Genomic DNA, 112,914 nt, shown 5'->3' with positions numbered 1-112,914 from the left:
TGCTGTGACCTGGAGCAAGTGACTTCACCTCCCTGGGACTCACGTTTCTTAAGACGAAGAACAAAAATAACCTCATAGTGATGTGATAAAAGGTGAGCACAAAGTATGTGCCCCCGAATCGTACTGTAATTTGTTACATAAAGTACTTACCACGGGCCCGACACAGAGTAATCCTCCAGCGGGGAGGACGCTGGTTTCCGGCCAGACGCCCACAGATCAGACGCCGCTGATGGACGGCTCTCCTCCCCACCCTGCTTCCTGTGCACGGCTCTGGAGGGCAGAGCGGGTAGGTACTCGGCTGGGATGCGCACACATACGCTCCCCCTCCCCCTGCCCTGACCCCTCGGAGGAACCTGCCTCTGCCTCTCTCCAGATACAAACACCGTCCGTCCCCCCACCCCGACCCGGACCCGCGTGGTTCTTCACAACAAGGCTCCGGGGAAGGGAACGGCGTGGGCGGCCCATGAGCGTGGGCTGGTCCCTGCCGGGATCCAGAGGTACATCCTGTTCTGGCGTTGCCATGGCACAGCCGAACATCTGCCACAACAAACGGCTGTGGCCGGCGGCTGGCAGTGGGGCCGGGGCCGGGCAAGGGAGGCTGAGGCTGAGAGCGTGTGAGACCGAGAAGGACTCGAGCTGGACAGCGATCTGGGAAACCTCCCCGGCACCCCCGCCACCTCCCCGCGACACGTGCACGCGCAAGCGCGCACACGCATGCGCACACTGTGTCTAGGCGGCTTCCAGGGACTCGGCCCCGTAGGGAAGAAGAATTCCCGATTCCCGATTTTCTTCCTGGAGATCCTGGGAGAAGATCGCTGGCCAGCGCGAAGCCTTAGCAGGGCTTCCCCTCCTCTCCTCACCCCCCCTCCCCCCCCCCCCGCCCCCCGACTGCCCCAAATTCTCATCCGGTCTAGCTCGCTCACAGCCGGGCTCCCAGATCTGCCCTAGGCCCCATCCCGCTCCTAAAATGGAATTTGCTTTCCTGGTTGTTATTGTTGTTTTTCCTGATTAGAAAGTAAAACACAGTCATTGTATCAAAATCACATGATGTCCACAGCGACAATAGCTGCGCTCCTGGTGCATGAGCCAGCGGCTGAGCCACATACCTCTCATTAAAAATACGCATGCATAAAAGGCCCGTGGTACTTGCTATACATGCATTTGTCAAAAAAAGAAAACCAAAAAAAAAAAAAAAAAAGCCTGTTAAAATCTGATCCCGAACGTCCAGCTGGGAATGCAGGTATTAACACATTTTCTACAGGAAGAAAACAGAAGCTCAGGTAGGTGACCTGCCCGAGGTCACTAGTGAGTGTCTGATCTGGATTTGAATCCAGGTTATACCAACACTAGAGAGCTTTAAGCCCAGAATCTTCCACCACCCCCACCACCCCCGCCCTTTGCTGCTTCTCTTAGTTTCTTGAACACCTCGTCAGGTCCACTCCTTTTTTCAGGCCACACGCCCCCAGTGCTGACCTCATTCCTGCTGGAAGCCCCAGAGGTCCAGCTGAGGTCATGGTTCTGGCCCTAGACTTATGAAGGCCACACCCTGTCTGGGGCCTTTGGGCCCTCCCCTGTTTGCCTGTGTTCCTGCCCTCCAAGAGCTTTAGCACTCTCCCCGGGCCTGCCCAGGGCCCAGACTTCAGCGGTACCACACCTCTTCCCTCTGCCCACTTTCTCCGCCCTGCAGTGGCAGCTAGGTTGAGATCATAACGTTAGTTATAACAGGTGACAAGTCTTGAGCCATACCAGACAAGGTGGCTTTGTCATCACCATTGTTCAGGTGAAGAGACTCAGAAGTTGAATGATTTACCCGAGTAGCCCAGCCAGAAGGGAGACAGACTTCCAGAACCACCTCTTCCAGGAAGCCATCCCTAACAGCAGCCGGCCCTCCACTCCCCACCCCCCACTCCCTACCCCCACCCACATCTGGAAGAGAGAAGTATTTAGTCGGAGTACCCCACTGACCTGTGCAAGACTGTAAGCCCCTTAGGTTGGGTGCTGAGTCAGGTTTATTGTGGCTCACGCTGGGTCTGACATAATAGGCACTCAATAACTATTTGTTCGATGAACGGATAAATAAATAAATGACGAATGATGGGGCTGACCTCTTCCCCTCTGGGGCCATTAGAGGTTTGGGGGAGGCAGGTAGATCTCGTTGAATCTTTCCTCTGCTGCTTCCTGGCCGTGTGACGTTGGCCCAATCACCTAACCTCTCTGAGCCTCCGTTTTCCTCTCTGTAAAATAGGGTTACAGTCTGTGGGGAGGGGTGGAGATGACCTACACTGACTGCACAGGGTAGGTGTTCAGTAAACAACACTGCAGAGAGATAATTCAGGTTCAAAGTCAGGCGGTGAGGGTTCCAAATCTGAGCTCCAATACCGACTGGCCGTGTGGCCTCGGACAGCTCACTTTCCTTCTCAGGCCTCGTTTTCCAGATCTGTCACTTGGGGATAATAACAGCACCAATCAGTTGGTGTGGTTGGGATTAAATGAGCATCCACATAGTAAGTCCCCCATAAACATGGGCTTCCGTGATTTGGGGTGAGTTCTCCCACTTTTTCTACTCTACCCCAGGGCCTTGCTCCATACCAGGCACATGGTGGGCGCTGAGATTGCTGAAGGAACTGAATCTCATTTCTGTGGCTGTTTGGCTGTGGGCCCAGAGAGCCGAAGCAGTTCCCAGAACGCCCTCCCCACCCGGAGCCGGCTCTCGGGTGTTTTTCCACTTCACTTCCCGACTAAATGGGGATGGAGCCAAGGCCCTGTCTCAGCCTTTGTGCTGAGCCCAGTGGAGGTGGGATGGCAGCTCCTCCCGGCTAGCCTCTCCCTGCAGAGGCTGGAAAGGAGGTAGGGAAGGTTGGAGTGGCAGTGGAAGCCCCTCCAGAGTTAGGCCTGCACCCCAAGAGGTCGAAGCTAGTCAAACAGGAGATCAGGGTTCAAGCCGAGCACCACTACTCCTAGCTGTGTACCTGTGGACATGTCACCCCACCTCTCTGAGCCTCACTTCCTGGACATTGGACTGTCAGTAACACTAGTGCCCTCAAAGGATTGTTGAGAAGCAGGTGAAGGGTGAAGCATATAGTAAGTGCTCTATAAATGTACCTGTGGAGCATACAGTAAGTGCTCTATAAAGGCACTCGCAGATGGGGCCACAGTTTTTACAGGATAGCTCCTGTCTCCAAAGACGGGGAAACTGAGGCCCAGAGAGGGCCAGTGACTTGTCCAAGGTCACAGAGCGTGTATCTTGCTGGGTCCAGCTGTAGCCTTAGCCATTCTCCCTGCTCAGCCCCAAAACAATCAGCAGGGCCTGGCTTCTGGGTAGACAAGGCAGGGGTCTCCCTAAGGCTGAGAGAGTGGGTGGGAGGGGTTGGAAGAGAGCAGTAGAAACAGCCCCTTTGCTGAGGTCCTTGTTTTCTCATAGGGAGGTGAAGGGGAAACACGAGGTCAGCAGCCTCTGGGCTTGGGGTGTTATTAGAAGTTCCCAAAGTGCAAGAAGGAAGGGCCCTTGTCACTCATGTCCCCACCCCTGTGGGTCCAGAAGCCTCCCAGCGGTGGCAACAGGGTGTCCGGATGGTTTCTGCAGCCCCAGGAGGCAGGGAGGGGGTCTCTCTAGGCCAGGTTGGGGACTATGGGCAGCGCTGCCTTCTACAGCCCCGCCCACAGGATGCTCCCCTGCCCGCCTGCCCGGTCCCCTCCCAGGGACCCCAGGGACCACTCTCTTCCTCCTTCTACCTGGCCCACGATACACAGTCTGGAGGAGACCCCGCGTGGCCCGGCGCCTCCTGAGTCCTCCGGCCTCCAGTGCAAGCATCCCAGCTGCGGGCCCTGCGTGCCTGTGGGCCTCCGGGTGCACCGTGTCTAGTGGGGTGAGGGGCGTGGCTGAAGGCCAAGGCAAAGAGCAGGTGCACTGAATACAATCAGGTCCCACAGGCAGGGTTTGAGACAGGCTTGGCGGTCTACACCAGATCACCCAGCTCACCTCAGCATCCCTGTGGGCCTGGCTGTGTCTTGTTTATCCCCGCTCGAGAGACAAGGAATTGAAATGGTAGTGATTCAGCCTCTCCTAATCTCACAAAGGCTCCATCCGGGCCAGCAGGACCTGGTCTCGCCTGCAGGCATCCAATTCCTCTCGGCTCTGACTCCAAGGCTCCATTCTTCACACTTCTCCTCCTTTGGGGATTAAAGAAAAAAAAAAAAAAAAGACAAAACAAACAAACGAACAAAAACCAACCATGAAGTGATTTAAAAAAAAAGAAAACAAAACCCCCACCGTTCTCAAGTGCAAGTAATTTAGGCAGAGAAAAGGAGCACGGGGCGCTGGTCACGTTCCTGTGGTCTTTCCAAATTTACAGCCCAAGTATCTTGCCGTCATCCCATTCCCAAATGCGGTACCTTGTGAATCTGCGGTAGTGTGATCCTGACAGCCATTTACTATGCTTTTCTCGTGTGCCGTATACCTTGCTAAGCGTTTAAGCGGGATCTCGTGGGGCACCTGGGTGGCTCAGTCGGTTGAGCGTCTGACTTCAGCTCAGGTCATAATCAAGCGGTCCGTGAGTTCGAGCCCCAAATCGGGCTCTGGGCTGATGGCTCAGAGCCTGGAGCCTGCTTCCCATTCTGTGTCTCCCTCTCTCTCTGCCCCTCCCCCGTTCATGCTCTGTTTCTCTCTGTCTCAAAAATAAATAAACGTTAAAAAATTAAAAAAAATAAATAAATGGGATCTCGTTCGACCTCATGGCAACCATGAGAGGTAGGCCCCACAATGCTCTCCTTTTTGCGGTGAGGAAATGGAGGCACAGAGAGGCAGGGGGACCTGCCCAAGGCCACACAGCATGTCCTCGGCAGAGATGGAAATCAAAAAGGGGTCTGCTCACTGCCAAAGCCTCATCTGCCAAACTGCTTCGATGGCGCTAACATGATAACAGGAAGTCTTGCTCGTTTTCTCCATCTCCTCTGGCTTGACTGAGGCGGAGGAAGGGTTAGCATCCAATTCTCTCACCCCACCAGCGTCTTCTCCCTGAGGGATGTGACTGTCCCAGGCCCTGGGAAAGGACTTGGTTTCAGCTGCAGGGGGCCGCCGCAATCTGGCGACAAGAAAAAACTGTATTTGCATCTTTGAAAAGCTTGAGTCCTGGGAGCCTCAGGGAAAGAGGGACAGATGGGGCCATAGATTTCTTCCAGAAATGGTCTCATTTTCTTTGCAATCCCTGGATGGCTAATGTATTGAGGGTCAAGAAGAATGACTGGTCATTTCTCACTGAGCTGGTGGAGGGCAAGGGGGCAGGGGACAAACGTCTGTTTCTAATTAGCAGGAAATGGTAATATCTCTGTGGCCCTTCCTTATCCTGGCTGCTCCAGAAGATTCTCAGTGTCCCAATCAGTGTAGGTGGATGAAAACCAGTCCCTGACGCCTAGCTGGACCATTTACTACCCAGAATCAAACCCTGTAGGCAGCCGCTAAACCTCCGGTTTGAAACTAGCCTGGTGAAAGCATATCTCAGCCATGCAGGCACTCAGTCACCAAAATGCTCAGTGTCAATTTTCTGGGAGTGTCGTGGAGAGAGCAGCCCAGCAGGAAGGATTTATACGTGAAGAGCCAGCTCCCTTCCCTCGTCGGTTCCACATTTGGGCGCCCTGAGCCACAATCTGCTACCTATCCTACGCAATCCGACGCCCACCCACAGAAATCACCAGGGCTCAGAGTCTGATGATGTCTTAATGATGTCTTCCCAGATCTTTCTCTCGGCACATGCACACAGATCATCGTGATTCCATTGTGTGGCTTCTCAAAAGAAGGACGCATAGGTTGTTTCCAATTTCTTCCCGTTGAACAACGTTGCGGTGAACACCTTTATGCCTAATGCGTTTGTAGCACCTGCCATCCTTCCTTAGACCCGATTCTCAGAAACGGTAGCCTATCTCCAACGGGGGCCCCAGCAATCCACGCTTGCTCATAGTCACGTCTTTAGGAAGCTGATTCCGTATCGAATCAGGGCTGGCCTGCATAGGCATAAATGACAGTGTGTGACTTTCAAAGCTCAGTCATAAACGGCATTGCAGCCTCTGCCGTGGGCTCTTGAATGTCTCAGTCTGGAGAAGCCGGCTGCCATGTCATGAGGACCCTCAAACAGCCAGGGAAGATGCCCACCTGACGAGAAACTGAGGCCTCCCGCCAACGGCCACACCAGCTTGTTAGCCATGTGGGCGAACCAACTTGGAAGCAGGGGTGGGGTCTCAGTGAAGACTTCCACGGACCGCAGTCCCGACTTTCATCTGCCTGCAGCCTTCTAAGGAGCCCTCCCCCCGAGCCACACAGTGAGGCGGCTCCCAAATTGTCAACCCGCAAGAGATGATAAATGATTTTGTTGTGTTGAGCTAATACATTTCGGGTGATTTGTGTTACAGCCGCGGATAATTCATAGACTGGGCTGAAGACCAGACCACTTTCAAGACTCCTCATGGAGTCAGGAGTCATTCTTTCTTTCCTTTTCATTCTGCCAGATTGTCAGCTCTTACACTGACTTGCAACTAACTGGTCTGATGATCTCAAGTGGCTTCCTGATAGGAGTTCCTATCAGTTCTGGGGATGCAGAGCTTTGGAAAGCCCCATATGTGAGCAACAGCCCTCCGCACGCTGTTCCCACATGAAGATTGATTTTTGATTTGTGGCCGTGTGCACTTCAGGGAGAGATGTTCCCGGCTTGTGTCTGTGCCCAGTTAAGGCATCTAATAGCCCAAGCCAGGCAGCAGAGAAAGCCAATCCTGTTATAAGTTAACTGCCCCCTTTCTTTCTCTGGATTCTCAAAAACTTTTTAAGGAGTGTAAGCAAAAACATCTGGCTCACGGAAGACTATGTCATCAGAGGCCATGCAACCAGCATGAGGGTTATGGTGAGGAAGCCAAGCTTCCACTTGCTTGGCTCACGTCCTCCAAAGATCTCCCACTCGCTGCACAGACCCAGGGAAGCTGCATGGGTGCTTGGAGAGACCCTGAGGGTTCCATTCATTTAATCATTAATATGTTCAGTGAATATTTATTTAGCACCCCAGACACTGTTGAGCACATTCTAAGGAGTGGAAATAATGGTCTTTGTGCTTGAGGTCATTCAGAGTGGGTCAGTCAGTTAAGCGTCCGACTCTTGGTTTCGGCTCAGGCCATGATCTCACGGTTTGAGTTTGAGCCCCGCATCGAGCTCTGTGCTAACGGCGTCAAGGCTGCTTGAGATTCTCTCTTCTCTCTCTGCCCCTCCCCCAGTCCCCTGCTTGTGCTCACATTCTCTCAAAATAAATAAATAAACGTAAAAAAAAAAAAAAGTAAAGAAAGAAAAACAAACTATTGCAATGCAGTGTGATCAATGCAAAGGTCTTTACAGGGGTGTGGATTTCTGAGGAACCGGCCTGCGATCCATTTGTGTAATAGAACCTTAAAGAGAACCCTGAAAGAGCAAGTTCTCCTTTGACTTCGGGGCAGGAACTCTGGCTGCAGAGGCGGGACTCTGTGTGATGGGCAGGTGATCCCGGAAGTTCCAGGAGCAGTGGAGCTGTGATTAAGGGTCTGGTCTGTCGGACCAGAGTCCAGACTTCGGCTCCACCGTTGACATAGCCAAGTGAAATTAATCAATGCAGTCCCCTCTTGGAGCCTCAGTGTCCTCATCTGTAAAATACCGTCAATGATGACAGCTGGTCTGCACTGACTGCCAGCGATGTGTCGGACCTTGTTTTAAGTACTTTACCTTCGTTTTAACTCTCTGAGTCTTCACATCAGCCCCGCGAAGTAGGTGCTATTATCATATCCCCATCTTACAGATGGGCAAGGTGTGGCACAGGGAAGTTAGGTCACTCTCTAGTCAGTGGCTGAGACAGATTTTAATTTTTTTTTTTTAATTTTTTTTTTCAACGTTTACTTATTTTTGGGACAGAGAGAGACAGAGCATGAACGAGGGAGGGGCAGAGAGAGAGGGAGACACAGAATCGGAAACAGGCTCCAGGCTCTGAGCCATCAGCCCAGAGCCCGACGCGGGGCTCGAACTCACGGACCGCGAGATCGTGACCTGGCTGAAGTCGGACGCTCAACCGACTGCGCCACCCAGGCGCCCCTTAATTTTTTTTTTTTTAATGTTTATTTATTTGAGAGAGAGAGAGAGAGACAGAGCGCAAGCTGGGGAGGGACAGAGAAAGTGGGAGACACAAAATCCGAAGCCGGCTCCAGGCTCTGAGCTGTCAGCACAGAGCCCAACATGGGGCTGGAACCCACGAACCACAAGATCATGACCTGAGCTGAAGTTGGATGCTTAACAGACTGAGAGCCACCAGGCCCCCTGAGATGGGTTTTAAACCCAGGCAGTCAGGGTCCTTGGCCAGTGCTCTGAACTTTTTCACTCTGCAGCTTTATATCCCCATGACATTGTCTGGGGGAAGATAAAATTAGATGCAGACCCAAGGTCTACAATATATATGTGATGTGCTCGGTAAAGGAGGCTGCTGGTATTTTTTGCTATTTTTTGCAAGTCGGTCTTCTCCAAGGAAGGTGTTTTCTCATTTACGTGTGTTTCAGAAGGGTCATACATACCCCCTTCCCTCGCTGGCTGTCAGATATACAGGGTAGGACACAGGGGAGACTGGTGAACATGTGAGGGCCCCCCAGTGAATGTTGAGTTCTCCAAGAACCTGTATCCTCAAATTGCTTGTGTGGGTCTCCCTGCCGTGCTCCGAGCTGGACATATCTCCACAGAGCTCCTCAGAAGCCAGTTACAGGTCCACCAGGCTAATGAAGCCAATTCCAGGTCTCCCAGCAGGCCACTGAGCAGAGGCAGTGAATACAGCCCTCACCTCGTCAGCCGTCTGATTAATCAGGGGCCCTGCTTTAGGGACTTGGACATGGCAGAAGGGGCCTCACTGCATGGTGTAGGAGAAGGAGAGTGAGCCTTGGCTCCATGGCCTTGAGCAAGCTTCTGTGAGCTTCCATTTCCTTGTCTAGAAAATGGGAGGATAAGGGCTTTGTATCAGTTACCTACTGCTGTGTAACAAACCACTCCAAAGTGTTAGCGGCTTGAAGCAACATGCATTATTTCGCTCGTGACTGGGGGGCTAACTTGGCTGTGGGTTTGCTCTTACAGCTGTGGCCGGATGGAAGGTTGATCATGGCTGGATGGTCTAGGATGTCCTCACTCGTATGTCTGGAGGTTGGTGGCTGCTGGCCGGGGTGACGGGATGTGTCTGGGTCATGCGACTGTCATCATCCAGCAGGCTAACTTCGTCTTCCTGGGCTTTTCACATGGTGGCTGGGATCCAAGTAGAACAAGAGAGGGTAAGCTCCACACACAAACAGTTCACAGGTCTTTGCATGTGTCATGTTTGCTCATGTCCCATTGGCCAAAGCCAGTCCCAAGGTCAAGGCCTGAGTCAGCGTGGAGAGCAACTCCACAGGGCATGGCTAGGGGAAGGAGGAGAGGTTATAATCATTTTTACAATCTCACCTCAGCATCCCTGGCGGGGATATTGGGAAGAACGAATGAGAAATGATACGGTTCTCAGTAGTAATGAACTTAACAGAAATCACTTATTGGCGTCCAGTTAGGGGCTCAAAACAAACTGAGTGAATAATCCTCACTTTCCAGGTGAGGGAACTGTTGTTCGAAGACATGGATAACTTGCCTAGCATCACACAGCTAATTCTTGAAACAGCTGGACTCTGAACCCAGGGCTGTCTGATTCCAAAGCTCACGTTCATAGCCATCCCTCCTGCTGTTTTCCCAGCACACGTATTTCAGTTCGAATATGAATAGGGACTAATAGAAGCCCCTCTCTGGGTTACAAACCGGGTTTCTCCTGCCCTGCCTTGAAGGTCTGGCCTCATCTGAAAGAAGCCAGCCGACTACTGCTTGTTGTCTGTAGTAGTCTGGGACCGGGGTGCAGTTGAGTCTGGCGCAAAGCAGAAACCGGAGAGCATTTGCTGGAATAAAAGATATTGCCACGTCTTCCCATCCTAAGAACTTGTGAATGCACGCAGACCCAGAGACAGAGAGAAAGAGAGAGAGAGCCACTTTGGTCCCCACGTTGCAAACAATACCTTCCTGCCACCAAGTTTTGGTGTACAAAGCATCTGTGTCTTAGAGGGGTGTTCTCCCGTTGGAACTCTCCTCTGGGAAAAGCCATTTTCTCACCTCTCCAGAAAAGGAGGTGGCACTTCCTTGGGGAGAGAACAGATGATCTTATTATACCCAGCTTTTCTGCTGGGAAAGGCAACGGCTGGTGGGGGCTATGGTCAAAACCTGTAAAGGAAAAAGGGAACATATTCCAAACCACCGGAGAGGAGCTCATGTGCCCACCCCCCCACCCCCCCCCGCAAGGGTCCAAGCCTGGTGTGATTTATCCTGGTGTGTTCAGGCATTTCTGACTCTCCAGGAGAGCATCATGTCTCTGAGGTCCCAAGTGTAGCCCCGAAGCTGGAGAGTAGGAACACGTGGGCCCGTTCGACTGGTTTCTTTGCTTTTGCTTATCTCTGAAAGTTTCCGTCATAAACAAACAAGGGTAACTCAGCAATTTGGAAAGACAGGCTGGGGAGGGGAGAATGCAGACTCTGAAGTCAGAGACATGCAAGATGGAGCCATATCATTTCAAGTTGCTTCCCCTCCTGAAGCCTCAGTTTCCTCTTCTGTAAAATGGGCATGGCGATAGGCCCTTTCTCCTAGGATTGCTGTGATGATTGAATGAGATCTTTCCTGTGAAACCCCTGGCCCAGTAAGACTTAGTAAAGCTCCGTATGTCTGAGCCCCGGTTTCTCAGCCTTGCTACCGATGACATCTGAGACCTAATACTTCTTTTGTCGTCGGTGAGATGGAGGCCGCCTTGTACATTGTTCTTAGCAGCATCCCTGGCCTCTACTCCCTAGATGCCGGTTGCACTGTCCTAGTCATGACAGCCAAAAATGTCTCCAGACATTGTCCAATGTCCCCTTGGCGGCAGAGATGGGAAGTATGATTGCCCTCAGTTGAGAAAACATTGGTCTAAGCCTTTATCGTTGTTATTAATTAACAAATTAACAATAATCTCCTTTTCACGTGAGGCTGAGGCATCTGATTTGTGAGGGGAGCAAAAGCCAAGTTAGACTTTGGAAGCGGTTGCTCACACTGCTGTAGATGGTACAGGCAATTGGAAAGCTTATGGTCTCAACGAGCTGTACTTGCCTGGGTGAGCGAGTGTCTTTGTACCGAGGTTCGTATTTGAATTTTGAAAAACCTTCACAGGTGCCTGGGGGTCTTGACAGGACACCTTGAATTTATAGAACTCCTTCACCCTCTTCAAAGAGGGGACATTTCAAAATTTCCAACCGTTGAATGCCCCTTGCAGAAAAGTGAGAAAACACAGAACAGGAAATAGGAAAAGGAAACTCACTCATAACTCGAATCCTGTCACTCAGAGATAATTTGTATTATTGTGCGCGTGTGTGTTTATAGAAATGGGACATAGAATTGGGCAACCAATCTTCTTCCACTAAATTCTTTTCTATTTCCTGCTTAAAAACCTGTGGCTCCCAGTGGACTGAGAAGAGTCAGGCTTCACAAGGGGGAAAGGCTGAAGCCATGGTCCATAGTTTGTGGCAAACCCATCCTTTGCAGGTGTTACTTGGGCACGTGGGGGCTGGAGACCACAGACCTCATGCAGGAGGAGAGCAGAGGTTGGATTCTGGGAAGTCACATTTGCCTCTAGGATGAGGCACAGACACTTTTGGCCGCTGTTCATTCTTTCCAGTGCCTGACCTCAGTCTGTCTTTCTGGCCACATCCCTCACCTACAGTGTTCGCTCCAATTACTACACTGGAATGCGTTTGCCCATCCACTCTTCTTGTTTTCATCAAGGGTTGTTTCCATCCCAAACAGCAACAAATGTCCTTACGCACTGCAACTGACCCTCATTATTGTGGACTCTGTACTTGCAAGTTCAACTACTTGTTACGATTTATTTGCAGCCCCTGCTTTTGTAGTCATTCGGGGGCATGTGCACACAGCAGAGAAAATGTTACTCATCCCAGCTGAGATGGAAGGAGGCAATGCTCTGCCTTATTTTAGCTCTCCTAATGTAAAAAAAAAAAAAAGTGTCCTTTCACCGTATATTTAGCATTTGTGTGCATTTGGGTCATGATTGGCTATTTAAAGTGGCCCCCAACTGTAGTGCTAATGTGTGGTCTGAGATTGGGAAGTGCAAGGAGGCGGCGATGTGCCTTAGGGAGAAAATGCATGCGTTAGATAAGCTTTGTTCAGGCCTGAGTTATAGTGCTATTGGCTGTAAGTTCAATGTTAATGAATCAACTATATAAATATACATTAATGAACAACGTATATATTAAATAAGGTGTCTTATTATCTTTTTAAATTATATATATATATTTGTAATGTTTATTTATTATTTTTGAGACACAGAGAGAGAGAGAGACAGATCGCAAGTGGGGGAGGGGCAGAGAGAGGGAGAAGCAGGCTCCAGGTTCTGAGCTGTCAGCGTAGAGCCCGCCGAGGGGCTCAAACTCACGGACCACGAGATTGTGACCTGAGCTGAAGTCAGACGCTTAACTGACTGAGCCGCGGAATAAGCCCCATTTTGTTATTATTATTTTTTAAAGTCATCTCTATGCCCAGTGTGGAGCTTGAATTTACAACTCTGAGATCAGGAGTCACATGCTCTACCAACTGAGTCAGCCAGGTGTCCCTAAAAAAAGGTGTCTTTAAACAGAAACACACATAAAACAAGGTTATATGGTCACTGGTTGATGAAATTGTTGTGACCGGAAGCCTGTTGGAACCGAACCCTATATTTCCCCTAGGTGCAAGGATTTGGTATTCGATGTTTGTGGTGACTTCATTATAGAATAGAACAACAGTGAAAAATGAGAATTAACTGTATCTTTGCATGTAACCGTGATTATTGCCTCAGGATAAATTTCTGAGAATGGAATTATGAGCTAACATAGAATAGCCCTTCTGAGTTCTTTTGAGGTTGTATCAGTCACCTCCTATTACGTAACAAACCTCAGTTTCCTCTGTAAAATGGAGATTTACAAAAAAACACATTATTTTTCATCAGCTTAGAGTGAAGATTCCTTGAGTTAGAATCTGGCAAATTGGTAACACTGGGCCTGGTGAGCAGTGAGTACCAGTCCTGTTATAATATTTATTTGTAGTAAGCATCTGTGGCAGGTGCTCTTACAAACAGAATCTCAGGTCAGCATCATTTTTCCCCATTGAAGAGATAAAGGACCCGAGACGTCGAGAAGGTGGCATGGTTCACCCAAAATCACAGAACCAGGACCGGTGGCAGGGCCGATCATGACACCAGGGTTTCTACCATCATCAGCTCAGTCCATCACGGCCATCAGGCATGGACTCAGCCCCCAGCATGTGCTGGGCCCTGAGCCAAGTGCGCGACATGCGTTTTCTCGTGTATGTTCCCACGTCGCGAGGTGGTGTCAGAGGAGGCTGAGTAGGGGGTGGAGTAGGGACTTTCATCCCCACTGGGTAGTCATGAAGACTTCGCCCATTGGTGTCAGTGGAGACCACAGGAGAAGTCTGGATTTCCACCCCCACTGAGGAAATGATGTGTTCATCTCTCTCCTCTAGGGTGGCATCAGAGGAAGCATAATAGAGAGTCAGGACTTTACCACTGTCTGATACAGTCCTAAATGTATGTACAGGGAATCTTTAAGACAGTTATATGATAAACAAAGGAGACATAAAGGGAAATGAGTTTGCTAGACTTTACTTGAACTGGTGAAATGACACCAGTAGACTGTGAACATGATATAGGCTTAGCCTATCTATAATGTAATACTTAGAGCCACCACTCAAAAAGCTGTACAAAGAGATACACTCAAAACCACTAGAGATAAATCAAAGTGGAATTCTAAAAAATGTTCAAGGAACCCACGAGAAAGCAGGAAACAGAGAACAAGACAAATGAAAAGTAGAACAAGCATAAATCACAAAACAATACGTCAGATCAAGCTTTAACAAATCAACAATTACTTTAAATGTAAAGGGTCTAAATACACTAATTAAAAGATAGAGATTGGGAGAGTGGATCAAAACTCACTTCAAATATGTCAATATAAACAGGTTGAAAGTACAACGATGGAAAAAAAAGATATATTATGGAAGCATTAATCAAAAGAATTCAAGAGTGGCCATGTTAATATTAGATAAAGTATATTTCAGAGCAAAGAAAACTACCAGGCAGAGAGGAACATTTATAATGATAAAAAGGCAATCCACCAAGAAGACCTAATAATCCTACATGTGTATACAGCAAACATCAGAGCTGCAGAATATATGAAGCAAAAAACAAAACTGAAAGGAGAAATGGACAAATCCATTCTTGTAGTTTAATATTTCAACACTCCTTTTTCAACAACCGAAAGAACAACTTGACAAAAAAATTGGTATTTTTTGGTCAATAGCAAGGACGCTATTAACCAACAGGATCTGATTGACATTTGTAGAACACTCTGTTGAACAACAGCATACACATTCTTTTCAAGTACCCGCTGAACATATACCAACATAGGCTATATCCTGGGCCATTAAAAAGGAACTTCAACAAATTTACAACAATTAAAGAAATCGTACAATGTGTTCTCTGACCAGGAAATCAAATTAGAAAAGAATAGCAGAGACATAACAGGATAATCTCCAAACACTTTGAAACTAAACAACACACTTATAAATAATTCATGAGTCAAAGAGGCAGTCTCCAGGGACATTTAAACATACATTGAACTGAATGAAAACAACAATGCAAATATCAAAATGTGTGTCACACAAGCTAAAGCAGTACTGAGAAAGAAATATATAGTATTATATATTGTATAGGATTAGCTAAAGTCTCACAGCAGTAATCTAAGCTCCCACATCAAGCACCTAGAACAGGAAGTGCAAAATAAATCCAAAGCAAGAAGAAGGAAGGAAATAATAAAGGGCACAAATCAATTAAACTGAAAATAGAAAGACAGTAGCGAAAATCAACGAAACAAAGAGCAGTTCTTTGGAAGAATAGGTAAAAGTGACAAATCTCTAAGAATGATCGAGAAAACAAGACAAAAAGAAGACACAACTAACCAGTATCAGGATGAAACAGGAACTATCGCTACAAACCCTGCGGACATCAAAAGATAAGAACATTCTACAAACAACTCTATACACATACATCTGACCACTTAAAGGAAATGGGCCAATACCTTAAAAAGCACAAACTATCTTAAGTCACTCAATAGGGAACAATTTGAAGAACAATATAACTATTAAGGAAGGTGAATTTGTAATTTAACAGCTCCCCCTCAGAAAAAGTCTCTAGATCCATACGGTTTCACTAGAAAAGCCTAGCAAACATTTAAAGAATTAATAGCAATCTACACAATCTCTTTCAGAAAATAGAAGAGAAGGAAACACATCCCACCTCATTTAATTAAGGCAGTGTTATTCTGATATCAAAATCAGGCAGAGAGTACCAAAAAAAAAAACTATAGACCCATATCCCTCATTAGTTTAGAAACAAACATACTTAAAAATGCATTAGCAAAGAGAATTCAGCAACATATAAAAAGAATTATACACCATGACCGAGTGGAATTTATTCCAGGCTTATAAGGCTGGCTCAATATTCAAAAATCAACCAGTCTAACTTCCTTTATTAATAGGCTAAACCAAAAAAATCCTATGGGCATATCATTTGATGTAGAAAAATATTTGACAATATTCAACAGCTATTCATGATTAAAACTCTTTTAAAAATTAAGAATAAAGGGGAAACTTTCACAACTTGATAAAGAGTATAGCTAACCTCATAGTTAATGATGAAAGACTGAATGCTTCCCCCCTAAAGTCAAGAAAAAGGCATGGATGTTTGCTCTCACTATTTACTCAACATAGTACTGGAGGTTCTAGCCAGTGCAATAAGGCAAGAAAAGGGAACAAAAGGCATACAGATCAGAAAGGAAGAAATAAAACTATCCTTATTTATGCATAACATGATTGTCTACATAGAAAATCCCAAGAAATCTAAAAAATACCTCCTGGAACTAATCAGTGAGTTCAAGAAGTTTGCAAGAGGCATGCCTGGGTGGCTCGATTGAGCATCTGACTCTTGATCTCAGGCCAGGTCATGATCCCAAGGTCGTGGGATTGAAATTTAAAAATACAATGCTATTTACAATTAAAAAAAATTACTTAGGTGTGAATCTCATAAAACATGTATAGGGGGGCGCCTGGGTGGCTCAGTCGGTTAAGCGTCCAACTTCAGCTCAGGTCACAATCTCGCGGTCCGTGAGTTCGAGCCCCGCATCAGGCTCTGGGATGCTGGCTCAGAGCCTGGAGCCTGCTTCCAATTCTGTGTCTCCCTCTCTCTCTGCCCCTTCCCCGTTCATGCTCTGTCTCTCTCTGTCTCAAAAATAAATAAACGTTAAAAAAATAAAAAAAAAAAAACATGTATAGGGCTTATATACTGAAGCAGACAACACAATGAAAGAAATCAAATAAGCAGACATATGATGTTATGGATTAGAAAACAGCACAATAAAGCTACTGTCACTTCTCCCCAAACTGATATACAGGTTTAACACAATTCCTATAAAACCTCAGGAAGACGTTTTTGCAGATACAAACAAGATTATTCTAAAATTTATGTGGAGGGGCGCCTGGGTGGCGCAGTCGGTTAAGCGTCCGAGTTCAGCCAGGTCACGATCTCGCGGTCCGGGAGTTCGAGCCCCGCGTCAGGCCCTGGGCTGATGGCTCAGAGCCTGGAGCCTGTTTCCGAGTCTGTGTCTCCCTCTCTCTCTGCCCCTCCCCCGTTCATGCTCTGTCTCTCTCTGTCCTAAAAATAAATAAACGTTGGAAAAAAAAAAAAAAATAAAAAAATAAAATAAAATTTATGTGGAAAGGCAATGAAGTTAGAATAACTAAAACATTTCTTAAAAAGGGAAAAAAGTGGACAGAAACAGTATACCCAATTTCATGATTTATTATATAACTTCAGTAATCATGACTGTGTGTTAATGGCAGAAGATAGATAAATAGATCAATGCAAGAAATAGAGAACCCATAAATAGACCCACATAAATATGCCCGATGGATATCTGACAAAGGTGCAAAATTAAAAGTCAATGGAGGAAAGATAGCAATTCCAAAAAATGATACTAGAGCAATTGTACAATTGTTGGCAAAAAAAAAAAAAAAAAAAAAAAAAAAAATTAACCTCAGGGCCCTGGGTGGTTCAGTTGGTTAAGCAGGTTAAGCATCAGACTCTTGATTTCAGCTCAGGTCATGATCTTGCAGTCTCGAGATCAAGCCCCACATTGGGCTCTGCACTGACAGTGCAGAGGCTGCTTGGGATTCTTTCTCTCCCTGTCTCTTTGCCCCTCCCCTGTGTGCTCTACCTCTCTCTCTCTCTCTCTCAATAAATAAACATTGACACACACACCCCCAAATTAACCTCAACCTAAGTCTCAAACTTTATACAAAAATTAATTCAACAAAGGGACTCCTGGTTGACTCAGTTGAAAGAGCATGTGATTCTTGATCTTGAGGCTGTGAGTTCCAACCCCACGTTGGGTATAGAGATTACTAAAAAAAAAAAAAAAAAAAAAAAAAAAAAAAAGATAAACTTAAACAATAGTGCAATATGGATCACAGACTTCTTAGATTTAATAACAAAAGCATAATCTAAAAAAGAAAAATTGATGTGCCTGGTGGCTCAGCCGGTTAAGCATCTGACTCTTGATTTCAACTCAGGTCATGATCTCATGGTTGTTAGATCGAGCCCCACCTTGGGCTCCAAGCTAAGCAAGGAGCTTGCTTCAGATTCTCTCTCTCTCCCTCTTCCTCTGCCTCTCCCCTGCTCACATTCTCTCTGTCTCTCTCAAAATAAATAAATATTTAAAAAAAATTTTTTTTTTCAACATTTATTTATTTTTGGGACAGAGAGACAGAGCATGAACGGGGGAGGGGCAGAGAGAGAGGGAGACACAGAATCGGAAACAGGCTCCAGGCTCCGAGCCATCAGCCCAGAGCCCGACGCGGGGCTCGAACTCACGGACCGCGAGATCGTGACCTGGCTGAAGCCGGACGCTTAACCGACTGCGCCACCCAGGCGCCCCAATAAATATTTTTTTAAAAGGAAAACCGACAAATTGAATAAAATTAAAAACATTCTCTTTGTGAGAGACTACATTAAGAGGATGAAAAACCACTACATAACGGGAGATACTTTTGGAAACCACATAGCCGACAGAGGACTAGTACGTAGAATATATAAAGAACTCTCAAACTCAAAAATCAAAATGACGGGGCGCCTGGGAGGCGCAGTCAGTTAAGCGTCCGACTTCAACCAGGTCACGATCTCACGGTCTGTGAGTTCGAGCCCCGCGTCGGGCTCTGGGCTGATGGCTCAGAGCCTGGAGCCTGTTTCCGATTCTGTGTCTCCCTCTCTCTCTCTGCCCCTCGCCCGTTCATGCTCTGTCTCTCTCTGTCCCAAAAATAAATAAACGTTGAAAAAAAAAAATCAAAATGACAAATGGTTCAATAAAAAAAAATGGGCAGAAGACATGAAGAGATGGCAAATAACCATAGGAAAAGATTTCACCATGATTAGCCATCAGAGAAATGCAAATTAAAACCACAATAAGATATCACTATTTACCTATCAGAATGGCTAAAAAATAACAATGACAACACCAAATGCTGGTGAAGATGCAGAGAAACTGGATCACTTATGACTTACTGGTTGATAGGGATGTAAATGGTACAGTTACACCGGTGAATAGTTTGGCAGTTTCTTAAAATACTAAACATACAATTACCATATGACCTAACCATTGTACTATGGGGAAATTATTTGTTAAGAGAAAAATAAAAATGTATGTTCACACATAAATCTGTACGTGAATGTTTATAATGTTTATAGCAGCTTTTAAAATATATATATAATAAACCACTCCAGACTGGAAACAACTCTTCAAGGGCTGAATAGTTAAATTGTAGTACATCCATGCCATGGAATACCATTCAGCAATAATAAAGAACAAACTATTCACACATGCAACAACCTGGGTACATCTCCAGAAATTTAAACTGAGTGAAAAAAAGCCAATCCCATGGGGTGCCTGGGTGGCTCAGTCGACTGAGTGTCCGACTTTGGCTCAGGTCACGATCTCACAGTTCATGAGTTTGAGTCCCACTCATGCTCTCTCTCTAAAAAATAAAAAAGCAAACATTAAAAAAAAAAAGCCAATCCCCAAAAGTTGCATTCTATATCATTTTGTTTGTCATTCTTGAAATGGCAGAATTCGAGAAATTGAGAACAGATGAGTGGTTGCCAGGAGTTAAGGGGGGCTGGGTAGGAGGGAAGTGGGTGTGGCTCTGAACAGGCAACGAGATTTTGTGGTTTTGGAAGTGTTCTGTATCTTGACTGTATCAATGTCAACATCTGGGTTGTTATATTGTACTATCATTTTGCAAAATGTTACCATTGGGGGAACCAAGATAAAGGGTTCATATGATCTCTTTGTATTGTTTCTTACACCTGCATGTGAATCTACAATGATCTCAAAATGAAAAATTTAATTAAAGGGCACCTGGGTGGTTCAGCATCTGATTCTTAGTTTTGGCTCAGGTCATGATCTCACGGTTTCTAGGACAGAGCCCTGCCTTGGGCTGACAGTTCCCAGCCTGCTTGGGATTCTCTCTCTCCCTCTCTCTCTCCCCCTCCCTCACTCACGCTCTTTCTCTCTCAAAATAAATAAATAAACATTTAAAAAATTTTTATTAAAAAAAAAAGGCAATCCTTCTGTGGCTGCTCAATCATTTCCAACTCCTCATTTGCAGAAAGAAGCACTCAGAGCGGTGAGGATCAAGATTTATCAATGTGGTGTGAATTTTAATATTCTCTGAGCTTTGTCCTCTTCTGTCACTCAATTAGGGGTTTTGCCTGCTGAGATTACTCCAGGGGTTTTCAGTCTCATTTATTTAATATTATTATTATTTGTTAATGCTTCCACAGGGCTAATTCACTCAGCTTCCAGGTTGCCCTGGCAACCCAAAACGAATGTCCCCATTGGATACAAAGAGAAACCAGAAAAACCATGTGCTAAGGAGCCTCCAAATGTAGGTTTTAACAATCCTTTCTTCTTCATACATGAGCTGGCCCCTGTGTCATGTAGGATTTGGAATCACTCTTATTTTTCCTGATCATTAAGTTCCCTTTCATCTAGCACGTGTCTCAGGTCACTTTAAAGATCACTGGCGGGGCGCCTGGGTGGCTTGGTCGGTTAAGCGTCCGACTTCGGCTCAGGTCATGATCTCGCGGTCCGTGAGTTCGAGCCCCGCGTCGGGCTCTGTGCAGACAGCTCAGAGCCTGGAGCCTGTTTCAGATTCTGTGTCTCCCTCTCTCTCTGCCCCTCCCCTGTTCATGCTCTGTCTCTCTCTGTCTCAAAAATAAATAAACGTTAAAAAAAATTTTTTTTTTTAAATAAAGATCACTGGCTTTGAGAACTGGAGAAGACTCTAAAATCCAGCATCTTGGGCACCTGGGTGGCTCAGTCGGTTAAGCGACTGACTCTTGATTCCGGCTCAGGTCACGATCTCACAGTTGGTGGGATTGAGGCCGGTGTTGGGCGCAGAGCTTCCTTGAGATTCTCTCTCTGCTTTTCTCTCTCTCTCTCTGCCCCTCCCCCACTCTCAAAGTACATAAATAAGCATTAAAAAATAAAATAAAATCCAGCATCTCACCCGGATCCGGGTCCCTTCATGTAAGGGCCGGCTTGGGCAGAGCCAAGATTTCCTTCAGGGTCACAAAGGGACTGCTATGGTTTCTAGAACAGGGATGGGGCAGTTTTCTCCCAGGAAAGGGTTATGCAATTTTCCTGCTGTTTCTGGGAGTAGGAACTCTCACCTGACCACATTCAGGGCAGGTGCGGGGTGGGGTGGTAAAGTGACCTTGCTTCTGGCCTTGTTTCTTGTGCAAGAATCACCTCTCCCAACCCAGCGATAAAACCAGGAACTGAAACAGTCACCTGGAAGGGGAAGGTCTGGAGATCTTTCTTTCTCATTGTATTCCATGGTTGTTCTATGGTGTTATCATCTGGGGGGAATTGGTGTCGTGGGAGATTTTACTTCTAATTTAATCATTTAAATTAGTGAATCAACAAGTTTTAAACAACTGCTGTATGACAGGCAACTGTACTGGATGCTTTGCCATACCTTAATGCATTGAATCTGAACTCCTGAAATCTTCAAATCCCCTCCCTGAAGTAAGCATTTGGATGCGCCCCACTGAATAAAGAGAGTAAGACTCAGAGAAGGAAAATGACTTGCCCAAGGTCACACAACTGGTGAGTAGAGGAGTTTGAACGTAAGGCCAAGTCTGCCAGGATCTAAAGTCCCTGTTTTCTCTGTTCCTTCATGCAGCCATAGAGGCAGTTGAGTGTAAGGGCTAACTGGCAAAGGGTGCAAATTCTGCCTTTAGGGGGACGTGCGTTCTATCATTAACTCTGCCTGGCTCAAGCTGTGTGATCTGGGGCAATTCATTTAACTTTTTTTAAAGTTTATTAGTTTATTTTGGGGGGGGGGGGCAAGGGAGGGGCAGAGAGAGAGAATTCCAAGCAGGCTCTGCACTGTCAGCACAGAGCCCGACGTGGGGTTCGAACTCAGGAACCGTGACATCATGACCTGAGCTGAAATCACGAGTCGGTTGCTCAAATGACTGACCCATCCAGGCGCCCCACTTCTTATTTTCTTCACCTCTATTGATGAGGATTAAGAATTGTTTTTTGTAGCCATAGGATTGTTGCGGGGGGGGGGGGGTGGATTTCAGGGGATTTTGTGTTCAAAGCACTCAGATAGTCCCTGGCACATAGAAGCGATGGAAAATGTTGGCGATAATCTGTTCCCAAAGAGTAAGCCAGCTTGTTTCCTGGTTCCTTCTCAGAGCACTGCATCAACCTTCATTTTCCCCAAGCCACTCAGAGCTCTGCTGCTATCAATGCCCTTGCTTCATTAAAAATAGGAATCCTAATAATAGCCAAGCGTTTTTGTGCATCACCAAATGCCTGGCATTGCGCTAGGTGCTCTGCTATCATCATCTCTCATTTAGACGAAGTAAGTGGCCAAGTCTTGCTGCGGAAGGGATGCTCAGTCCCTCCTGTTAGTGGCTGCTTGAAGGCAAAATGAAACTCACCCCTCCACTTTGTTGAGGCACAGCAGTAGCAGCAACAGGTACCATTTGTGGAGGGCTCATCACAAGTTAGGCGCCCTACCTAATGTATTACTAAGCTCAAGGAATCCTTCCAGGGAGTGACTTCTACAGTCCCTACTTTACTGCTAAAGAAACTGAGGCCTAGAGAGGGTAAGTAAGTTGCGGTTCCAGCTCTTTTGGTTCAAGGTGGACCATGATTTACATAACACACATTTCTGAGGCCAATGCCTAAAATGAAAAATCCCTCCCTGCGAATTGCAAAGATGCCTTGCTTTGTTGATTCAGTTCCTCGGGTCCAGTTTCCCCAAATCTTGGTATTTCAGAGCTTGGTATTTCAGAATGGGACTCTATTAACAGGACAGCTTCACGCGAAAGATCAGGAAATTTTGGCCTGAAGAGGCGAAGGGAACTGACCTAGGACACATCGTCTGAACAGCAGCCAAGATGAGACTCGAATCCACTGCCCTTTGGCCTGGCTGGCCCAGTTATTAAGCAAACGGGTGAGGGGCTTTGGCCAGGAAAAAGAAGGGAAGGACCTTGTATCTTTTATTTCCTCATCTGCAAAATGGGGTCAAGATGGGACCTCCTTGAGTAGTGGTGTGGCCCAGTCCAGGGACAGCCACCCTGTGCTAGGAATGCGACAATGGAAAGTGCAGGGCGGGCCTGAGCGCTGGCAGTCCCCAGAAGTGGAAGTGGGAGGGGGCGATGGCAGCAAGGACAGAACTTCGGAAGCCGGAGGCGCGAGTTCGAGAATTCGGGGCGGGGCTTAGAGGTTTATGGGTTTAGATAGGCAGTGGGCGGGGCCCGTGGGATGCTGAGACTAGGGTGGCTGGCCCGTGGGTGGGGCTTTCTAGAAGCGGGGCGCGGTTTCGTGGGGCCGCTGGGCCAGTTCGGCGGCTACGAGAGGGTAGGCGGGGTTAGGGAGCCCGGAGGCCGGCTAAGGGTTTGGTTAGGGCAGTGGGCGGGGCTCAGAGGAGCTGATGTTCCGGTTTGGAGAGGCTCTGGGAACCTTTGAGGAGCTGGAAGATGTGGCCCCGCAGAGCCAAGCGGGCCAGTGGGCGGAGCTCTAAGAATGCGGCTCCCCGTTTTGAGGAGCAGTGGGCGTGGCCCTCCGGCTAGTTGACTAGTGGGCGGTGCGTGTGCTTCGGCACCACCTTCCCCGCAGCCCACCCGCATCTCTCGGCGCGACCAGAGGGGGCGCTAAGGAGAGTGGGGCGTGGAACGAGGGGTGGGAAGTGGGCTTCCCTCCCGGAAGTGGGCGTGGCGCTCGACAGCCTGAGGACCCTCTGGTTGGGCGCGGCGCGGGGGCGGGGCCTGCGTGCGGCGGCGGTGGCGGCGGTGGCTGCCCGCGCCCCTCCCCCGCGAGGCGCTCAGTGCCAGGCGGGAGGCGGCAGCGGTTGGAGGCTACGCCGGGCTTTGCAGCGGGGACTTCGGCGGCGGCGGCGGCGGCGCCTCAGGCACTTCGGCCCTGGTGAGCAGCGCGCGCCGGGCGGGGCCGCTCGGGAGCGAGCTGGCGGGCCGACCGGCCCTCTCAGCATGTGCCGGCGCCGGCTGACAGGAGCCGGCGGGGCGTGGAGCAGGGCCCGGTGGAGGGGAGTGGGCTGTGGTGGGCGCGCGGGGCGCGGATCCTTGGGCCGGGGCTCCCCCGGCCGGTGTGTCTCGGGTTGCAGCCGGGGCTGCTGGCCGAGGTTCGGGACCGAACCCCTTGGCCTGGGGAGAGAGAACTGGGATCCCTTTGGGAGGCGGCTGCCCAGGGGAGGCTTTCAGGGCTCCAGACCCTTCCCGGCCGGGTGAGGAGCCGCGGGCTGAGGGGGGACGGGGCTGCCCGAGGAAGGATTTGAAGGGGCTGGGGACTCGCCTGGCTGGGTGGGGCCTGGGGTGGGGAGGGGCTGCTCGGGGCCAGGGCGCCCAGCCGGGGGGCCCCCGGGCCTGGGGGCGGGGTTTGAGCCGCCCTGGGGAGCCAGTGGGTGGGGGGTTGGCCGGGGCCGGGCTCACGTGGGGCCGGGGCAAGCTGGGGCCCTGCGTGGGAGGGGTAGAGGGCGGCGGTCTGGCCCGAGGACTGCTGGCGGTGGGTGCGAGCCCAGCGCCGGGCCCTGAAGCTCTAGCTCCGGGGTCGGGAAGGGCGGGGCACGGCTGGAGCTGGAGTAACGTGGGTGGGGGGCGGCTTGGGAAGCGGACGAGCCGGGCGGTGGGAGCGGCGGGCTGGGAGGGCTGGGACTGGCGGGGGGTGGGGGGTGTTGGTCTCGAGGAAGAACGGAGCTGGCACGCTGCTTGCAGGGTCGGGGGCCAGGAGCGTCTGAGTGAACTGGGTGATTCCGAGATGTGCTCCCCCAATAGCGGAGCAGCTGGCGAGGGACGCAGTCAAAAGGAGCGAGGTGCAGGTGGGGCTCCGCTGCGCCTAAATGACTGGGGATGAGGTCAGATGTTGAGGGTGGAAATGCAGGAACCCAGCTCTCCCGCCTGTCCGCACGGGCGCGTACACACCAGCTCTCCGTCTCCCAAATGATTTGAATGTGTTGGGGGAAGTGGCAGGCTGCAAGGGAGCGCCGAGAAGAAAGGGGCTTCCTCTTGGAGGGAGGCGCTGGCCCTGCGGTCCTTTTTTGGGAGCGTTCAAAGGGTTTTTTTTTTTTTTTTTTTTTTTGATCGCTGGAAAAGGAAACGTAGGCTTTACGGCATCATGGTTTAGAATCACATCCTATATTTGGCCTTAATGTAGGCTGCCCTTGTTTTGTGGTGTCCAAAGTACTTCCTCTACATGTTGGAAACGTGGGATTCAGTGTGAGAAGCAAATTGCAAGTTGTTCGTCTCCCCCAGGATAGGAAGATACAAAGGCCTTTCTTTCCTGTTAGACATTTAAACAATTGAATATAGTGCGAGGTTTTAAACTGGTACTGGGTGGTGAATGTCTTTAGTTTCGGTAATAGTTATCACAAAATATTAGGCCCTCTTACCGCAGCCTTCCTGCCTGGGATTACGTTCTAAAACAGTACTTGTAGGGCTCTTAGTCACTCCATATAATAATGCATTTCATTGTCCTTATCTGGCAGAACTCTCTCCTGACACCAGGGCCTGCTAGAATAGACAAAAACATGATTAAGTATAAGCAGTTGCTTTGTACCGTCTGTTCATTTGTGAAGGCAAATAGATATCTATTTATATATCTTTGCTTTCTGCATTCTCTGTAAAACTGAAGAAATGGGAAAAATCTGTTTTGGACTTGATTCTGTGTATTTCAGAAAACTAACTTTAGGAAACTAATTTTCTTTTCGGAGTGGAGGTACATTTCAGAGACGTGGTGTTTGGGTGTGAAGTCTACTAGTAGTAACCCTGGGGTCTGAGAGGTTGCATAAATATGTGGAGGCTGGGAATGAAATAAAACTGGGAATTATGTTGTAAATTAGGCCTGATGTTCAGTGTTTTGTGATAGGTGATAGTCTTGTGTACTGAGGATTGAACAAAGATTGGTATAAAAGTCGGGTACACACCTTTTTGACAAATCCAGAAAGGTGCCTTTTCCCTATTTGTTTTTTATTATTTGTGGAAGGTACATTAGAGCCTGATGAATTTCTTTTTAATTTTTAAAAATTTTTTAAACTTTTTTTTTTTTAACGTTTATTTATTTTTGAGACAGAGAGAGACAGAGCATGAGCAGGGGAGGGGCAGAGAGAGAGAGGGAGACAGAGAATCCAAAGCAGGCTCTAGGCTCCGAGCTGTCAGCACAGAGCCCGACGCGGGGCTAGAACTCACGGACCGTGAGATCATGACCTGAGCTGAAGTCGGACACTTAACCGACGGAGCCACCCAGGTGTCCCAAGCCTGATGAATGTTAATAGACACGTACTGGTGAGCTATCACTGCACATAGTATTGAATGTGCGTGGTCATCTGTTACTTTGCAGATCGTGCTAATCAGCATTTATGTCTATTAATTTACATATGGTTTAGAATTAGGTTCAGGGTGACAAATAGTAGTTTTTAAACACTTTATTTTTTTTGATTTACATTTTACGCTTAATGCACCTGTCACTTTTGGGATCCACTTCAACCATGAGGAGGAGAGTCACTCCAATGCTTGTGAAATGGAATGTTCAAAAGGATAAATGATAAGTTCTCAGTTATGTGACTGGGAATGTGGAGATTCAGTTCTTTATAATGGCAGATTGTTTCTTAATGCTTTGATTTGTCACAAACTGGTACTTTAGAAACAGATATTGTTACCTGGGCTGTTTTACCTTTGACTTTTTCAGAGGTGAAACAATAATAAATTGCGGTGCCTCTTGCATATTCAGGGTACAAATACATGTTCGTTTTTCATTTGGTGACTTCCCTATGTTATCCTGTTTCTGAGTTAAAAAAACTGTTTTCTGACACTTCTCTGTCTTTTTCAACTTAAGATGCCTTTTCTGTATTAAAACATGGAAATCGTCATGAATATTTCAGTATGACCTAGTACCAAGAATCTTAAGTAATAGAATCTCTCTGGGTTTTCTTTGCCCTAGTTTGGATCCTTTAAAATGAGTGAGCAAGATTCTATACTCCTTTTTGAGAGCTTGTTTGTATTTTAATAGTGCATAACAGGATCTTTTTTGCTTTATAACTGCTTTTTGAGGTAGAAGTCACATACTGTACAATTCACCTGTCTAAAGTGTACAGTTCAGTGGTTTTTATTATATTCACCCACAATTTTAGAACGTATCCATCAGTCCAGAAAGAAACTCCAGACTTATTAGTGGTCTTCCAACCCCCCCATTCTCATCCCTCCCCTGCCCTACGCAACCGCTAGTCTACTTTCTGTCACTATGAATTTGCCTGTTTTGGACATTTCATGTAAATTTCATATAAATCATTCCATACTGGTCTTTTGTGTCTGTCTTTTTAAATCATAATGTTCTCAACATTTGTGTTGTAGCCTGTATCAGTATTTTATTCTTTTCTTAACGGTCGAATAATATTCTGTTGTATGGATATACCGTGTTTTGTTGATCCATTCATCCGTTGATGGACATTTGGGTGTTTTCCCCTTTTTGGTCATTATGAATAATACTGCCGTATGAACATTCCTGTACAAGTTTCTGTGTGGACATGTTTTCATTTCTCTTGAGAATTGCTGGGTCATACTGGTTACTCTGTGTTGAACTATGAGAGGAACTGCCAGACGCTGTTTTCCAAAGCAGCTGCATCATTTTACAATTCCACCAGCAGTGTATAAAGGTTTCAGTTTCTCCACATCCTTGTCACATTAGCTGTTCTCTTACTTTTTGACTCTGGCCATCCTAGTGGGTGTGAAGCAGTATCTCATCGTAGTTTTGATTTGCATTTTCTGATGGCTAAGGATGTCCTGCATCTCCTGAAGTCATCAGCAGACAATTGTATATTTTCTTTGGAGAAATCTCTGTTCAGATGTTTTTCTTATTTTTAAATTGGGTTCTGTTTTTATTGTTATGAGTTATTTATATATTTTAGATTATATAGTGCCTTATCAGATGTATGATGAGCAAAATGTTTCTCCAATTCTGTGAGTTGCCTTTTCACTTTCCTTGATGGTGTCCTTTGAAGCACAACATTTTGGTAACATTCAATTTATGCATAATTGAGTCAGAATTGATAATGGAGTTAAAAATTGTTTAGACCCCAAATCACCTCATCATCAGTATCTTGGTTGTATAAATTAAAAGCCAAATGTGAAAGAGTCAGGGAAAGATTGAATTAGTTCTAGATCAGAAAGGGTTCATCAGGAACATGTCATTCCCCTGCGGAAATCCTCCAGTGGCTTCCTACCTCCTCGTCTGTGGTTAAAGCTCAGGCTTCTTCGTGGGGTTGTGGATCAAGGTGTCTCCGATTTCAGCCTGCCTCATCTCTCATTACTCTCCTACCTATGTTTTCATCATTGCTGCCACTTCCCCAAACATCCCAGCCTTCAGATCTTCTCGCGATGAGCTCATTACTGCGCACCCCCATTCCTTCCATCTGCTGAGTCCCAGTTGTCCTTTGGGAGCCTCCTTCCTCATCCCTGCAGGCAGACATTGTCCTTGTCTTCGTGCATCCTCCATCCATCACTACTGTCTGCTGCTACAAGGAGCTGGACCTGAACTCGAGCTTCCTGTCTGAGAGGCGCCTTCCATAGAAGGCAGGATGTGAGAGAGAAGTTCACTTGCAAGGCAGACCGGGTTCCCTTGCTCACCGCTTGGTCTCGAGTGCCTGTTGGGTTGTTTGCTGAATGAAGGGTGATTGAAGTTAATTGGAAAGATCTTGAGGTCAGCGCACGTCTCGGATTATTATACACGTCTTTGTGGCCTGGGCTGAAGTAACGCGGAGTGATTCCCCTCTGCCTTTCTGGCACCCAAGTCCAGCTGTTGCCAAAAAATTGCTCAGACGTAAAACCAAGCGTTTGAAGCATTTGTCCAAGGGCAGAACATCCTCGCAGGTTCTCTCCCCTTGATGACCAGCGGTGACTGGTGCACAGCCTTCTCAGTAGGACAGATGGCCAGGGAACGTTTTTAGTTTGGTAGGACTTACCACGCCAAATGGAGGCCAGCCCTGCTGGTGTGGAGTCGGTCAGTACTGGAACTACCTCTGTGTATACCTGATAACGGGTGTAGACTGGGTTTTCAGGGCACACGCTTTCTTGCTTTTCATTCTTTTTTCCCCTGCTCTCTTCTCTCAGAGCATCTGACTCAGGTAGTAGTCTTTAGTTATATTTTGTGTTCTTATGTTCATTTTTAATACTTTCATTGAAAATACTCCACTTAGCATCTTAAGAATTAGGAGAAACCAGGGGCGCCTGGGTGGCTCAGTCGGTTAAGCATCCGACTTTGGCTCAGGTCATGATCTCAGGGTTTGTGAGTTCGAGCCCCGCGTCGGGCTCTCTGCTGTCAGCACAGAGCCTGCTTTGCATCCTCTGTCTCCCTCTCTCTCTCTGCCCACCCCCCGCCTCAAAAATAAATAAACATTAAAAAAAAATTAGGAGAAACCAGTCGGCTTATTGGGGAACGTTTCTTTTGTGTGCGTGTTCTATTGAAGTGGTTGGCTTATGGTAAGGGAGTAAAGAAAAGAAAAATTTCTTCGTCTCACTGGGCTCTCGTCTCTCCCTTATATAGTTGAGCTGCCACAGAGTTTTGTATACAAAGAAACTGAGGAATTGAAAGGTGCAGGCCTTTAGAGCTGGACCGAGCTGGGTTTCATCCTTGGCTCCACTTTTGAATAGCTGTGACTGCCAGTCACCTCACCTCCCTGGGCCTGTTTCCTCTTCTGTGGTGTGGAGATGCTAATGGTGCCTTGTTGGGTCATCAAGTAGACAGTGAATAAGTTTGTGTTCCCTCCGTCTTCACTCTTCATGTCTGTTAATGAATGGAACTGGGGAGAATCAAGTAGAGTAAGTTGAATACATTTCATTTCTGATACTAAGCCATTAATGTATGAATTCCTACTCCCACCTCAGCATTTTAGACTTCAAATCAAAGTTGAATTACTGAAGAGGGAAAAAAAGTCTAATTTTAGGGTAGGAAGGTAATATTAAAGATAAGGCAGGTTTGGTTTTGTTTTGTTTTTGCCTTCTGTCTGAATTGGAAATGTCTATTAGACAAGCTTCTCTTACTCAGGCCTCCCTTGTATTCAGTCTCTGTCAATTTTGAGGAAGGTGGTTTAGTTCCTGGAAAAGACTGATCTTTTTAGGGTTTGGAAGGAGACCGTGCTCCGGTGCTTGAGATAGATGGTCATCTGGTTATGATGTGAATGGCAGCATTGTGATAAATGGTAACATTCTGCGTGGGAAAAGAGCCTCAGTAGTTTCATGGGATGCTAAATGGGGCTTGTCATTTGAATCTCACATTAATAACGAAAAGAGTTCCTCCTGTTTGCCACAGTAAAGAGAAATTAAATCAGATCAATACAAAGGTCAGGGCGAGAGAAACTGTGATACAAAGGGAGGTAGGAAGGCTTATATTTTGTATGGCTAAAGATAATACTTTCGCAAATATATGTCCTCCCCCTTTAGGGTCATGAAATCGCCTTACATTTACTTTTTAAAAATGATAAAAACGGATCATACATAGACCAGTATCTTACCACCTTTTTAAGAATATATCATTTTGGGGGCATTTGGGAGATTATTTCTCAAGTCCAGAGGCCCTTATTCTGGACTGCACACGAGGATCAGCTGTAGACCTTTATGAATACAGCTGCCTGGGCTTGTCCTCCCTGGTGACTCTGAATCACAGCCAGAGTGGAAAGTACCTTACTGGTCTATTCCACATCTTACAGATGAGGGGATTGTGGTCAGGAGCATGAGCGATACGCCCATGATCAGGCACTTAACGGTCCCTTCCCACCTCCCCCAGCTGTCTTCCACTTCTTTCCATGTGTAGTGTGAATTCATTTTTAGAGTTGGTGGTGTTGATTTATAGTGTTGTGTGAAAAAAAATTTTTTTTTTTAGACGCTGTGAACCTGGTGTGCCTTCTCTTTTTAGTCCTTGACTGAATGCACCAGTTCCCTCTTGACTTTCCACCACGGTCTCTTGCCAGATCTACTCACAGAGGTTGTACTTCTCCAGTTTATCACCGCTGTCAGTGTTTGTACCAATGTTTGTGTGTTTTCTCATGTCTTTAGATTGCACATGAAGCTTGGTCCAGATTTTTCAGGTTTTTTAAGATGCGTTTTCGGGGAACTTAAAAATACACTGAATCTCTTGGATAAGCCTTTGTTAGATTTGATTTTCCTAGTTTTAGTGTAAAAAAATCCCTTTTTACTTCTTCAATCTTCTAATCTGACCATTAGTAAGCAGTAGTTGTAAGTATCGCAAAAGTTTCAAAGGCCAATTAACATTGCAGAGATGCCTTTGCTTTGTGTCTTGCCAGAATAATCGGCACTACTAGGCCACGTGTAGATGAAGATGCTAATTTTGAGAGGGGCAACACGCACCCGGTACTGGAACTACACAGATTGTAACAGGCAGCGTGAAAACTCTTCGGGATTAGCGGTTGACCACAGCTTCACAGTGCGGTCATTCTGTCTCCACAGAACCGAGACATTCTGGGAATCTGGGCACCTGGCGGTTTGGTGCAAGAGCCTTGTTTGCCCCATTGTGGAATCAGATGTGTGTCCCCATATTCTGACAACTGCTGAGGTCTTTATCCTGAATGAACAAAGCTGTCATTTTTCAGTTTCATGAAAGGCCATAAACACACGTGGGAAAGTAGCGTAGGGGGAGTGAAGCCTTTGAGAGGGTATTTTCCACTCTGGATATTTTAGGGGTTCTTGAAAATAATTCACAAGCACCCCCTCCTTAGCACAAATGTTTAATCACTATTGTTTGCTTACTGCACATGAAAGATACTTAAATTCCTTTTCATTATGGTCAAGCATTCTTTTCTGGTTAAAGATTCTAATTCCTTCCATTCTTAGGAACTTAAAGAATTGAGGCTGACTTATTAATATAAAAACTCAAATGCTGCCTGAGTGGTGACTGAGACACACATGTAAACTTGAGTTATCATCTCCCTTAAGCAGAAGGGTTTATTGGGAGACTCATCACTTTACAAGCTAGATGGCGAATTAATTCTGCGGTTAGTGGTGTCTTTAGCTTAACGTTGTCATCCTAGTTTTTCTTGGCAAGCCAGAGTGCAGCCTCAGCCAACAAGTGCTGGCCATAGCTCTTTGGGGTGGTATTTAATAAGATGCTTGTTGTCTGTTTTAGAAATAGAGTAACCTTAGACTTCCTTATTTGAGCCACTGCTTACAGTGCTACTATAGGAAAAGGTAAGTTGGAAGGTTTTTTGTTTTTGTTTTTGTTTTTAATACCTTGAGACTTTCAGTTTGTTCTTGTGCAGTGCAGAGATATCTTGCATGCGCTGGGCTGAATTACATTGTCAAGTGGAACAAATAATGCATATTACCTGCAAAGGATAGTTGTGAACCGCGCGGTTTTCTAAAACCGTGGAGAGCCCAGCTGCAGTTTCTGTTTTGTAGGCGCTGTATACATTCAGTCCTCAACCCAGAACTGGATTGTGTTCCAAAGTTGAACTCAGTTATTTGGAACTCAGATGGCATGGCATTTTTGGTATGGAGTCAGTATTATAAGTGGTGGGTAAGTTTCCAGCCTAGACTGAAGAATTCTGTTTAATTCATAGCACAGGGTTTTCAACTCTTTTTTTTTTTTTTTTTTTTTTTAAAGTTTAATTATTAGAGAGAGAGAGAGAGAGACAGAAAGAGAGGGAGAGAGGGAGAATCCCAGGCAGGCTCCACACTGTCAACGCAGAGCCCGATGTGGGGCTCAGACTCACGAACCATGAGATCATGACCTGAGCCAAAATCAAGAGTCAGATGCTTTAACTGACTGAGCCACCCAGGCGCCCCAGGGTTTTAAACTCTTAATGGTGATAGTGGAATCCTAGATCTTGGGAGCTGGGAGTCATGTGAAAGAGAAGAAAGGAGCCATGTTCTTCCCCCACCATCCTGTGTTGACATCTAGTGGCCTCTTGCCCCAGCAGTCCTCTGTGTGCTTCATCCATCTTTCTTAATTTGAAACTTCTCCCCTGTTTAAGCTGATCTCCTTTAAGCAGTAGTAAAGCAAATGATTCAAATGCATTTTCACTAATGTGTTCCTGGGTGGCCACAGTTACAACTAGACTACCACTGTTGATCAGTGCCAGGGTGACAAAGGGCTTTCATTATATTATTTTTCTCACATCCCTCAACCCTTTCCGGGGTACAGTACTAATATTTTTAAAAAGGAGATTCCTTGTGATAAATCATCTCTCTGAAATTGTGGCATTCAGTCAGCGTAACAAGGTTTGGAGGGGAAAGTTGAACTGATGCATGTGGGATCAGGCATGGCCCGTGTAGAGGCTGGCCCCGGTACCTGCAATCAGGAAGAAGCCCTGCCCGCTTTTGAAAGGTTCTTCCTGTTACCTCTAAAACAGTTAATCTGGTAAGTTTTGTGTTTTTTTAGCTTTTCGTGCCCCCCCCCTTCCCGAAATACTCGTGATCCCTTTTTTTTTTTTTTTTTTTTTTCCATTTGGAACCACTCTTGAAAGGGTCTTAGGTTTTAGCACTGACTTGGTTGCTTTGACCTTTGAAAAGGGGATCAGGGCAGGGTAATGGCTGTAAATTGGATTGGCTTATACTGGCTAGAGCTAGGCATTGATCTCTCTATATTTCCATTTCCTTGTAAACTTTTTAAAAGTAGTCTCTATGCTTAATGTGCAGCTCAAACTCACAAGCCCGAGATCAGGAGTTGCATGCTTTACTGACAGAGCCAGCCAGGCACCCCTTGAGTGTATAATTCTTAATACCGAATTCTGTGTGGGGACTGAGCTCCCCAGGAGTTGAGAGGGCAAGATATTGGAGGGTCAGTATCTATGGGACACAGGGTTCAGGTCCTGCCCGAGGGTGTGCAAAATAGCACTTGGCTGATTTGGAACAGGTGTAAGAGAGGAGGAATAGTGTAAGGTAGATAGAGAAGATGGCCTGGATTGTGGGAAGTCATAATAGAGTATACTTTTATACAGCACATTTAGGTAAAATGTAAATAGAGTTTAGATGGGGAGTTACAAAGGTAGATGAAAATATAATTTGTGGGTGTCACTAATGTTAATGATTTCTATACTACTGTGAATTGTATTTTGGGTTAAATGGATATAAATTTAAAAATAAATATCTGGGGGCACCTGGATGGCTCAGTTGGTTAGGCGTCCGACTTCAGCTCAGGTCATGATCTCACAGTCCGTGAGTTCGAGCCCCATGTCAGGCTCTGTGCTGACAGCTCAGAGTCTGGAGCCTGCTTCGGATTCTGTGTCTCCCTCTCTCTCTGCCCCTCCCCTGCTTGTGCTCTGTCTCTCTGTGTCTCAAAAAATAAGTAAAAACATTAAAAAAATAAATAAGTAAAAATAAATATCCGTGTGGAATTATTAATTTTCAGTTTGTGAAAGTGAACACTAATACCACCATATTCCATGTTCCTTGAAGGCAGAGAACGTCTTACATTTTCTGTGCCTCAATTTCCCAGGATGTTGCCTGAGACACAGTAGGTGCTCAATAAATGTTAGTTGAGTAATTGAGTTTCAGTTTTATGTGATACACTTGTGGTAGAGATTTTCAGTCTTCCTTCCCATTTTACTAGAAGATGAAAGTAATGAAGGAGACGTTTTCTTTTGCTTTATTTAATGTTTATTTTTGAGAGAGAGAGAGTGAGCTCAAGTGGAGGAGGGACAAGGAGAGAGGGGGAAAGAGGATCCGAAGTGAGCTCTGTGCTGACAGCAGCATGCCTGACGTGGAGCCCCAACTCATGAACCCAACTTCATGACCTGAGCCAAAGTCAAGACATTCAACCCACCAAGCCACCCAGGCATCCTGATGGGGATGTTTTCTATGGTGTAGAAGGATTGCTGATTGTAAACATTTGTTTATTAAATTATCTTATAATCTAACCCTATAATTTTTATTATAAATACTGTAAGCAGTACGTGGTGTATATGTACACATTTAATTATTGAAACGTGTTTTATTTGTAAAGCACATTTTGGAGTTATTTATTTAAAGCATGAATTCTGATGAAAAAGAAGAGTTACATTACCTATGGGTACACCATTGCAAATTTACCCTAGTTCTTGAATAAGTTGAAAATATTGGTAGCATGGGGTTTTTAGGTCTTTGTTTTGTAGTCTGGTTAGCAACTTTGACTTTAGAAACAATTGAAGTAACATCAGAGTGGAAGTATGCTTTCATTTTGTGAGTTTTTGTCAAACTACATATGAGAAGAACCATTATTTGTATCAAGATGAAGATTTAAAGTTAAGGTAGCCATGGAAAAAACCGAGTTTGTCTTTCCTGTCGTTCTTCTCTTAAGTTTCTTAACCTTCAACACGTTGACTGACTGTCGAGTGCCCACGGTGGCCCCTGAGGGGCCTCCAGGCCAGCCCCAGAGAAATCACCTGATGCATCTAAGCTCATTTCAGTGGCTCCTGGAGCTCCAAGGTTTTAATACGTTTGGATTCATTTGACTTGAGAAATTGACAAGAAATGGCCAAATTAAAATCGGGCAAATTGTATACCATTCCAACTATTGAATCATTTGGGGGTTCATTGGTGCAGTATTAAAATTTCAAAAACTATAGGTTTTGGTTTATATCATATTAGTGATAAGCGATCACAAAAAACATTGTAATTGTGATAAGAGATCATAAGAATTGTTTCGTAGGGACCCCTGGCTGGCTCAGTCAGTAGAGCATGGGACTCTTGTTCTCGTGGTCATGAGTTCAAGCCCCACAGTGGTCATAGAGAAAAAAAAAAGAATTGTTTTGTAATTGTTTTTGCGTGTGGTATATGTGTGTATTTCTGGCAGTTTTTAAAGGTTACTAAATTATAAATGTAGTTTTTCTGCTTGTCTGTTTGCTATAAATGCAGTCTTTTAAGAGAGTATTAGGGATGGGAAGCCCCTTGATCTTTCTGCTAGTTTCCTAATCACAGTGCTTTAAAGAGGATTCTTCGTACTCTCTTTTAAGGCATATAAAATTTGTCTTTTAGTTATAGTCTAATTTAATATAAAAAATGGACTGTGATTTTCTTTTCAAGTCTTCATACAGTTTGGAAGGAAGGTAGATTTTGGCGGGGAGGGGTTGTGTTAGTTTTGTTAACCAAGGCTACTAAAAGCTATGGAATATTCACTCCCAAAATACTTAGCTGAACTATTTCTTCCCTAAAGAGGGCCTTATTTGTTTTTCTCACTTCCCTGGAGGTTTTTTCATTTTGTTGGTGAAATGGGATGTATGATGTTTTTACCTGAAGAATGGAGACCTTCAGAAGGTAGTGGGTGGTGGCAAAGTAGTTATTTGTAGTAACTATATTTTCCCCAGTGGATTTTCAGTCTTTAGTTTCTTGTATTGTGTTGTAGATACTGATATGCTGTGGGAGTCTTTGCCCCTGCACCTTTTGAAGAGAGGTGTGCTGATAAGGAAGTAATTTGTAATTTTTTAAAGTTTATTTATTTTGACAGAGGGGGCAGGGGAAGGACAGAGAGAGAAGGAGACAAGAGAATCCTAAGCAGGCTCCTCACTGTCAGCACCGAGACTGATGTGGGGCTCGAACCCACAAACCACAAGATCATGACTGGAGCCGAAATCAAAAGTCAGACGCTTAACCAGCTGAGCCACCCAGGTACCCCAGTAGTTTGTATTTTTTTACCAAAAGGATCAGACAAAATGTTTTGCCCTGAGGTGTAGTAAGATTTTAAGAGGTATACTTTCCTATTTCTATAGGATGTCTGAACATTCTGGAGACAGGGAGATTTAGATTTAAAGAGTGTACTAACTAAGAGTGTACTAAGAGTGTTAGTTTAATTTTGAAATTGTGTGCTCAGTATGTTTACCTTCAAGCTCTGGGCACGTCTGTGAATGGAGTACCTTAATTTTAAACCCATGAATCCAGTTATCAGTCTGAAAAGGTACAATAAGTGATTGAAATTTTTTCTCTACTTTTTTTTCTCTTTTCAGATACACTACTTGTAAAGAGAAGGCTCTTTGGAGTTACTAGTAAGAGGTGGTTCTTTGCCCTGGTTGTTGACTCCTTCTGTCCTTCTGTGCACACTGCATCCCAGTATTTGCCATAGCAGCACATTAATGTCAGTGGGAATATTTGATTATGATGTGTCCTCCTCCAGCAGATTGTGAACTGCATGAGAGCTCGGGCCAGGCCTCCATCCTTGCTTACCACCGCGTCTGCCGTGTCTGTCATGATGCCAAGCACATGACCAAAGCTCAATAAATATTTGTGGAATAAATGAATGATGAATGACTAGGACTAGAGACCTGCTCAGCATTCACAGTTGAGGGTACGCGTTGTACGTATACCCCTGTGAGTTGTAAAAACTAATTGAGTTCTCAGTGAATTGTGTGCCTTTTATCGGGGGCGTGTGGACTGGATCCCAGTGAAACAAGTGTTTCGTATTGACTTGTAGGCTTCAGGTTAAAATAGGACCATAGAATAATAACTTATTTTACTTGTCCATTTTATAGATGAAGAAACCAGCAACCGTAGGACCAGAAATGATTTAGTGGCTAAGTGACTGTGTCAGGATAAACTCGCATCTTGCATCTAAGCCACAGTTTTCCTACTCTACCTCACTGTTCCCTTGAAACATTCGTCAGGTGTGTATGTTTAGTCACAGCCCAGGGTACAGGGCGTTAAAAAGGGAAGACTGAAATTCTTCAGTGGGAGGTGATTACTTTGTTTTTGACATTGGTAGTTTCTCCTGTGACTCTAGCCTTTTGAGGGTCTTCATAAAAATGCCTTTAAAAAACCCTCAAAAGATCTGGGAGTCCGGTAATTTCATTTCCTGGTACAAGTATATTGGCAAAGAATTATTAACATTTCATTCCAAGAGTAACACCATCTGACTAAGTGGTGGAAACAGACTTAGTGAGTTTGAACAGTCATACACAGTGTGCTTTTTAGCAGTTGTTAATAACAGAAGTAGGTCATTGGTATAGAAAGACTATTTGGAAACACATTCATCATTAATTTTTAAGTGGGATTGCTGGGTCAGTCACGTCTGTAAAAGTTCTGTAGTTGATACGAGGACTCTTGGGATTAATTTGGCTCTTTGATGAGAAGAGGCAGAGTTCAGCTTCTGAGACTAGTCTCTTGGGGTGCAGCCCCCAAGTCGGATCCACAGTGTTCTCTGGGCAGGTAGAGCCTCTGTGATGGAGATTTCTTACACAATTCTTTTTCAAAGCTCCGGGGATGGGTAGAGGTGGTTGTGTTTCTGAAAATTTGGCGATAAGCAGCAAATTGGAAGAATGTGAGGGATAGTAAACATGTCATGCTTGCATATTATTGTAGGAAAAATCTGCTCTTATTCTGATAGTGCAATAAAAAAATATATTTCTGTCATTGAAGAGTGAGAGATGACCTCTAAAACCTCACAATCTCATGTTTTAGTAACTGTAAAATTTCTGTCATGTATGTCATTATTGTTATATTTAAGCGAGTTACAGGCCCTGTTAGGGCATCTTTTAGTTGATAAAGGGTCTCTTTAATACAAATGTGAGAGAATTTGAAGATTTTCATATTTTTTGCATTTAGGATCTTTATATGTTGCTATTTTGCTGTTCATATGCTGATTTCTTTCTTTTTTTTATTTTTATTTTTTAATGTTTATTTACTTTTGAGAGAGACACAGAGTGTGAGTAGGGGAGGAGCAGAGAAAGAGGGAGACACAGAATCCGAAGCAGGCTCCAGGCTCCGAGCTGTCAGCACAGAGCCCCACGCGGGGCTTGAACTCATGAGCTGTGAGATCATGGCCTGAGCCGAAGTCGGACGCCCAACCGACTGAGCCACCCAGGAGCCCCCATATGCTGATTTCATTGCTTTTATTACATTTTGGCTTTAGGAGGTGTAGTTGACATAAAATCATAAGGTATTTGAAATGTGTATTGTGGTGATTTGATTTATGTTCTGTAGCTCATTTCATATCTTGTCCGACTATATTTTTAGCAGTCGTTTTCATAGTTTCCCGTTCTAGTCCAAATCATCAGTGAGCCTTTAAGTCACCATCCGTTGTCCTCAGCTTTTCTCTATAACAAGTTCTTAAATTGGTACAAAATTGCGAAATGTAAAAGTAAGAATTGTTTTCTTAGAAAGTTTTAAAAAATATAAACCGATTCGTTATTCCTCACCTTTCAGAAATTGTCCTTGATATATAGATTTCTGGCTTTTTATGCATGTCCTTTCGTGCTGTTCTCTTGGACAATTGAGTACATAGTCCTCTGGCATTAAGCCTAAGGGTTTTCAGTCAGAAGTAAAGATTTGCCTCCTTTGGCATACTTAATGCTCTCTTTGGTTTCTCTGTATTTGGATGTTTACAGCCAGTTTCTATATTTTATAAAATGTGAGCAAAATGTAATTTCATGTTTAAAAATTGCACAAACAGGCCTAGTGGAACCCTGAACTGCTGAGGCAACAGCCCAGTGAGAGCGCTGAGTGGCATTACAGGCTGACGTGGGAAAGCCAAATTGTATGTATGAGGGGGAGTTTATCATTGAAAAAGTATGAAAGTTCAGGGGACGGAAAGTTGAACTGCCCTGTACTTTGTGGTGCAAGGTCATTGTGTCTTTCCAGGAGTCTTTTATCTTTGGACAAGTCACATAATGTTTCCGCACTGAAAATGAAGGGCCTGGAATTGATGAGCTTTGGAACCTTTTCCACTCCGGGCTTCTGTGAGGACTGAGCCTGGATGCTTCTTGGTGGATCTTACTTGTGGGGTGTTTTTTATTTGTTTGTTTGTTTGTTTGTTTTCGTTGTTGTTGTTGTTCCTGGAAACATTTAAAAACTAAAATGATAATGGGTTATTGGATCAAAACAAAGTGCCTTTATAATTGATGCCTGATTACTTGGCATTTTGCCTATGACCTGGATGGATAACGATGATGGGATAGAACTATTTGGGAGGCTGTAATGAGGATGAATTTTCCTGCTTTGTTCTTACTGTTCTCCATGTCATGACAGATTGAACCAACATCAAGGCTGTTCCATGCTTGCAGTCAGTTGTCATAAATGGTCAGCAGTTTTTCTAGAAAAAAACCATTCTTTTCCAGCACCTCATTGTCATTAGTGGAGTCCAGATCTCTTAGCCATAGCTGCTGTGTGTGAGGTCTGTTGTGCTTTGTAAGAAACGTTGCATGTGGTCCTAGAATTTCTTCCTTGTTAAAACAGCTTCTATTAAAGGAGGCAAATTACATATATTTTTTTCTTGGAGCGTGTCACATATGAATCTGTTAATTAAGGGACTGGATGCAATGAGAATTATTTGTTGGATGAATTCGAATGTCACTTGTAGATTTTGTTTAAGAAAATTCAAAAGAGCTGAGCCATCTCCTATCCAGAATTGATGAATGTTGAATTTTTGTATTTAATCAGAGCACCTCCCATATTTGCTTTGGGTGTCTGCTCTCTTTAAATGTGTATTTTACGTAGGCTTACATGTTCCATTTCCAGCTTCTTAAAAGCAATTTTAACTGTTGGTATTGCCATTTAAATAGCTGGTTTTCAGACATTTGTTTCCTCATCCGCTGTCTCACTTGGCATTTTCTATTAAATAATGCATCCTATTTCTCCCACATTAAAAAGTGCCTGCCATAAAAGCAACAACTTAGAGGGAACATGTTCTTTCCCTGTTGGGACATTCTGGAGTCTTCCTGTGGTTGCTGCTGGCTAGGGAACATTTTGTGAGCCCTTGAGTAATTGATGCTCTGGAACAGTCTCAGCAAATGTGCTGGGCAGGATTTTGCTACTAGTAGGGGTTTTCCTGTATGTGTTCCTAGCAGGATGTGTTTCCTTTTATATGAACCGTAGAAATACATCTGCTGGAATCTTTAAACAGATAACTTCTCAATAAACAGGAAAATGTCAAAATTGTGGTCATTTTTTTATGAGATTGATGGAAGTAGACAGAGAATAGAGAAAATGTAGTAACATTTACTCAGGTGTTTTGAGTGTATTTTATTTGGTACCATTACAGTATAAACACCCTGTCTTGTCTACATTTTTTCCTCCTCACATCCAACACATTTCTTGTATGACCTATGAAATAAATTTTCTATGTATAACCTGGCAGCACCATAAGACTTCTTACACTCTCCTCGAGGTTGGGGATTATCAACTGACCGTAAGATGGAAGTTTTATTCTGAGAGTGATTTTTAGCAAACTTTCCTCTGACAACTTATCTGGGGTGCCTGGCTGGCTCATTTGGTAGAGCATGTGACTCTTGATCTTGGAATTGTGAGTTCACACCCCACATTGGGTATAGAGATTACGTAAAAATAAAATCTTTAAAAAATAAAATAAGCCCTTAACCCATAGAGATAGACCTTATTTTTAACAGCTTGTTCTTGGTTAAGATGATCACCCAACATGTGAAGAAAATTTTAATTTTTTTGTTTCCGTAGATGAACTGTTAGGTATTGTGAATGTCAGTAGTCAGCTTTTAGATTTTTATTTGAAGCGAAAACAGAAGTATATTATCTACTGTTTAGAAATCTTTGTGGAAATATAAATTTGTGCAGCCATTATGGAAAGAAAATGGAATGTAAATCTGTGCATCCATTATGGAGGTTCCTCAAAAAATTAAAAGTAGAATTACCTTATGGCCTGGCAATTCCACTCCTGGGTATTTATCCAAAGGAAATGAAATCTTTATCTTGAAAAGGTATATATGCACTCCCACGTTCATTGTAGCATTATTTACAATAGCCAAGATTTGGAAACAATCTGTGCAATCAACAGATGAATCGATAAAGAAAATGTGGATAAAGAAAATGTGGTACGTGTGTATGTATTGCATATGTATAGATATAAATGTATATGTATGTATATAGAATACATATGTTAGAATATTATTCAGCCATAAAAAAGAAGCAAATTATACCATCTGTGGCAACATGGATGGATCTAGAGGGCATTATGCTAAGTGAAATAAGTCAAACAAAGACAAGTACTGCATGATATCACTTACGTTTTTTAAAAAAGCCAAAGCAGAACTCATAGAAACAGAACAGTGATTGCCAGAAGTGGGGGGAGTGAGGTGGATGAAATGTGTGAAGGCGATCAAAAGGTACAGACTTTGAATGTTCAGATACATAAGTCTTGGGGCTGTAATTTACAGCATGGCGACCACAGAAAAGGTAAAGAACTTTAAAAAAATAAATTTATTATGATAGTCTCTGGACAGTCAAGACCTAACTCTTAATCCTTTTTTCTGGCGTTCAGTATTACCTGGGGATTTGGGCAGAGGAGATGACTGCCCATGTTTCTAAAGTAGAGTTTCAGCTAAACCCCAGAGAGGACATTTCATAGTTGAGCCTATGCTCTCAACCTGTTCTCACATTATCTTTCAAGGACCTCAGTTTTTTTTTATAATGAAAACCGTCTTAGGATAGTCCCAGTCTTATTAGAAATATGGGTAGAATGATAAACTTTCATATTATAAAGCCTTAGATAAGGTTTGTAATTTTACACTTGGTGGAAATTAAAAACCACGTTGCTTTTTCTCACATCTAAAGTCAATTTATTTTGAAATTTGTGAACAGTTCTTTGATTTGCTTAATGAATGACTTATTGCTACATCTTCTCCACTGCTGTGACAGTCCTACAATTGCAAAGAAAGAGCCCTATGCGTTTTTAAGAATTTGTACTCGAGAGACCTAATGAACAGGTGACTTCTCCAGGGGCCAACTCTGACAAGACATTTAAAATTATACCTAGTATTTCTTTGGACTTTGTGTCTGTTGTATTAGTTCAGGATTTTTCATTTACTCTTTTTACTATAATTGAGCATTAGATTTCTTTATAAAGTACCTTAGTATTGGGGGACACTTCAGTTCTATAATTTGGGACAAGATTATTTAATAAAAGAACTAAGGTTGGATAATACATTTCAATTTGGAAATTTATGGCTGAGCACGTAAAAAAAAAAACAAGAACAGTCAAACACTAATGCCATTTCATCATGCAAGCAGCTTCTCTTGAGAGGAGGGTTTTTCTATTTGAGATAGATCATATTTTTTCCTTTAAGGGGAAAATTGAAGTGTAGTAAATACCATGCTGAGGTAGGAGAACATAAATTTTGTGAAGGGTCCTTGATAACTGATGCTAGTTCTCTTATGTGAAAATTATACTCTTGGCCCATAATCAGTAGGGAATTGATTTGGATCTTTTCAGGTAGAGAAACCTATTAGGGAGCTCTTAAATAATAATTGCTGACATTCATTGGATAGTGCTTACTATGCTTCAGATTCTGTACTAGGTACTTTGCAGACATTTTAAAAAACCGGTTTGTTGAAATACACTGTTGACCCTTGAACAACATGGAGGTTAGGGAAACTGACCCCCTGTGCAGTCAAAACTCACAGTAACTTTCGGGGCATCCAGGTGGCTCAGTCTGTTAAGCGTCCGACTCTTGATTTCAGCTCAGGTCATGATCTCACAGTTCGTGAGATCGAGCTCCGCATCGGGCTCTGTGAGCCTGCTTGGGATTCTCTCTTTCCCTTTCCCTCTACCCCTCCCCCACTCATATCTTCTCTCCCCCCCCCCAAATAAATAAACTTAAAAATCTGTACATGACTTTTGACTCCCCCAAAACTTTACTAACAGCCTACTGTTGACTGAGAGCTGTACCGATAACATATACAGTGGATTAGCACATATTTTGTATTACATGTATTATATACTGTATTCTTATAATAGAGTAAGCTAGAGGAAAGAAAGTGTTAAGAAAAATTTAAGGAAGAGAAAATACATTTACGGTCCTGTACAGTGTTTATTGAAAAACATCTGCAAGTGGACCTGTGCAGTTTGAACCCATGTTGTTCAGGGGTCACCTGTAATTCACACACCATACAGTTCACCCATTTAGAGCATACAGCTCAATGGTTTTTAGAAAACATATTTACAAATATGTGCAACTATCGCCACAGTCAATTTTAGAACATTTTCATCGCCTCAGAATGAAACCCTATACTTGTTAACTGTAACCTTTTATTCTCCTGTTGTCAGGCCCCCCCCCCCCCCCATTCCCCAGCAACCACTGATTTACTTTCTATAGCTGTAAATTTGCCTATTCTGGACTTTCATGTGAATGGAATCATAATATGTAGACTTTTATGATTGGCCTTTTTTACTCAGCATAATATTTTCAAGGTTCATCCAAGTTGTAGCGTGTATTACTACTTCATTCCTTTTTATTGCCAAATAATATTTCATTGTATGAGTATATCACATTTTGTTTTCCCATTCGTCTGATGGATATGCAACCAGTGGGTGGTTTCCACCCTTTGGCTGTTGTGAAATAAGCTGCTAAGAACATACATGTACAAATATTTGTTTGAATACTTCTTTTTAATTCTTCGGGGTGTATTTCTAGGAGTGGATTTCTGGGTCATATGGTCACTGTTTAATCATTTCAAGAACTGCCAGACTGCTTTCCAGAACAACAGCACCATCTTATATTCCTGCTAGCAGTGTATGAGTGTTCTGACTTCTCTGCATCCTTGTCAACATCAACACTTCATCCTTGTCAAGTTATTCTCTGACTTTTTGATTCTAGCCATCTTAGTGGGCATGAAGTGGTATTTCTTCGTGGTTTTGATTTACGTTTCCCCAGTGACTAATGATGTCCAGCATCTTTTCATGTGCTTACTGGACATTTGTGTACCTTCTTTGGAAAAATATCTATTCAAGTTATTTGCCCCCTTTTAAATTGGATTATGTGTCTTACTGAATTGTAGGAATTCTTTATATATTCTAGATACAGAGGCCTTATCAGATACATGATTTGCAAAAATCTCCCATTCTGATGGGTTGTCTCTTTCCTTTCTTGATGGTATCTTTTGAAGCCAAAGGTTTTTAATTTTGATAAGATCCAGTTTATCTACTTTTTATTTTGTTGCTTGTACTTTTGGTGGTGTCATGTCTAAGAATCCCTTGTCAGATCCAAGGTCATGAAGATTTACTTCTATGTTTCTTTCTAAGAGTTTCATAGTTTTAATTCTCTTATGGGTTATATCTTTACCCATTTTGAGTTAGTTATTTTATATAGTGTGGGTCAGGGTCAGGCTTCTTTTGTATGTGGCTATCCAGTGGTCCCAGCACCTTTCGTTAAAAAGGCAATTTTTCCCCCATTGAATGGTTTTGGCACTCTCGTTGAAAATCATTTGACCAAAGATGTATGAATTTATTTCTAGACTTTGAATTTTGTTCCATTGATCTGTATGTTCATCCTTGTCTTGATTTTCATTGCTTTGTAGTAAGTTTTGCAATAAAAAAATACGATCTTCCTAATTTCGTTCTTTTTCAAGGTGGTTTTGTTTTTGGGGGGTTTCCTTTGCAGTTCCATATGAATTTTGGAATCTGTTTATTAATTTCTATGAAGTCAGCTAAGATTCTGAAAGGGATTGCTGTAAACTTGTAGATCAGCTTGGGGAGTATTGCTGTCTTTTTTTTTTTTTTTTTTTTTTTTTTTAAGGACGCTCCATACCCACTGTGGGGCTTGAAATAATGACCCTGAGATCCAGTGTCACATGCTCTACCAGTTGAGCCAGCCAGGTGCCCCGGAATATTGCTATCTTAATGTTAAGCCTTCTGATCCATCAACACTGGATATCTTTCCATTTAATTGTGGTCTTCTTTAATTTCTTTCAGCAGTGTCTTGTAGTTTTCAGTGTACAAGTCTTTCACCTTCTTGGTTGGGTTTATTCCCAAGTTTTGTATTCTTTTAATACTACTGTGAATGGAATTGTGTTCTTAATTTCATTTTCAGATGGTTTATCAAGTGTTATATAGGGGCGCCTGGGTGGCTCAGTCGGTTAAGCGGCCAACTTCGGCTCAAGTCATGATCTCGCGGTCCGTGAGTTCGAGCCCCGCGTCGGGCTCTGTGCTGACAAGCTCAGAGCCTGGAGCCTGTTTCAGATTCTGTGTCTCCCTCTGACCCTCCCCCGTTCATGCTCTGTCTCTCTCTGTCTCAAAAATAAACGTTAAAAAAAAAAAAGTTATATAGAAATACAATTGATTTTTGTGTATTGATCTCTTATCCTGCAACCTTGCTGAACTTATTAATTCTCATAGTTTTTTAGTGGATTTCTTAGGGTTGTAAGATCATGTCATCTATGTTCAGAGATAGTTTGACTTCTTCCTTTTCAGTTTGAATGCCTTTTCTTTCTTTTTCTTGTCTAATTGCCCTGGCTAGAACCTGTAGCACATTGCTGAATAAAAATGGCAAGAGCAGACATCCTTATCTGCTTCTCGATCTTGGAGATCAAGAGAGAAAGCCTCTTTCATCATTGAGGATTGTGCTAGCTGTGGGGTTTCTGTTTTGTTTTAATCAGTTTGAGGAAGTTTCCTTGTATTCCTAGTTTCTTGAGTGTTTTTATCATGAAAGTGTTGGATTTTGTCAAGTACTTTATCTGCGTGAGATGATTCTACAAGTTTTGTTTTTATTCGATTGATATATGTTACCCTAATTGATTTTCAGATGTTGACCTGACTTTGCACTCCTGGGACAAGTCCCACTTGGTCATGGTGTATAATCCTTTTTATAGGTTGCTAGATTTGGTCTGCTAGTATTTTGGTGAGGATTTTTGTGTCTCTATTCATAAGACATATTGGTGTAGTTTTCTTGTGATGTCTTTGATTTTGGTATTAGAGTAATACCGGCCTCTTAAAATTAGTTTGGAAGTGTTTCCTCCTCTTCTGTTATTTGGAAGAATTTGTGAAGAATTGGTGTTAATTCTTTAGATGTTTGATAGGCTTTGGCGGTGAAATCATCTATCTGGACCTGGGTTTGTCAGATGTTGTTTTTAACTCTTACAAGTACCAATTCCTTCGGTGTATAGAAGAGGAAGCTGAAGCTCAGAAAGGCAAATTAAGTAATTTGCTAGTTAAGTGGGAAAACTGGGATCTTAATCCAAATTACTTTATGTCAAGTTCTAGGATGATAACAATAGCTGACATTTATTGCATAATTAGTTAGGTGTCTCTAACCATACGAGGTGCTTTAACGTGTTAATCTTCTGCTACAGTCCCAACACCAAGTGCTCATTTAGTAATAACTTCAGTTTTATGTATCTCATACCCATTTTCACATAGAGAATCTGACACCTAAGGAGATTCAGTGACTTGCCCTACTGAACCTGGGCCAGAAAGTAAATGGTACAGCTGTGCTTCTCACTCACAAGGCTGTCTGACTCTGGGGCCTGCCGTCGTAATTGCTTTCCTCTGTTGTATGCAGCAAAAGCAGCTGTGCCACATGTGGACAGCTGAGCCCAGATCAGGTCCGACCTTGGATCTGAATGGGTGCACACTACCCTTCAGGTTCCACTTGAACATGCGGGGCTCAGTCAGCACTGTGCCGTGAAGCGCGGTCTTTTCTCACTGCTCTGCTATGTAGCCAGCGCTCTGCTCTGTTCTGACTTCACGTGGTTAGGATGAAAATAAGTTGTCACTACGTGTAATACAGAAATGACTTTTAAGGGTATTTTAGTATGTCAGTCACCCAGCAGAGTCGCATAATATTTTTCAACAAGGACATCCAAAGCACTTTACGTGCTTATATAATATTCATATTGTTAGTGAGATTAGATGGTATCTAGCCTATTTAAGTAAATAGTTTTTAACTTAAAAAACGTCTCTTTTTTAAGTTAAAGGCCTTGAGGAAGGCCTCAAACGTCCATTCACATTTCAAAGGAGGCACAAAAAGCTGACCTGATGCCTTGTGTGGGTGGCGGGGCTGGTTGAGTGGTGGAACTCACGGAGGGAGGTTAGATTTGGTCTCCTGCAGAGCAGAGTGGGTGGCGTCTGGGCCTGGGAGTCCCCGGAACAAGGGCTGGAGGCTCCACTCCACAGAACCAGGTTGTCGGTCGTACCGCTCACACCTGTGCTCACACCTGTGCTGGGCGTTGTCCTGTCCAGGGCCCGCAGCCTGGCTTCTGCCGAGGCTGGTGTGGGGCAGTCCCCTGGTAGTGCAGCGCTGGAGGAGGGTGTCTAGCTGCTCTTAATTTTAGACTTTCAGTCAACTTTTTCCACAGCCGTATCCCACATCCCTATCTTTAGAGGAGTACAAGTTTTCTTCTGAGTGCTCTGCGTTTTCACAGTGGGCCTTGGCGGGCATCGTTTTGGTGAGATTCTCCCGCTGAGGCACTCAGCTGAGTAGAGAACATTCATGCTTAAGTCCATTACACATGCATGATAGCTTTCTGTCTTCCTAGATTTCACTGTCACATTTTTTTTTTTTAAGATTTTTTTTTTTTTTTTTTTTTTTAGGGGCTCCTGGGTGGCTCAGTGGGTTAAGTGTCTGACTGCTGATTTCAGCTCAGGTCATGGTCTCATGGTTCATGGGACTGAGCGCTGTGTCAGGCTCTGTGCTGGCATTGTAGCGCCTGCTTGGGATTCTCTCTCTCTCCCTCTCTCTCTCTCTGCTCCTCCCCCCATATACATGCTCTCTCTCTCAAAATAAATAAATGAACTTTAAAAAAATAATTTTTAACGTTTATTTATTTTTCTGGCAGAAAGAGAGCACAAGCGGGGGAGGGGCAGAGAGAGAAGGAGACAGAATATGAAGCAGGCTCCAGGCTCTGAGCTGTCAGCGCAGAGCCCGACGCGAGGCTCGAACTCACAGATCACAAGATCATGACCTGAGCCAAAGTCGGACGCTTAACCGACTGAGCCCCCCAGGCGCCCTAAGATTTATTTTTTTTAAGTAATCTCTATACCCACCACGGGGCTAGAATTTTCACAACCCTGAGATCAAGAGTCGCACGCTCCACCGAATGAGCCAGCCAGGTGCCTCCACGTTTGCTTTTTTGTAGGCTTTCCGGTGTCCTTTTTCTTGCCTTTGGTGTTTACACCTACTTTTCTTCCTTTACAGCATTTTATTAGGATTTCAGGAAGGAGTGGAGATAAATGCAATTTGTATTTCTTTTGTAAATTACCTCTTCATGTCCTTTGTAAATTTTTCTGTTGGGGTTTTCATGTTCTGAATTTGTAAAAACTTTATATGTATATGAACGATACCTCTTTGACATATGGTAACGGGTACAGTCCTTTCTTTTCTGTAAACTTACTTTCGAAACACTTGCTGGAAGATAGTGGGGAAGATTCCAGCTTTTGCTAACTTATACAGATGGTTGTATAGGGAAGTGGATCCTGAGACCAGCTGGCTGTACCTTGACTTTTGTATGGATGTGATTTTCTTGTGGTTTTCACCACCTCATAGAAGCTGTCTTATCTATTCATGCTTGAGAACTACTCATACTGTTTCACAAATGACAGACTCTGGCCAAGTGGAAGCGAATAAGTTGCCATCTCCTCTACCAAATACTCTAAATATATGGTCCTGGTCGTCAGCTGGAAAGGTCTGGCAACAGCTGGGCTGAGGAACACGGGTGCCCAGCTGCCTGCCAAGTGTTTGTTGCCTCAGCCCAGCCACATGCCCTAGGCTTGGAAAGAGTCCACTTTTGCACATGCCTTGGAAGGGTAGAAGGAGTCTCTGGCAAATATAAATGATCTCCCTCTGCATTTAGCAGTGGGCCCAGAGCCATGAGGAAGGGAGTTGTCAGAGGGAAGGAATTAGCAACAGCCCACCATGTGTCCCATTTGGCACGAGTGGACAGGTGTTAACCTTCCTCTGTGCATAGCAGTCAGGAGTACTGGTTTTCAGCTGACTTGTCAGGTTTGACCATGTTCCATTTCCTCTTATGTTTTCTCCAGGCTCCTTCTATCCTAGCCAATAGGAACAGAATGTCTTGCATTAGCAAGACAGGAAAATTATATTGGGTGCAGTCTAGGAAACTTTGATCAGGTGAGGCCTGGTGATAAAGCAGCTTTCAGTGCACATGTCTCTGGGACACCTGATGGAATTTGGAGTCCGAAGTGACCCTTGAGGAAGCCCAGAAACACCAGCTCAGTGTCACTTCCCCTTTCCCAGGTCCCCTGGTTACTTGGGAAATGGCTGTGGTGAAATGGCTATGGTGAAATGACGTGAAAACCCAACCTGGTTTTGTTTCCCCTCCCTGAATTATTCTTTTCCTCTGACTCCTACTGCCATGATCGTCTCAGATCTTTCTCAGGCCTGGTTTACTGCCTATAGCTTCTCCTCGTCTAATATGCTACTGCCATCCTAAATAGCACTTTCATTACACTACTTTATATTTAAATCTTTGCTTCTCTTTTCTAAGACCTGGCTTTTGACCCGTCTGCTGTGTTAGTCACAGTCCTGTTGGCACTTGGCACCAGGAGTTCTGTTGTAAGTTGCTCTGATTATTATTCCTACATTGGAAGGCTCTTGAAGACCAGGATGGTTGCTTACGTCTCTTGAATTTGCCACCACACATAGCTGGTCTTGTAGAAACACTCGTAAGCAGGCACGGCTCTCAGCGGAGTGCTGGTGTCTGGGGAAAATGCTCAAAATCTGAAAAATTACCTTGGCAGACTGAGGAAAAAACCACAGCGTCATAACTTTTGGAGGTTTTTCTTTAGCTTCAAATTCACCACATAACTTCACTCTGGAGTTTCCTTTTCTATAAATGGGGAGGGTTGGAGTGAATTATCTTTCAATTCCCACCCAACCCTGAAAGGCTAATTTTCCTTCGTTCTTTGCCTTGATCTTTGTCCTGAAATTAAAACTGATGAGCTGTTTCTGGATCTTGAATTAGGAATTTTTCATTTCTTTGTAGTTCTTTCCCTGACGCATTTTGCAGTTTTCTCTGGGTATGTGCTGCTGAAGGAAATTCGTATTTGCCATTTGGCTACTTTTTAGGAGAGCAGACAAAATGCCATATCATTCTGATTTCTTTCTTCCTTTCTTTCGTTCGCTTTTTTTTTTTTTCTCGGAGTTTCTCATTTGTAAAAATAAAGCTTTCAGGTAGGTGCATAATTTTAACATAATTTTTGCTCTTCTACAGACACAATGAGGCGAGTGGTACGACAGAGCAAGTTTCGGCATGTATTTGGACAAGCGGTGAAAAATGACCAGTGTTACGATGACATCCGGGTTTCTCGAGTGACCTGGGATAGTTCCTTTTGCGCTGTCAATCCCCGATTTGTTGCCATAATCATAGAAGCGAGTGGGGGCGGGGCGTTCCTTGTGCTCCCTCTGCACAAGGTAAGTAATCTGACTTTCCATTCTCTGAGACACCCTCTGGTAATCTCGATTTATTCTGTCATAGATTGACTTTGGGGATTGATAGTTCACTAAGACTTGTGTGCTTGCGGAGACCATTAGGCTCCGATGTAATTGACACTCAGTTCCACACACTTTACTGATCCCATCAGTTTTTTCTAACAGAGAATCATTAAACAGAATGGTGAACTCTGTTCTGGGTGTGGCTGCTGTGGATAAGAGATTATAATGATGCTGTGAGCATGGGCAGGCACAGGCATCTTATGATTTTGTTAATAATCCTCTTCTCACGGGAGTTTTTCTCAAAAGTGCAGTTTTTAAGAGGAGCAGAAATTTGTAAGTTAATCTTCCTCCTCCTCCTCCTCTGGTGTAGTGAATGATCAGTTTTGAGACTTTTTGGTGTTTTGAATGATAAGTGGAATGAGAGCTTAAGAAAATGTCCCCAAACAGTGCAGGTTTCAAGTCTGGACAAGACTGAGTTTTAGCATAGAATCAAAGCAGTGCAAATAAGTGGTAGAAATAAAGGGTCTTTACTGAAAGCTGTTACGTGTGACCTTCAACCTTACCCCACTTCCCGGTCTCCTGACTTTCTCCTTCCAGAGAGCCTTCTCCCATATGGGGAGGAGGTAGGAGATTTGGGAATTTCTGACTGTTCTTGAATATTATAGATGAAACTCAGTACTACTTTAACAGGAAATCACAGCATTGCAGATAAGGAGGGAGGGGGTGCTGAGAGAGAGAGAGAGAGCTTGCAAAGCGTCATTTTGTAGTTGGCTTCTAGGAGGAAAATAAGTTTGATGAGTCCTGAGCTCTAGTGATAAGGGCTCAGTACTGGTGAGGACGCAGGTGTTGGGTCATGTTACAGCTGTTTCCACTCTGCTGAGAACATTGGGTCCCCCTGACTCTCAGCCATGCATATTAGGGGTACATCTCATGATGGACCATGTGATTCTGAAAGTGGTTACAGTAAAGTGAATTGCTGTCAAAGTATCGTTTCCCATTACATTTTGGTGTTTTTTCATTGGGAAAACTCTCACTGGGAAAATTTCCAATTCTCCTGTACTTTATTTTCTCTCAGATGCTCATGACTGACTCATTTTAACACCTGATTTTTACTTCAGTGGCCCGATTGATGCGATAGTCCACAATGGGACCATCTCACTACAGAAATAGGAGAGGGATGCGTTTTGGAAACAAATTTGTTAAGTGTTTTCCAAATGTAGCTTCCTTATTGGCAGAGCTGGTGATTATATTTTAAAGGAGAATCTTTTCATTAAGTTGAAATTTAATTTTCTACTTGAATACTTTTCTTTCTGTGGAGAAAATGGCTGTTTTGTGGCAAATAATACGTTACAGTATTATAACTGCTTACCCGATTCCAGAGTGGGAGTTTGAATTTACGGTCAGTCGCGTGTGGCGGGTTTGACAGTGGCCAGATGACAGGACACCTCAGCTTGGCAGCCGAGATCCAGCAGTACCGGACCACCACCATCTGTTTGGGAGTTTGCGTTTTTATTCCCCCTTTTATAGACTGAGGGATACGTTTGGGTTGGTTTTTTTCTTTCAAAGAAATGGAAGAAGCTAATTGAGAAGCCCGAAATAACTTTTGAATGGCTAATCTTTGTCCGAGTTGAGACAGTTCTCTTCAAGTTCACCCACAAAAGGCTCTGTGAGTCCGTCTTTACTTGTACAAACCATGGGAAACTTTGAGCTTCATTAATACCACTTAAGGGAGACCTGCCTGTGGTTCCTAAGCTAACTAGATCTTAGGATTTGGTTTTCACTTGCATTGGTATTTTGTTCCTTTCCCAGTTTTGTAGGAATTAAGATAGAATAAGTTACCGTGTTTGGAAGAAGTGTTAGTTTTTGGAGGAGCCTCAAGGATCTTTTTCCCAGACAAATATACGGTCTGGGTGGCTCTGCTCCTCAAAGATTAATTTGTTTTGGAGGAGGTGACAGCCTGGCTATTGGAAATGAGGTCAGTACTTGGGAGTTACTGACTTTTGTAATCGATGGGTTCACATGTACCATGTGGGATTTTTGTGTCCTAAAGCGTCTGTATTTAGCCCTTAGAGTCGCTGTGGCATAGAGGGAGAGCGCGGGTCTGGGAACTGGGGAGCCGGGTGGTTCAGTCCCGGCTCTACTGCAGACTTATACTGGGACACGGATATGTCACTGTCCTTCCTGCAGTTTCAGTGTCTTGACAACTTTGAGATAGTTTTATAACGAGGTGCTGCTTTTGTTTAAAGCAAAGAAAAACCAAATTCTCACATATAATACAAAATGATACCCGAAATCAAGATTGCAGGCAGCGATGCTCTGGGTGTGTGCTGGGCTCCAGTGCGTGCTGATAGTCTGGAATTACTCTAAACGTGAACTGTAGGAGACGGGCATGGTTTTTAATGACCATCTCAGAGACTTCTAGTAATGTCCATCCCTCCCCTTCTTTCTGACTATAGACAGGCAGGTTGGTTTTGGTGATGCTTTGGGGCTTTCTGTGCATGTTAATATTGAATATGCACGTATCGATCTTCAGATGTATTGTGACTCTTTCAGGAAGGCTCCTGTTAAAAAACACGGCCTTCCATGATTTTCTCTTCAAAGCCGGTTAGTGTCAGCAGTAAATAGGGCTTATTATTGCTACTTCGTGAGGCTTGTGGTTAGATTCTGGGAAAATCCTGATCTCTGTCTTGCGGGACTTAAAATGGAAAGAGTAGCGGAGACAAAGACAGTAAAACACATACATAGCAAGAGGCAAACTTAGGAATGAATGTATATTTACTTTAAGTGTATGGTTTCTGAGGTTTTTGTTAAGAAGGTTGTATTAGGGAGAGTGGGATCGTAGGAGGTCACTGCTAGAGGACTACAGAAAGTACTCAGCCCTGAGGTGGAGTGATTTCGATTAGCACGCATGGTTCACGATCTCTTTTGTAATGTTCCTCTCAAGCTGTGGCATGCCGTGCTGTCATGACTTGCAAGGTGTGGCTTAATACATTTTCTTAGGATTTGGTCTTTCAGAGGATGAATAATAGCAGTCTTGCAGAACAGAAGTTGGCTTTGTGGTTTTGACTGTAGGGATGTCCCCCCCCCCCCCCCCCCCCCCCCCCGCTCGGTTACACAAGCTGCCTTGTATCAAGAGCATACAGGTTTCAGCTCCCCGTGTGCTGTATCACGTGGGCATGAACAAGCTTCTGCTGTTGTGGGGCAGCCGCACTGGTGATGCGGGATGGGGCATTCCCATCCCTGTCGTGAGCTGTGGTGGCTCAAAACACTGGTGTTTGTGGGACGGTACGTGTGTGTGTGTGCACCTACACACTGAAACTTCAGATCACGGTGAATCTAAATCCTGACTTAAAACAAGGGTGGGGGGGGGAGCTGTTAGATTAATATGCACTTGATCTCTTAACGTTCACTTAAGTGGAGGATGCAAATTGGAGGGCTCCTATCTCCCCTAATTGCTTTCTCCCTTCCTCCCTGGACCCTTCCGACTTGGGGTTTTTGGGGTGGTGGCTAATTTCATCCTTCCGGTAATTGCCTCTAAGGAAGTTGAGCCCTGGGCCATGGTGGGCTGGGTGTGGGGCCAGGCCTCTGTTAACCTTTTGGGTCACTGTCTCCTCTCCTGGTTCTCTGGAATAGCTGTGCGGTACCTTCTTACACACAGTGATGTTTCTCCCATTTGTTGTAGGAACTGTGTGTAGGGATATTTGCGACATTGCTTTATTTATGTCTCTGAGCTATCTTTTCAACTCCTTTTGTAGTCTTTATCAACTAGGGTTGTGTGAAAGAATTCAGTCCAACAGAAAATAATTTCAGTAAATATTTTCTTGGTTCTCTCAAGGATGGGACATGCTATGCCTTCTAGATGCATACGAGAGAAATTAATTCGTCACATACACGTGTTGCCTTAGAGCATCAGGACTTAATTTTCTCACAGAGTCTGGGTTGACAAGGGTTGCTTTAGAGTGTTTTTCTTTCATAACGATTGAGGAAGAAATCTTGATTCATTTCGGTCAGTATCCTAAGTACCTCTTCTCACTGTCTAGTATGCAACTCAAGTGTTCTCTCTGACTCAGAGTCAGGGGAAGGTCTCCTCTGGGTTCCCTTAGCTGCTTGTCTGTGCCACTAGTACCACAGCCTGCACCGTCACATTGTACTAGAATTATTTTCTTAGCCACCTCACAGATAAGGGGAGGATGATTATAATTACAGCCTCTTGATCTCTTTGACAGTCACTTGGATGGAGGATGCAAACTGGATGGCTGTTTGTACAGTAGCCCTGGGTAGAGGTTCTCCAGAATCTGGCCTTAATCCATTGTGGTGGACCTACAGGATGTCCTCCAGTCATTCTGCCCTCGTATTCGTGGTGTCCTGTGGCCCCCCACCAACTCCACCCCCCACCCCCCCACACACACACAGTAAATAGGGCTGAACGTGTAACCACTGGGATATGGTAGAATTGATGGCATGTGACTTCTGAGACTAGGTCATGAAAACTTACTGGCTTCCACTTTGTCCCTTTGGGAAGCACCATGTTTCGAGGACACTTAAACAGTTCTCTGGAGGGGTCATGGGACCTCCTACCCGTAGTCCACACCAGCTGACCAACCATGTGAGTGAGTGGTCTTGGAAGTGGATCGTGCAGCCCTGACTGACATACTGACTCATGAGAACTCTGAACCAGAACCACTCAAATAAGGTACTTTGGGACTCCTAACCCTCAAACTATGAGAGAATAAATGTTGACTGTTTTAAATAGCTAGGTTTCAGGGTAACTTACTAAGCAATGGTTGATAACTAATACATGTATTCTTCAAATATAGCGGAGCACTTGACTTATAATGTTAGGTCACACAATGTGTGAATAAATGAGTTACTAGTAGCGACCTAAAAGGCCTTTTGGTAGTTTTAGGCACTCTTTCCACATATTTATGTAGATACGTAGATAGATTCAGGTATATAACATTCTTAAATAAATCTTAAATGAATAATTGAGGGATTCTGTACAGTGTCAAGAGAAAATTATATGGCAAGATTTGGTTATCCTGTGTTCCACGATATTATCATATAACCTAAAAAATGTGTTGGAACGTCATAGTCACTGTCCTGTGTGTAACTTCAAATTATGTTATTGGTTTTGGGGAAGAGTCAGGAATGTTAACATCGATGGTGGGACTGAAGGTGATTTTTATTTTTTACTTTATAATTACCTGTATTTTTTCAAAATATTTTACAATGAACTTATTATCGGTAAAGGTTATTTCTAAAAGTATTACCAGTAATACTATCAGAACATATATGAAGAGTTCATTGTTCTTTAAGCTTGAGTGAAGTCTAAAGCAGTACCTTTTTTTTTTTGCTTTTTTAAAGGCTCTTTTTATTTATTTTTAAAAATGTTTATTTTATTATTATTTTTTTTTACATATGAAATTTATTGTCAAATTGGTTTCCATACAACACCCAGTGCTCATCCCAACAGGTGCCCTCCTCAATGCCCATCACCCATCCTCCCCTCCCTCCCACCCCCATCAACCTTCAGTTTGTTTTCAGTTTTTAAGAGTCTCTTTAAAGCAGTATCTTAAAAAAATCTTATTTATTCGTCCACCTATTCATACTCAGTCCTTAGATGTTTGAGTACCTGCTCAACGCCAGGACCTTTGCTGGGCTCTTGCTCTTAAAAAGCTTTGGTAATGGTTGACCTTGATCTCTCCATTGGGGAGCTTTGTGTGCACATGAAGTTGTCTGACACAGTGATGAGAGATGAGTTCCAGCTGAGGCTCCTAAATCAAGGAAGCCATCACAGAGAAGGTTCTACTGGACTTCAGGTTTCTCCTGTGTGTAGGAGCCAGGGATGAAACAGAAGAGGAGCCCAGCCAATTCGCTAAACTGATGAGTTTGAAGAGGTGCTCTGTTCCCAGAAGGACAGAGAATGAGGTGGGAGCCACATTCTCCCTCAAATTCCTGGATCTTGGGGAGTGGAGGTGGGTGTTTGGTGAAACTGGTGAAATGGGATGGTCCATCAGAGGGATTAAGAGGAGGTGACAGGTAGCTTTTTGGCAGAAACACCAATTCTTTCATTCTTTTTGTCTGTCACTTCCAGTGTAAATAGTGCAAAATTGGTGTTTTCCTTAATCATCATATGGACAAGAACCAGAAAATAAGCAGCACCGTTCTCCATTTTAGGATTGTCATAACTGGATCAACACAGCATCATTCCTGTTTCTTCCTCAGGAGAAGGCAGTGACGTCATGTCTTATTCATAAAAATGAGACTCGGGTGTGACATCAGAATGTGCTTGGAGGGTCCCCTTCATACATGGTGTCTTAGTTTTTGCACTGGTTAAGGTGGCTTTCATCCCTGTGTTCTGCAGTTGTGGAAATCAAAACTCAGATTGAGTGATTGCCCAGAGCCGTGGGGTCTTTCGTGGATTAGAACCTGGGTCTCTGAGTCTTTATTTGATTGGTACATGTATATCGTGTATATTTTTGATGAACGTTTTCCCACACGGAGTGCGAAAGATTGTTTTGTTTTTGTTTTGATATAGAAACTGTGGTCTAATTGATACTTAATCCTTTGCATTCTTTCTCTGGGGTTAGAAGGCTTAATAACAAAACGCTTGCTCGTCAGGGCTTTGGTTCTGTCAGTTCAGAGAATTGTCTTAGGGTTTGGAAAATACTGGGTCTGTACCGTGCCTCGAGGACACGGCCACAGCGAGGAGATCTCGCAGCACTTCACATTACTGAGGGTGTCCTTTAAGCGCCAGGCACCGTGCTGATAAGTGCCTTCTTTCACGGGCTAGTTCCAAAGGGATGCCAGTCTCCTGATGGTGCTTTTCTCCATGACCCCCAGTCACTGCCAGCACCTGCTGGATTTGCATTGGCTGCGTCTCCCCCTTACTGTACACGGCTGACAGGCAATTTCCATTCCCACAAATAACAGTGATCCGTTTTGGACAAGGGTAGCGACGCCAGTAGCCCTTTGTACAGATGTGGACGTTTGGCACATGGTAGCTTTGGTGTCACGGGCAGGGAATAATTTTATTCAGTGCTAGTATCCTGATGTGTCATGGGATGCCCATTCATGCCTCCTGAAATAGACGCTGTCTGATGCCCTGAGCACCTTAAAACTGTCGATTGTATGGGCCTTGAAAGGCTGGGAGGCAGGGGTGGGGGGAGGAGGATGCAGGGGAAGGGCACCAGGTGCAGAACAATGACTTCCAAATTATGTCACGAGCCGCCAGCCACACGAGCACTGTACGGCCTCATTACCACATGAAGTGCCACAGAAGGGCCCTTTCATTTTCTCCCAGTGACTGTTTGCCACAGTCTTGCTATAGGGGCTCATGGCGGGGGGATACACTGCTCACCCCCAGTTAACAACGGAGCACAGAATCCTGGCAGAAGGAACCTCACAATGTACCCCGGGGCTATTTTTGATTACAGTGAGTGGCTGTGACTCAGAGTGTGCCCTGGCAGATGACGGCTTCCCCCCTCCCCTCCCCATCCTCCTCCCCTGGAGATGAGCAGGCAGCCCGTCCTTTGTACATTTCCTTGGCCGGCTTCTCCTGCCGCTGCAGTTCACTGATCTGTCCACAGCAGCCGGCCCGCAGGCCTGACAGGGCTCTGACAGTGGTTTTTACCATATATGGCCATCAGAGCTCTGGGGCTGTCAGCCGGCCAGGATAATTTCCTTCCTTTGCTTTGATTGGCTGCTTGGTGGCTCACAGAATGGTGGGATCTGGGAGTGTGTGGTGAAGGGAAGCCACTGAGTCAAGTGCAAAGAACATTTAACTCTTTGCTGGTTTTTTGGAGCGTGAATCTGGGCTGAGCACACGGGCCAGTGCTGCCTGCAGAAGCCCTCGGTGTCCAAACGTTATAACCTAAGTCTGGGGAAGAGGCAAAGAAAAGGTTTCTGATCTCAGATTACTCTGAAATAGACCCAGGGTTTAGTGGACAAACATCTGCAGTCCTGATTTGTCCAGAAGCCTCCTTATAACCATGTGCAGCAAATTTCCTGCTGCCGAGTTGAATATCTGTGCTCGTTAGGGGTGGGACCTGAGTTGAGTCCAGGGGAGGTTGAGCTGGGAGGGGTGAGTGATGGAGCACGTGCTGGCTCTCTTAGAGGAACGGTGACTTGGGTTTCTTTTCTGGCTGAGCTTTGTAAGTCATGAGTAAATGATACAGTCTGCTGAATTGGGTCTGTCCTCCTGTCCTGCGTGTTTGTAACTGCTGCAAGGTGTGAACTGCCTCTGCCATGGAACCCAAGGCATTTACCTTAAAAAAAAAAAAAACCCAAAAAACAACTTACACTATTTTTCTGGTTTTCATCCCTACTTACTTCAGGGAGGGTGGATTTTTATTCTGAAGCTTGTATGTAAACCCGTGCAGAGCTGGGATCGAAAGGGGTGGTAGCTCTGGAACGCCTTGTCATTCACAGAGGGTCCTGGGGGAGACTCCTCCAGTGTCATTTGCTTAGTACAAGCAAGCGATTACTCTGCTTTCTGGTTTGATACTGAATGGTTTAATTTCCTTGATTTGCAGTTATATCAATAGTTATTTTGCTTTTCACCTTCTGCTTTCAAGCTGAATTTTATTTTGACTAGATTCCACCTCATCTGGGGTTCCTAGTTTTTTGTTTGTTCTCAGACCAGAAGTGTTTGGAATTACGTGTCTGTAGTGATGAAGTTTTCACTTTACAGATTTTTTTGTTAGGAAATACAGTGTCTATTCCCGATTACATATTTGGGTGCAGTTGAGTAAGGAGACGTTCACTTCCACTGTTTTTGCTTTCTGATAATGAAATCAATAGTTTTACAGTAACTTCCCTCAGATTCTTAATGAGGACTTTTAAAATGGTCTATGCAGTATTAGACCTAGGTTTTAAAGAGGGCCCGTGATAACCAAAATAATCTGTTTGGCATTTTCTCTCGTACCCGTGAAGACTGTTGTTTTTCGCTCACAGGCAGGTGAGGCCTCTGCAGAAGCGCCCTGCCTCTCCCTGGCAGCTCGAGTGTCTGGCTTACTTTCCAGGACTGGGTAACCCAATCTGTGTGTTTTATTCCAGGGCACCTCCTCTTACCCTCAAGGTTGGTGTTTTTGGTTCTCTTAAAGTAAAACCTCCTCCGAATGTACTACTCCTGGGTCAGGAGCTATCCCTCTTGGTGACCAGCTTGTCCACAAGTCAGATATCGTGTGCCTCAGGCTTTCCAGTCTGCCGTGGAAGTCCCTGTCTCATCACCTGTGCCTCTCCCCAGCTATCTTCGTGTGAAGCAGCAGGGCCTGAAGAGATTTCAGCAGAGCGTGTATCTATGTAAAGAATACTGATACCAGAGAAAGGTAGTTGAAAAACCAGAAAGCCCACTTTAATAGACATCCTTTTTGGACTCCTTTGAACTCCACACGGTGTGTATGGAGCCCTTATGCCTGGCGGAAAACTTTTCCTTAGCTTCTGAGCATTTGCTTGACTTCCCGTCCTCCTTACGGAGTTGGGGAGTTCTCAGTGTGTCCCTCCAAGGCCAGCAAGGAGTTATTGTCAGTGCCTTACAAAAAAGATCCTCAAATGTATGGATGGAATGACAAAGTTATTGAACTTTGGGCATATAAAGTGATTTTGATTAACATTTTTTCCTAAAATAAAAACTTATGTGAAGATAAAGTAGGGACAGACAGTTTGCAAAATCTTTGTCTCTTGTTCCTTGATTCAGGATAGGGTAGTGGTTGTGTTAGACCCTTACATCCGAGGGTAGAATAGCCCGTCTGGATAATAAGCACAGATTATAATGATGGGTCATGAAGCGGCTGGATAAAATGACTGTAGGCCGAAGCTGGAAAGGCGCTGGGTAGCTGCCGTGCCGGACCAGCCAAGAGGGATGGTGTGGACTGTTCTCAGAAGCCAGCACCCTGGAACAGTGTGGGTGTCTGCATTGCTGAATGCCAGGACGTCAGCTGGAAAGACGTCGTATGCAGAAGGAGCGTCTTACGGGGGAATGCTTGATTTGACTGATAAAATTAACGTGTCACTTTTTTTTAATTAATTTTTTTTTTTTTAACGTTTATTTATTTTTGAGCTAGAGACAGAGCATGAACGGGGGAGGGTCAGAGAGAGAGAGGGAGACACAGAATCTGAAACAGGCTCCAGGCTCTAAGCTGTCAGCACAGAGCCCGACGCGGGGCTCAAACTCACGGACTGCAAGATCATGACCTGAGCCGAAGCCGGACGCCTAACTGACTGAGCCACCCAGGCGCCCCAACACGTCACTTTTTAACACCGTGGGAGTTTATTAACTTTTTGGAAACCTGTGTTATCATGAGAATGAGCCTGCTGGGCAAAGTGCTGGGTAGCTGTACCGAATGGTAACATTTTGAAAGAGCCATCCATTAGATGCTCCCAGAGCGAGCAAGCTAATGTGTGGATTGAAAATGGTTATCATGTGAGGGGTCGTTGTTACATCAAGAAACAGTTATTCTGAATGATCTTTTATAGAATGCAGAGGTCATGTTGGCAGCTTCCTACTGTTGACTTTGGAGTTTGGGAGGGTGAAAATGTCTGCTGGTTCATCTGAGCTATACCATTAGCTCCTTTTATTTATTTATTTATTTATTTATTTATTTATTATTTATGAACTAGAGAGAGAGCGGGGAAGGGACGGACAGAGAGAGACAGAAGATCTGAAGCAGTCTCTGCGCTGTCAGCACGGAGCCCTACGTGGGGCTCAAACTCATGAACTGTGAGATCATGACCTGAGCCAAAGTCGGACACTTCACGGACTGAGCCACCATTAGCTCCTTTAAAGACACATCCCAGAGTGGAGCTCCTTTATAGGAACAAATATGCAAGAGGACTACTGTACATATTTATCCGTAGATATTTAGAGCGTTTTGGTTGCTCAGTACTGCCCTCAGCATGTAGGATGAGTTCACTTCTTAAGTATGGATTCCTTTGTGTGTGTATGTTTTAAAGTTTTTATGTATTTCTTTTGAGAGAGAGGGGCAGAGCGAGAGAGAGAAACCCCAAGCAGGCTCCGTGCTGTCAGTGCAGAGCCCAACATGCACGGCTCAGTCCCACAAACTGTGAGATCATAACCTGAGCTGAAATCGTTGGATTCATAACTGACCCGAGGCACCCAAGTGCCCCAGTAGGTGTTCCTTTTTGACATGAGGTGTGAGAAGTAAGGTGCACTGGTAGATGTAGGTGGGACAGTTACGGTTTCCCATTGAAATGGATGGGAAATGTCTTGAACAACCGGGACTATCATGTCATAAGAGTTACACTGCATTTTGTATGTATACCTCAGGAGGAATGTGTTTGCAAAGTTATTTAAAATTACAAGTGTTCCTTCTTAGAGCAGTTAGAGAATACATTTACTGGTGCTTAAATTTTGATTTCACTTTCCCCTCTCCAAACATGCCTGTTGGAGGAAAGTGTTGCCTAACTTTGGGTTTAGTTGAAGCATCAGTTTTCCAGGAGCTCTTTTGAGTTTTGTGGCTGCTTTGAAATTTTTGAGAACTTTCCCCAAACCCAGAGTAAATGATAATGCTGGTGTCTAGGTGGTTTTCTGCCACGATGCGGATTGGTGGCTGGAACATGTCAAAGCCATCAGCCTCAGCTCGGGCCAGCCACATGGAAATTGTGCTGTCACACCTCTGCCTTGTGCCAGCTGTACACGCACTTTGGAGGCTGAATTTTCCCTGGGGCTCATGTTGCTGGGCCCCGGGCAGGCCAAAGGATCTTTCAGATAATGATAGTGCATAACTCGGTGCCCTGACCTAGTCCACTAGTATTCCCCAAGTGTGTGAACGAGGCTCGGGGCCAGAGCCTTTGGTAACCTGGGTCATTTTTTGCCCCTTGAGTTGACTTGCTGGCAATTCCCACCACTTGGAGTTTTAGCTAGAGAGGTGTACATAGAGTTCTCTCATGGCAAGTGGCTGGGACTAGTAAGTAATCAATGAATTTGTACACATTATTTAAAGCAGGGAGTCTAAAGAGTGACAGACTATTCTCAGCTAAACTTTCAATTCCATGCTAGAAAAGTGGGAGTATTCTAGATGATGCAGCTGAGGTGTGACACATCCTTAATGAGACAGTGACCTGATTTGTTAGTAAATGAAATTACTCTCTATAGGAGCCTTGGAAAATTGATAGGTAGTTCTTAAAATAAACCACCATTTAGTTAAAAAAAAAAAAGGGGGGGGGGCTGGCATTAAATTCTTGTAACTCTTCTTTCCAGCCTCTGCATTTATTTACATTTGCTGCTTAGAAGCTCAGGTGAGCCATGTTGCCAGCCTGACTTACAGTGGGTGTCTCTTTTGAATGGCCCCCCCACACGCCAGCAATTAGACATGGATGCCTCAGTTCGTTGACCGGATGACGAATGAGGATGCGTCATGGGTAGGAATGAGAAATACATTCTCATTAAATGCTAGTGCAAAATGTTTCTCAGAACGGTGCGTCCACATCTTTATCGTATACGGCCACTGTTGTATGGTTTCTTTCAGTTTCCTTGTACCGAGCTCTCAGCAGTCTATAAGTGCCCAGCTCTGCCCTTTTAATAACATATACTTATAGGGTAAAATATGTTGTGCTTTTCTCTTAATTGATTTTATTATGGGTAAGAAGATACTCAAGTGTAAGCCCTTCAAATCGTGATCGCTGACCCTTGATTGATTTACGTACATCCTGTATGTAAAACAATTAGGGCACATTTATTTTTTTCAAAATTTTTTCAAAAATTTTTTTTCTTTTTAGAAAGAGAGCGCAGGCTCCATGCCCAGCAAGTAGTCAAAGTGGGGCTCAAGCTGAGCCCCTGAGATCATGACCTGAGCCGAAATCAAGAGTTGGACACTGCACCAACTGAGCCATCCAGGTGCCCCAAGTGTGCCATTAAGATGCCAGTTCTTCTCACACTTTCTTCCTTTTTTGTTCCTTTATCACTATCAGACATGTAGTCGATGGCCTTTTTGTTCTGCTGCAATATGATGCCACTTTCCCTGTTTTATTTGTTGTAAGGCTTTGTGATGATGTTTACAACCAGAGGAAACAGCTGGTGGCAGGATATCATTTTTATGAGCTCTATTTCTGATGACCAGCTGCCAATAGTTTTAACACTACTGTTGTGCCTTTTTCACAACCCATGGCCTAGTGGGAATTTTCCTGCCCTATGGAAATCTAGTACGGATGGATCGTCACTGATGCTTTAGGTCTGTGCTGCTTCACTCCATTTCTTTATTTAGAAAATGGGGACAGTAAAGAAGCTATATCATGAAGCAGCTTGGTGAGGATGAAGATAGAAAGGTCTTCGTACGGTTCCTACCATGTAACATAAGCATTCTGAAAGGGTTCGCAAGTTTTCTTCTTATTTGGCTTTGATGGGAAGAAGGGCAGTTGGTAGCAGTTGCCCTTTCACTGGGATTCAAGTTCCTGCAAAAACACTCGGCTCTTTAATACTTTGATGCTCTGGACTTGTCCGCACTGAGCTGAGAGTGGAAGAGAGGCTTACTACTTACTATTCTCAAATGTCTGACTTGACTGAACGGTATCTTTAAGCCACGATTGTGTAATTTTAACCTAAAAAAAAAGTCATTTAGTAAGTTTCACAGTATAATTAAGAACAACTTGTATTAGAAAAAATTATTTGATGTCCTTGGAAGCTCAGAGTTTAGTAACTGTACTTTGCCATCAAAGATGCCAGACGTGGTTTGCTGGGCAGAGCCTAAGAATGCAAAGATAAAACAATTCAGATACAAAAACTTTTTTCCCTTGGGAGTAAAGTTTTTTTCTTTTTTAAATTATTTTTTAAGATAGGAGACAAAATACTAGGACACTCATGTACTCACCCACAAGATTAAACAGATGTTAATATTTTACCATGTTTGTTTCCTACCTCCCATTTTTTAAAAAACAGTAAAGCATAACAGATGTAACTAAAATACCATTCCCCTTTTTCCACTTCTCCTTCACCAGAGGTAATCATTTCCTCGAAGTTGGTATGTATTCTATTTGTGTACTTTTACTACATGTGTATGTATCTGTACATAGACTGATTTTTGTGTGTGTTAAACTTTTGTGTAAGTGGTATTTATTTCCATACCAAGGACAGTTAAATTGCTTCTGCTTTTTTCACCATTCCCAGTGATGCTGCGGTTAATATCCTTTCTGTGCAAATACGGGAACCTTTCTTTCCCACAGACCACCTCAAATGGTATTGCTCAGGGGTGGGCAGCTTCACCTCTACCTGTTTCCAGATTGCTCTCAAAAAGAATCGGAGCAGGAGCCTTCGGTGAACGGTTGTTTGGAATTCCTCTTTCCTGACATCCTTGCCAACAGTTCTAATTAGGCTTCTAAATTGTTGCCAGTTTTAATAGGTATAAGATGTTACCATAGCATTTTAATTTCTAGTTCACTGAGTGAGACCAAGTATCTTTTCATACATCTGTATGGGCTTTTCAAGTTTACTTCTCCGTGAATTCAGTGCTCCTGTGCTCCTGTCGTTTGCCACCATTCTGTTAGGTTGTTTGTTGACTTTGTTGGATATGGATGTTGCATATGTATTGTCTCTGTCTGCAACTTGTCTGCACTCTGCTTATGTTTTTTTGTTGTTCTTGAGGGGAGTTCGCAACGGTGTTTGTCATGTAGGCTTCAGTTTCTCTTTGTCATACCGTCCTTTGTTATCAGGGTGGTACAGTCCTTAAGTGAGGGGTTGAGCGGGACTGCTCTTTTCTGTTCTCTGGGAAGTTTTGTCTGAGCCGATCTCTTCCTTGAGTGTTTGGTAAAGCTCTCCTGTAAAACCACGTGGGCCTAGTGGCCTTTGGTATTACGTGATTAGATTCATGGGGAGGTAGGTAGTATGTGGACTTTTGTTACTGGTCTTTTATGGCTATTGGTCTATTCAGGTTTTTTATTTATTGACAATTTTTTGATATGTTTTTTTCTAGGAGATTGCCTCTTTCATTTGGTGTTTTAAAATTTATTATCAGATGTTATTCCTAGTATTTTCATATTATGTGAATTTACACCATATTTGTAAGTTATGTCCCTTGTTAAATTGCTGGTATTTGTGCTTTCTCTTCTTTCTTAATCTATCCTATTGTGTTGATGTGGCTTATTATTTATTTTCTTTTTTGTTAATTTCTTTTCATAATTTTACATTCTTTGGGTGTGCTCTATATAAAAATACGGCAACCTTTTCATGTGCTTATTATCAGCTCCTTAATTTTCAGACTTTCTGTATATGTGCATTTAAAGCTAATTGATTTACCGTTAAGATCTGTTTTAGCCCTCTCCCACAAGTTATGAAACGTCATGTATTTATTGATCAGTTTTAACATTTCTGTCGGCCATTATGACTTTCTATGTGAATTATTTAGTAAATTTAAAAAATTTTCAGATGCCTTAGGGATTTTTGGTTCATATTTTTTCTATTAATTTTTAATTGAATTGCATTGTACTCTGAACATGCACTATGAGGTATTGATTTCTTGGTATTTTGTGAGATTTGCTTTGTGGTATCCTAATTGGTCATTTAAAAAAGGTAATGTTTAATGTGTGCTTGAAAAAAAATGTTCATTTTTAAATATTGGCTTCAAGGCTAGATATATCCATTAGATAAATCTTGTTACTTTTTTTCCCCCAGTGTTTATTTGGTTTTGAGAGAGAGAGACAGACAGACACAGAATCCGAAGCAGGCTCCAGGTTCCGAGCTGTCAGCACAGAGCCCAGCGCAGGGCTCTAACCCATGAACCGTGAGATCGTGACCTGAGCTAAAGTTAGAGGCTTAACCGACTGAGCCACCCAGGAGCCCCAAAGCCTGTGACTTTTGTTAAAGTCTTCTATATTCATACTAATTTTTGTCTGTTTCCTTGAGAGTGAGTCTTTGTTAAAATCTCTTAAGATTATGGCTTTGTCATTTTCTCTTCATAGTTCTCTCAGCTTTTGCTATAAATATTTTGAATTTGTGCAGTTAAAGGAATTAGACTTCCTAGTGCCTTTAGCATCCCAGTGAATTGTTTCAATATTATACAGTGACATTAATCTTTAATAGTGCATTCTACCTTAAAGTCTGTCCTCACTCAGCTATTTGGCATATATTTTTACGGCCTTCCCCTGCTTTAATTACTTTTTAGTTTTCTTGTTTTTTGTTTGTTTTAGAGAGAGAGAGAGCATGAGCGGGGGAGAGGGGCGGATGGGGGGGAGGAGAGAATCCCAAGCAGGCTCCATGTGCAGTGCAGAGCCCGACTTGGGGCTCGGTCCCACAACCCTGGGAATCATGTCCTGAGCCGAAATCAAGAGTTGGACACTCTGAGCCACCCAGGCACCCCTACCTTTTTATTTTTTAACTTAGTTCCTTTATTACTTTTAAAATCTGTCTTGTAGCTGGTTGTAATCAAATCTGAGACATGCTGTCTTTTAGCTGGTGGGTTCAAGATGTTGATACTACAATTACATATTACGTATATCACAGTATTACTGTAAAATGAACACCTGCGAGTCCACCGCCACCTGCATGAGAAATAGAATATTACAGGGAGTAGTAGCTTCCGGGCTGGGCCACTCACACGGTTTTTGTGAGGATGCAGTACGGAAAATAGGGAAAACAACCTGGCTGGAGGCCTCAGCAGCAGTTGCTTCTTTAAGGAGAGATGGGATCAAGGATATGACAGAGTGGATTCCAGCAGTTGTTGAATTTGGGGTGACGTTTATTGAGCCCTGCAGGTGCTGGGAAAGTACTTTACCTGGATTATCTTCAATTTGTCTTCACATCAGCTCGTATAGAAGGAATCACGACATTCTCAGTTTACAGATGAGGAGATGAGGTGGAGAGGTGATGTCATTTTGGCCAGGGCATCAGAGCTGGAACCTGACAGAGTCGTGACGCCAGCCCAGGCAGTCTGCTTCTCAGCCATCTGTGCTTTGCTGCCTGTAAATGACCCGTGTGGCCCTCCTTATAACACCCAGGTTCTGTGTTCATTGGCACTTTCTTTTAGGATTCCTTTTCTGGCGATGCAATTCCACAGGTCCACACTGGGTTTAATTCGATTTACAAGAGAAAACGAGCATGTGAAAAAACCTAGGCTTTAGGTCTGTGGACAGGGCCATCTTCACACCTCAATTTAGAATTGCTTCTTTTCTCGGCAGAGAACCTTTCTGTGCCTGGGTGGCTCAGTCGGTTAAGCATCTGGCTCATGGTGCGTGAGATCGTGCACTGCGTCAGGCTCTGTGCCGACAGCATGTAGCCTGCTTGAGATTCTCTCTCCCTCTCTGTCTCTCTGCCCCTCCCCCCACACTGTTGAACTGTCCTTCTCTCTAAAAATAAATAAGCTTAAAAGAGAAGAAAGAAAACCTCCCTGAAGACTGTGATCCCCACAGGCCTGGCAGAATGCCCTTCTTCTGTGTTCCTGCCACCTGTGCTTGTCCTGTGGCGCATGTCTTCTGCTGCACCGTATTTGGTGGTTGACACGGCCTCTTCGTCCCGCCAGGACAGGGCTGCCGTGTTTACTTCTCTGTCTCTAATACTCAGCACAGCGTCTGGGCCCCATGAGAGTTCATAAGTGACACATGTTTGTCCTTCTTAATGATAGAGTAAATTAATGTATTAAACTAGAAGAACTAGTAATAAAAGTAGTTTTATATTGAGTATTTACTATATTCCAGGCACCATACAGGCTTACCTCATTTATTGCACTTCACGGATACTCTTTTTTCCCAAACCAGGTTTGTGGCGATCCCCCATCGAGGAAGTCTGTCGATGCCATTTTCCCAACAGCATTTGCTCACTTTGTGCCTCTATTACATTTTGTTCGTTCTTGGAATATTTCGGACTTTTTCATTGCTGTTACATTTATGGTTTATATGTGATCAGTGATCATGACTCAGTGAAAGCTCACATGATGGCTAGCATTCTTCAGCAATAAAGTACTTCCTAATTAAGGTTTATGCATTGTGTTTTTTTAGACATCATGCTGTCGCACAGTTAATAGACTACCGTATGGTATAAATACAACTTTTGTGTACACAGTAAAATTGAAAACTTCATTTGACTCACTTTAATTGCACTGATATGTACCAGAGCCTGCCATATCTCTGAGGTATATCTGAAATTAAATTTTTTACATACCATATACAGATAGTTGTAATACCAAGTTATGATTTACCTAAAAACTTTATTTCATTTAATCCTACGGTAATCCTGGGAGATGAGTATTATTGTCACTCCTTTCACAGATGATGGGCTGAAGCTCAGATTACGTGACTTGCCTAAGGCCAGCCACTGTTTGAACAGTAGAGCCTGGATTTGAACCCATATCTGTCTGACTCTCAGTACTGTGGTCTTTGTGTTTAGCATAATTGCTTCTCGGGACATTTCCACAGTTGAGTCACAGTGGAGAAATCACAGAATTCCTTGATCTTGAAAATTTTCTGGGAAGCCTTGCCCCAGTGTTGTACTGACTTGTCTTAACAGGAGAATAACACAACAACAAAATAGGTTCAGTTTTGCTTGGCCATGATTCCTTGTTGTACGCTCGCTTTTAGAGCATACAGGACCTCGGCATGGATTGCACCAACATGTTTAAAAAAGGAAATAGCTTTTGTGTACCTGTTACAATAGCATTTGTCTTGGTCAACACAAAATTGGCTTGATAAGCCAGATTGACTTTTAGATTCAGATGTGTCACGTAAGTATATCGTGATGGTTACTTATGATCAGCATTGAAAAATGTTTTTTTAATGTTTGTTTACGTTGAGAGAGAGAGAGCATCCACGAGTGAGGGAGGGGCAGAGAGAGAATCCCAGGCAGACTCCACGCTGTGCATGGAGCCTGATGTGGGGCTTGATTGCACCAACCATGAGATCATGACCCGAGCCGAAATCAAGAGTTGGACACTTAACCAACTGAACCACCCAGGCGCCCCTGAATATTGTATTCTCAATGAGACGTGGACTAGATAATGGGTGAGATCTAAGCTAGTGTTAATGAGTTGGTCTGGCTGACTCTTCTGTTGATCAGAGACAGTAAAGAGACTGAGACAGTCTTATACAGATTGAGCCCCTAAGCATTAGCTAAAGCTTTTCTTTTTATTACCCTAACTTTGTGTGCTCACAGTGCCATTCATTTCCAGAACTAGTGATTTGTATATTCAAGGGTATTAGCTGATTTTACTAAGAGTTGTATTTAACATTTTGAGTAACACCAAGTTTTGTTTTTTTTTTTTAACAGTAAAAACACACCTATAATTTACAAATTGTATTTTGGTGAAAAGATTTAGCATTCTTGTTCACTATGTCTGCTAATGCAGTTGATTAAATAAAAATCTTTGTGGTTCTAGAAATTTGGATCCTTGTAATTTGGTGGCATGTCCTTGGCAGTAGCTATTTCTGAACATAAAACTTGACAGTTCTTACTAGTTGACATTGACCGTGATATATAGATACTTGAGAGTTTGGGGTGGAGGTAATAAAGGAAAAATGATTCTGAGCAAACCTACAAACTCTGTGGTGTTGGTGTTACACAGTACGTTTGTTTCTCTCTTCTTTCAGACTGGTCGAATTGACAAATCCTACCCTACAGTATGTGGCCACACGGGACCGGTGCTCGACATAGACTGGTGCCCGCACAACGATCAGGTCATTGCCAGCGGTTCAGAGGACTGCACGGTTATGGTAAGCTCCCAGGGGGTGGCATGCACACAGGCCAGTGAGACCTACCTACGACTTTCAAAAAGCATGTGTGTGCAGAGGCTTGAAAAGCAGAAAGTCATAGCAGTTTTGATTGTCCATTGGATTATACCATGATTTAGTGAGATGAAAGGACAACTGTAGCCAAGCCTTTTATAAGCCCTTCTATCAAAGAGGTTGTACTGTATTGTTTTTCTTCTTCTTTTGTATGAGCATGCATGTGGACGTGCTTATTGGCTGTTGTCACGTCTGCTCCATGGGAAGATTTTGAGGACAGTAAAATGACCTTCCAGTAATTCTGTGAATGTCACTGGACCACATAACTCCTCTCCCTCCCCCAAAAGGAAAGAAACTACCAACATGAATGGAAACTTTATAGTGAAATAAGATGCCAAAGGTTATACATATAAAATGGGATATATCACATATATTGGGAAATTGAAAAGTTTTGCAATAAGTAAAGTGCTTATTTTCAAGCTAACGTCAGAAGGTGTGTTCTGTCTAGTTTGACCCTGGTTAAGAAATTCCTTCTTATTCACGTAGACAAACAATATGAAAGAATTTTAAAGTAAGTTCTTTACATTCCCCCATTTAGATTCCAAAAGCAGATTATGTGTGAAACCAGGCTTTGGGATGCTTTTTAATGTCAAGCGTCTTGTTCTTGATTATGTTCTTCTTAGCCTTGAAATGTAATTGTGGGTTTGGATCAGTTTTTAATCCTAGCCCCAAATATGTTGAAAGGTTAACATAGGCACAGATGGGGAGTAATGCATTAAGAGCTGAGCTAAGTGAAGGCCGTGCCTGCGTCAGTTACAGGCGCTCTCACGCATGTCAGGTGCAGAGCTTGGAGACCACTCTTACTTCCCTCTTCATTTTCTGTGGACCGAGCCAGACTTACAAACCGTGTTTGGAAGGCTTTTTTATTAATTAAAATTATTTGACATAAACAAATTAATGCCTGAACTGTGTCATTTAAACATTTACTCATTTTTCCTCATGGACTTTTGGCTGAGGAGAGCTCCTCCTGTGATGTCCTAATTTTGGCAGCCAAATCATATTAAGGAAATATGTTAAAAGGAACTGTTCTGCTTAGTGTGCCTTGCTAAATTGATCATTTTCATGGCTGCAGACACATTTTACTAAAGGAAAGGAACATTGTTTAGACCCTTGATGCCCAAATCTTAAACTGAGAGTATTAACTTCTCTTGAAGAAGCAAGTTTGATTCATCTGAAAAATAAAACAAAAACAAAACAAAAACGCTTTTTATTATAAAACACGCTAAATAAACAGGTAAGGGAGTTCAGTTAGGTGAATCCCGTGTAACCACTGCCCAGGTCAGGAAATAGAACTTTGCCAGCCTTCTCAGACTCTCCCTGTGCCCCTTCCCTGTCATAAACACTCCCCCCACCTCCCTCCCTCCAAAAGTATCCGCTACTCCCCCTCGTCATTCTCCATGGTTTTAATCACCCAAACGTGTATTTCTAGACGCTATAGCTCAGTCTTGCCACTTTAAAGAACTTGGTACATCTTTTGTAACCTCTTGCTCCTCTTCCATCGTTTTCTTGTCCTTGACAATGAATCTGATGAAGAAGCCCGACCTTTGACCTGCATCTTTCAACTTCGTTTCTGATGATTGCACATGCATGGTGCATTTCAACATATTCCTCTGTCCTCTAAATTCCCTATAAATTGGCAGCTGGATCCTGAAGTGTGATCACGTTCAGGCTCGATCCCCTTGGCAAGATGATAGCTAGTGTTACGTTCTTTGATCAAGAGGCCCGTGATACCAGGATGATTTGTGCAGCCGTTGATGTTCAGCACCCAGATCCAGCAGATCCTTAGGGGTCGCAAAATGGTGATATTAAATTGTGTTACTTTGTTTTCAATTTTTAGCAGGTAAAAATTGTAAGGGGATGCCCCCTCTTATCTACTATTTGGCCAGTAGTACTGTTCATATAGGAAAGTAGGACAGATGCTTGAATCTCTCCTTTTGTTTACTCAGTTTTCAAGATAATGAATTGGTTCTCTCTCTTCCTCAGAAGACGACCAGTTAGGGTTTTTCCCCCTTTCATGTCATTTTGAATTCATGGATTGGAACATCTTTCGTGGGTTTTGATTCATTACAATTCTTACCTCAAAGCCCAGGTCATCCACTCTTTGTTAATAGGAACTTGTTCAAGGTTCCTGAGTCCTTTGACATACCCTGGTTGTTTTTGATAGCTTCCCTGGTATTTGGTGTGGTAAGGTGCTCCGTGCTCATCTTGGACATCTCTTCACCTACACTTCATATCAGTCATTTCTCTCCGAAGCTCTGGTTTCTTTCTTTTTTTCTTTTCTTTTTTCTTTTTTTTTTAATTTTTAATGTTTATTTTTGAGAGAGAGACAGACAGACAGACAGACAGACATAGCATGAGCGGGGGAGGAGCAGAGAGAGAGAGGGAGACACAGATTCGAAGCAGGCTCCAGGCTCCGAGCTGTAAGCACAGAGTCCGACGCGGGGCTCGAACCCACGAACCGGGAGATCATGACCTGAGCCGAAGTCGGAAGCTTAACCTAACGAACCACCCAGGTGCCCTGCTCTGGTTTCTTTTAATGGAAAATAGAATTTCTCGATCACAGTCTGGGTGCTAGGAATGGTCATTGTTACCATGGTGATCACTTTTTTTTTTTTTTTCAACATTTATTTATTTTTGGGACAGAGAGAGACAGAGCATGAACGGGGGAGGGGCAGAGAGAGAGGGAGACACAGAATCGGAAACAGGCTCCAGGCTCTGAGCCATCAGCCCAGAGCCTGACGTGGGGCTGGAACTCACGGACCGCGACCATGGTGATCACTTTTTAAAGACTTGGCAGTAAATGGGGCTAGAATATACATATATATTTAAAGATAAGATACCATGTGACCTCACTTTAATATTCCCTGTTAAAATTCTGGACTATATAGTTTTAATCTAACCTTCACTATTGCATCTCTACCTTCTTGCATACTGAGAATCCGGGGTCTGAAGGGCTCAGGGGTGAATTAGACTGCCCTGATCTGTCCCATGTCTCATGCTTTATTACTATTACATACAACAGATTCAAAGCAAAAATACTGTTGTGAACACCATAAATCAGTTTATGATTACTGAAAATAGTTTCCACAACTTTTTTTTTTAATGTTTATTTATTTTGAGAGAGAGAAGGAGAGAAAATCCTCCAAGTAGAGGAGGGGCAGAGAGAGAGGGAGAGAGAGAATCCCAAGCAGGAGCCCCGGAAAGCTACAACTTTTTAATCTGCGCTATTTCTGTTCTCCCTCTTTAAAAATGATGTACTGATGGGGGCGCCTGGGCGGCTCAGTCGGTTAAACGTCCAGCTTTGGCCCAGGTCATCATCTCACGGTTCGCGGGTTCGAGCCCCGCATCAGGCTCTGTGCTGACAGCTCAGAGCCTGGAGCCTGCTTCGGGTTCTGTGTCTCCCTCTCTCTCTGCCCCTCCCCTGCTCACACTCTGTCTCTCAAAAATAAATAAACATTAAATTTGTTTTTAAAAAAATGATGTACTGATGTACTCTGGGGGTGCTTGGGTGGCTTAGTTGGTTGAGTGTCCTTTGGCTCAGGCCATGATCTCATGGTTGTGGGACTGAGCCCCACAAGAGGCTCTGCTGAGCATGGAACCTGCTTAAGATTCTCCCCCTCCCTCTCCCTCTCCTTCTCTCCCAGCTTGCACGAACTCCACTCTTGCTGTCTCTAAAATAAAAATAAATAAATAAAAATCAAATGAGGTGCTCTGTAATTCCAAGATCACATAGCCATTATATTTAACAGCCTCTCCTTAGTTCTGTAGGCATCCGTATTTAGTGCTCTCCATAGGTCCTTATGTTGACGTCTTTCTAGTCACTTAGACCATCTGAAGCTCCTTCCCAGGTAGATTCTAGACCTCAGTACACTAGAACCCAACCAGAGAGTGCTCGCCTCTGGACAGGCCCCACACTGAGGAGAAATTCTCAAGAATGGAATCAAAAGAAAAGGCTCATGGGAACAATATTTTCTAAGTTCTTCTACATAGATAATGGCTGGTCTGTGATCTTTACAAATTTGAAGGTGAGTTTTTCTGGATATAAAATCTTTGGTTCACAGTCTTTACTCAAGTATGTAAATATATTATTCCATTTTTTTTTTTTTTTGTCATAAAGTGTTGTTGTCAAAAGAAATCCGATAATCTAATTCTTTCTCCCTTGTAAACCATATATTCTTTTTGCCTAGATGTTCATAAGATTTTTTTTCTTAGAACATAGTAATCTATGGGGCTGGCTGGCTCAGTCAGTTAAGCAAGCATGCGATTTCAGCTCAGGTCGTAATCTCACGGTTCGTGGGTTCGAGCCCTGTGTTGGACTCTGTGCTGACAGCTCAGAGCCTGAAGCCTGCTTCGGATTCTGTGTCTCCTCCCTCTGCCCCTCCCCTGCTGATGCTCTGCTCTCTCTCAAAAATAAATAAACATTAAAAAAAAACTTTTTTGGGGCGCCTGGGTGGCGCAGTCGGTTAAGCGTCCGACTTCAGCCAGGTCACGATCTCGCGGTCCGTGAGTTCGAGCCCCGCGTCGGGCTCTGGGCTGATGGCTCGGAGCCTGGAGCCTGTTTCCGATTCTGTGTCTCCCTCTCTCTCTGCCCCTCCCCCGTTCATGCTCTGTCTCTCTCTGTCCCAAAAATAAATAAACGTTGAAAAAAAAATTAAAAAAAAAAAAAAAAACAAAACTTTTTTAATATAATAGTAATCTTGCTAGAATATTGTTGGTTATTCTGAGTTGGCATTCCATGGTTTGTGGTATGTTTTTGGGTTTGGTTTGGCTTTGTTTTTTGAAGAGAGAGCTGGAGCATGTGCCCACGAGCTGGGGGCGGGGGGAGGTAGGGTGGTGAGAGGGGAGGAGAGAGAGAGAGAAGAAAATCCCAAGCAGGCTTCACACCCAGTGTGGAGCCTGACTTGAGGCCCAATCCCATGATCCTGGGATTATGACCTGAGCCAAAATCAAGAGTTGGATGCTCAACTAACTGTGAGCCACCCAGGCACCCTATGGTACGTTCTTTCAGTATAAGGTTTCAGGTCTTTTTCCCCCTCCCAGGAATGTTTTCTTCAGTTACAGTCTTTGTATTTGTTCTGTTTTCCTGCCTTGGTTTTCTTCTTCAGGGACTCCTGTTAATCCATATGCTTTGTTTTCTTTACCTGTCTCCAGTATTGTTTAGTTTTTCTCCCAACCTTATTTCTAATTTTGAAAAAATTTTGCTACCTTACTTTTGAGTTTTTCAAGTTCTGATTTATGTGTCCTGGATTTTATTTTGTTTTGAAATAGTATGTGATGGTTTTTACCTCCTTTTGAGCATACCTTCTTAGCATTCTTTCTTTAATTTTTTTTTTTTAATTTTTAGTGTTTATTTTTTTTTTGAGAGGCAGAACATGCGCAGGGGAGGGGCAGAGAGAGAGGGAGACACAGAATTTGAAGCAGCCTCCAGGCTCTGAGTTGTCAGCATAGATCCCAGCCAGGCTCGAAATCACAAACTGTGAGATGATGACCTGAGCCGAAGTCAGCCGCTCAACCGACTGAGCCACCCTGGTGCCTCCTTTCTTAGCATTCTTTTATTGTTTATAGGAATGCTATTCTATGCCTTATTCTCTTTGTTTCTTATAGTAATTTGGGGGGCCTTGGCTTTTTTTTCCTTTTAAATTTCTTATGTTTATTTTTGAGAGAGAGAGAGAGAGAGAGAGAGAGAAAACGTGAGGAGGGGAGGGGCAGAGAAAGAGGGAGACAGAATCCGAAGCAGGCTCCAGGCTCTGAGCTATCAGCACAGAGCCTGATGCAGGGCTCAAACCCACGAACCTCAAGATCATGACCTGAGCCAAAGTCGGCCGCTTAACCGACTGAGCCACCCAGGCGCCCCTTCTTATTTTCATGTGCATTTAGAGTCATTCGGAGGTGGCTTAGTGCACATAGCCAACCTAACTTCACAGAGCTCCCCCGTCTGTCCTTTCCAGGGGGCGTTCAGAATCATGGTGGCTTGCTTTCTTAGATTTCCTAGCCTGCCTTTCTTTGTTTTTGTCATTCCTTTGCCCCTCTGACTTCTGTCTTTCTCAGATTTGTTTCCATTCCTTGGAATTTCTCACTGTGGGGCCTGTCTCAGAAAGGAGCCCTTTCTGGTTGACCTGTGGAGTACGGGGTCTGGACTGAAGTCTAGATTGCTCCAGCCCCTTCAGACCTTTGTATTCAGGTCCCCGTCCTCACCTGCTATTGGAGAGGACAAAAACCTTCCCAGTTTCCATTGCTAGTGTCATAAGGGCCTACTGGTGTCAGGTCTGTGAAGCACCCCATTGCTGCCCCATGACTTTTCCACACAGAGACCGATAGATAATACACAGGTCACGTGGCTATTGGTGGTTTCCTCCTCCCACTTGCATTTGGGGATTATCACCTAGTTCTGGGTTTTTGTTTTGTTATCTGCTTGCTCTGTGTTTTTATGGAGAGATTTGGGAAGATCCCAAAACTGTGCTTGCCGCTAACACCACCATCCTTCCAGAATTTTCTTTGTTGCCCTTTTATTGGTATTGCCAGACTAAACATTTTGTAAATTGAGTCATGCTTTGAGGTAAATCCTCCCCCTAGTTTATTTTTTTAAGCTCTTAAGAATGGCACTGATATTTTAATCGTTTAAGGTCCCCCAAATAATTTGTTTTTATTATTGGGGCAATTACAAGAAGCTTTTGTAGCTTAGCAGTTGAAATGAAATTTTGAAGAAATAGTTGATTGTCTCCTACCCCACCTCTTAATACCTCATTTTCCACTTTGTTCTCCTAAAGGTGAAAGAACACTATATGATAGATCAGACAGTTTCAAACAAAACCATTTTAACATTTTATGTTTACTTTATATTTTAAGCAATCTCTGTGCCCAACATGGAGCTCGGACTCAACAACCTGAAATCAAGAGTCGCATACTTACTGATTGAGCCAGCCAAGCGCTCCAACACCATTTTTTTTTTTTTTTTTTTTTTTTTAAACAGAAAAGCTTTCTTTAGTTTCCCAAGCCTAGGCTGTTGGTGGTAACCCAGAGCTACAAATAGTAGATAGTGTAACAAAGCCTCATTATAGCAGGGGAAGAATACTGAGAAAAGCTCAAGATGGAGAATTGGGAGCATGTGTATAGGCCACTTAAATGCTCTCAGCCTCAGTTGCCTTACACGTAAAATAACAACAACAATAACAACACCAACGAGGAAGCTATGAATACATAGTGAGTTACTATTTTTTACAGTGTAGCTATAGCAGAGTCATAGCAATGAGAAGATCTTTAGTAAATATTCAGTAAAAAAAAAAAAAGTACAATAGAACCACTTTGTCAAATGAATTGTAAAAGAATTAGGTTAATTTTTAAAACTGCTTTTTGTATTGGGGCTTCTGGGTGGCTCAGTCGGTTAAGCATCTGACTTCAGCTCAGGTCATGATGTCACAGTTTGTGGATTTGGACCCCGCATCGGGCTCTGTGCTGACAGCTCAGAGCCTGGAGCCTGTTTCGGATTCTGTGTCTCCCTTTCTCTCTGCCCCTCCCCTGATCACACTCTGTCTGTCTCTCAAAAAATAAACGTTAAAAAATATTTAGAACCTCCCCCCCCCCCCCCCCCGCTTTTTGTATTAATAGTCTAATTCCACTGAGCAGTTAGGCACTGATTTGTTAATGTGGCAAAAGCATTGATTCAATGACAGTGATGTCCCTTTGATCGCAGGTTTAGGAAAAGGAATGCCAGGCTGATGGCACATACCTTCATGTTTTACAGATGGCTTCTTTAAGCAGCCCCAAAAGCGAATTATATTGGCATAGTTTACCTTTCTTGTACTACTTTTTGAAGCTGTGTTTTACACCGGCAAAAAGGAATTCTACAAATCCTCCTCCCAGAAATTAGACTGTGCTCCTAGGTTTTCCAGACTTTTCATACCGTGAGTTCTTTTCTCCAACAGTGTGTTCTCACGGAGAGTTTTAAAGATTGTGGCTGCTGAGTATTTTACTTGGGAAGAGTTTAGCTCTAAGAAAATATTACTGCTTTCCATAGCACAAAGAGCAGCCAAGTTAAGTTTAGTGAATGATCTCGATTCAGTGCTGTTGCTTATCTGCAGGGTAGTAATCAAACACAAATGCAAAAAATGGCTGATTCACACAGTGGGTTGCATAATTGTTTTTTCCAGAGTCAGGGAGAGGGAAAGATCTTGCAGAGTATTTGTCTTATTTGTGTCTAGCCCATCCCAAATGAAGTTTAAGTGGACGTTTTTCCCTTCTCCCAAATCAATTTTACACTTGGGTGGAAATCAGCAAAGATAAACTCCCTGTTTTATATGTTGTTGCTTCTGTTATACATTTTCCTAATACAGTTTTTGCCTTGAAATAAAAATGGAAGCGATATTGTAGTTGGTGATGAGAGTGAATTCCTCAAGATTTCTGACCCCTTGGTCATTCGGCAGATGGCATCTGGGCCATTTGCTAGTGGGTATTGTAACCTGGGCAGATCAGAGCCCAGCTCTCAGTTCTTGATTTTGCCAAAACTAATGTTGTTCTTAACGTCATGGTTCACTGAGGCACATCCTGACTCCTTACATGCTGCCCCGTGGGTATTGGATAGGCAGCCTCTGTCAGGGATCCTGCCACTGCTGTAGAATCTGCGAGCCTCCTCCCGTCTCCTCTCATCTCTTTTCTTCATTTTCTCTTTGGAATTGGTTTCCTTCACATTTAAAAATATAGCCTTTTGGGGGGATAGCCCTTTTTATGGCTGTAGCCCTAGTGCCTAGACCAGTAGCAAGTTCAGAATGGGGGATTGAAATAGGGAAGAGGTGTCTGGAAACGCTTCCCGTAACGTTTAAATTTTGCACTGTTTGAGATTTAACAAAACCATCAAACAAATTGCACTTTAAAATTACTCCTTGAGAGAAATCCACGTTTCATTTTCATCACTTTTTTTTTCTTTTTCTTTTTCTTTTTCTTTTTCTTTTTCTTTTTCTTTTTCTTTTTCTTTTTCTTTTTCTTTTTCTTTTTCTTTTTCTTTTTCTTTTTCTTTTTAAGATTTTAAATAATCCCTACACTCAACGTGGGGCTTGAGCCCACAGCCCTGAGATCGAGTTGTACGCTCCACTGATTGAGTCAGCCAGGCACCCCATTCATCACTTTTTTCTTATTGGAGCTGTTCTCTTGAGCTGTCCTTTTTCCATTTTCAGAATTCCACATGTTGAAAAGGATTCCAGTGATACATTAGTTCCTGAACATGCACTTAAAAGTTGTTGTTTTTTTTTTTTTTTCCAGAACCACAATGGGTTTTTACTGATTGATTCACTTTTTCATGTGGAAGCCCTTGGGACTGATTATGGTTTTTTTTCCCCCCAGAACGAAACATTGCCATAGCAATGTCCAGTCCAAATAGAAAATCTCAGGAATACACAGTATTATTTGAAAAACAAAACAAAGCAAAAAAATCAAGTGGAGGAAAGAGATAGCTTGTCCCTGCCGTGCTGAAATGCTCAGTCTGGGCACAGCAGGGAGAGGGTGGTTGACTCCTGTTTTCCTCTCTGCTCACTGACGTGTTTTTGAAAAAGCTGATTGGTTTTGGAGTACTAGCTTTAGCCACGGTAACAGATGCTAATAGACCTGCATAGAGATCAGAGCTGTTCTCATTTGTGCTAATTGGCCTAGGCACGTATTAGAGCTTTCGCACATAATACCTTGGATGTAAATTAGAAAGTGCTGAATTAATTTGAAGACAAGGTTCTTGAAGGAAATCCTGGTGTTCACATCCTGAAAATATATGCAGGGCTCATAGTAACAGCAAGAAAAATAACCACGAACATACAATAAGCATTTTTTTGGTCAAGCCCTGTTTCATAAGCCCTTATGTGCAATGATTATATTTAATCATTATAACAGCACGGTAAGGCAAGAGTATGTCCCATTTTAAAGCTTAGGAAGCACCAGTCCAGGCAGTAACTGGTCTGTCGAACGAAGGTCACCCTTTTTGCACTGTTTCACATTAGGGGAATGCTTTGGGTATGCAAGGTGGTTTAGCTCGTTTGATGCTTCCAGTAATGCCTGTAAGCGGATCCTGGCCCCGTATCAAGCAAGGAAATTGAAGCTTCCAGAAGTGAAACCCCTTCTTAATGCTAACACAGCCAGTTAGCGTCCCAGCTGTGACAGGAGCCGGGCCGGTGTCCTTTCTCCGCACCAGCCCGCGTCCCACATTACACACGAGAAGACTAAACATGTACCGAGCGGACCTTCTGCTTTGTTGTCCCTGCCCTGCCGGTGGTGAGACCTCTTCAGTCCGGACTGGAAGGCCACTGCTTGGAAGCTGCGGACAACCCTAAAAAGGGCAGAGAGCCATGTAAGGACAGCCTGTGAGTAGGGCTAGTGGGCGCCAGCCAGGGGGGCGTGCTCGCTTGATGGAGAAAGGCTCACGGGTCTCCAGCTCCTTCCCGCAGCCCGCAGTGCGCGACGCCACCATCTTTACTTACCAGCGGAGGCAAGGGTTCCGTCGTCTCCTCATTTTAGTTGCATAGACTTTTCCGGCCACTGTCTCCTCCCGCTGTAAATCCTCATGCCTGTGTTACCCCTCCCTTCTTTCCTCTGAGTCCTGGTCGCTACGAGAGGTCATTCCCTCAGAGGGCCTTCCTGAACGTACCAGCCGGGGAGAGCAAGAAAGCAACCTCACGACGCCTGCATTTTCGCTCAGCACGTGGCTTACGGCAGCGTAGCGTTGCTGCCATACACCGCGTGGTTTCCTGGTGCACAAGACAAGTGCCAGCAGCGGCTGACACTCGCAAAGAGCCTGCCTCACGACAGGCATCGCTCTAAACACTTTAGGTTCATATCACATTTGTCCTCCAGACAGCCCTGATGAAAGCAGATTCATTGTTATTCCCATTTTAGAGGTGAGGAAAACTTAAGGCCCAGCAAGTGTAGGTGCAGGTCTCCAAGGTTATGCAGGTGATACCGGGCAGAATCAGGAATTGAACAATCTGTTCTAGTTCTGGGGCCCACGTTCTTAAGCATTGCATTGTTCTGTCTCTGCATTTGGGGGGCACAGGTTGTATGCCAGGCACTGTTCCGGGGCTTATGAACTCATTTCATCCTCACAGCAGCCCTAGAAAGTTTGCCCAGGACCATCAGTGTAAGTGGCCCAGGCAGGGTTTGGACCAGGGTCTATTTGGCTCTGGAGCCCATGCTCCAAGCCCCCACATCACACCAGTTATGTTTGATTTTTGGTCTCCTAGAAGTCTCTGCTTTCTGTTAGACTGTACACCCCTTGAGAGCAGGGCCCGTGCGTGGTCACCCTTTTTCCCCCTTGCCTGGTAATGAGCCTGCCTTATCGTGGCTACTCAAGAGATGTGTTGTGTGAATGAGCGACCAAGGTGGTAAAGTGGGTTAGGAACCATTGAATCTTCTAAAGGTGAAATTAAAAAAGGAATAGTTTCCTCATTTTACAAATTATGTAAGTGTTTTGCCCCATCATTAAAATTTCCTTGCCATCCAAGGAAAACCTGAACGAGAGAGAAGCTAGGGACAGGAGAAGGTAAAGTCCCATCGTGGGCCCCGCTTCCACCTTCATGTTTAAGATTGGTAAATGCTGGCTCTAAACAAAGCCTTGCGTCACTCCATGCCCCATTTGGGATTTAGAGAACACACTATTTAATTGTGGTCAGAGCGGGGTACAGAGGTGTCGCAGACCTTGCAAGAAAACCAGCAGCCCGTGGTTGTGGTGCCATCTGGAGACGGCAGGTGGTATTGCCACTCTTCCGATTCTAAGCCCGGGTCGGAATTCATCTTGGAGAATGCATTTCCTGTTGAGTCACTAAAGTCCCATTTCGTAATTGTTTCTCTGACTTCATGCTTTGATCAAATCAGCAGTTGTTTTCTGTTCCTTATGTTAAAAAACGACAACAACAAAACACAAGACCTGCTCTGCATTCAGATAGCTAAGTTCAATTTGGAGCTGTTTTACCAATCATAAACCTTTGATTATAAAGTAATGTGTATGGGATGAAAGCAACCTATAGTGCTGAGGGTGTTCAGCAGATACCCACATTCTCCAGGGGAGGGGGCCATGGCTCAGGTCTGTTTGGTGGAGAAGAGGGGCAAGGTAGGTTTTCCTTCTGCTTTCTGTGCTCGTTCACAACTGCACTGTTGACAATTTGCTGAATGGTGAGGGTTCAGGGGAAATTAGGTGACATCCTCAACTCAGGCCCTCAAAAGGCCAGGTTTATTTTGCCGTGATTGGCGTAAGGGGTTGTAGTTAGCCTGGGCAGAATTTAGCCGTAAGAATGAACGATCACTTAATTCATGCCTTTTTCCCATTCTTCAGGATGGCAAACTTTTTCTTCTAATTTTTTGCGGGACAGCAGAACTGAGCTGAACCTTAAACACCCATCTAATCCAGATCTTTGCCTTCTGCTAAGCAGTTGAAAACAGACATTGTTTGTCTCCTCCTTAAAAATCCCCAACAAAGGAAAATTCTGTTTCTCACTTGTTCCACTGTTGAGCATGATTTTTCACTGGCAAGTTCTAAATTTTTCGTGAACTAGTTCCTTAAAATCTTTTTTGGTGGTGAATTTACTTATTTGAATACATTAATACTTATTTAATATTTTAATATATTTTAAATATACAAACAATTTAAAATATGTTAACATATTTAATGTGTTTTACTCTCTGTATGTAAAAAGATAATTACTTTAAACTTGAACCTTTTCACAAACTTAAGTATTACTTAATGTCTGGTTTTCTACAGGATTCTTGGTGCTGTTTGGCTTAGTTGTTATTCGGTTCTTTCTTCATAGAGGGTTTCTCTTAATCTTTTAAAACTCATGTCTTCCTCTGTTGTAGTGTCTTATTATCCCTTCCGTCTGATGTTCTTCCCATCCCCGACCCCCTCTACCATGCAGGCACATCCACATTTAAGATATGGTGAATATCCTGTGTGTCTTCACCAGTCAGAAGCATTTTTTAAACTGCTTCATTGAGCTACAGCTCACATACAGTTCACCCATCTAAAGTGTACAATTCAGTGGTCTCGATTTATTCACAGATACGTACAACCATCCCCAGAGACCATTTGCGAACATTTTTCATCACCCCAGAAGGAAACCGTGTACCCATTCACTATCACTGTCCCGAAGTCCCCGGCGCTAAGCAGCCACTAATCAACTTTCTGTCTCTGTGTATTTTTCTGTCCCGGACATTTCATATACACAGAATCCTACGATATGTGGACCTAGTTTTTTTTTTTTACTTCGCGTAATATTTTTGAGCTTCATCCATATTGTAGCATGAATCAGTACTTAATTCCTTTTTGTGGACAAGTAATACTCCATTGTATATAGATCTATCATATTTTGTTTATCCATTTCTCAGTTGCCGGGCATTTGGGCTGTTTCCACATTTTGGCCTTTATGAGTAATGTTGCTGTGAACATTCACATACGAGTTTTTGTGTAGACATATATTTTCATTGCTCTTGGGTTACCTTAGGAGTGATGTTGCTAAGCCGTGTAAACTCTCGTGTTTAATCACTTGAGAGCTGTCAGACTCGTTTCCAAAGCGGCTGCACCATTTTATATCCCCACCAGCAGTGTGTGGGGGCCCTGACTGTCCCACATGCTCGTCGGCACTCGGTATCTGCCTTTTGATTATAGCCGCCCGTGGGCTTGAACTGATGCTTTATTGTGGTTTAGATTTCCGTTTCCCTAATGACTAAATAATACTGAGCGTGTTTTCATGTGCCTTAAAACTAGTTGTATATCTTTCTTGAAGAAATGTCCAGATTCTTTGCCCATTTTAAAAATTGGGTTATTTTACTTTTATTGTTGATTTGTAAGAGTTCTTTATAGCTTTTCTTTCCATGTCCTTCGAAACACAAAGCTTTAAATTTCCACGAGGCCAAATTTATCTTTTGTTTCTTTGCAAGGTTTTTCTGTAGTAGATGTTACAGAACTATTACGTGTATTTTTATTTTCCAAACGTAAAACTAGAGAAATCATGATGTTTTAAACGCTGCACCATCCCAAGAGCTCTGGTGGGTGGCGTCTCTCCCCTCAAAACCCGTGGGCTCCACGAGGGCTCATCACCCCAGTGTTGCCTCTCATGGGGCCCTCGGTCGTTCTCCCTCTTTCTTTTAAGTATTTCTGTATGCTTCTAGTCAGAGAGTTTTGAATTTAACAGAGAATTTAGAATAAAATGTCAACTACTGTTAAATAAAAGTGGGGACGCAGCATTTTGGAGGCCTGGTGGATGTTCTAATCTTTAATATCGCACTCCATTTTAAAAACAGCTGCATAGAGTCGACGTGCAGTATTCCGCCTTTCGTCCAAAGACCAGTGTGTGTTCTGTGTATGCAGAGCACGTCTGCAGACCGGATGGTCAAGGGAGGGTGATCGTGAAAGGTCCTACCTCACGTGGATCCTCTCGCTTCCTTTCCCGACAGGTGTGGCAGATCCCAGAAAACGGACTCACCCTTTCCCTCACCGAACCTGTGGTGATTTTAGAGGGCCACTCGAAGAGAGTTGGCATCGTGGCCTGGCATCCGACTGCCCGCAACGTCCTTCTTAGCGCAGGTGGGAGCCGAACAGTGGGGGAGGGGGCAGTAGCCAGTGCGTTTTGATGTGTGCTCCACAGCTTTGAAGCAGCTCATTAGGAATCCACGCTGAGGTGCTGAGATGCAGCGGTTCTCTAGCCTGCCTGCACACCTGTGTGCGTGTGTGTGCGTGTGTGTGTGTGTGTGTGTGTGTGTGTGTGTGTGTGTGTGTGTGTGTGAAGGCTGCATTGGCAGTCTGACTCAAGACTTCTTGCTTAGAGAAATGAACAGATACGTGCTTACCTATAAATCCAGCAGATGCACGGCTCCTGCTGGGGCCCTTCATGGACCACAGTTTTAGTTATTCTTTTTATTTTATTATTTTTTTTTTAATGTTTATTTATTTTTGAGACAGAGAGAGACAGAGCATGAATGGGAGAGAGAGAGGGAAACACAGAATCTGAAGCAGGCTCCAGGCTCTGAGCTGTCAGCACAGAGCCCGACGCGGGGCTCGAACTCCTGGACCGTGAGATCATGACCTGAGCCGACGTCGGACGCTTAACCGACTGAGCCACCCAGGCGCCCCTTAGTTATTCTTGATAGAGCAGGAGGATCCCTGGTGGGAGCCCTGGGTGCCAGCTCTGATGTTGTTGCCAACTTTGGGGTGGTCCTATGAGGCAAATATCCTCCTTCCTTTAAAAAGATACTTTCATTTTTCTCCTTATACAAGTAGTACATGTATGTTATAGAAAATATACAGAAACGAAAGGAGAAAATAAAAATCAGTTGTACTCCTGCCACCCGCCCAGAGGGAACATCATTACCATGTCCATGTTTCGCTCCACAAGGTACTTTTTTGCACATACCTGAGTGATGTCTCCCGCAAAGATAGGTTCAGACACTTTACTTGTGACTTGCTTTTTGCACTTAGTGGTACGCTGTAGTCCTCTCCATGTGCCATTGAATGTTCTTCCTCTGATATATTTTTTTAAATGTTTATTTATTAATTTTGAGAAAGGGCAAGTATCAGTGGGGGAGGGACAGAAAAGGGAGAGAGAGAGAGAATCCCTAGCAGGCGCAGAAGTGGACGTGGGGCTTGATCTCACGAACCGTGAGATCCTGACCTGAACCAAAATCCAGAGTCCAGCGCTCAGCTGACTGAGCTACCCAGGCTCCCCCTTTCCTATCATATTTTTAACGACCTCAGTGATAGTCCATTGTCTAGACATCTTCATTTATGTAATCAGTCTCCTATTTCTGGACATGGAGGTTTTGGCTTGTGTTTTTACGCTGCTGGACAGCACTACAGTGAACCCCCGAACCAAGATCTAGCGTTCTTGGTTTGCCACTTGAGTAGTTTCCACGTTTTACCCTGCAGGAATCTCTTCTTTGTCTCCAGTTTGAGATTTTGTGTTTTATAGAAGCCATACAAAGGTCACAAGGGAGCGTCATGGGATGACGGAAAAGTTCTATATTTTGATTGTGATGGTGGCCACACATATGAATATATACACTTGTCAAAATTTAGCACATGTATACTAAAAATGAGGGCGTTGGATTGTATGTAAATCATACTTTCATAAAATTGATTTACAAAAAAAGAAATGCTAATGTGAATGGTAGAATTTTTAAAATCTTTCCCCTCACCAGTACAAAGGAAGGGGGCAGTTGAGTTTTTAACTGGGAATACAGGGTGTTTATAATATAATAAATTTAAAAAATATCACGTGTACCTGTTGAAACCAAGGACTCCTTTTCAAAACAGATGCTACTTAGAATTCTCTCCTTTTTTAAGTCACAAGTGACTATACCTGGGAACTCTCCTCATATTCATCTCAGTCCAGTAAGGAGAAAAAACAGTTGTAAAGATGGAAGTCAATCATGGAAAATTTCCTGCTGCCCTTCTCATTGAGGTCAAATATACGGTACTGTCAGCAGACTCTCCCCATTCTGCCTTTTACAAGCAGAGGAGAATGGCTAATTGCTGTGTTGTGCATATTTTAAGACTACATGATCTATCCATGGTGGCTGAAGTTACCTGTTTGCCTGTGGTGTGCAAGACAGAGGAGAGTCAAGTCTCATCCTAGGGTTTAGCTCCAGCTTTACTGTCGTACAAGTTTGTTTCCAGTCTTCTACTTCTGGCCCTTAGACATCTTGGGTGCCTGGATATCAGTGGCTAATTTTTCTGAGGTGCTTGTAAAATTGGCTTATTGGCAAGAATTTATCTTCAGGATATCCATCCCTTATTTACTTCATCCTTGAACTAATGTCCTGGAAGCAACAAATGGTGCCACTTATTACAGGGTCCTTGGGGCAGATGCTTGAAGGAATGTGGAATTGATGAACAGAGGGGTGTGGCTGAGCCAGTATTGTGGCCTCTTTGGGGATCAGCTTCCAGATCCACATGCCTACTTGATTATAGTTTGGGCTTCTCAGATCAGCCCAGCCTTGACCTATTTTTCTCCCCTTTTAAAGATAAAGATATGTTGTGAGCACATGGTTAGGTCATCCTTCAACGTGAGGCCATGTTTTACAGCATCGTTGATTTGAATAACGTGCTGTGTCACATTTTTGTTGAGTACTCTAGACAGTCATTTAAACTCTTCATTTTTATTTCCTCCGGAAAAGAAAGAAGTCGTATTCATTCTGATGTTGGTTTTACTAGAAAAGGAAACACACGATCACTCGGGGTCCATCAGCCCATTAGCTCTTAAAAAACATAGGATTCTGTTTTCTTAGAGTTCTTTGGTTGTTACTTTTTGTGTCTTTCATATGAAACCAAATGGAGCAAACCATGTTTTTCCTTTAATACATTTCTTTTATATACATGTGTTTTTTCTTTGTCACTTTAGTTTTTAATTAGCGGCCAATAAAGTAGGGCCTCCCGGGGCGCCTGGGCAGCTCAGTCGGTTGAGCATCTGACTTTGGCTCAGGTCATGATCTCGAGGTCTGTGAGTTCAGGCCCCGCATCGGGCTTCGTGCTGACAGCTCAGAGCCTGGAGCCTCCTTCAGATTCTGTGTCTCCTTCTCTCTCTGCCCCCACTCCCCACCACTCTCTGGCTGTCTCTCTCTGTCTCTCTCTCTCTCAAAAATAAACATTAAAAAAAATAAAAGTAAAATAAAGTAGGGCCTCCCCGCGATCAACATCTTCCTGTGTCTGTGTCTCCCTGCTGTATTACTAGTTTTCACAAGCGCGCTGCTCTATGGGTGTTTCTCATCTCTGAGGAGCATGGTTTTGTTTGCTTTCAGGCTGTGACAATGCCATCATCATCTGGAATGTGGGGACGGGGGAAGCCCTCATAAACCTGGACGATATGCACTCGGACATGATTTACAATGTAAGCTGGAACCGGAACGGCAGTCTGATCTGCACAGCTTCCAAAGACAAGAAAGTGAGAGTGATCGATCCTAGGAAGCAAGAGATTGTTGCCGTGAGTATGCGAAGGGCAGAGCCGCCCGTGTTTGTCACACTTGGGCGAGGGCGAGCTTTGCTTGTTAAGGCAGGCGGCAGAGGCCTCGCGCCCGCTCCGTGGAGCCTAACTGCAGACGCTGGACCGTGAATCTGCACAGGCTTCTGCAGGCTTCTTCCTCCCGGTCACACTTCAGAGTTGTGTATCCCACAATTTACACAAGCCGTCCCTCTCTCTTGGTGACCATTTTCCACAAGGAAACAAAGTTTTTATCGGTTCACTAGAATCCTTAAGAATTTACCAGTGTAGATCAGCTAACCCAGATAGTTCACTGCGTTTCTGGCTTAGCACTGAGTATTGATTGCTTCATTGATCCCCGCCCCTTCCTGCAACCATTGTCAGACCACGTTACAGAGACGCCACGGGTATCTTATCAGCTCGGTGTCTTAGTTTCTTCCACCCAGACTAGGCCTCAACAGGTCACCTGTCATGACAGAAGACTTTGGGACTTGAGCTGGGGTTGAAGCTGTAGGTGCTGGACCCCAGAATGTCCTGCGTCTCCCCTTCTCTGGGATGTGCTGGTCCTTTGGCATTATTACTTCTTAAGTTGGGTGACAGCCACAGCTCGTGCTTGTCGAGCACTGGGGACTTGCCTGGCCCTGTGCAAAGTGCTTTCTCCACTAGAACCTTTCAGGGCTCACTACGAGTGCACTCTCAAGGAACAAATGAATAAAGGAAGGGGTTCACTGAACTAGACTTCGCTGTGTCCTGCGAAATTGGTGGAAACCATAGGGTATACCCAATCTTCAGGTTGTCCCCTGGAGAAACAGACATCTGGTAGAGTCCTTTCATGTGTTTTATTTTTGCAGCGTGGACTTGGGTTGGCAGCAGGGCATGGTGGAAAGAGTGAGGCTTTTGAGTCAACTCCTGGCAGTCTGCTTGCTCACTAGCTGAGGGACCTTGGCCAACTTACATAGTGTCTCTTTGTTTCCTCATTTTGGGAGGAGCAGTGGTTAATTCTCTCTCTCTCTCTCACACACACACACACACACACACACACACACACACACACCTGGCAATCAGGATGAATGGCATGGCGGCATGGGTTGGATTCCGCGTATAAGCCCCCACTCCGCCTTTCTTTCTCGCAGTTTGAATATAATGTGCCTCTTGCTCTTTGCCTCCCAGGAGAAGGAGAAAGCGCACGAAGGAGCAAGACCCATGAGAGCCATCTTTCTGGCTGACGGGAATGTCTTCACCACTGGTTTCAGCCGCATGAGTGAGCGGCAGCTGGCTCTCTGGAATCCGGTATGCCCCTTCCCAGCCTTCCCACTGGCTTATTACCCTGAGCTTTCTCTTTCTGAGCAGGTCTTTGGAGGGGGGTAAGTAGATTATAGGATTCTTAGTGTAGTTTTCTGAACTCTTGTCTGTCTGAAATTGGATGTGACATGCTCATCCTCACTAGAGACTTCTTGCTAAACGTATTACTAAAATGCATCCTTGACACTCCAGAGTAGTCTGTGTTGGCTGTATTTTTTACAAAGAATGCACGAAGAAACGGTGTTTTGGACTTGGGAACCAAGTTCTGAGCTTTATTTTATAAAGAATATGACCGAATGTTGAAATCAGAACAGTCATGCTTAGGAAAACATTAATAGCATAAGTGAAAAATAAACTGTATATGTGGTACAATCTCAGTGTGCGCGCGCGCGCGTGTGTGTGTGTGTGTGTAAGGAAGCAGACCAAAATGGCAATTGTTTCTGCCACCCACTGGATTGTGGGATTGTGGGATTGTGGAATATGGGATGATTATTACAGTGTTTCTGTAACTTTAAAGAGCACGTATTTATGTTAAGAAAAAAAATGTTAAAACATTTTTCATGTTTATTTTTGAGAGAAAGTGTGAGTGGGGGAGGGGCAGAAAGAGAGACAGACAGACAGACAGACAGAATCCGAAGCAGGCCTCCAAGCTCTGAGCTGTCAGCATAGAGCCCGATGCGGGGCTTGAACCCACAAACCACGAGATCATGACCTGAGCCAAAGTTGGACGCTCAACCTACTGAGCCACCCATGTGCCCCAGAAAAATTTCTTTTAAAACAGAAAATAGTCACAAAAGAGAACTGTCTCCTCTTTGTCATAGAATCACAGATGTGTGCGTTGATTAGGTTGTCAAATGGGCACAATTTTCAGTGGGTTGGATACCATTTAGTATCCCTTCGGTATTTACATGTATGAATATTATATATGTGCATCGTTCAGACTTGCATTATTCTAGGAAATGGCTCACTTAATAAAATGATTCATCTTGTAAAAATATGGGTGAATATACAAGTATATAGATAGATACAGATATTTGTATTTTCTTCCCAGAAAAATATGCAGGAACCAATCGCTCTTCATGAAATGGACACTAGCAATGGGGTGTTGCTGCCCTTCTATGACCCTGACACCAGTATCATTTACTTATGTGGAAAGGTAAACAGTCATTTTAATGTTTTATATTCAGTTTAATCTTGTAAGAGGAGAAGTTTATCCTTCAGAGATTTAGTTGCTGGGCAACGCATTGTATCATATTAATAGTCTAATTTAGATGATTTGTGTATGTGTCTTAAACTAAAATAAGGACGGATGTGTGTTTTGGTGTGTTTTAGGTCTTGAGCCTAGACCCTTTGAGCCTGTCATTTGTGTGGTGATAGCACACCATGTTTAGGACTCCTGAGTACGCATCCCTGAGGACAGCAGGGATGGGGGGCTCGGGTGTTGGGGTGAACACTGGCAGGAATGTCTTCCCTTGGGCACTCTAGTGAGAGAAAGAGGACACCCCGGTGTCTCTTCACCTCTGGTGCTGCGTGGTTGAGGATTTTAGATCCTCTCTAATGGTATCAGGAACAGGTAGCCAGTTTGCCGCGTCTGATGCTGAAATCCATTGGGTAGCCCTAGAGTGGCATTAGGTGTTTATTACCACGTGCCATGGACCTGTAAAGAGAATAGCGCTTTTTGGATAGGAGCTTTTAAAGGCCTCAGAGACTCTCCAGGGAGTTCTTGTTCCTGGAGTTCAGCATTAGGGCCCTGGCCTTGAAAGTATGTGGCCTGACTAAAGTGTCAGGAGGTGACAGTTGTTATAGGAAGACCCCACACTGAAATCAAAAAGCGTACCTCCTGCCTTATCTCCACCTAACTACAGTGTTTGCTAGCTTTATTATTTTTTTTTATTTTTATTTTTAGTGGGCAGTAACCTTAATGTTCCTTAGTCTTTTGTAGATTCAATTTTTCTTAGACTAGCTGAAATAAATGAATTAATAAAATTGAAGCTGTTGCTGTATTTCCCCCAAACCTGTGTAGATAGCCCCTTGCTGAGTAAAGCCAGACCTGTTTCGGTTCTCATAGTTGACCGAGCTCTGCTTCACGTTGTCCTACCATCAGCTGCTTCAAACCCGGGATCTTGTCTGTTTCCTTGAGAGTCATTTTCAGATGTTCACAGCTGCCATAGACTGCATCAAAACCAGTAACGGGAGCGATTACCCAGATGTTAGCAACACTAGGTGGGAAGTTATTTTCAGTACACAGGAAACAGTCTGTGTTTAGCTTGTTTACCATCACTTTAGATATTTACGTTATCGAAACAAGTGGAAATCATGAGAACTGAGACACTTGGAAGGGCACGATCGCATATACACACACATTTCCCCTCCAGCAGGCAGCATTGCCTTTGCCGCTCAAGGTGGCATAACTGTGGGACAGCTAGTTCTGCTTAGAGACACTCGCGTACGCTTCCGACCTCCAAAACTATCTGACCTTTCTAAGAAAAATTATCCTAGAATTTGGTACATTGCAACAAGACAGCGCTGTCTTCTGAAGTTAAGGAATACTCATGTTTTAGTGAGTTTCTTCATTATGAATGAAGAATTATTATGAATCGTGAGTTAATTATTAATTAAGGATGATTAAAAACTCTTTGCTCTTAATATTTCATTCTCCTACAAATCTTACTTTTTATTATTGCTTGATTGTCCGGGGTTGGCACCCTCAGGTCTGCAAAGGACACCGTTCTGTGCCAGTCTTTGCCCTCTCCGTGGTCCTCCTAGACTTTGTCTGTCTTTTGAAGTTGAAATGCGATGCAGTTGCTGGGCCGGAGGCCTTAACATTTTTGCCCTGACTCTGACTTGGCGTCCGGGCTCAGTGGAGAGCCTCCAGTAGGAGGCGGAGGAGACCATTTAAAAGACATGCTAGCATTTGATGAGTGAGGGCTTTGCCAGGAAGGGCAACCATCAGATCCTCTCTCCCTCTGGAGAGGAAGCGAAGGTTGGCCACTGAGGCCAAGTCCCAGTCAGTGCTGGGTTGACAGGGGAGAGAGACACCGCCTCATCCAGCTGCTTCAGGTAACGTTCAATGCGAAGTTTTCTCTGATTTCTTGTAGGGTGACAGCAGTATCCGCTATTTTGAGATCACAGATGAATCCCCGTATGTCCACTACCTCAACACATTCAGCAGCAAGGAGCCTCAGAGAGGGATGGGCTACATGCCCAAGAGGGGACTTGACGTTAACAAATGTGAGATCGCCAGGTAAAGAGCCGGTACCGGAAGATACGCAGGTTGTTTGTGCCCCGCGTGTTACACCAGAGCGATACAGCTGCCGGTAATGCCCTAGGGCCGCAGTCTTGTCTCCCCTCCGTTGCACTGCGGAATTGGTTTCTCATTTCCTGTCCACACTGAGGAACACAGAGTTTTAGAGCAGGAAAGAACTTGCAAAATCGTGTCATGGAACCGTGCTTCAGACTGTGTGGCCCGAAGCACCAGTGACATGGCTCAGCCAAGGCGCACTGCACACGTACTGACCTAGCGAAGCCTCCATCTCTCGTCTTCAGGCCGAGGCTGTGGCCAGTGTCCGCTGGGAGGCAAGCGGGGGCGAGCCTGCCCCTGAGATGGACCGAATAGATGGTTTTCCTGCCCGCCGTGGGGACAAACATGTTCCAAACTGGATCGTGGACCTCACGGACCCTAGATTAGAGAAGGCAGAGACCAGTAGCTGGGTGTTGGGTTAGCTTGATTTAGGAAATGCAACTATGTTATAGAATTCCTGCCTGTCTATACCACTAGGGATTTTTAAAAAATTTTGTATTGCATAATGCCAGTGGTCTTCCCAAAGGGTAGGCTTTTTTCTCCTCCTAGTCAACAGGAGATACTCTGAGACTCACGAATGACTGGCCGTTTAAAAACTTTTTTCTTGGGGCGCCTGGGTGGCGCAGTCGGTTAAGCGTCCGACTTCAGCCAGGTCCCGATCTCGCGGTCTGGGAGTTCGAGCCCCGCGTCAGGCTCTGGGCTGATGGCTCGGAGCCTGGAGCCCATTTCCGATTCTGTGTCTCCCTCTCTCTCTGCCCCTCCCCCGTTCAAGCTCTGTCTCTCTCTGTCCCAAAAATAAATAAACGTTGAAAAAAAAAATTTTTTTTAACTTTTTTCTTAAGCTTTATTTATTTATTTTGGATAGAGAGGGGTAGGGGGAGATAGAAAGCCAACGCACAGGAGCAGGGGAGGGGCAGAGAGAGAGGGAGACAGAATCCCGAGCAGGCTCCGTGCTGTCAGCACAGAACCTGACGCAGGGCTCGAACCCACAAACCGTGAGATCATGACCCGAGCCGAAACCGAGTCGGGCGCTCAACCGACGGAGCCACCCGGGTGCCCCATGAATAACTGACCGTTTTGAGCAACAGGATGACTAGCGCCACGCTATTGGGCCAGTGACCGTTCCGCACATTTGTACAACACTACATTTCTATGGACATCTGCCTACCTCTGTTGTTTTGGTCATACAGTTAAATAATGAGCACATCTTTTAAGTTAATTACTATAAGTTTCATTTTTAAATATACTTAATTCTCTATAGCTGGAGTAGTGAAAGATAATTCAAAATTATAGTTTAAACCAAACTCATCAAAATGTGGTTCAAAATAGATTGAATCCAAACTTGAGAGTGCTTCTGGTACTTGGGAAAGCATTTATTTTACTGTCATCTAAAAGTCAAAAACCTGTAAGCATAATCATTCAGGATACCTCCTACTTATTAAATGTTTACTGAGCATTTATTAATACATTGAGTACTTGAGCTGGACGTCAAACCCAGGCCAGTTTGGTTGGTTTTTGTTTTTGTTTTTGTTTTTGTTTTTTACCACTCTGCTGACTGCAGAGGTTTTGTGCTTTATGTTCCTGGTCTTTCCACATTTTGGATGATTTGAAATTTTTCTTGAGTGTCAAATATGATGCAGTTTGCATAGATGCCAAAATTGTAATCCTAGGATTATCTTCTTTTCCTTTTTTTTTTTTTTAATTTTATTTTTAACGTTTATTCATCTTTGAGAGACAAGAGACAGAACATGAGTGGGGGAGGGATAGAGACAGGGAGACACAGAATCCGAAGCAGGCTCCAGGCTCCAAGCTGTCAGCACAGAGCCTGACGCGGGGCTTGAACTTACGAACTGCGAGATCATGACCTGAGCCAAAGTCATACGCTCAACCAACTGAGCCACCCAGGCGCCTATCTTCTTTTCCTTTTTAAAAATCCTATTTATGCCAACAAATGTTCAGCCACTTCTAGTTGGCAGAAGACCTGGCATCCAAATCGTGGATGCTAATCTCAAGTCAGGTGTTTGTTCTCTCCTGTCTGTTGACTTGGTCATTGTTCCAGAAGTGAATCATCGGCGGTGGTGGCATTTCCACCACAGCTGCTCAGCCCTGAAGATGGGGGTTTGACTGTCCCAGCAGCATAGACCTCAACTCCTGGTTCCTGTTTCTAGTCCACCATTTCCTAGCATAGCTCCTCTTGGCTTCTGTTTTCTCATCTGGAAAATGGGAACACAGATTGTACCTGCTCCCCAGGGTGGATCAGCCGCGGTGATAGGCAGAGCATGTCGTATCCCATACAGGAGAGTAATTGTTATGAAGCCTGTGACTTGGCCTCTTATTTCACTTAATACAACTTTGCCTTTATTTCCCCCTTGAAGATTCTTCAAACTTCATGAGAGAAAGTGTGAGCCTATTATCATGACTGTTCCAAGGAAAGTAAGTACCCAGTTTCTTAGGCAAATTTGTGTTTCAAAGACTTTCACATGTCAGGTCTTTCTTCTTCTTTAACTGAGGGTTTTCCCAAACTGTCTCTTGTAGTCGGACCTTTTCCAGGATGACCTGTATCCTGACACAGCAGGGCCCGAAGCGGCGCTGGAGGCAGAGGAGTGGTTTGAGGGGAAGAATGCAGATCCAGTCCTCATCTCCTTAAAGCATGGATACATTCCTGGCAAAAACCGGGATCTCAAAGTGGTCAAGAAGAACATTCTGGATAGCAAGCCCACTGCAAATAAGAAGTGTGACCTGATCAACATCCCCAAGAAAACCCCGGACACAGCCAGTGTGGTAAGGACCCCCTGAGGTTGAGGGGTGCGGTGCGCTTGGCTGGCTCAGGGCTTTCTTTCAGTGAATGAAAACATGACTATTTCTAAGAACCTCCTTGGCCACATAACATTTTTGAGTTTGGCTCCATTAGCTGTTTTTGGGGTTTTTGTTTTCGTTTTTTTGTAATGACCACGAGAGAAGTCAGTCTACGACCATTTTTAAGAGAGTACACAGGAGCTGCTTGGGTGTTTTCTTAAGTGTGTCTCCCCAGACCGTTCACGTCCATCTTTGATTGGGGTGGAAATGAAGCAAGAGAGCGTGGGGCCACAGATGCCGAGAAGAGGGCGTCCTGGGAGGGGAAGAGAGTGGTGCGAGGGTCCAGATGTTGCTGAGTGTTCCAGAGACACAGGCGTGTGGTGACGAGTGCAACTTAGCGAAGATGATCTTGGACCTCTTGGCAAGAACCATCTGAGTGGAGCGGTGGGAGCCGAAGCCTGACATTGGGGGCCCGCACGGCCACTGGGGATGCTGCTGCTAGGAGAGCAGGGTCTAGCCAGGGAGGCGGCGGCAAGGGGACTTGGTAGGCGTGGAACGGGATCCCAGGGGCCAGAGGGAGGTCGGTGAACTGTCAGTGAGAAGGTAAGTGGAACGAAGAGGCCAAGCGCCCGGAGGAGCTGGCACTTTGGCCATAACTAGGGAAGCCACGTCAGATGCCGTGGACTGCAGGGTTTCCAACAGGATCCATTCCACGTGGGAGAGGCTGAGGCCTCTTTAGAAGAGTTAGCAAGCAGGGCAAGGGCTTTAGCTCCTAAGAAGGGCCCTCCCCGGGTGATGGCAGGGGCTCGGCAGCCTCCAGAAGGTCACGTAGACATTACTCCTGATGGTATTGCACCGGGTGGCCAGGCTGTGGCGCAGCCGTGAAGGGACCGGTCCCTTCCCACAGTTTCTGTCCTGAGACTGAGTCCGGGTAAGTGCACGGGCATGAGGAGCAGCGCTGCAAGACTGTGGCTCAGCTGTGGGGCGGCAGGTGGGCTGACCAGCAGCCGGGACTCTCCTATGGCTCAACTTGGTGGCGGTGCCTGGCCACATCCAAAGTGGAAAATGAGACTGCGCAACCTATACATTCTCAACTGTGGTGAACTTTGTTGAGTGCATTTTAGTCAACCTCTTACCCTCTCCCCCCTTTTTGGTTTTCTTAGCAAAATGAAGCCAAGCTGGATGAGATTTTAAAAGAGATCAAATCTATAAAAGATACAATCTGCAATCAAGACGAGCGCATTTCCAAGTTAGAACAGCAGATGGCGAAGATCGCCGCCTGAAGGTCCACCCCCCACCCCCAAAATGGGAGCAGGAACTCTTCGTGGTAGCCGGTTGTGGGCGTGGTCCCAGGGAGGGCGGAAGGGAGGCACTGCCATTTGGGGACCTTCCGTGTCAGCGGCCCGTGTCAACCAGCCATGGGCCGCATTCCAGTCAGAACTCAATTCGTCTCCCAAATTTGCAGAAACAAAATGTGATTTAAAAGCTGAGCTTTTTATCAGAAAGCTTTTTTGATGTTTTAAGTGTTACGTGACTTGTCGAACTTTTAAAAGACAAAAGTGCTACTTTTAAAATCCCAGATATTCTGAATTTTAGAAAACCGACCAATTCTGATTCAGTGTTGTGCCCAAGTACCTTTTTTCTTTTTTTTTTTATAAACAGGGACCAATGCCACATTGCTTTTTATATTTCTTTTTTTTTTTTTTTTAACGTTGCCAAAACCAAAAGTAGCTCCCCTGCCCGCCGCCCTTGTATTTTGCTACTTTGCAGTATTTGTGTGTGTTTTTTTTTTTTTCCTCCTTAATTTGAAAGGGACAGCACTGTGTATGTTTATAAACTAAATGAAGATAAGATATTATTTTGTATACACGTTCATCCGAGAACAATCAGAGCAGTAGCCTCATGGTGCTGGCTCGTTTGCAGCACAAAACCCGGTCATCCTCATGACTGTACAGAAGGAAGACTTGAAAAATCACGTGGGTTCACGTCACCACCCCTCTCCTTTCACGGAGTCTTCTGATCAAAAAAGCTCCTATTGTATCGTCTCTTTTCTTTCCTTTCTCTTTTCTAGAAACTGGGTGGTTGTACCAGAATGGAATTTCACTTCTTGGTTATCCTGTGCTTCAGATGATTATAATCTAACCTAAACTAGCGTGTGTTTCCGCAGTTTTGTTATACACGTAGAATCTATTGCATTGATCACTTTAAACGTCATAGTTCAGGTTTCGGTCAATACTTGACAAGGGTGCCCGGGACAGGAGGCCACAGAAGCCACTGTGGAGTGTTCCTTCTTGCCCATTTCAGCAGCCTGTCTTGCTCCTGAGTGCAGTAGGGGACTGTAGGCCGAGCGAACCTGCAGGGGGGAGTGTGCCCCCACGGGACCCTCTGCTCTCCCAGCACATCGCATGCCGACCCTGTGCTGTGCTGGAGGCAGAAATGGCTCTCTCTGCACCCCAGAGCCCCTGCCCTCCCCTCTGTGTCACAGATGCAGCCACCTCTCTCAGGGCTCCCCCAGATAGTCCTTCTGTTTTTCCTGCCTCGGCCCTCTCCACAGTCAGCTGAGATGAAGGCCAGAGGGTGCTATTGACTATTGAGACTGAGAACAGTCTAGAATGAAGCAAGACCAGGAGCACGGGCCTCTGCTGTAGCTTTAATGTGTACGAACTTGTCCCTTTGCACCCTCCACACAAACCAGCCTGCTCTGCCCCTCCAGCTCACACAGAGGCTGTGTCAAAGCACAGAGGTTCCCCCGGATTCAGGGGCCAGCGACTGAGCTCTGAATACCTGTTCCATTCCTAGGTTAGCTAGAACTTGTCCATTTCCATGTTCTCATTTTGCATGCTTGAGGAACAAGATTTAAAGAATCTCTGGGAAAGACTGAGTGTCTGTGGTCGAACATGAAACGTGGAGTGCCATTGGGACCGCCCGGGGGCTCTTGCGCATGCTCCCGCCGGTGTGGGGACGAACTGGCCGGGAGCATCTGTAACAGGGAGCCAGGATGGAGGCGGAGTGTGGTGACACTGGGTTGGAACGCGCAGTCGAGCTGGGGCTAATGTCTGCGTAGGAAAGGTACCGTGTTTTTACCCAGAATTGGGATCACTGTCTCCACAGTTTCAGGGCATCTGAATGTTTGGTGTGGTTTTTTGTGTGTATGTGTGTGTTTAATATTGGAGTGGATAATGAGATGTAAAGAAAACAATAATTACAGTGACTTCTAGTCAAACCTGTACATGTTTCTTTATCGACGTAATCTGCTGAGGACCTTCATTTTTTAAATTGAGAAGTGTTTTAAGGTTCTGACAAGTAAACAAAATTGTTGATAGTGGTGGAACACCATAGGGAACGTGGTTCAAAGAGAAGACAGAGGGCAAGGAGAAATTACCCTGATTTTAGTGATTTTAGCTTATGACTTATTTAATGAACGAATGCCCAGCCAGGCTCAGAGTCGGCGCCTGAAGCTTTGTGGATTATTTTTCCTGTTTTGTCTTTTTTTTTTTTTTTCCTTCTTCTTTTCAAAGCCGTGCTATCCCAGAGGAAAACCAGTGAATTGCTCCTAGATCGGCTCTTATAGAGCGGCCATAGTATTCTGTCAAAACACTTGCTTCCATTTTCAAAGATAAAAAAGTCATTGATTACAAAACGGTGTCCGTGTTTATTTCGCACCTTCGGCTGTCTTTGGGGCAGCGCACAGCTCCTCTGACTCCGTGGGACTGGCCGGGCGACCGTCTCCTCTCTGAGGGTGAGTACAGGGGAAGTGTGGGTGAGCCACTCAGCCCCGGCAAAGCGGGGACGTCGAGTGGGGTAGAGCGGAGAGCGTGCTGCCTGCCAGACCCCCACGGGCCTGCGTGTTTGAATCCTGCCTCCGGCCTTTACCGGAGGGGGGATCTGGGGCACATCTCCTAATCTCAAGGCATCCCTTTTCCTGCTTTGAAGGAGGGACGCAGGCTTCCGCGTGGTTTGGAAGGGAGCTGCCTGGGACCGGCCACACGAAGAGCCGTCGCCGAGTGGCTGCCGCTTTCTCTTGTTTCCCTGGCGGCGCTTTGGGAAGCGTGCTCTTCGGTGGAGTACGGTCCTCTCGGCTTAGCTGTGACTTTTATTCCAGTGGGAGGTTTTCAGGGCCCTTTGAATCTCACGGCCTTTGGCAGCTTCCCTTTTTACACCAGGATATCGTTTCAGGACATCTCAGTGATTTTAGCAAAGAGTTGCCCACCGTTTGGGTTTTCCAGAGGTTTGTAAACATGATGAATAATTCGCGTGAAGATGACCCCCCGCCCCCAATACATTCTCCTAAAGTTGCTGCGGTCGGTGAGAACAGCAGCCAGGTTCGTGGTCAGCTCGTGTGGCTGCAGGAAGCAGCGACGACGGATGCTGTCTGTGCCCCTTGGTGCCCACGGTCAGGGGGCAGACGCGTGCTGGGAGGTGTTTACGACCGACGTTCTCTCGTTTTGGCTGCCTTGCCTCTTGGTCAGAGACCTAAAGGTTACCATGTCCGCCCCAGACGTCCAGCCAGGCCCCATCAAGGGAGAACTTCCGTTTTTTGAAAGGCTACTTCCCTTGCTGGTCTCGGCGTTGTGTGTCCAGAAAAGCTTTTTCTTGGCTCTTAAGAATCTGTTAACTCTAAGTGGCCCTTCTCTTGTGCTAGCACATTAGAACGTCCCGAAGCCGTCACTGGACTCGACCGTGAGTCGTGGCCACGGACACGCACGTTTTCCTGCAAGACCGAAGGGGGTATTTGCACATTGGTGCAACCTTTCCGGAGGGCGGTGTGACAAGGTCCGTCTGGAGTCTTGAATGTCCTTACCTTTTGGCCCAGGGTCTTCACCTCTGGGAATTGTGCCCCAAGGAAACTGGTAGAGGAACTCTTCAGGAACGAGAAGAGGGAAGATTAGTCTAGCAGGGCTAGTTAACTTTAACCACCCAGGACCGATTGCTCTCCACAAGCCCTCTTGAGGCCGTACGCGTATACAGTGTGTATTTACATGTAGAATAAACCCAAGTTTTCTTGTTTCTATGTGGAGGTACCAGCGGTGGGTAGTTTTGACTTAATTAGATTTTCCTGAATTTTCTGTCTCACACAAATGTCTTTACTCCCAGACAGAAGTCATTAAAAGTAGGGGTGCCTGGGTGGCCAATTGATTAAGTGTCCGACTTCAGCTCAGGTCATGATCTTGCTGTTTGTGAGTTCAAGCCCCACGTCGGGCTCTGTGCTGATGGGTCAGAGCCTGGAGCCTGTTCCGGATTCTGTGTCTCCCCCCCCCAACTCTCTGCCCCTCCCCAACTCGTGCTCGGTCTCTCCCTCTCAAAAATAAACATTAAAAAAAAACATTCAAGGGGTGCCTGGCTGGCTCAGTCGGTGAAGCGTCCGGCTTCGGCTCAGGTCATGATCTCACGGTTCGTGGGTTCGAGCCCCACGTCGGGCTCTGCGCTGACAGCTCAGAGCCTGGAACCAGCTTTGGATTGTGTCTCCTCCTCTCTCTGCCCCTCCCCTGCTCGCACTCTGTCTCTTGTGTCAAAAATAAACATTAAGACATAAAAAACAAGTTATTAAAATTAATGTGTGGGCTGCCGGGGTGGCTCAGTCAGTTAAGTGTCCGGCTCTTGACTTCGGCTCAGGTCATGATCTCATGATTTGTGAGATCGAGCCCCACCCCCACCCTGTCAGCTCTGTGCTGACCGCGCAGAGCCTTCTTGGGATTCTCTCTCCCTTGCTGTCTGCCCTTCCCCCACTTGCACGCAAGCTCTCTCTCTCTCTCAAAATAAACTTAAAAAAATTTTTTTTTTAATGTATGAGTGATGAATTTGTAATCCGTGGAAACAGGGATCCTAAACATCCTAAATCAACAGGGGCGGGGGGTGAGGCAGGAAATGATGGCGTGCCATAACCAGTTCTGGAGGCAGGGACTCCTCAGAGCCACCCGACGATACCAGTGTATATTCCTGATAGAGTCAGTAGTTAAACGGAAGGAAACTTTATTTTAAAGTTTAGAGGAAAAAATAAGCCCTTTTCCACCCAGACTTCTGTCTGGAGGGAAATGTTTTAAGTCACAAAGGAAAAGATAACGTTGGCTCTGTTAAAGTGGAATTACATAAGACTTCAATATGTCAACAAAAAAATGAAGGTCATGGAACCTGGGAAATACATTTTCAACCAGTAAGATATGAAGTATATTTCGATCTAATGTATCTAATATATTTCGTGTAATATGCTTGATCTCCGATCCAGCCGCTGTCTCTGTTTGCGAAGGGGGTGATCTGTGCTTATGCGCCTGTAGCATTCCTTCCTGGCCCCTAGGAATGGAGTCTGTCAGCAAGTGGTTTATCAGAACCGGGGGTGGAAGGACAGACAGTGCTAGGAGTCACTAGGCACAGTGAGCTTTGTTCCCCCAATCGCAAGTTTCTGGAAAAGGTGGGACAGAGACGAAGGGACAGACTGCTCCAGATCCAGTGGTCCTCGAGGGTCAGGTGGCTGCTAAGTTGGTTAGGTCGGTGGAAATGTGGAGGAGGGTGAGTTTAGACAAGCTGCTGAAATCTTTGCAATTCAGTGTAGTTTTCCTTTATTGTGTGGGAACGCAGCCAGGTAAGACAACTGATTTTAAGAGCCAGGGCTAGTACGTGGGGGGTGGGGCGTAGTGTTGGATGAGGAACACAGCTCGGGTGACTGGAAAGTTCAAATCCACTGCAGCTTGCTCGACTCGGGAGCTTGGGAAGGAAGATCTCTTCTGTTACCAAAACCACTGGGTGCCTCGTTCTTTGTTTTAAATGGAGAGGCTTCCTCACACGGGTCTCAAAGACTGAATATTTTTGGAAAGGATGACGTGGGGGTCTGCAGCAGCGCTGGAGAGAAATGACTCAGACAGAAGCCCAGCGGGCGGGCTGCCGGTGTCAGGAAGGCTCCGGGTTGAGGGCCCAGCAGTCATCGGGGTGTTGCAGAGGCTCACGTGGTGCCTGTGCTGTGAGCTGCCGGCTGGTTCAGGTGATGCCGATAGATCACAGTGGCAAGGGGACCCTGCACAGGACGCCGGGGGGGGGGGGGCCCTGAGGGTCTGCAGAAGCTGAGAGGGTGGGTTTCCAGACTTGCTGAGCCTCACTTCCCCTGGGGGCCCCTCTGGTCCCCGGCAGCAGGCCCCGCCTTCCTCACAGACCTGCTGTCTTCTCATTACTTACAAACCGCGCCCCCCCCCCCCCCCGTCCCCCGCCCCCGCCGCCAACTAGACGTGGTTCTGTTTGTCTTGACATTCACTGGGCGAATACTTACTTTTCCAGTGAGGGTGTAAAGGTCCAGAGGAAATTGTAGTTGAGCAAATGACCAAGTGGTCCAGCTGTTCGGTGTTCGGACCACAGCTCGGTGCCCTGAGGGTCAAGACCTCAACCATCAGTATTTCAGCAACAAAATCCAAGCTGTTGGGCTGTGCGGAGATAGGTCTGAGAACTGGGAAGTTGCCCCATAAATAACAGGAAGTTGTTGCAGGTTCATTTCCTCGCCGAGATGATACTTGGGTCACAGAAGATAGAAAAGGCGCCTCACGGTTAAGAAACTGCTGGGCTGCTTCTGGCCACGCTCAACTACACGCGTCCCCCAAGACAGTAAAGTGAGTTCTTGGCACCCTGGCCGCTTTCCACAAGGGGCAGTGGATTCAAGTGCCATAGAAAATGCAAGGTGGAGAATCCCATGTAGGCATCTGTGCACCTGCCAGAAACTTCCCGTTGTAGAGAGACCAGACCATTGTAGGAACAGCCTCGTAACTGGTTCCTCTAACACCACCCACCTGTTCCCTTTTTTGTTTCCAGAGTGATGTTTTCTAAAACAGAATCTGTCAAGATCTCTGAGGGGGACGCAAGTGGTTCCCCTTGTCTCTAGAATGAAGTCATGCTCTTCAGCGTCGTCTATGAGAGTTCCCTTGACTTGCCCCCTGCCTCCCACCCCACCTGATTCCTGTCTCCTCTCGTATCCCATACACGTTCCGCCAGCTACTCGTGTTGGCTGTAGCTTTAGAATACGTCCGTATTCCAGCTGCTTCTCACACTGCCACTGTTAACCCGCTAGTCCATGGCCCTGTCATCCCTGATGTGGACCGAGCTTCTGCGTTAGGGTTCTCGAGAGAGAACCAATAGGATGTGTACATATACAGAAAGAAAAAGGTTCATGATAAGGAACTGGCTCACATTTTGAAGGCTGACGAGTCCCAAGGTCTCCTGTCAGCAAACTGGAGACCCAGGAGGCCTGATATTTCCATTTGAGTCCAAAGGCAACAAAAAATCATTGCCCAAAGGTAGTCGGGCAAGGGGATCTCCCTTACTCTCCTTGTCTGGTCTATCCAGGCCTTCGCCTGATTGGGTGATGCCCACCCACACGGTGGAGGGCAGTCTACTTTCCTCAATCTGGAGATTCACATGTTAATATCTGGAAACCCCTTACAGATACACCCAGAATATTTGACCAAATAATCTAGGTACCCCCATTGGCCCAGTAAAATGAACATAAACTGTCAGAGCTTCTAAACCAAGCTTCCTGTTCCCTGCTTTAATAAGTCTGTCTTCCACACAGTGGCCAGAATAACCTTTTAAGGTATTCGGCAGATGAGGACAAAGTAAGGTCCACAGACCAAATCCAACCCTCTGAAAGTTTCTGTGATAGCCCACAAGGGAAAAATAGTCTTTACATTTTTAAATGATTGCGGGGGGGGGGGGGGGACTTTTTAGAAATAGTGGCAAGTAAAAGGCATATGAAACTCACGTTGTAATGTCCATAAAGTTCATGGGAACACAGCCGCGCCCATTTGTTTAAGCCACATCTAACGGCTGCTTTTGCCTTACACCCTCGGAATTTAGTTGCAACCAGAGACTGGCTACAAACCCTAAAATGTTTACCATCCGCCCCACTAAGAAAAAGCTTGCTGATCCCCGTATTTATGGAGTCAAAACCCTCCATGGCTTCTCCTCTCGGAACAAAAGCTGAGATCCCCACATTTGGCTGGCCCCGTCGCCTCCCCGACCTCCTCTGATGATGTCCCCTGGTTTTCAGGAGACCCCCTGCCTTTGAGCTTCCCACATACTGCTCTCTCCAGACCACCCATCCTCCCCCCACCCCAGTGTCTGCAAGGCTCACCACTGCTCTCCCTCCCCTGCCCCCCTCCCCATAACACCTTATTTCTACGAAGACCTGGCACCTTTGGTGGAGACTCGGATCGGATCAGATCGGATCAGATCAGATCGTCTCCCCTGAAGCGAATGTAAACTCCCCCAGGACAGGAACACCTTTCATTCACTGTTATCCCTGGAATCTGGCATATTGTATTAAGAAATATTTGCTCAATAAATGAATGAAACTAGGGACACGATCTGGGGTGGGGGCATCTATCGGATTGTCTGCATGGCAGTACTTTGCTTCCAGGATATGATCCTCCCCTGAGCACCGCTGACCCCTGGCTGGGCCAAAGCCCCCCCCCCCCCCCCCCCCCCGCCGCCTTTGGAGCCACCTCCAGCGGTGCCAAAACCACGTTTCCCTTCACAGAGGCCTGGGATTTGGGGATGTGAGGGAGCAAGCAGTCAGAGCAGGTGTGTGGTGATGGACAAGGGGCTTCTGGGTCCCTTGAGTTCCCTAAATCCACGCATAAGATCCAGCTACATTTCTAACCTTAAGTGTCACCAGCTATCCCAGGAATCCTATTGCCATTGAAGCCAGTTAGGGAGGAGTTTGCAGCCAAGACTCCTTCCTCGTGGCGGTATTTCTCCATCATCAGAGCCCCGTGAGGCCTGACTCCGGAGTTCTCCATCACTGTACCTCCCTGCCCCGTGCTTGGGGTGGGTGCCGGAGGCATTGATCCCTTCAGCGACTACTGTTGGAAAAAATCCCTGAGTTTGGAGCACATTTCTAGGCTTGATTACCCTCTGGCCTTCCGGGTCTGGGAACAGCCCCTGCGCTGACCACCCTCTGGCACCAAAGCTGACCCACTGAACCCTGGGGAACCCCTGTTCTTCTTCTCTCTGGAGGAACAGCTTCACTCTGCAGCCTTTCATCCCGGAGCTGCCCAGAGTGACAGCCAGAATCCAGGGCTCCCCAAGGGTCTGCCGCCGTTTGAAAAGGGGAATTGCATCCCAGCTGCGGTGGGCCCCCCAAGTGGCCGTTTCCCTTTTAGATGGTTCAAATCGGCAAATCACAGCTGTGAGCCCTCCCTTCAATCAAAGAGGATGTGTGTGTTGGGGAAGTGGGGGGGGGGCGGGCAGGTAGTTGAGGGTGGCCCCTCCCCCCCCCGCCCCTGCCCCCGCCTTTCCTTAGAGCAGCTCTGTTCTCTCTGAGATCTTTGCTCTCATTTGAACAAAGGATCCCATGACGGGTAATTTCCCGGTGCTGCCCAGAGAGGTCAGGCTGCACAGCCAGCTGGATGCTTCAGTAGGAAGCTGCAGGCTTTGTGGTCTGGTCTGGCCAACCTGGGCTCAAATCCGCCCGGGCCCCCTCCCTGAGCCTCAGCTTCCTAGGAGGCAGAATGGCCACTTGAGAAGGCAGGCATGATTCTAGGAGAGCTGTGGCCCCACCTTGCCCGTGGTTTTCCCCATTTTCAGGGAAATGGGCATCTTTGGGGGACGGAGGGTGCCCACGGTGAGTTCCCAGCAAATTCCAAATGGCTTTTCGGATCTCGGCTATACCTGTCAGGTGCAGTCCGTGCCCATCCATGAAATTTCAGGATTCCACGAGTGTTTAATTTTTTTTTTTTTTTCCTCATTTTCCTCGCTAGCTGAGCGCATAGTTGACCAGCCTACACCTGGTAAATACCAGGTCGAAGCTAAGCGTTGCTGGCTTTGGTCACCTGCACCTCCCTCTGTGTCTCTAGAACTTAACCGTCGTCGCCGTGAACTTGTCACTAGTGCATAGTCCCCTCCCTGCTCCACTCCCCGCCCAGATAGAAGAGAGGAGCAAAGGGCAACCCGGATAGGCCACCGCGAAGCTGATGGGAAACACCATCACGTGGCGGCTACGAGCATTTTCACGCAGCGGCTAATGCAGGCAAAATTGCCCTTCGTGCACGGACAGCCGCTTAGGGGGCGTCCAAGTAATAAGGAGGCTGTAGGCTGCTTGGATAGCCAGTCTGTTGTTGTCCAAGTCGGGACCCAGTGAGCTTTAAGATGGGGTTGCTCCAGCGGTAACGGGTTAGTTAACCCCCTGCAGCACATTTCCACCCCCCCCCCCCCCCCCCCCGCAAAAATGGCCCTTGGTCCCCAGGCTAGTCCCACCACGGGGTCTGTGTCGAGAGGAACCTCACACCTGCTGGCTTTGCTGACCTGCAGCTCCTTCACACCCCAGCAGATCACATGGTGTTGTAAAGTGGTGGGGACCAATCACAACAGGCAGCGTCTGCCAGGAGGGACTGTGATAATTTGTATATTTATTCCACTGTGATTGAACGTAGGCTCAGTAATCAGAGAGCCTGCGTTTAAACCCTGGCTCTCCTGCTTCGCTTCCTAGCTGTTTGGCCTCAGGCAAGTTACTTAACCTCTCTGGGCTTTGGGTTTTTTTTTTTCCCCCATCCAAACATGGGAATGCTAATACTACCTACCTCGTGAGGCAATTGGGACAAATTAAACTGTCAATTTGCGTCATTGTGACAAATATGTCAAGCGCCTAGGACAGTGCCTGGCATGAAGAAGCACCTGATAAATGTTAGCCGTTGTTATGCTTATACGACGGGCACTGTGCTTGGCCCAGGAGGTGCGACAGTGGCCAAAAGAGGCCTGGGTTTCTTCTGGAGCTTTCCAGAGACAGAGAGATGTATCAAGTCACCACATGTGCGTTGGGGAGGGGCACAGTGTTGTGAGATCACAGAGTGGGGCCGGCGGTCAGGAAAGGCTTTTTCTGAGGAAATGGCACATGAACTGGGTCTGAATTGTGAGTAGGAGTTACTCAGGTGATGAGCAGCAAGGAATGCTCCAGGCAGAAGAAACTGTACGTGCAAAGGTCCTATGTCAGGAGGAAACATGAGAGGAACTAGAAGAAGGTGCTGGAACAAGGCGGCATGTGGATGAGATGAACTGGAGAGGAAGAGGGGGGGCAAGGCATTGTCTACTATGTCAGGGATTTAAGTCTTTATTCTAAAAGCAATGGGGAGCCATTGAATCCTGCACAGGCAGAGAGTTGTTCTTGAACTTGGAGCAAGGATTTTCCATTGAGGACTGGGGGCCTGAGACCTGTAGCCGCTCTGACGTTTTAAGATGGAGAGACTCAGGGAGTCAGAGACGAGGCGATTGGGCTCTGCCTACATCTGCAGCCCAATAAACATGAATAAACATTAAAAAAATTAAAAAATAAAATAAAATAAAATAAACATGCTCTTGGACTTTCACTGATTCCTTGCATTGTTTTGCACTGAGCATTCACGCCTCCATTTTCCAGATGAGACCGTTTTTCAGAGGGCTCAAGTGAATTGCCTAAAGCCACGCAGCAAGCCTAAAGGACCCGATTCTCATTCTCAGACCTGTGCTCTCCACCTGGCTATATTCAGTGACCCTGGATTGTGGCTTTTGGCCTGGCCACGAATCTGGAGGCCCCCAGAAGGCAAGAATAGCATCTGTCTTAGGTGCGGCTCATTCCAGTGCCTGGCACTTGTCAGGGCTCAATAAATGTGCCCTGCGCCGAGAAAGCCAGCAGCCTAGTCTTGAGGGGGACCCGTGTTTCATTCTGTCCATCCGTGGGGACCTGGTGGGTCACTTCTTATTCCAGTTTGGTTCTCCCCATAGCCAGTGTCTCCTCATTTCTCTAGGTCAGGGATCAGCCAGTGGGACAAGTCTGGCCCTCCACCTGATTTTGCAAAGAAAATTTTACTGGCTCACAGCCACGCCCATTCATTACATACGGACCGGCTCTTTCCATGTTTACCACCACGGAGTTGAATATTTGAGACAGATCCACAAAGCTGAAAAGATTTAGCCTCTGGCCCTTTACAGAAAAAGCCCCTTGCTCCTGCTCTAGGGAAAGGAGTTGCCCTCTGGGCGGGGGCGGTTAGTCTATGATGTCTGAGTGGGTTTCTAACCCCTTCTGGAGAATCCTTCAGAGTCAGGCTGAGGAGCATAAGAGGAAGTGACTTGACTGGCCCATTGCTGCAGCCAAGGGGCCTTAGGAAACCACGGTTGGAAGCTTCGAGAAACACAGGGCTGGGGCGTGGGAAGGGCCGTCCCCAGAATACCCCAGAAGGGTGGAGACAGACCAAGGCAGCAACTGTCTAGTCATTCTGAAATCTAGGGTGTCTATAAAGTCCTTGCCTTGCTTAAAATCTCTGTTTCTTGATAACAAGGTCAACATGTAGATTGTTATGTATATTTCTCTGTTTAAAAATATAGGGAAGGAAGGTTTATGGGCAAGAGGAGAGCCACCCATCGCTGGGCCAGTCAGAGATGAGCCCTGCATTTCTTTCAGTGCCTCCGCTGAGCACCCACCCTCTGCTGCGACTCTGCTCTTTATACACCTTCACCCCTGCTTTTCCACTAACGAGGCGTGAGCGCTTTGCACGGCGTGACTTTAACACCTGCCTCACGCTTCATCAGGGGGCAGGCTTCCGTGACTTTGGGACTGGTCTGTTTTTTCCCACCGTTTCTCTCACCTTAAGTATAATTGCTCCCGTCTTGGAAGGCATTTTTGGGGAGTGTTTTTCGGGGCCCCACTTGCAGGAGTGGAAACCCGCTCACTGTGAATGCTTGGATCTCACAGGTGTTAGGTGCCATGAGTTGTGGCTTTATGGGCTCCGCACAGACCGCGCGAGCCGGAGCGCTCTTAGCAATGTCTGTTCCTCGGCGAGGTCCGTTCAGCTGGGCGAGTCTTCCCTGGAAAGGGTTTGCCGGCCCCCGGTTATTCCCTTTTTACACAGAGCGCTTCAGCCAGCACGATCACAGGCCAGGCACCGAGACAGAGGGCTGGGCTTTCTTCCGGCTGCCCGGACCTGGGTCTGCCGCCGACGCTGTGTGACCTGGAGCGAGGCACGGCCTCGCTTTGAGCCTCAGTTTCCCCACCTCCAAAGACGGCTCTGGGCAGTACGTGAGCCGATACGATGCGCAGCGTCTGGCCTGTGGCAGAGGCCAAGGACCATGGTAAGCGTTTGTACTGCTCGGCTTTGCAGGTGAGGCAGCCGAGGCTCGAGAGAAGCGACTTGCCCAAGGTCACACAGGTCGTACGAGGCCAGTTATCCGCCCCGCTCCCCAGCCTTGCGAGTTGTCCCCTGTAGGGCCCTGCTCCCAGATGGTTTGCAAAGCTTACAGATGGCATAAAGGACCAGGTAGTTTCCTTTTCCCCAGGCTATGCCCGACCCTCCAGAGAAGCAGCGTGTGGCTGCATCCGGGAGGGGGAGGAAGGGATACATCTGGGGGGTGTGGGGGTCTGCATCTGCCCCCCCCCGACCCTGCCCCCTCGGCCAGTCCTTCCACCCCAGCGCCGCGGGTGGGGGTAACAGCCTCTGATAGCCCATTCAGAGTTTAGCAAACGGCCGGCTCTCCTGGCCCCCTGGCCTGAAAGGGGCCAGGGACATACCCAGTTTTAAGCCTGAAAGTTCTGCATCCCCAGAACCCGGTCGGTCTCCGGCAGACCAGGAAGGGAGACCGCCCTCCCCTTGTCCTCTGCGTCTTCAGGACCTCACTGCTGGTGTCAGAACTGTGGATCTGGTAACGGATTCTGGTTCAGGAAGAGCTGGTCTGAGGAGTGGGGACCCAAGGCTGTTCCTAGAGGAGGGGCTGTCCTGTCTCTGACATGCTTGTGAACGCGGGCTAAAACATTGATCTGGAACTCCTATAACCTGAGAGTGGCCTCCAGCCCCGACGTGGGTCTGTTTCGAGCTTCTCAGTCCCTGTTCCTGAGGGCTGGCTACTTCCAAACCTGCTGGGGAAGGGTGGGAAGTTCTAACATTCTTACCTCCCCTTGTGGGGCCTCAGTTTCCCTGTCTCTGCAGACCGGGGGAGTTTTTGGTCCCTTCCAGGATGGAGGCCCCAGTGGTGAATACCCACTGGGTTTCCAGTTTCCATTAAAAAAATTTTTTTTAATGTTTATTTATTTTTGAGAGAGAGAGAGGAAGACACAGAATGCGAAGCAGGCTCCAGGCTCCGAGCCGTCAGCCCTGAGCCTGACGCGGGGCTCGAACCCACGAACCGTGAGATCATGACCTGAGCCGAAGTTGGCCGCCCAACTCGCTGAGCCCCCCAGGCGCCCCCGGTTTCCATTTTAAATTTTTTTTTTTTTTCCAACGTGTTTTATTTATTTTTGGGACAGAGAGAGACAGAGCATGAACGGGGGAGGGGCAGAGAGAGAGGAAGACACAGAATCGGAAACAGGCTCCAGGCTCCGAGCCATCAGCCCAGAGCCTGACGCGGGGCTCGAACTCACGGACCGCGAGATCGTGACCTGGCTGAAGTCGGACGCTTAACCGACTGCGCCACCCAGGCGCCCCCCCGGTTTCCATTTTAAAACTGCCTGTGTGTAAGGTAGGGTAAGAACCCCTGTCCGCATACGTCCTGCATCCCACCTATACAAAGCCCCAGGCCAGACCCCGGGAGATGATGCTTTCCTTCACTCCCTTGAGAATTCTGTGCTCTCTTAGGTCTCCTGGCCATTGGCCACGCTGTGCTCTCTGCCTGGGATGCCCACCCAGCCCACCCCTACTTCTCATCCCTGCACCATTTCTTGGAAGACTCCCCTGACAGCCCCTCCCTTGGCCAGGGTGGCTTAGGGGCCCCTCCCTCGCTCACCGCAGGGTGACAATACTGTGTGTAATGGTCTGTTTACTGGTTCACCTGCTGGTTTCCCCATCAGACGAAGAGCTTCTGGAGCCAGAGCCCAGCACTGCTTGCTTTTGGACCTCCGAGCATGCAGCCTTGGTGTGCCAGACGTGGCCAAATGAGTGAGTCCGGATAGAGAAATAAAATAAGCATGTCTTGCCCTGATGGACTTTGCCATCTAGCTCCTCAGAGAAGTTACCGATTGGAGCTAAAAGGACCACCTGTGCATCTAGAGATGACTCTGGAAGGAATGACTGCATCGTATTTGCAAACCTCAGGAAGGTGTGTGTTCTGTGGTTTCTCCCACCCCGGCTCCCTTCTTGGACAGGAGTCTAGAACCATCCTTATTTGCGTCTGGTCACTGCCTTCCCTCCAGGGCAGGGTCGCCCCACCCCTACTCTCCATCACCATGGGGTCGCACTGGGGCCTCCTCAACCAGCCCTCCCCAGAAATCTTCTAGAAGCTTCTTGATGTTTTCATACCTACCAGAACCCCAGAGTGCTCCCGGGCTCAGCAGGTCCCAGTCCGTCACCACCCACCCAGTCTCAATCAACATTGTCACCAAAACTGTCACAAACAAGGGGGTGTGGGCCGTCACGTGGCCCTGTCTGAGTAACCACATTCTCGCTTCCTTCTTTCACACAGGCCGTTGAAGGTTGGCAGGGTCTGGGACCACAGCCCCGGGTGCCACAGCAGTGCCCTGGCAGTGTGGGCTCGGTCCCTGTCACTGAGGCAGAGAAGCGGCTTCTCCCCGGCTCACGAGGCAGCTGTCCCATGCTCTGCTGAGCAGGGTAAGTGCCAGCTCACAAAACCATAGGGAGTGGCTGGGGGGAGCTGTGGGACCGGCAGGCCTGGCCTGCCTGACAGCGGAGGGCAGTCCCGGGGCAGGACCTGAGCTCTGAACCAGAGCCTGGGCTCGGGGTGAGGGGAGAGGGGCTCAGGATCGAGGTCGTGGCCTTATTCCACAGCCTCTTCCAGATCCTCAACTTCTATCCTAACCTTCCCATTGGGACTGCCAGCAGCTGCTGGCTCGGAGAGGGTGACATTTCTTAATAGAAAAAGTCCGAAAAATCAGGAGCATTTCTCTAAAAATCATGCTGCCCCTCCTTTCATACAAGGCATGGGGAGGTGAAGGGAATTGCTCAGAGCAGAGCTGGGGTTAGGGCTGGGTGATTCCAGAAAGGGGGAGCAGGTGCAGGGCCTATCTGGAAGCTTCTGAGGCTCTG

At 45.3% G+C, this 112,914-nt stretch overlaps 2 protein-coding genes across 4 annotated transcripts in view; both read left to right on the top strand.

The window, feature by feature from the left end:
* The first annotated feature begins 23,542 nt into the window (after positions 1 to 23,542).
* On the top strand, positions 23,543 to 99,581 carry CORO1C (coronin 1C). Of its 3 annotated transcripts, none has more exons than XM_086681901.1 (11): positions 23,543 to 23,697; positions 50,667 to 50,866; positions 70,412 to 70,534; positions 85,025 to 85,154; positions 88,364 to 88,545; positions 89,713 to 89,832; positions 90,896 to 91,000; positions 92,943 to 93,088; positions 95,521 to 95,578; positions 95,681 to 95,926; positions 97,105 to 99,581. In XM_086681901.1, the coding sequence occupies exons 2-11, from the start codon at positions 50,672 to 50,674 to the stop codon at positions 97,222 to 97,224; spliced, it is 1,425 nt and encodes a 474-aa protein (XP_086538027.1). In that variant the 5' UTR covers positions 23,543 to 23,697; positions 50,667 to 50,671; the 3' UTR covers positions 97,225 to 99,581. The 3 variants fall into 3 exon arrangements, with proteins under 3 accessions (XP_086538027.1, XP_086538025.1, XP_086538026.1); XM_086681899.1 differs by lacking the exon at positions 23,543 to 23,697 and adding an exon at positions 24,499 to 24,607; XM_086681900.1 differs by lacking the exon at positions 23,543 to 23,697 and adding an exon at positions 49,813 to 50,008.
* A 12,222-nt stretch (positions 99,582 to 111,803) lies between these two features.
* SELPLG (selectin P ligand) overlaps positions 111,804 to 112,914 on the top strand; it is a 13,484-nt gene continuing 12,373 nt past the window's right edge. Inside the window, exons 1-2 of the mRNA XM_086681890.1 lie at positions 111,804 to 111,970; positions 112,334 to 112,479. Of these exons, the coding sequence (XP_086538016.1) occupies positions 111,840 to 111,970; positions 112,334 to 112,479 (277 nt within the window). The 5' untranslated portion in view covers positions 111,804 to 111,839. The remainder of the gene's footprint in view (positions 111,971 to 112,333; positions 112,480 to 112,914) is intronic.

Source organism: Puma concolor, chromosome D3, assembly GCF_028749965.1.
Source record: "Puma concolor isolate L17-30 chromosome D3, mPumCon1.1.hap2, whole genome shotgun sequence".
NCBI classification, from domain to species: domain Eukaryota; kingdom Metazoa; phylum Chordata; class Mammalia; order Carnivora; family Felidae; genus Puma; species Puma concolor.
Note: the sequence above shows the minus strand (reverse complement) of the source record. Positions and strands in the feature narration are given on the sequence as shown.

What these genes read in the sequence shown, in the direction of transcription:
- CORO1C (XM_086681899.1), top strand. Translation starts at nt 24,547, where the DNA reads ATGTGCTCCCCCAATAGCGGAGCAGCTGGCGAGGGACGCAGTCAAAAG. An exon ending in TCAAAAGGAGCGAGGTGCAG is followed by an intron (nt 24,608 to 50,666) that starts GTGGGGCTCCGC and finishes GCTCTTCTACAG; the next exon opens with ACACAATGAGGCGAGTGGTA. An exon ending in TCATTTACTTATGTGGAAAG is followed by an intron (nt 91,001 to 92,942) that starts GTAAACAGTCAT and finishes GATTTCTTGTAG; the next exon opens with GGTGACAGCAGTATCCGCTA.